Raw genomic sequence first — 103,724 nt, forward strand, 5'->3', positions numbered from 1 at the left:
TTTAAATGAATACAATTCTACAACACTTATTTTTACAATGTCTATAGAGATGTTAATCCATCAAACGCATTTTGTTCTATTGAGGTAATCTAATTATTTCCCGGATTTCTGGAAACAAACAAAAAACAACAAAAAAACAACAAAAAAACACCAAAAAATGTTGAAACTTACAACAGTCCAGACTAGTTTTTAATGTACTGAAAATATAGTTCAATATTTCACTAAAAGTCGCTAAATATAACTTAAATAGTCGGCACTGTTTCTCCATTAAACTAAAAGTCACATTTTAGGGTTCATCATTCTAATTAGTTTCACAAGGTTTTGTTACGGAATTCAACTGAAGTAAACAGTTATTAAAAATGTTCTAATTGTTCTATGTTGTCCAATAATTACAACTATCGTCTACTACTAGTGTATAAAACTGACTAGACACATAAAAGTCTTGTCCTTAAATCAATGTCACGAAGAGTTCATGGTTATTTCCTTGTACCATAAAATAGTGGTAATAAAAATTGTCCACATACGTCTGTAAATACACAGTTCATGATATAGTTGATTAAACGTTCAATATGAATATATGGATTATATATCAAGGTATCCTAAATCCCTTCCGGTCACTACAATTCTGTATTCTGCTTTCTTCCTTCAAAGACTAAATACATGTTATAGTTTATTTAAACAATTATTTACTATATTGTACTTCTCGGTGTCCACTTTGATTAATTATCATGTTGGATGTGATCGTATAGATTTATGTTAATTGTCAATAATCGGCAACTTCAGCACTGGATAAATATTATTTTGTGTATCATCCTTGTGGTTGACCAGCATTGGTGCAGAGGCTATATCTCTGTTGGTGGTAACTTCACCCTCGGTCTTTGCCGACACCAGATGCCCTACCTTATCATATTTGGCAGCGATATTCATCACCTTTTCGCCACCCCCTCTCCTGGCTGAACAAGATGAGCAGAACCTAACTTTGCGTCTATATTTACACATAATAAACATAGGTATTCCAACCAAAAGAGCCCCAAATAAATATATCAAAGTATATACCAAATTTGGTAATTCACTATCCTCAGTTATTTGACTCAAGCTTTTTAATTGGCTAATTAAATCATCCTTTGGTATCTCTTTAATTTGATCTAACTCTTTAGGTAACATTGTTAAGTTAAATTTCGGAAAAGACGGGTGAAAAGGTTCCCATAGCTTTTTGGATGTCAAATCATTATTTATTATCCTTGTAAAAAAATCGTCCGTTGAGGTAAATTTACTTTGTTGATTATAAAAAGGCAATAATGTCATAGAGTCATTCTTCGCTGTACATGTCTCATTAAGCGTCAGAATATTTATTGGAGGGAAAATCCTTTTTTGTCAAGGTCGTTTTATATTTAGAATTTTGACAAGCAATTGCAAAATCAAGTGGTCTATTTGTCGTCACTAACCATGATCCTGACGAAATATAGTTTGCCATGGGCAAGACTGAACTCGGTTCTACTAAAACCTTACAAAATTTATCAATGTCATTTTCTTTCTTCATAAATAGTGAAATCGCACAATTCTTACTTAGATTTATAGGGTAAACAGGACTTATTATTTAACAAAATTTTGTTAAACGATCTGTACATTTATTAATTTTATCATTATTTAATAATACGTATTTTGACCGCTCAGCATTTATTGCAAAACATTCATTTATATCAAATTTCGCTACCATTGTTAACAATTTTGTATCGTTGTTTTTCGTAGGCATAGGGATTAAATGCTTTACAAACCTCGAACCTATTGTTTGAATCGAGAAGCGGAAGTAAAATAATGGCTAATATTTTATCATCGTAAGGTACAGTGGTGCAAGTCAACAATCTATAAAAGAACCACAAATTTGAATTAGGATCCTCTGATATTAACTCTAAGTATCTAGGTAATTTGTTTTTAATTTCGTTTTAAAGTCGTTTTAAATTTGTTGGAGTAAAAGTACTAGGTGAAAGATGACCTAATGACAACATATTTAATTGCGAACCTAAATGTTCTGAATAAAACATTGCTTTCTGCATTAATAATTTTAATTCACCGGTTATTTAATCTAGTTGAACATACTTTTGTATATAATTTTCAAGATCGATTATTTGTTTTTCAAATTCTTCTGTTACATTTTCGAGTTTAGAATCTATTTCACGCAAGTTCCCTATCAATGAATTAATTGCATGCCTATTTTCGGAGACTGTTACATTTAAAATTGAAAGATTTTCTGATAAAACATGAGAAAGTTCATTTGATTATCTACAAGAACTCTTATGTTACCTTTTATTGCACTTATGTCTGAATCCGTTAAAGTTCCAAACAAAAAACACATGGCTTTACAGATAATTGGTAAAACACTACGTTTATTCCTATGTAAAGCCTAATAATCATTAAAAATTCTTAATATCGAAGTATGGGTATCTGTTAGTAATCGAAATTCATTCCTTAAATTAGATAAGGTATTTTAAATCCTTCCTTTTCCGGTTTATCATATCGTCTCGTTATCTCTTGAGCAAGCGCGGCTGTTTGAACAATGTCATTTGAAAGTTTCTTTATAAAATTATCAAAAGGTTTTAAGTTTGTGACAAATGTAACCAACCAATTCGATCTTATGGTCGTAATTGAATTTATTTTGTCGAAAACTACATTTTCTGAAATGAATGCTTGTTCACCCAAACAGGTTGGTGACGAGAAATAATGTCCTCATGTCTGTCCTGTAATTTAAAGAAATATTAATTAATAGTCGTTTAAAAATTAGTGCAAAAGTTTGGGAAATATGCTGCCATAAACTTTTCAAAGGTCGTATACACGGTAAAATCCCTTACAACACGGTTATATACCATTGACCAATTCGCAAATATAAGAGGGGGTCAAGTTGATATCAGGGTTTGTTTTTTTGGAAAGTTTCAAAAGAGTCCCTCATGGTTTCGCCTAACATATTCGACTCATGGAATACCCTTGCTTTAAAATTCCAAGTTTTGAAGATTCGTTTGATTATAGAAGGCTTCAATCCTTCTTCCAGTGTTTCTTTACATCCGGAATATGCTATGTGGGAAAATTCATGAATGATTAAATTGACTTTTCCTTTTATTATTTCGGCCTCTGCCAGTCTTTCTAAATCTTCTATTCCATAACATTAAGATCTAGTAAACTTTTGATTTTCGTTAACGATTTTCTTTACATGAAGAAACAAGTGACTTAATATTTTCTCATTGTTCGGAGGTAGTGGGTAATACCACATTGAATTCTTTCTTTGTAGATATTTTATAATGGCATTGAGCTAATACATTTTTTTTGTATTATGCAAGTTTTCGCGTTCATTCGCGCACTTGAACTTATGTAGGCGATTTAGGGATTAACAATCAATGGGGATTTTACTGAAATAGTTTAATCTTTTGTAATAATGATAAAGTAAACATGAATAAAGAATAAATGAAAGGTGTATAATATGATATTAGTAATGACAGATTTTTATAATTTAACGCAAGTTGTTATTTACTTGTCTAATATATGATTTATTTAATTGCTCGAAATAGTCTATGTGTAAAGACATAGAAGAGGGCAAACTATTATAAGGTATATCTACCTCATTTTCAATAATTGTTATAAAACATAAAGGGTATCATATATAAAAGGATCAAAATTATATGACAGAAGATAATTTATAGCATCGCAATAGTCCAAATCTTCGGAATAATTTGACAACATGGACCAGACTTGTGCCGGAGACAGACTGAACATGTCCATGTTTGGTAAGTCTAAGGAAAAGAAAAAAAATATTAATATAAGGTAGAATGTATACAGTATAACTCACAATAATAAACAAGATATATAATATTTTTTTTTTTTCATAATTTTTTTTTTCTCAAACATGATGCAATGAAAATTATTACACAAAAAAAAAAAACACATATACATGTTAAATATACAAAATAATTCAATAATAATAAAACATAAACTGAAGATTTAAAGGCCTTAAATATTTACAGATGTACATAATGATATTAATTAAATGACAAAATACAATAACTATTGTAATGTAAGTGTCATAAAATTAAGATCTAGTTAACTTTTGATTTTCGTTAACGATTTTTTTTTCATGAAGAAACAAGTGACTAAATATTTCCTCATTGTTCGGAGGTAGTGGGTAATACCACATTGAATTCTTTCTATAATATGTGGATATTTTATAATGGCATTGAGCTAATACATTTTTTTGTATTATGCAAGTTTTCGCGTTTATCCGCGCACTTGAACTTATGTAGGCGATTTAGGGATTAACAATCAATGGGGATTTTACTGAAATAGTTTAATCCTTTGTAATACTGATAGAATAAACATGAATAAAGAATAAATGAAAGGTGTATAATATGATATTAGTAATGACAGATTTTTATAATTTAACGCAAGTTGTTATTTACTTGTCTATATATATGATTTATTTAATTGCTCGAAATAGTCTTATGTGTAAAGACATAGAAGAGGGCAAACTATTATAAGGTATATCTACCTCATTTTCAATAATTGTTATAAAACATAAAGGGTATCATATATAAAAAGGATCAAAATTATATGACAGAAGATAATTTATAGCATCGCAATAGTCCAAATCTTCGGAATAATTTGACAACATGGACCAGACTTGTGCCGGAGACAGACTGAACATGTCCATGTTTGGTAAGTCTAAGGAAAAGAAAAAAAATATTAATATAAGGTAGAATGTATACAGTATAACTCACAATAATAAACAAGATATATAATATTTTTTTTTTTTTCATAATTTTTTTTTCTCAAACATGATGCAATGAAAATTATTACACAAAAAAAACAACACATATACATGTTAAATATACAAAATAATTCAATAATAATAAAACATAAACTGAAGATTTAAAGGCCTTAAATATTTACAGATGTACATAATGATATTAATTAAATGACAAAATACAATAACTATTGTAATGTAAGTGTCATAAAATTAAGATCTAGTTAACTTTTGATTTTCGTTAACGATTTTTTTTTCATGAAGAAACAAGTGACTGAATATTTTCTCATTGTTCGGAGGTAGTGGGTAATACCACATTGAATTCTTTCTATAATATGTGGATATTTTATAATGGCATTGAGCTAATACATTTTTCTTGTATTATGCAAGTTTTCGCGTTTATCCGCGCACTTGAACTTATGTAGGCGATTTAGGGATTAACAATCAATGGGGATTTTACTGAAATAGTTTAATCCTTTGTAATACTGATAGAATAAACATGAATAAAGAATAAATGAAAGGTGTATAATATGATATTAGTAATGACAGATTTTTTAATTTAACGCAAGTTGTTATTTACTTGTCTATATATATGATTTATTTAATTGGTCGAAATAGTCTATGTGTAAAGACATAGAAGAGGGCAAACTATTATAAAAGAGGGACGAAAGATACCAAAGGGACAGTCAAACTCCGATAAGGTATATCTACCTCATTTTCAATAATTGTTATAAAACATAAAGGGTATCATATATAAAAAGGATCAAAATTATATGACAGAAGATAATTTATAGCATCGCAATAGTCCAAATCTTCGGAATTATTTGACAACATGGACCAGACTTGTGCCGGATTCAGACTGAACATGTCCATGTTTGGTAAGTCTAAGGAAAAGAAAAAAAATATTAATATAAGGTAGAATGTATACAGTATAACTCACAATAATAAACAAGATATATATTATTTTTTTTCATAATATTTTTTTTTTCAATAATTGTTATAAAACATAAAGGGTATCATATATAAAAGGATCAAAATTATATCACAGAAGATAATTTATAGCATCGCAATAGTCCAAATCTTCAGAATTATTTGACAACATGGACCAGACTTGTGCTGGAGACAGACTGAACATGTCCATATTTGGTAAATCTAAGGAATAGATAAAAATATTAATATAAGGTAGAATGTATCCAGTATAACTCACAATAATAAACAAGATATATATTTTTTTTTGTTCATAATATTTTTTTCTCAAATATGATGCAATGAAAATGTTTACACAAAAAAAAAACACACATATACATGTTAAATATACAAAATAATTCAATAATGATAAAACATAAATTGAACATTTAAAGGCCTTTAATATTTACAGATGTACATAATGATATTAATAAAATGACAAAATACAATAACTATTGTAATGTAAGTGTCATAAAATTAAGATCTAGTTAACTTTTGATTTTCGTTAACGATTTTCTTTTCATGAAGAAACAAGTGACTTAATATTTTCTCGTTGTTCGGAGGTAGTGGGTAATACCACATTGAATTATTTCTATAATATGTAGATTTTTTATAATGGCATTGAGCTAATACATTTTTTTGTATTATGCAAGTTTTCACGTTTATCCGCGCACTTGAACTTATGTAGGCGATTTAGGGATTAACAATCAATGGGGATTTTACTGAAATAGTTTAATCCTTTGTAATAATGATAGAATAAACATGAATAAAGAATAAATGAAAGGTGTATAATATGATATTAGAATGACAGATTTTTATAATTTAACGCTAGTTGTTATTTACTTGTCTAATATATGATTTTTTTAATTGCTCGAAATAGTCTCTGTGTAAAGACATAGAAGAGGGCAAACTATTATAAGGTATATCTACCTCATTTTCAATAATTGTTATAAAACATAAAGGGTATCATATATAAAAGGATCAAAATTATATGACAGAAGATAATTTATAGCATCGCAATAGTCCAAATCTTCGGAATTATTTGACAACATGGACCAGACTTGTGCCGGAGACAGACTGAACATGTCCATGTTTGGTAAATCTAAGGAATAGAAAAAATATTAATATAAGGTAGAATGTATACAGTATAACTCACAATAATAAACAAGATATATATTTTTTTTTTCATATTTTTTTTCTTCAATAATTGTTATAAAACAAAGGGTATCATATATAAAAGGATCAAAATTATATGACAGAAGATAATTTATAGCATCGCAATAGTCCAAATCTTCGGAATTATTTGACAACATGGACCAGACTTGTGCCGGAGACAGACTGAATATGTGTCATTTGACTCATTTCTTCCTTGATGTGTTTGCAAAATTGTTATGTCCAAAAGATGTTGTTTATCTGGCCGCAATTAAAAAATCAAATGATGTTTCTTTGAATCTGAAACAGTGTCATACCAAATTTTGGCATGACCTTCTAGATGGAAAGTTAATGATTCTGCACTTTTTTCCTTTGATAAATCATTAAAAACTACAATATTGGTTAAAATTAGTTAACCAAGTCTCAGGATTTTGAGTATTATCACCTTTAAATTTCTCAATTTTCAAAATAGATGACATATTAAAAATGTTTGTAGGATGTTGTACTGTCCTACCTGATGAAATTGTGGAGGTTGATGATGTTGTTGTGGTTGTTATAGCTCCTGCTCCTGTTCCTATTGTTGGTCCTGCTCTAGTGTTTGTAGTTGTAGTAGTTGTTGGTAATGATGTTGAGATTGCCGTTGAAATGGTAGATGTGACAGTGTTTACAGTTGATATTGAAGTGGCACTGGAAACTGCAGATGGTGTCGATGTCTGCAAAGAAGAATATAATGAAGGAAAATGTTTAGGCGTTTGAAGTTGAGTTGTTGGCGGTGGTGGTCTTGTAATAAAAGAACATGGAATAGTTGGTCTGCGGATAATGGATGGTCTCAAAGGTGTGATGTGGTTTGGTGTTGTAGGATATCCCGTCCACGATGAAAGAAAATGGTTGCTGTTGCTTTGATGAATTGGTGATGACTGTAAAAAGTGTTGGTCGTCGTATGGAATGGTTGTATTGTTGTCAAAATCTTCAACAGGATACGATGGTGGATTGTCGGTTTTGAAATGTTGCAAAAATATATGAAGTATTAAAAACTTGAATAATCTTAAATATAATTTAATTTTGCTTATTTCAGTCTCTAAGTTACTGTTTTATCATTTTGGTGGCGTTCCTGCTCCCGAGGTAACCCATTTTTCAAATATTTGTGGCGTCCCTGCTCCTTAGGTGACCCATGCGTATATTTTTGTGGAGTTCCTGCTCCTGAGGTAACCCATTATGTCAATTATTTATGGCGTCCCTGCTATTCAGGTAGCCTGAACAATATACTTACCTATATATATATTAAATTATTATAACTTTGTACTGGTATAAGATTATCCAACAGTACACGGCAACAATAATTTGACTAACTTGTTCCTAATAGGTAACTTCCAAACAAGGATATTCATGTTGTGTAACCCTTAATGAAGTTGTTACTAATCTTAAAGACGACTGATTGCAAATATTAATATTGACATGCGTTTAAAATACATGTTTTAGTACAAACAAGGTTCTAATTAACATCATTCTGAAAAGTTATTCAATAGATGATTTAAATAACTACAATTATTGTGTTGATAAATTTGTGTGATTGTGTGATTAACATGTACAATCAACAATGATGTTAAGATAAATGTATTAAAAAAGCAGATATACAAAAAAGGTATGCAGTATCTTAATTTAAATGTATCGCAAATTTTTTGGTTCAATGAATTATATTACAGTTATATTTCTTCATGCGAAATAACTCGAGCTGTACTCGTTGTTTTAGTTTATACGAATCTTCCACTTTAAGAATTGTCCTTTCCGGTCCTGAAATATCTGCCACTGGACATAAAACAAACTTTGATAATGTGTAGGGGATCTTGCTTGTATTAATGATGTTTTCTGTCACATGGTTATTGTGATGTCAAATAGATTAAATTGTCTTTCTGGTCCTGAAATAGTTGCCACTGGACATTAAACAAACTTTCTGTTAATAATTTGTAAATAATTAGGTACTAGAAATTAGTAGTTTTGTTTGTTAATTTGTTGTGTACAATGTATTATATAATTAATTTAACATTTTGTAATATAAAATATATTTGTGTTATTTGAGGATGTACTTGGGTGAGGTTTTGGAATTTGTGTCAACTGTTGGGACTCCTTGGTGTTTTTCCATACAATACAATCAAGTTGATACAATGTAAAATATTATGTCCCATAACACTCATGTATTTTTTCATATCAGACTTAATAGCTCATGAAAGGTCATTTACCAAAATTTTAGAAGATTCTTGATTTTCTTTCTTATGTTTTGAGACCCAAATAATACCCATGCAAATTAGATATAAGGTAAAAGTATGCCATATTTTAAATCTCAATTATCTGGAAAGAGAGGTCCATGACCTATCAATATTTTAGCTAATCTTTACTCTGAATTATATATATTAATGCTCTATCAGCTTATAATATCAATTTTAATTTCTGAATTTTTACCTATCCTCACCAAAGTACATCCTTAACATAATCCGTTAAATGTCAGTTGTTGATGATTTTTTTTTTAACATTGTCTCACTTGTTTGAACATGTATATATATCTGACGCTAATTTATTTGTTAAATTAGATGTCTTTATGTTGATGTAAAAATAAATTATTGAACATCATCTATCAATTTCCTTTACATGCCAGATTTTTTATGTAAATATGTACGAGTAATGTCTTTGAGTAGTGAAATAAGGAGATGTGGTATAAGGTCGCCAAAGAGACAACTATCCACCCAATAACAAATGAACATCTTATTAGTAACTGTATGTAAGTTTCTTTACAGCCTTCATCAATGAGCAAACCTATCCGACATGTACAGAGATCAATTATAAAGACAAACTCAAAATAAAATATTTTTATTTCATACATTTTTTGCACATCACAAAAGTCATTATGCTTTACAAGTACATATCAAATGCTATAAAGTCAATACAAGCAAAGAATATTTAATGTGTACTATTTCTAGACTTTTCGACAGTAAACATACCGGTAATGGTTATTCTCACTCATTATTGTTCCTTACATCTACATTAAGCATTATGAAAGTTACAACACACAGAAAAGTCAGATTAATTAGAAACTATTTCCTTTAATGCGTTGCGTAAACCAGATGAAGCTTTGCTGCTGTTACTTATCTTATTTCTTTCAATACGGGTGAAAGCATACCCACGGACAGTCAGAAAGAGATGAATAATGTCTTCTGTCATGGATGACATGGTATCACAAGTCTCACCTTTGAACATAATGTCTGTATAGTACTTTACCATGAAGGATTCCATAAATGATTCTTTGAGGGGTTGTAATGACAGAGAGCTTGCACTATAAGGTGGACTTATAGATTTACGAACAATCGTTTCAAGTTCTCTTACTAGAAAGAAAAATGTATCACATGGTTTCTGAAGACCACCTCTGTCCTGTTTGGTAAACCACTTCCCATATGTAGTAACAAATGTAGTGTTATTAGTACTGTTCAACAATTTGCTTACTATGGACGATTTATTAGTGGAAACACAAGAGTAGCGTTTCTTCAATGCCTTTATGATGAAACCGGCTATATAATATAGGATAGACTGGTCATTTGTACTAAGATTGGACTGTTCTGTGTCGGATGCTTGCTTGACGACCTTAATTTTCTGCACAAAAAGCTCACCAATAATGTCCTCAATAAATAGTTGGATAAACAAATTAAGTCAAGTATAATTCAATATTCATTGTCACAGTGGTATAACAGTACAACATAAGAACGAACTATAAAAATCAGTTGAAAAAGGCGTAACTCATCGGATGGACAAAAATACAATTTGACGTGGCCAATTTAGTTCTTCTTTCTTCCGTGTTGGATTTCTGCATATAATATATCACATTTGGACTGTCAGGGAGAAGCGATACTGTGCATGTGTCATTTCGTATCATTTTGAGTTTCTTCATTAGTTCGGTTCTCATAGTTTGTGTTGCTGTTTCAGTTAGCGCTACAAAAGCTGTTTTTTTCTTGAAAAACTTATCTAAGTTCATTCAGTCTGTCATACTATTTTCTAAAAATACATATAAACTTAAAATATGTCAAGTTATAGTAAAACAAATTTTAAATATCTACATTAAAACAATCAATTCAACATAATTTAAAACTCAGGATATTGTTTTAAGCAAATGACATACATTTAAATTATGGCACATTCGTTTTACTTCATGCGTACATTTGCAATGAATTCATCGATGCATTTATTAAAAATAAAAAAAAAAACTGTTTACATTAACCCTTCGTGAGCAATATTTTTTGTACAGTATATGTACGTTTCTAACATGTTTACAAAAAGCCCCCAAGGGTGACTGGGGTATAGAAATATGGTCACTTGGTCTTCTCCCGACCGGCAGTAAAACGCTAGCCGAAGTGGGGCGTCCGTTTGGATGTGCGGGATGTATCAAGTTCGTAGTCACGTCCGGTCAGAAGGGGGATTTTAAATCCGATGCCTCGTTTAAAGAGAGTGCCACGCTCTTTGCACGTTAAGAACCCTTGTAACAACTCTTTTGAGGGGTCCGTAGATGGCCTGTTGCAAGGCAAAATTTCTGTCCTTATCCAAGATACCCTCATTTTCCAAAGGCAGTCTAAATTTCCCCGACCATCATCCCAGATGGCCTCTATCGTATCAACCTACCTATTGTATTTATTGTGAACTTGTTCTCGTCCTGAATATGCATGAAATATTTGCAACTGGACGTTAAGCATCCAACAACCAATCAATGTTTACAAAAATACAAGGTCGATATAATTTTGTTTCAGATGGATGTTGTTTCATTGGCAATCATACCACATCTTCTAACTGTTATTTTATTCTCCAGCCAACATCATATTGATTATACATGTTATGCTGGGAAGTTTCAATCTATTTGAATTAACTAAAATATCTATAAAAACATTTACCTGTAAATTCAGAAGTTCTTGCAAGGTTTTTATTATTAATTGGTGTAATTCGACTACATGTACAATGTACTTGACTGAAGACTGCAATATAAATAAGAACTTGCATTCTGATACCGAAAACATATATATATATAATGCAGCTGTCCCCCAAATCACATTAGTTAAACTCTTTAAATTTTATTACTTCTTCAAAAGTACAGAAATAAATACATGTAAAAACTAATTTACAGTATTTTATTATCATGTGCATATTATATATACATGAAATACAAATAAACTTGTCAATAATAAAGCTATGAAAAATCAAGAGAAAACATTTTCCCGCCAATTTTCAATGGCTACCATCTCGAAAACAAGCACATTTACCTTTTTCTTTTTGCTCTTTTGGTTTCTTTAATAATCCTCAATAATTATATACTAGACAATGTATATACATGACCAACAACAATTATATTTTCCTTAATACAGTAAATTATTTCAATTATTGTCAATATTTTGGACATGCTAGAAATCAATAATCAAATCAAATTTTACAATCTACAACCTCAAAATAAAGTTTATTAAATGAAGGATAACTTTTACTTAGACATTAACATCATCTAGAGTTATCCTGATTGGCATATTGTCTAGTTTATCCTTTTGTCTTTCAGCAAGGGTCTTGCCACTACCCCTACTGGAACTGAAAGGGTTTTCCCTGGTGTTAAAAACTACTTTAGTGTCTTTTTCCACCCCCGGCATGGATTGCTCCTTTGTATTTGCATTTGGGGAATAGTCTGTAAGAACTTCATCATCAATAAATCTCTCCCTGAGCTCCCCATAACCAAAACATCTGTATAGATGAGTTCCACGTTTCCTTATAATAAAAAGAGTGTCCACTGGTTCGTAAACATGCTCTTTTTCTAACTTCTTAGCGAATGTTTTTAATTTTAACATAATCCTAAATGTTGAAGCGTTTAACGCAGTAATCCTGCAATTGAATTTGTCTTTTTGTCTGAATAAGTTTTAAGAACCCCTGGGGTCTCTTCTGTGTCTTTTTTATAATTGGTAAAAGGAAAATTACAGAAGAATTTAAGCCTTCCCTCTCGTGTTAAAGTCTTCACAGTTTTCTTTTCGTTATATAGGTGATTTTATTTTAAGAATTTTGATTAAATATGTTACGGCGATTTCAAGGCGAACAAGATTTCATCAATTCAAGTAAATCCACTTTGAGGATAATTTGGATTGAATCATATGAACTTCATGCCTCGCAACCTATTAATAAAAAAACCGTTTCGCTTTTAAATTAACAGTAGCCGTGAAAAGGGGGACCGATATATCTAAAAATGGCAATATTTAACGGAAACTGTCAAAACATATTTTATAATGATAACATTTAGATCCAAAACAATATATTTGTATGAATTTTTATATTTTTTAACAGAAGATTTCTTAAATAATGATGTGCAGCAAATCCCTTTTATGAACATTTGGCTTAATTGTGTATTTAGGCCACATCAATTTGATTCCTTGTTCGACGGACCCGCCCGCACCTATTTTTTTCAAAACAGAATTTTTTATTTTTTTTATATTCCCGCTTCCCGCATCCGGAAATGTAATCATGTCTATTTCCCGCACCGTTTTTTTATAAATATTAAAAAAGATATCAACATTGGTTTCTTTCCCCCTTACCTATCAAAACATGTTCGTTGTTAGAATAAAGTACAAAGAACTTCTGAAGGATTTGCCTTCAACTGCAAATATATTGTATGCTGGCAAAACAAAACTATCTATAGCCGCTGCATGTTTATGCACCTGTCCTGATTGATTCAGGGGCCTGTCGTTCAGCAGTTATCGTTTGTTGATGTTGTTCATTGGTACTTTCCCGTTTGGATATATAAATTAGATCGTTGGTTTTCCTGTTCGAATTGTGTACGCTAATAATTTTGGGATCCTTTATAGCTTGCTGTTTGGTCTGTATCAAAGCCCTGTGTAAAAGGCGTACTTTGACCTGTGTTTGTTATTGTCAGGTTGAGAACAACCCTCCCTCAGACAAGGGGTCATTTTACTGATGTAGAAAAGAAAATAGAAATACCAAGGATTTGTATATTTCTTCTATACAAAGCTTTTGAAAAACTTAAAATTTGGTACTCAAAAAGAGGAGAGTTAGGCAGCAACCATTTGATTTTCGGGGGGGGGGGGGGGGGGGGCTATGGTTTTTTTTTGGAAAAAAAAGTTTGTTTCATACACAAGAATTGCGGACAGCTCAGCTGGATGGCCTTATCAACTATTCCACAGAGAGAATTTATCATTGAATTTTTTTTAACGTTATTGTCTACGGGGAATTATGACCACTAGTTAGATAAACGAATACTTTGCCTATACTATAGATATCATATAAAATTAACAAATTATAAAGATTGCACCATTTTTCTAGCTTTAAAATGGTGTAATAAAATTCACTTTATCTTGAAATTTACTGGTGTCCTCATCGTGTTGAACGTTGGGTCATCTTCTGGTTGAATATATAGCAAATACGAGGTATACATGTCTACTAAAAAAATCGTATTTAATTCATTTTTTATTGTAAATTAAATTAATACGTTATACAATATTGGCAAAAAGTTTTCCTATCAAATGGTATAAAAATCATCATTTTAAAATAATGTTTACTGGTGTCCCTACGCTTTTAAAAGTGAAACTTCATATTTTTTTGTTATACAACGTATATTCAGACAACTAGGATTGACCGTATTCAAAGACGAATTGTGGTTGGTGTTATAAGTTGAATTCTCCATTTTATGATGTGAATTTCCTTTTTTTTTTACATCCATTATTTAAATATCTAGTTCGTTTTTAAGCAATACATTAATTTCTGTTATACCAAAGATGTCTTTAAAGTAACATCAAAGTTAAGTAGTGTGGTTCTGTCGACATCTTTGAGAAAAGTACAGAAAAAGGTGGTTTTTTTCTAAAAAAGGCTTTGTCTAAATAAACTTATTTAGTTTCAAGTAACAATAGCATTAATTTGTTATCAATTAATTGAATACACAATTATTGTATTGTTGAAAAAAATGGTTAAATAATCTGAAAAATTAAATTGAAATAGAATATAGATGGCAACGTGAAATTTTAATGTTATTCAAAACATAAACAATGAATGAAAATGACAAAATACATCGAAAATCCTTTTTAAGAAAAGCTCCATAATAATCGATCTAAATATGGAAGTATTATATATACATTTTGTACTTCCATGATCTAAACTGTCATATAAACACAAATGTGTCAATATTTACTTAGTATATAAGCGTCCCATGGGGCCACGACAAATCCTTTCCAGTGCTGTATCCCAAATTAATACCATATGTTGCTATTTTATCTTATCATGGAAGTATTATATTGAAAATAAAGTATTTCACACACAGGCTCTTATTGAGTGCCCCCCCTTTTTTTCATTTTATTTTGGTTAAGTTTTATTTGAAAATATTCTTTTCATATTTCATTTTTTTTCCTTCTTGTATAACTCTTATTCTGGCGATATAACCATACTTATTTATATTTGTTGTTCTCTATTCTTTTGTATAAGGGCATTCATATTTCTACACATAAGAATATACAGAGGGTAATTCATAAAAAAAAAACGTATTTTATTAAGTGAAAATAAATTAAGAAACGTTGAAATATGAACGAATATTTTCAAAAATTGATTAAACAAACAATAAAAAAGGAGTGAACTAAACGAGCACCTGACTTTCGTGTGTCATGACATTCCTCATTGACAAATGTTTTGCGCTATTAGATATTTTGTTTCTGTTTTCAATTATTTCCGTGTATTTGCTTACTGACAACGGTTTTAAGAAAGACTTGACTAATAAACCCACAGGAGGGTTAAAATCTTTCCTAAATCACAACAATTTTGTGTAAGGATTTCTGTTTATTTGCGGTCATTACTGGTTCTCAGTTCATAAAATGTATTAAATTTCTGTTCCGTATATATTTTGTTATAATATGCCTATGGATTCTTCTATTAAATTTGCGAACAAAGAAAATTTCCTACTCTGTGTTTATCACTGTTGAATTAGTTAGGTCTAGTTTAACCCAAATAATCCGGTCGTTATATTACGATCACTTCGATCACACCCTCAAGAAAAGTAGATAGAGGGCACTGAATATTATTCGAGTTGGGTCTAGTTGAGTTTCGAATATTTGTGAATGAATTAATGAAAATCGACGTCATACTAAACTCCAAAAATAAAACACATAAATAAACTATACAAATCCTTGAATGAACTAAAATTAAAAACAACCAACAAGAATAACAAAGACAGGCAAGGAGCTCCCGATTGGGACAGGCGTAAAAATGCGGCAGGGTGAAACATGTTTTGTGAGAATTCAACCCTCTCGCTATACATTAATTGTACCTCTGGCAAATGTAGAATAAACGAATCAGTGGGGATCCCTTCTAAAATCTATTGCTTCTGGAATTATCGTATAATTGCTAATATCATTAATTACGCAATATGCCTAACGGCAAATCGACATCTATTGGTGGGGTGTTTGTTTAGGGGAGTTATCTTTTCTTATCTACTGGTCACCAGACGATGAGAACAAATTGGGAACCAGAATAGAAAATTAACACGAGTTATCTCGCCTTGAAATGTCCATAATTCTTGTACATGCCAGGTTTTGGTGAGAAAAAAAAATTTGTTTTGGACCCTGAGAAAAAAAATTTGTTTGTTCCACCCTCAGCTCCCACTATATGTAATGCTAAAATTGAAAGAAAAAAATTGTTTTCGGTTTGTCGCTAAAAAAAATAGATTGTTCTTCGCCGAAGGCGAAAAAAAAAGTTTGCACAGAAAAAAAAAACATAGCCCCCCCAGAAAATCAAGTGGTTGCTGCCTTACATCATATTTTAAACAACTAAAAGAGGGATCCACTTATTTTGAATAATATTAAACTGTTAAAGTAAATGTGTTAATTTAACATGGTTATAGTCCAGGAATATTACAAAATTCTTGGACATGTTTTGACCATTTAATACTAGATAAATATATAGATCTTTTAGAAAAAATGAGCCCTTTTGTACAAACAAATATATTATAACTTATATTGATCCCTCATAAAACATGTAAAAGGGATATTTATAACATTAAGGGGTTGCCCCCAAACTGATTATGACTTGGATTGAGAATTGTCTCATTGTCAGTCACACATACATAAACCAGATTAAATTATTTCTTGGTGAACAGGGAAAAAATACTTCAGAAATTAAAGAAATGTCAAAGTACAAGTTATAAATCAAGTTTTATTATTGTCAAAACCTACTATTTTATGTTTACAAAAAAAAAATATAATCGCTCGCCTTTACTTTTCAAGCTTCGCCTCAAAAATTTGCAAATTAAATATTTTTTTATTAAAATTTTCAAATCGCTCGCTCGACCCAAATTTTGGAGTCCAAAAATCCGTAGAACAAGAAATTAATTTGATGTGGCCTTAGCTATATTTATCAAACCATTCGCGTTCATAACTAAACGCATCGAAGCTTACCGTTTATACCGTATATCCCGCAATAATATTCATTGAATTTATGACTCTCAGTTCGGAAAATAGGTTGATGTTTCTAGTTTATACGACGACATTCGTTGAAAATTTGAACAAAAAGATAAATTAATATCAACAGGCCGTACGGTGACCTATAGTTGTTTTAATGTCTGTGTCATTTTGCTCTTGTGTGGATAGTTGTCTCATTGGCAATCATACCACATCTTCTTTTATATATATCAACAACTGTGGAATAATGTATTGATTTTAAATGTACTTTGTCGGCAAACGTGAAATTTATTTGTACGAGCTTTAGAAACAGGACGAAAAGCGAGGCTTACCGAATTTTCTCATGTTTCGCAGCGAGAACTAGTACATTTTATATTTCTGACAATGTACATATATTGTTTACAATTTACACCTGGTATTTGACCATAAGTTGTTTAAATCTTAATAATTGACTTTGATTTTTACAATTATTGAAACGCGGACTCGAAGAAAACCCTAAAATGAAGATTACCCAGAGAGAAATATATTACCGATTGATCAACATGGAAACGGGTAGTAGGAAAATTTATTTGTACATGTACAAACAAACAAAGCAAAATAAAATTTGTTTATCTGTATACAATAACTATCTAATTGCAGGATAAAAGCGAATTACTTAACTGTTACCATTTTTTTTCAACTGGTGAAAAATTAAATGGGGGAGAAAAATAAATAGAGTACATGACTATTCGGTATGGGTGTTTTGTTGAAGGCCATACGAAGATATATATATTGTTATTTATTTCTTTGTCATTTGGATCTCGTGGAGAATTGTCTCATTGGCATTCATACCACATCTTTTTTTATAGATAGTCAGGTTTTTTTTTGAAATTCAAAAGGACAATTATGTTAAGATGACCATTTTAGCAACGAAATTATTTATTTATTCTTATAGACAACAAAATAAAACGATATGCATATCACTTGTAAAAGAATAATAGAAGAAAACATTTCAATTTACTATAATATTTATTTTTTTGTATCGTTCTTGATGACACGGTTCGAAAAGTTACCGGACCAAATACGGATAAATGAAAGTCATTATCTGGAGTTTCAAGTTGCTGGATTTAATTTCGAGTATCGCCAGTGAAAGTGAAACAAGGCTGATAATTCAAAAAAAAATATGTGTATGCGTCATTTTTGTAGATTACAGGATAATGCAGTTTTTAATATGAAAAATAAATAAATCTTAAACATGTGTAGGAATCCTTAGCTGCTACATGAATCGTGGGAGACGTCATTACATTTGTAGCATAAATCTAGTACACGTTTCTCGCTAGATGAAAACCCTACTTGGAGGGTAATAACAAATCATCCTGGTCTTCTGTGAAGAGTGGTCACATTAGCATTCGTACCACATCTTCCTTTTTATATCGTATTGTTCCTTTCGGTTGCACCTCTGGAAAACTAAAGTCGTGTCTGTATATTTGTTATAATTTTCAACAAGTAAAGTAAACAAATTTTCAAAGCATGGATGCATAACACACACTCTTGCGTAGAGCAAAATAATTTCCTATAAAACTAGATACATTGTATGTATATAGCATTTTTACACCAATCAATATAATTAATATAAAAATCCACAATTTGTTAGAAAGGTCAAACTTTTAATTTTCTTCATTTTCAAAATGCATATCATTGATGCGTTTTGTTTTAATCTGTGTCAAAAAAGCGTTTACCAGAACGTAATAGGTGTTTGCACATAACGTAATAGGTGTTTGGACATAACGTAATACGTGTTTGCACATAACGTAATAGATGTTTGTACATAATGTAATAGGCATTTGCACATAGCTTACATGGTGTTTGCACATAATGTAAGCGGTATTTGCAAATAACGTAAAAGTGTTTGCACATAATGATGTAGTTTTTATACATAACTTAATAGGTATTGGCACATAACGTAATAGGTGTTTGCACATAAGGTAAACGATGTTTGCACACAGGGTAAACGATGTTTGCACACAGGGTGAACGATGTTTGCACAAAAGGTAAACGAGGTTTGCACAAAACGTATTAGTTGTTTGCACATAATGTAAATGGCATTTGCACATGACGTAATGAATGCTCACAGAGAGTATCAATTGTTCGGCAAAACGCATATGAATTATACCATGATGTATTGGGTTTTCACTGGAGATACATATGTATAAAAAAAACATAATGCCAAAATACTATAATATCATGAGATTTACATAGAACAAAGGTGTATCAAAACAAAAGATTTAGAACATTTGACATAACAATAACACTTGAGACAGGACGCAATTTTTAACTGACTTTACGTAAAAGAAGAATAGACACAGCATAGATAAAATATAAGTGAATGAAAAGGTGGTTGATCATAAAGTTTCGAACTATTCACAGAATATATAGTAATTACAGCATAATGTAATGCATATTTTACACAACAAAGTTTAGCAATGACATATCATACAATTGTTTGACCAAACAAATTACTAATTTTACATAACAAAGAGATGCCGTGTCAGGAAATAAAGGCATCTGCACATAACATAAAGAAGAAATGACAGGACGTAAAGGCAAATCGACAAAACACATTAAATATTTACACTATAAGACAGTTCCGGCGTTCCATACAAATTCATTGTTGAACTCATTTCTAAATAGGCAATTACAAGGTTTCGGCTTTATTTTGTTTAAAGAAAAAATGGTTAGTGTATCATTAATAAACTAACACGTGAATTTTGTTCGCCAATCAGACAGTAACACAGTGATAAATAAGACAACACATCATAAAGATGTCTCATATGTGTGCATATGTCCTTTCTATAAAACACAATGAGTAGATATAGGAAGATGTGGTGTGAGTGCCAATGAGACAACTCTCCGTTCAAATAACAATTTATAAAAGTAAACCATTATATGTCAATGTACGGCCTTCAACACGGAGCTTTGGCTCACACCGAACAAAAAGCTGAGCATGAAAATATATTAGTAAATTTTTAAAATACAACAAAAAATTAAAATCAATCGCAAAAGCTAGATAAATAATTTTAGCATTATCCATGCTAAGTTTTAAAACTTAACGATATTCTTTATTAAAATCGACAATTAATTTAGTACATAATGAATAAAAGAAATACTTTTTTTCCTAAAATGTATTTGTTTTCAACGACAAATAGTTGTGTCTTGTGTGGACGAGGCGCGTTTTTGGCGTATTAAATTTTAAACCTGATGCTTTTTGTTATTCATTAATCATGTGTTTATTTGTTTAATACGTTTTCCTATTTATTTGTATTGTAGTCCTGTAATATTATGTTGTCATTTCTATGTTTTATGTTATATTTAACATTGCCATTAAAGTGCGAGGTTTGGCATGCCACAAAACCAGGTTCAACCCACCATTTTTTCCTTTAAAAATGTCCTGTACCAAGTCAGGAATATGGCCATTGTTATATTATAGTTCGTTTCTGTGTGTGTTACAGTTTAACGTTGCGTCGTTTGTTTTCTCTTATTTTTGAGTGTAAATTGACATTGCGATAAGACGTGTCACGGTAATTGTCTATCCCAAATTCATGTATTTGGTTTTGATGTTATATTTGTTATTTTCGTGGGATTTTGTCTGATGCTTGGTCCGTTTCTGTATGTGTTAGTTACATTGTAGTGTTGTGTCGTTGTTCTCCTCTTATATTTATGCGTTTCCGTCAGTTTTAGTTTGTTACCCCGATTTTGTTTTTTGTCCATGGATTTATGAGTTTTAACAGCGGTATACTACTGTTGCCTTTATTTGCCATATGTTGAGAAAAATTAAAGAGTAGGGTGTTGACGCTACACGCATTGCAGTCTATGTATTCTGTTCCTTTGCAAGGTGAAAAAAGATAACGATGTGTGCTTTATGCATTCTTGTTGTAAGCTGTGTTGAAGCCTAAAGTTTAAATGAATGATATTATATATTTTTGTAAGAACTTTTGACAGTAAAACAATCATGTTTCTTACTTTTTTTAAACAAAAAATGTCTATTTTCCTTACTCTCTTTATCATTAAAAAAAAGAATTATACGAATGAATATGAGTAATATATTAAACATATTATTTAAAGTGGCATAAACTATTATCTGATTATACATGTTAAACACGTGCTCAATATTCATGCTGTTTTGTTGATTGTTGGCAAACGGTTGAAAATCGTTAAACTTGGGCTTCAAAACACGAACTTTAATTACCTGCCATATTTTTACAACAACACTGGCCGATTGAAAAAAAATTGACGATTATTCGAAATTTATGCGAACAAAATGATAAAATCGTTCACATAAGACTTAATTTATGATGTTTGTATGCATTGGTTCAAGAATTGGAATAACATTATTTTTCACCGGTCACTTGTTTCATATGATTTCAAGGTGTACATAACATAAAATAATACATTATACAAAATATTAATTACAAGCGGAGAATGATAACCAGAATAAACACAATAAGGGAGAACAAATAATTTATATGATGCAATTGTTATGGTATCCATTTTTGATAGAGCTTGTATAACAATTTGTACATAGTCTATTATTTTTATCATCAGTATACTATCTGCCTTGTTCTCTGCGTAAACTATGAGCCGGGAAACGATATTTACAAATGTATGGTTTGCATTTATAGTTTACAATTCTAAATAAAAAGTCTATCTAAATTAAATTGCAAACGATTTGTACTATAAATATCTCATTTGAAACCTCCAAAAATAAATGCACTTTCTTTAATAATGAATGTACCAGCATTCTTTCTTGCTAACGTGTTAGAAAAATATTTATACAATTACACTTTGGCTTATACAAACATAATTAAGTCCATATCTAAACTTATAATCTTCAATTTTACAAAACCAGTTTTTATTCTTTTTAATACAAATTCTTTTTTACAGCTCATTATAGAAATTTTTTAAGATAACATTCTATGTACTCATAATTTTTAACTAATATTATTCTATGTTGCCTTTTAATAGACATAGGCAATGTTCCTAATTCACAATAAATCCAATTAGTCACACAACTAATCCTGTCTTTAAGAATATGTTCACATTCCAAGTTGAATCTATAAGTTATGTTAATAAAGCTTTGAAGTTATTATTCATGTTATTCTAACATATAAACTGACTTAATAATTTATCATACACAAATAGATTACTTTCATTGGAATTCTAATTGACCGATTTAACGTGTGAATCAAATCAAATATTTTTCAAGACTTTTGTTTACACAGAAATACATTTCATGAATGACATTTTTCTTACGTCTCTTTTTTATGACTATTTCGTCCTTAAGCATGTTAAACTATGATGAAACAAAGCAATACTTTGGCTATTTCAGTAAGAAACGGGAATATGCATACTGAAATTTACGACAATAATATCATTTCAATTTTCTCTTGTCAATGTTCATCGTTTGCTGTTGCTGGAACTCTGTCTTCCTAAGGCATACATACTACAATTAGTTATCATAAAAAAAGCCTAACATTTTGAAGTAGTTTAAAGCGAATATCATCCTATGCTATATTGTGTTTTCGAAATTCCATACCTACATAATCAAACAGCCTTCACGGTTCCAGTGTTCGGTGGTTTTACTATAAAAAAAAGTATGATACATAATACATGCTTATTAATTGTAACAAATATTATTATTATACTTCAAAGCACATGTTTCGAAAATAATGTTTCCTCGCTTTGATCGTGATATCTGCTTGGTGGTAAAAACGGTCGATATTACAATGACACAAGACATGAACAAACATGTAAGAAAAATAAGAATTGACGCCCCTTTTTAGTTTTTAGTAGGACATCCGCTTTGGCTTTGCAGGATATATAATTACACAGACACGTCCGGTCAGATTTAATAATTAAATCCGATGCCTCATCTAGATAGAATATTACGCTCTCTGCACGTTATGAACCCTTACAACAACTCTTTGGGAGGTCTAAGTGTTATCTTTTGTAAGGAAACATATTCCCTTCCAAGCTTATCCTCCAAATTTACCGATCGAACAAACTACAAAGATAAAGAGATATTTCAAAACTTTGAATTTTTGAAAATTTAAGGCTTTTTTACCTCAGGAATAGATTATCTTATTACTGCATTTGGTAACACTTTTAGAAATTGCTAATCAGCAATGCTCTCCAACCATGTAAATTATTGGCCTTTTTATATAATAGCCAATTCATTACGGAAAATTTTAATATTTGATGTCAATAGCCAATGTATTAAGAAAATCTTACCTGCATGTTTGACAATACCTGAAAATAGTAGAAATTTACAATTATTCAATTCCTTTAGAATGTTATTGGATAGTGCCTTACAATATATCTGTTAAAATCCAAATTGTTTCAAGCTTCGTGAAATGCTCAAGATATTTATATCTTGTTCAACGTGTAACTGGGTAGGTTTAGATTATTTTGCAATGTTATAACTTAATTATCTTAAATGGATCAGTTTACTTGCAATACTTCTTCATTTGAAAAATAAACTAGCAAATGAAGAAATACTTATCATGTGATTAATTTACAAAACACATTACAATAAGGTTCAAATTGACGATTATAACAAACACATATTTTCATTACGAAAATGAACGATAGGCATATACGAATATTTTAATGAATATTAAACCATTTCGATTCTTCGTTTTTTTTAGTTAATTTATGTACCTAAAAGTACATACACAACTGTAACAGTTTGATGAAACAAGATTTTACTAAAATAGGCACTTTAATTCATGATTTAAATAAATATTGCACATATTCTACAGAACATGTATTTTTTATTGATAATTGACACGACATTTACAAATCGAGTCTACAAGAAGTAAGTTTCCTTTAAATACTAATTAATTACAGTAGTTAAGGTAAATAAACATGTACACACAGATTTATTATTATATAGAATATGTAAATCAAAAACCCCGCTGACAAGGAATACTTCGTTTGATCCTAAGAAATAATAGCTTATATTATTTGACATGTTCTTTCGTATACAGTATAAAAAATAACTTATTTTAAATAGTTCTGAACGTGTCAATATTTTGGTATTCAAATGATTGTCCTTAGTTTAACCGTGATTCAATATAAGTCGGGAGAATATTATACCTCAATACTTTTTCTTTATCATTCATATGCCGTTTCACTTCTGGAGGACTGTAAAGAAATAAATAATGCGTTTTATCAATTTAACTGTGACTGCAGACAGTTAGTTAAAAAAGAAGGATTTGAGAAAGATTGATTTAAAAATGAGTATATTTACTCGTTTCAATTGATACGAACAGTACAAACAAGGTTGTGGTTTACATTGCATTAAAACAAAATCTGTAACAGGCTTATGACGACATGCAGAAAAAACAACTACAATCGTTACTACGCGTTATGGTTATCCTAAAAGAAAATGGATAACCGATATGATATGTACACATGTAAATTCACCAGCCACATGTTTTTGCAGTCTAACATCTTTAAATACTACAACAGTTGTTTACTTTGTTAAATTTCCGATTTCATCTTATTTTATAGTGGGATATTTCAACTGAGTTTTGATTGAAATCGAGCGTGATAAACGCTTAGTTTTTTACGCACTATGAATTGGTAGTATTTTCTAACATCATATACTGTCTTAGAAGTTGTTGTTGTCATCACCTTGAAAACAAATTTACACTAATGAAACGCATGAACAAATACAGTGTGGCCATTCCCATCTTAAATGTTTTGTGTATGAAAAAAGTAGAATAACTTATTTACCTTCAATATAAAACCGGAAAAAGTCTTAACAAATGGCTAAATCCGAAACTCAAGTACATCTAACAAAGGGAGAACGATCGTCTTATTTATGACATGCAATTTTTCACATAAAAAATAATGGTCTAAACCTGGTTTTATAGCTAGCACAACTTATCAGTTAAAAATTGAGTAAAATTCCATTACATTGACAACAATATGTAGGCAAAACAGACAGACAAACCAGGAAAAAGTAAAAGTGTACAAAATTTGGGTACATCAGTCAACAATGTGGTAAAACATTAATCACTATAAAACAAACCACTACATGTATGTCACCAAAGAAAACCAAAAAACCAAAATACCTGTTTCTCATTTTTATGTAGATTAGGCCGTTGGTTTTCCCGTGTGAATGGTTTTACAATAGTTTTTTGGGGGCCTTTACATAGCTTGCTTTTCGGTGTGACCCAAGGCTCCGTGTTGAAGGCAGAACCTTGACCTATAATTGTTTACTTTTATAAATTCTTTCTTGAATGGAAAGTTGTCTCATTGGCACTCATACCCCATTTTCCCTTGTAAACACTTAATAGACAAAACACAAGCGCAAAACTGATAGACATGAGATTACCAGAAATTAACTAAACAATTCTTTTTAAAATATACAAAAAATAAAAAAGGGCACATTAACACGAGTTGAAGAAGGAGATCAACGTCAGTATCTATACGTTAAGACAATCTGAAATTGCAAAATAATTCTTCATTTCAAAATGAAATACATGTACAGTTCATTATAACCATAGCTTACATGATACATGTGATATGCGTGACTTTCCTGAAGTTGAACTTAATGTGAAAACTAAAAGGCTCCCCAGAGCCTATGCCATTTCAGCTTCTTATTTATAAACTTCCATTTCTATGTAGCAACATTCCAGCAGCGCCTGCATACGGAGTATATATCTCCCACTTGATACGATATTCCCCGACTTGTGTTTTCTATCATGATTTCATTGATAGAGGGTTGCTGCTCACAAGGAAGCTATTAAACCAAGAGTTCCAAATAGGGAAGTTCAAAGTATCCCTTTGTAAATTTTACGGACACATCACGAGTTGATAGACCGTTATGGAATAACCGTTTCGCAGATGATGTCGAATATGTCCCTTATGTCGTAAATACGTTCTCGAATATTTCCCTTATGTCGTAATTGCATTCCCGAATATGTCCCTTATTTCGTAAATACATTCCCGAATATGTCCCTTATTTCGTAAATACATTCCCGAATATGTCCCTTATGTCGTAAATACATCACCCATCTCTTTTCACGAATGTGACCTACCGAATTATACTATTTACCGGATTTGTAATAACAAATGAGCAACACGACGGTTGTCACATGTGAGGCAGGATCTGTTGACCCTTCCAGAGCACCTGAGATCACCCCAAGATTTTAGTGGGGTTCATGTTGCTTAGTCTTGAGTTTTCTTTGTTTTGTCTTGTTTACCATTATGTGTCTGTTTGTCTTGTTTCTATATAAGCCATGGCGTTGTTCATTTATTTCTGATCTATTAGTTTTACTGTCCCTCTGTTATCGTTCGCCTCTCTTTCATATCGCTTTCTTCTATTTTAGCTATGTTGACAATCTAGGTTGTTAGGAAGAGTCGTCTGAATAATTTTTTAAACGTTATAGCCAAAGAATATGTGTTGCCCCGTTTGGAAAATAATTGACCTAGTGAGAGTTTTGTAAGATGTTATATGTAGGCAAAAGTGCCAAAAAATATTACAAATCATAACTAAAATTTTCAATAAGATTTCTGTCATGTTGACTATATTTATTTTCCTGCAGATTTATTTTCCAAAACACAGTTTTTATCTATCTTTAATACTTTTCATAATTACAGGCAGAAATAAATAAGTGGTTAAATTAGCGTTTAAGGACAAGAACTGTATAAAAAGCCGAAAACGTAACGTAGGTTAAAATTGACATTCTGACCATTTGTTGTCCTTGTTAAATTTATGTATCCATAGCGGTTTTCTAGGTAACTCCGACTTTTTATTTTAGGCATTATTTCCAATGTTGTTTTGCAATCGTAATCATCGGACACATTTTTAAAACAAGATACCCAAATATGGAGTGTGGGCAAGTTATATTTATTATCTGTTCGAACACTGTTTTTCTTGTGTTCGCTACTCCTTCGTTACCGTAAAAGATAACGATAAATTTATTTATCCAGATTGTGAGTTATCTCTTCATGATTTGGGTGATCATTTGGACCGAAGCTATCCGGAACTCTATATAAGAGTTATTCCCCTTGATGCATTCCTAACTGGTAAACAATAAGTGCTAAAGACGTTATGTCTTTTGCTTTAAGGTCCTCGATCCAAAAAAAAAAAGAACAAAAATATGTCAAGGTCAAAGTTCACGGTCATTTTCTAAATTTTGATTTTGCCTTCTTTTCAAAAACCGTAAAAGATATCGACATCATATTTTTAGTTAATTAAATGCTAATGATGTTATACATACATGAAAATGTACGCTGGGAGTTGTTTTCTTCCTTACTATATTTAACATTACATGTGACATAACTCAGTTGCAATATATACCAAAGACCTAGGATCTTTGATAAAAGGTCCTTGGTTAATGACATTAAAATTGAGGTCAATGTCAAGGGTAAATTTAACATTCTAGCTTTTGACCTATGCTTTATATATCATATTTATATATCAAAAAACAATTAGATTTCGATTAACTGAACGGAAATGACATTTTGTAAACCGGAAGTAACGACTTACTAAATTAATATAAAAGTATATAGACCCATATATTTTTGAAATCAGTGTTAAGTTAACTATCAAATCAAATAATATCGAAAGTGACATTTTTGAACAGGAGGTAACAAAATATTTCCCAAATTTCAAACAAAAAGTTATAGAAACTATAAGATATCATTTGACACTGAGAATGTTTTTCTTAATATAATTTTTATATTGTCTAATCAAAAACATTCTTAGGGGTGGAACGACATTCATTTGTTCTCTATTTTGTATTATTCTAATGCCTTTCGTGTGCAGTGTTGTTGTTTCTTAAGTTGTCGCTTAGTCATTTGGTATACGATATCGAACAGTTTAAACTCATTTAAAAATAACAATGTTTAACCGAACACTATTTCATTCGGTTCTAATTTCTTATTGGTACACGATAAATGCATAGGGTCTTTAAATTGGTTACCAACGCTCTGTACAAGTTAACGGAATGGAAAACAATAAGCATATTGCTCTCAGGTAATGAGTCCAAGTTTTTTGACGAAAATCTTAGTGTGTTTATATATTTAAATTATAAAAAAGCACCGAGCGTGTTTCTCAACATTTACAACCTTATTTCTGTAAGAGATCTTACTTGAACATGGGCAACTTATGCTCTACGAGATACGATAGTCAAATGAACTTTAAAGGTGAAATGCAAAGGTAGAAATTTTTTTTTAGGAAAAGGAGTAAATCGCAAGAATTTATGTTTAAAATGTTGATATTTATATTTATACAATAATTCCAAACCTCGTTGGTACTAAAAATAACAGGTAAATATTGGTGTCGAAAAAATACAGGAAAACCCAACCTTTATTTCCTTCTCGCTGTGACGTCATATGAGTCCTTTGTTACATTGGTATCAAATACATGTGTTAGAACGTAACATTGTAAACAACGTTAACCGGCTATGGTGTTTTGTGTTGCATACAACTGTAAAACTGGATCAGGTCAGGGATTATGTTTGTTTACATTTCCGAAAGACCAACAAAGACGAAAGATTTGGACACGAAAGGTGAAGAAGCAAAATTAAATTTCGTTCAACGGAGCATTCCAGATTATGACCCCAAACACTTTGATTTTGATCAATTTGTTATTAATGCAAAGATTGCCTCGTTCATGACATTCACACCAAATCAGAATAAGACTGAAAGCAAATGTTATGACTTTATTTAATTATGACAAGACGGCATGAACAGACTTCTGCCCTTCCTTTAGGGAGCCAGCCCAAGTATGCATCTAGAACATAGCCATAGGAAAATAACGGATATTAGAGGTATCTACATTACAAAGTCATATATTTCATTATTCGTAAGGCATATTTGGTTCTTAAATTAAGGCAGGGTAGGCATCATTTGTGTTTATAATTTGGTTAGGATTATTTTTATTGAAGCTCGATCTAAATAGGTAGGTTTGAAAGTCAATCACTGATCTTTTCCTATAAAAGCACTGGTGGTAAGCGGATGGTCGTAACTTAAAGTTACGACCATCCGAAGATGGGAAACAACTCTAGTAATAATTTTTTTCTTTTCCGATTTTCGTGCAGTAAGAATTAAATTACAGAGGGGTGAGCAGGAGTCTTTGATAATTTTCCTTTTCCCCAACCCATCCAATCACATATCCGTACTCCCCCTCAATTTCGCATGTCCCCTGCCAATCCCTCCCTCAACATGTAAAGGTCGCAATGTACATTAGCTGTGTTTACCAACCTACTTATATCAATATATATGATTACAAAAATATTGTCTGAGGTGACTATGACGTCCAACGGCTGTTTTGCCAGACAAACTGGGGTCGTGCCGAGGGCCCAAGCTTCTCTAACAAAACAGTCGTTGGATGTCAAAGTAATCTCGGACTCACAAAAAGTATGCCTATTAAATACATTATTTTACTATTTGATTTACACACCATGAGAGATTTTGAAGCCGACAGGCTGTTAAAAATCTATTTCGTTTCCATCTTTACCATCGGATGTAGAAAATGTTGGCCTCTTTATCCAGTTACCGATTCGGCATCGGCAATCCTCTGGCTCTGACTTTTAGATTCATACATGTATGATTGTACTGACATAGTTAGTTTAACCTTGGGAATGTCTATTTGTTCACGTTCATCGTCTGTGGATCGATAGTCCATAGTTGCATCGTTGAATTGTCGTTCACATATTCACGGCCATGCTTGTTTGTTTACATAATGAGAGGACACATATGACGCCACCAGCATTCTGTAACAAAGGGAGATAATCATGTTGCACTTTCCCCGATGAACCATGAAGTTACCTGTTTTATAGCTATTACGAGGACACACATACGACTACCAATATTTTTTTAGTATATATTTTAACCAATTTATTACAATATGAAACAAAAAAAGTTTTTAAAAACCTTTGCATTTCACCTTTAAGACCTACTATTGTTATCTGAAACGTTTCATTTGATTTGATTAAAAAAACAAAATGAATGCTTACTATTACGTGTACATTTATTCCGTTTTACATATTTGTCCGTCACAAGAAAATCGACTTAAAATGGATCACATCATACGCTATTAGTGTGTTATTTACATTTAAATCAATTCACATATATGACTTGTCATGTTCACTAAAATATTTTATTTTTTACGACTTGTTGCCTTTGTATTTATTTATTCTGAAAAATAGACGCACTCGATTAGTTATAATCATTGGAAAATATACATTGATTCGATTCTTCAAATTTAAATGTAATTTATTTTTTATATCTGCATGCTTAAATAACAATTGGTTAAAGACAGATATGTGTAATGTTCAATCATGTATATGAATGTGTGTATATAAACTCATAATATATACAAGGATTTCATTTTGTATATTCGCCAGACGCGCGTTTCGTATACAAGACTCATGAGTGACGCTCGAATCTAAAAGAGTTAAAAAGGCAAATAAAGTTCGAATTTGAAGAGAATTGATGACCAAAATTTCTCAAAGTTTTGCCAAATACAGCTTAGGAAATCTAGAAGTATAAAATCCGAAGTATTTTTGAGTAAACAGTTAATTTAGAAATATTACCATATCAATGATTACTCATGTCAGCACAAAACATTTTGTATTTACGCCATACGCGCATTAAGTATGCATGTATTAGAGTAGAAGTTACTAAGCTGAAAACCTTGTGTCTAATCCATTGTCATTTTTTTAACAAGAAATTATGTTAAAACAGACTAATGACCACGCAAAAGCCTACCCGGAAGTACCCTTTTAAACCGTAGGCATATTGTTCTTTCATGTAAAAAGTACAAGATTTGTTTTTGAAATCAGTGTAGAAGGATTTAATTGACACTGGCAATTATATTTTGTGAACCTTAAGTATTCATCTTCTACAATTTGATAAAGGTTTATATAAGTATTGCTGTCATGTTTTAGGCTGTATTAAGTATTAAGTCCTTCCTGTGACTTATTTTCAGATTTGTTTTAAAACACTAGAGTGGGATTTCTTTCTTATGTTTTTATCGTCTCTCTGGCAGTCATAATTATCAACGGTTTTATTCGCCAATCAACATTTTTTTTTACTTAATAAACTCATCACAAATACCATGATTAAAACTTTAAATTAACGCCACACGCACGTTTCGTCTTCATACGACTCATCAGTGACGCTCGAATAACAAAATGTTAGATAGGCCAAATAAAGTACGAAGTTAAAGAGTACTGAGAACCGAAAATTCCTAACAGTTTTGCCAAATACAGCAAAGGTAATCTATCCCTCAGGTAGTAAAGCCTTAGTATTTCAAAAACTCAAAGTTTTGTTAACAGTTCAATGGAATCATTAATATTCAATCATCGACCGTAACTAAAATATTATTATGACATATTAATAAGTTAATCGTTTCATGTTCTTAAGGATGTACGTAGGTGAGGTTTTGGAATTTGTAGCAGATGTTTTGACTCCTTGGTTTTTTTCCATACAATAGAATGTAAATAAAGGCAACAGTAGTATACCGCTGTTCAAACTCATAAATCCATGGACAAAAAACAAAATCGGGGTAACAAACTAAAACTGAGGGAAACGCATAAATATAAGAGGAGAACACGACACAACACTACAATGTAAGACACACATAAACGGACCAAGCATCAGACAAAATCCCACGAGAATAACAAATATAACATCAAAACCAAATACATGAATTTGGGATAGACAAGTAAAATAGTTTGCCCTATAATACCCATTTATCTTTTCAAATAAGACTTAGTAGCTCAAAAAGGGTCATTTACCAAAATTTAGGCAGATTTTTGAATTTTTCTTTTGATTTGAGACTCTATTAATACAAATGCAAATATAAGGTTAAAGTCCGAGTATGCTTTTTCCACCCATATTTTAAAAATCATATATCTCAAAAAGGAGCTCCATGATCTATCAATATTTTTAGCTTATTTTGTTCCTAAACTAATACTCTTCTGACTTATAGTAGGACTTTAAACATCTTGATTTTTTTTAATTTACAAACCCTCACATAAGTACATCCTTAATATACCATATATTTATGGTCGATGCCTCTGCTGGTGGACTTTTAGTCCCCGAGGGTATCACCAGCCAAGTAGCCAATACTTCGGTACTGGCATGAAAATACGGATTTATTTGTGTTAATAAAATTTGCTGTTACAAAATATTAGAAATTATTAGAAATTAAGGAATGTATCTCCCTCATACAAAGGTCTGATTCCTTTCACGGATTTGGCTATACTTTTTTGATCTTTTGGATTATAGCTCTTCATCTTTTATATAAGCTATGGATTTTAAATATTTTGGCCACGAGCATCACTGAAGAGACATGTATTGTCGAAATGCGCATCTGTTGCAAGAAAATTGGTACCGTTAATTTTATTAATAATTGCGAGTATGGAATATCGATCATTAGTATACATTTTGTATTTTACTTTTGTTAACCATGACCTAGACCACTACTATCATACCTGGAGCAGGATATTACCGAAAATAACATATCTTATTTGGATTCTGTTACATATTTGTAAGTTTCTTAGATTCAGTATTTGCTATATTAAGATTTTTTCAGAGTATTGTAAAACTAAATATAGTAATAAAAAGAAGAAAATATGGTATGGTTGTCCATGAGACAACACTGCAAAATCAGCTTTGAAAACCCCGCAATGGTAATGTCAAACAATTCAAACCAGTAAACAAACGACTAAGCAAAGACTGTATTGTTCGTTAGGACTTAATAAAAGTTCAAAGCCTTCAAAAATAAAATGAAATTACGTAAACGACAGAGTAAACTCCAAACAACAAATCAGCAAACAAGTGTTATTGAATCATTCTTCTAAAATATGATCACAATCAGAAGCACTAGTTCTTGCTGGACATGCTTTGTTTCAACTTCAAAATTAAAAATGTAATAAAAAAACGAAAAAAAATTAATAGAACTGGAAGGAATTTGATACTCTCATTCTTTTTTCTTGAAAATCCAAATATACAGAATTAAACTTATTTCTTCCAAGACAAAATCTACCTTTTCGGTGTCGGCGTATTCCAATAACACTATTAAAACAATTCTATACAAAAACAAAAGTATCTAGATATAAATCGGAAATGGGTTTTAAACATTCAAAGAACAAAAGGAGGTACCCCAAGAATAGGAAAATGTTCAGATTAGTTTTACTTCCAAAGGTAAAACACACAAAGAGTACACTCATGACACAGATGACTAAAAAAGATATATTAGGAACTGTAAACTTGATTACAAGGTACCACTTGTTACATATGATAAAATATCACTATATATCCATCTCAAATTTAAGAAATCACAAATTTCACAAACAGCGCTGAAAAACATAAAAAATTGAAAAAAATTGAATATTCTATAACATCACCTTCAACACATTTAGGATTGAAACAACAATACTGTTCCAGTAATGATTTTAACTTTCACCATGTTCGCAAAGATTTATACCGACACGTTGCGCATAGAACACCAGATCAATGAAAGACCAGACATATGATATGCACCAAAATGGATTAATATTCGATCAGATTGTATGAAATAAATATTAGAGATATGATTTGCAAGAAAATGAGTGGATATTCGATATTAATTTATATATAAATAATATTATTTTATGAAATAAAGCACAGAACAAATGTAAGGCCTGGGATATGATTTGCACCTAGATAGTTGGATATTGGATAATTTCTTTATGAAGTTAAGGACTTAGTTATGATTCGCACCAAATCCTGTGGATCAATTTAAATCAAAGTATATCTAATAGGTACAACTGACCAGTCGGGGAAAAAATTATGCTATAATTGACATATGCAATACCAATCCCTGTTCAATGCTGCAAAGGTTCTAATAAGAAATAATGTTTTGGTTCTGATGAGAGGATGCAATAATTTTGTTTTGTTCAACATCAAAAGGTGACGCATAAGACATTTTTGAAAGGCGGCCATTCTAAAACTGAAAAAAAAAATATTTAAAATTAACATGAGTGTTACAATTTACTCGATATATTTATCTACTTTGTTTTAAAAGATTCTATTAAACTTTATAGTGAGCAAAATCCAATCGAAATATCTTCATTAATTGAAGTCCACCGTCGATAAACCGTGACGTTTAGTTGTAATTGATGGATGATGAAAAAGTACCCAGAGAAAACCACCGACATTTGACAAACTTAAACAGAGTTTATTTCAAGCATTGTCTTATGTCACAGCTGGTGATTTCACATGCAAAAAAACCTCATGATTCTCGCATGTAGGAATCATGCGTTTTTGATATGATCGAATATGAAGTGATCAATGCTACTTTCATTTTGATTTATAAGGAATATTCAACAAGGACTTTTCCGCTTTATAGAATAAACCATTAGTAGACAATTAAATTTTAGAAATATAATATTTGGCTTGATATTACATGCATAATTTGCTATATTTTATTAAAAGAAGAAACTATTATTATTTTTGTTCGTATCACGAAGAAAATATTTGCCCAAAAATTACTCTGAAATAACGCCAGTAAATAGTTACTATTTCGTGTGTCATATATTTGTAGACAATACTGCACAGTAACACGCGTTATGTATATACTTCATTTAAAACATTAAACAGCACATTTATATGAACATAACATTGTTATGAAATTGATCGGTCGAATAAAAAAATTATACACTGAAAATTTTGAGAAATACATAGATACATGACTAGTTTACATATGATGACATTTGCTTACCTGCATTCCGTGCATCTGTAAATAAAACAATATATATTTAAGTAATGCAAAATTGATTTCTATAAATTCTTAAAAAGTAATTTAGGTTACACTTCTGTTAATATTTTAATATTGAAAGAGGCAAAATTGTAAAACACATCACCATACAGGTCGGATATCACCTGTGGTAGTGTAAGTTGCCAACGTTACAATTATCTATATGTTAAAAGGTAGAACGATCTTAGTGTTATCTTAATACTTTGTAGATGCAGTGTATATTCATTTAAAGGGCACTACCATTTTTTTCGCACAGAACCAACTCTACATGTTTTAGTAGTATTACACTCAGAATGATTTATATACACCTTATCGCTATTCCCGGCTGACCCGTCCGCTTGAACTTTTGACGTCAACAACAATCACTTTTCCATTGTGGCGTCAGACATTTTGTTTTATGACGTCAAAATTTTACGGGAACCTGTGTGATTTCCAGCAATGGCGGACAAATAGCGATAAGGTGTATTCAATGTGTAGCGTATGCAATAATGTCCTATAACTATGCTGACTATTGTACTAAGTGAACTTTTTAATCAAATGTGAAATTTTTAATTCGATTTAACTTCAAAAAATGTGCTCAATACAGTAAAATCAGAGATTTTATTGGAGGATTTAATTTTATTAATTTCGTGGAAAGAATATATATTCATGAAAGTAAACCCCTACAATAATTTAACCTACATATAACATCACTTCCATTTAATGAAAACCACGAAATTCAAACCCCAAAAAATCAATACTTCTATATATTCTTATTTTATACCAAATGGAATGATTAATATGATAATAATTGTAATGACATTATATTAACGTGCATTATCTGTTCTACTATTAATATTATCATGATCGTTTGATATTCCAATCTTAAAAGGGGAGGAGCTTTTTATAGAAAAATAATCTATTTAAACAAAAGTCATACAAGTAATGATAAAAATTGAAGTAGTTTGCGTTTGATAAAATACGGTAGCAAATTCAGAGCGTTTGCAATGCAAATGAAATAATCAAATTGGACTTTTTCCGCTTTATAGAAGAAAACAATAGTAGACAATGAAATTTTAGTGATATATAATATTTGGCCACATATTACATGCAAAATTTGTAATATTTTATTTGGAGGAGAAATTATTATTATTTTTTGTTTGTCTCACGAAGAAAATATTTTCTAAAACTACTCTGATATAACGTCAGTAAATAGCAAATCCAGCAGAATTATTATGTCGTGTGTCATACATTTGTAAACAATATTGCATAGTATAAACAAGCGTTATGTATATACTTCATCTAAAAAATTAAACAGCACATTTATATGTACATAACATTGTTATGAAATTGATTGGTCGTATTGAAAAACTATACACTTAACATTTTGATAGATACATAAATACAAGACCAGTGTACCTTTAATTACATTTGCTTACCTGTATTCCATGGGTCTGAAAATTAAAAAAAATATATTTAGGTAATGCAAAATTGATTTCTATAAATTCTTAAAAAGTAATATAGGTTACACTTCTGTAAATATTTTAATATTGACAAAGGTAAAATTATAATACGTCTGTGGTAGATTAAGTTGCAAACGTTACAATTATCCATATGTTAAACAGGTCGAGAACTCTAGATTTTCTGACCTCAGAATATATTTGCATAGTAATTTCCAAAACACAAGGCCAATGTGACCTTGAAAAACGGACCAATCGAGTCAATGAACTACAATGCGTTGTGGGCTACTACGAGTAAACTACTACTTAAAACACGAGGAATTAGTGGGAAAACAGTCAACTAATATATTGTTAGGGACTCTCATTACCTGTGTTTTTATCTGCAAATATATTTAATGTAAAATATATAACGTAATCTTCAATTTGCATGCTCAGACTAAAAAAAATCGTTTACTAGCTTCACGATTTGACTTTTTTTTTCGCTTTGAAAAGTAGTTGAACCAGTTTTGTGCAATGTTATGAATTGAACCTGCATTAATTTTACATAAAACAGTGAAATAATCAATAAAGTGACCACTGTCCAGTAAGAAAATCATTTGAGCTCTTTTAAACCGGTATAATGTCATTCCAAAACATTGCTGCTTCGAAAATCACAATGAACTAGCAATGAAACACTGCTTAATTCCAAGAATATTGCCGTTGTGGCATTACAGCCTGTCGTAAAAATTAATATGAATGTGATAACGGACGCAAACTTATCTATGCTCGATATGTAAACTTTTATTCAGGACCTAGTCTGAAAGTGAGAACATCATAATATCCAGTATTAAAACAGGTCCAGAATTCTAGGTTTCTTTACATCAGAATATACTTGCATATCATTTTTCAAACATAAAGCCAATACGGCATTGACAAACCGACCAATCGACTCAATGAGCTTCAATGCATTGTGGGCTACTACGAGTTTACTACAAACTGAAAGCACGTGGAATTAGTGGAAGTACTGTCAACTAATAGTGTCTGGGATTCTCAAAAAATTAGGTTCTGTTCTGCGAATATGATATAACATTATCTTCAATTTTCTTCAAAAAGTATTGTTTACGGGCTTCCCTATTCGACTTTCTGTTTCGCCTTGTTAAAATTGTTGAACAGGCTTTTTTCCATTGTACCTGTGCAATATTTTTACGACCTGAAACAGTGAAATTTCAGATGAAATGACCACTGTCCACTATACAAAAAATTGAGCTCTTTTAAAACTGTATAATGTCATTTCAAAATCATGTCTGCCTAGAAAAACACGAAAACCTTCATTGAAACACTTCTTTCTGTACTGAATGTGTACATTTTTTTTATCAGGACCTGAACTAAAAGTAATAACATAATATTCAGTATATGCTAAAAGTAAGTGTTATGAAAGCAGCAGGGGCGGATCCAGCCATTTTTAAAAGGGGGATCCTAACCCTGGACAAAAGGGGAGGGGGTTCCAACTACATGTCCTCATCCAAATGCACTGACCGTCCAAAAAAGGGGGTCCATCCCCCGGAACCCCCACCCCTTGATCCGCCACTGAGTGGGTACGGTAAATAGCTCAATACATTTTTTATAGTTTCATCAATCGACAATATCCGTCTGTTGCTAATTTTATCACAAAATATTCCTTAGAGTTTTTTTATTGTTCGGCTGCTGTCCTGTTGACATATGTAAAATATCTCCAATGTTAAAAGTCTCTGGATCATATTAGGTGCCATATTACCTATTATTTTTTTTCTAAAATGTGCTTTGTGTATACAAATAAGAAGATGAGGTATAGTGCCAAATGAGACATCTTTCAAACAAAGGCATAATTTAGTAAAGTAAGCAGTCATAGGTTCAATGATGAAAAGTAAGCTATAAATGACCAAAAAATTACTTGTGTAAAACAATAAAAAAAAAAACCCGGCCCAATTAAATATATAAAAAGAGAAGAAATCTATCCCATCAAAAATATATATATTGTATAGGAGCCTGTATTTCAGTGGTTGTTTGTTTATGTGCTACATATTTGTTTAAATATAAGTATAATGTAATTAAGGCCGTTAATAAGTCGTTTGAATTGTTTTACATTGTCATATGAAGCATTTTATAGTTGACTTTGCGGTATGGGCTTTGCTCATTGTTGAGGTCGTATGGTGATCTATAAGTATTAATTTCTGTGTCATTTTGGTCTCTTGTGGACAGCTGTCTCATTGGTACAAATACCACATCTTCTTTTTTTTATTATAGATCCAACGCTGCAATTTTCACAAAACATATCAAATTTTCCACCTTGTCGCACATACACATGGATAAGATCATTACAGCTTTTTTCCTAATGCATGTTGAGCAAATACAAGTTAAACTATGCCTATATATATATATTGTTTAAAGATGTTAATCTTATCTTCAAAGCTTGTATAAACAACTATACCAACAAAGCAAGAAAGCCAACCAAAGTTTTACTTGCAGGTATAAGAAATCAGCTGTAGTGATTTTATTCAGTTTGGCAAATGTCCGAAAAACGAACAAATTGAAACAACAGTTGCTGACTTCACTACCTTCAAAACAAAGGGAACAGTTTGGAAGTCCCATATACTGAAATTTGACAAAAATAAATACTTATAAATTTTGTTAAAACTGCCATGTATGTAAATATTTCTTCGCCTTTTTTACAAACACAAAATTCAAGGATCACATATTTGCCTTTAATTATATATACGAAAATTGCTGTACTCGTGAATATCAGCACCGGCTGTTATCGACGGCATATTTTACACTAGTAAGTTTGTCTCATGGGTAATTGTGTGTTTTCGTTGTTGTTTCGTTGCTGCCTGGTGGACAAATACATGAAATCTCTGTTCCATCATCAAACATATTAATGGCTATATATCGGGTAATTCAAACCCTTTTTTCTTCGAAAAGAAACAATTCTTCGTTAATCCGAGCATGGAAGTAATATTTTATATCACGAACTATATATGAGGATACACAAAATGAAAAGCTAAGCGAAATTGTGAATCCCGCATTACACGAAAAAATGTGTTGTATTTTAGTAAATAACACGTGTTTTTGGTTGATCGGAAACACGTAGTAGTCCATCATGCATTGTGATTCATTTAGTGGATTGGTCAAAAACATAGGTAAAAATAAATTGCGTCACATGTAAATAAACAATTACATGTGCGAGAATATAAGTATGCTAATTTATGCATTTCCATATAAGGTAGTGGTCCCGACCTGTTAAAGGGTAGAAGGCCGTGTTCACATTGACCTAAATTCGGTGTTGTGTTAGTGTTACTCACACGTAAACTAAACACAATTACGTTCCCATTGATAAAACTCAATGTTTACATGTAGTTTGAATCATGTTTAATCTACACACAGTCGATAGTCAATGTAGGCCTTGTGTAGGTTAAGTGTACACAAAACTAGGCATTTAGGACATAAATTTTACCTTGTATATATTTAAGGAGGAAACTATTTTTGAGTAAAATTGATATTTTTGATAATTATTAGTATAGTTCTTTACAGAAATTGTTGTCTAAATTTTACAGTGTTTTTCTGTTAAAAAAAATTAACGTACTTAACCCCTGATCAAAACTGAAAGCAGCATCATTGCCGAACCCATAAGGCAGCAACCAATTGATTTTCGGGGGCCTATTATAGTTGGGTATGAAACATAAAGGCAGGGTTGGGGGTGGGCTATAGATTTTGTTTTGGAAAACAAAAAAATTCAAGTTTTTAGCCCTGAAAAAAAAATTGTTTGTTTCACCCTCAGCTGCCACTTTCCTTTATCAAATACTCCTTGGAGAAGAAATACCATTTGAAACAAACAGAAAAGATAAAAATGTAGTGATCCCTAATATCTCAATCCTTTTTTTTCGACTGTAAGCGCGCTGCAGCAGCTAACGTTTTCTAATGCGTAATTGAGACATCTCTGTTATATTCAAACTACTGCAAATTATAAAATTGGCTTTCATAAAGTAGCAACCACTTAACGTAAAAAAATGGGGGAGGGTTATTTCTTTATCTGAGTCAGATTTTTTTTCGCGCGTACGTTTTTATCCCGTTTTTTTTCTCGATGCTGGTGATCAAATACTTTTTTTTCAATATTTAACACTATAATGTATGGGGAAAACTCTTGATTGAAAATATTTTTTTTATCATCTGTATGACCAGATTTTTTTTTATCAAATTGGGGATCGGAATATTTCCATCCCCCCCCCCCCCTTTTGAAGTCAAATGGTCGTTCCCGTACTGCTAGAAAAATTGTCAGAAAACTTTGAATTCAGTTCTACGTAATGAACATTTAAATGACATATAGTTTACACGTGTGAACAAATCTTATGTACAGTTTATTAAACAAGGTGTATAGATGTGAACAAATTTAATGTGAAACCAGTGTTTATAACATTAAACTAATTGTAAACATGTTTACTGTACACGGCGTTTGGTGTTAACACGGCCTAAGTGTTATCTTAAAATATTTTGTAGATGGAATGTATATTCATTTAAAGGACACTTCCATTTTTTTCGCACAGAACCAACTCTACATGTTTTAGTAGTATTACACTCATAATTTATATTCTATGTGTAGCTTATGCAAGAATGTCCTATAACTATGCTGACTATTGTACTAGGTGAACTTTTAATCAAATGTGAATTTTTTTAATTCGATTTAACTCCAAAAAATGTGCTCAATACAGTAAAAGCAGAGATTTTCGTGGATAATTTAAATTTGTTAATTTCGTGGAAAGAATATATATTCATGAAAGTACACCCCCACGATAATTTAACCTACATATTACATTACTTCCATTTACTGGAAACCACGAAACTAAATCCCCATGAAATCTGATATAGACACAAAACCACGAAACTTAAACCCACGAAAAAAAGTACTTCTACATATTCTTATTTTATACCAAATGGAATGATAAATATGATAATAATGGCAATGACAATTATATTAAAGTGCATTATTGATTCTATTCTTAATATCATCATGATCTTTTCAACAAAATAAAAAAAAGCCATACTATTTTGAAACAAATTGTCTTGTACTTGACAGAAATCCAATTTTCCAATAAGAAGTGTTCCCATTTTGCAGCAAAACAGACCTCGTCCTTCATCATTTAGTGTTTATATATATCAAAGCATATGTTCCGCTCTGGCATATTTGTAATATACGGACTGCTTATTGTTATTTTTCATTGATCATCATTGACCTCTTCCGTTAGCCATTTGTACAAATTATATAGCATGCCAATCATAACATGTATATGACTGTTTTCCTCTGCTCACCATAGGGAGGTGTACGTTGGATCTGGAGCAGGACGAGTCAATTTAAAATCAAGAAGTAAAAACCTAAGATGCACTCTGTTTATACTCTGTTTATACTAAAATACTAAAAATAATTAACATCATTAAAATTCATAAAAACGGAAGACATTAAAATCCTAAATCTGTTCTTGACGAGTATTTATAGGAAGCACATCTATATCCTTTCTTGTGATTTCGTCTTTTATATAATTGTTGTTATTGTCAATAACGAGGTCCATCTTTTCTTTCAGAAATACATATTTTCTTCAATGTTTGGTGTTTATATATCTGAACTCATATGTTACTCTCCTACATATTTACACTATATAAACTTCGTGTATACGGTGTGATCTAACACAAAAGCTACTCCGATAGAGTTCTTTAAGCGAACGACATAAGTAAAAGGACACCATTGCAGATAGGTTGACCGGTGCAACAATATTAATTAAAAACAAATTAAGACATTTTTTAACAGTAACCATTAGACTTGACGGTTTCTGGATTCAACATTATTCGTTGAATACACATTTTCGTGGGTTTCGATGGAACAGGTGAAACACGAATTTTAATGTTCAACTGATTATAGATTTCATAAAAGCTTCGTATGCAGATATTGGCAAAACCAGAAAATAAAATATCCATGAAAGTGCAACTTTTCAACAGTCCATTGAAAACTGTTACCAATGAAAATTAAATAAATCCACAGTAAGCTACTTTGTACTTTGGAAATTCAATTTTAAATTTGAAGTTCAGATATCATGGATATTGATAATTTAGTTTCACAATTACGTCGGAAGATAATAGCTATCAGCACTCATGATAAATAAGCAAGGACACAGAAATTGTTGTTTAAACAATATACGATGGTCATCAATTGTCCTAGAATGATGTAAGGAAATTAAAAAAAAATGCTTTTGAATTCATGAAATAATGTTAAACATTTAAGTTGAATTGTGTTTGTTTTTGTTTATTATGACATGAAATTATTACATGCAATTGTAAACTACATATTGCCATATCTTGGTTTCAATGTAAATAAAACTGATAGAAAGATCCTTTGTTTTCAACAGATAGTTGAACTGAACACGCTACAGTTTTAAGTGTGAAACACCTGAAGTATTGATATCTAATCATGTATAATGAATGTTTTTTTTGTTTGACATCAACATTTGAAATGATTTTCACGTTTCAGAATGCAGGAATAACTCATCATAGTCATATGTAGTATTCTCGAAATAAAAGAAAAAAATTAAAGAAGACAAACAGACAAACAATAGAACACATGACAAAACAAGGACAACTGAAGAATAAACAACACGAACCCCACTAAACACAAGGGGTGATATCATGTGTTCCAGAAGGGTAAGCAGATCCTGCTCCACATGTGGCACCCGTCGTGTAGCTTATGATGTAAGAAATTTCACATTCGTGGAATGGAAGGGGTTGTAGTCACGACGTAAGGAACATATACGGTATCATTTGTGAAACGGTTATTCCATAACGGTCAACCAACTCGTGATGGCGGCCGTAACATTTACGAAGGGATGATTTCAACTTCACCATTTGGAATTCTTGGTTTAATAGCTTCATTGTGAGCAGCAGCCCTCTATCAAGAAAATCATGATAGGAAATGCAAGCACGGGAATATAGTATCAATTGGGAGATATATGCCTTGTATGCAGGTCCTGCTGGAATGTTGCTACTTAGAAATGGACAGTTCACAACCGGAAAGCTGAAATCATCCCTTTTGTCGTAAAATTTTGTTTTCAACCGATCCTCATAGCCATAGTTTAGATATAAGTTAAGATATGAGGCCGACTTAACTGTATCTGTTGTATCCTTTATCTCTTGTGAAATTGGATAGATGCGTATTTTAATTATTTAGTGAAAGAACGTCATTTATATAGCGGAAAGTAGTGTTTAAGGATATTGCTAACTTCTTATCTTTCTACCTAAAAAGTTCCTGTGTGAGGTCAGCCTAATAATAATTCAGAAACAAGTCGACAAGAAAAAAGGCGTAATTTAATCCCATTGGAATGCCGACAGTCTAATGAAAAACACGTCCTCCAAACGTAACAAATATGTTGTCAATGAAAAAAATCAAGCTTCTTGATAATATCAGTTTCAGAGAATTGTTTGTTTGATTCAGAGTGATCCTTTACAAAGTAGGAATCTATATGTAATTTATGGAAACATAAACGTACGGAAGTGGTTTAGCGGCACACATTTTTTTTTATTTTACTTCATATCTTTGCGTTATAACGCAAATATCTTGATTTCAATTATTCATTGAGTTTTGTATATATGTCCGTCTTTCATTAATTTCGGTTTTGATTTACTAGTAGATAAAAAAAAGAAACATACATACAAGGCCAAATAATTAGAATAAATACGCATAGGAATAATGGAATACTTGACGTGTAATTATACATAAATTAAGACTGATTTGTGCATCAGAAAAGTATATGATTTAAGAAGAAATCTTTCAATTTGAATATGCCTAAATACTATTATACTATATCTATTTAACAAGAAAATAGATATAGTATAGTATTTAGGCATATTTAAATTGAAAGATAAAAAGTAATGTCATACAATTGTGAAACTTTTGTCATATAGACAAAATGATTTTTCTGCATTGAAATGAATTATTAATAAGGAAACATTTTGTTTTTATATGTTGATGCACTTTGAATTTTATTAATAAAACATCTTCATTCTATACATTTGTTGCCAGAGGGTGGTTTGTTTGAATCTAACCAACTTTACACAGTTTTAAAACGAGAGTTTACTTCTGAAGTTTATTTATTTTCGGTTAAAGCTATATTACCAGAGTTGATTTTTTATCTTCGGTGTAACCTTCATTTACTCAAATCTCTTTGTAATATATATACTAGAAGTAACATAGACATCGTTTTTGAAGGCCTTTATAGTTTTCTGTTTGGTGAGAGACAATGTTCTGTGTTGACCTATGATGGTTTACTTTTACAAATAGTGACTAAGATGGATAGTTTTCTTATAAAGACTCATACCACATTTTCTTATATTATTCCGCTCTTATAAGTCAATGATATATTCTCATTATTCAAGCATTTTACTTTGCAATGACTACATAGGTGATAAATTTTAATATACATTAATATGTTGTCCATTATTGACTGCAAAAAATGTGTGGCGTTAATACGCTTCCGTATAAACGTGCATGTCCTATTATAAAAAATGAACAAACAGCAGTTATAGTCTTGGATCAAGGGTTTGATATTTGAACTGCCACTGGGAAAAAATGCATGTTGGATCAATGTAAATTTACGTATCAATAAACTATACATGAACCAAAAACAGGTTGCTCTAGATACGACCTTTTTTAGCATTTTGAATCATACCAACCGATTGATTTTGTGTATGCAAATTTTGTTGACCTTCGTCCGTAAAGCAATTCAATAGAGACTTTTAAACTGACAATTGAAAATTTTGTGAAATTTCTTTTGAAGAATGTATTTTGAATGTTTTGATTCTAATTATCAGGAATGAATAGATGGTTGGACATATACAGATATAATTATATACTCTTAGAATATTCTAAGAGATATATACACTTAATAAATCCTTGATTTGTGTTGGTTTATAATATATATTTTGCAGATTGAAAGTCACATCCTTCGGTATATTCGATACTAATAGACTTCAACAAGTAAAGACCTCCTGCGTAAATTATTTAATTGAAACTTCTTTATTTAAACGTGGAATTTTTCTCATTAATTGTGTTTTTGAGAAGCTAGCAATTTTATCCTGCAAATCATAACCAGTGTTTAGGATCGTGGTTTTATTTCTGTTGTTGCGTCGCAGAGATGGAGATCACTTCTCATTCGAAACATGACCCGTTGACGATATTAAATACAAATGAAATACACATGTACTCTCAAACATTGTACATGAAACAAGGTCCACTTTTCTGCTTTTGCCATGGGATGTAATTGGTAATTTTGCCAAACAATTTAAACTTTTCTTTTAATGTCAATAGTCAGAAGATACAAGTACATAACACATGTTTTCGGGAACGTATTATTCTTTTGTATTTATTAATACATCAGTCTGTTTCTGTAAACGCCCTGTATTGAAATTTGGTTTTCTTGTCATATTAATATTAGTATATACAGTACATTTGTTTTCATTTGCAGGTGAATATAATACAGGAAATTCAAGGAATCACATGGTCACTGTGTCTAAACCACACCGGCAAAATTTGCTCGGACTCGATGGTATCTAACATCAGGCACAATGACGGAACACCAATAGACAAAAGAAAGGTAGGTTTCTCCTTTATGTTTTTTTTTTTTGATATCGAAGAATATATATACATATACAACTATTTTCTATTGTGAGATACCATATTTTCTACAACCGTTCTATATTAACGGAGAAATAAGTCAAAATGCATGTCAAAATGACGAATTGAATCAATAAAAAGAACTTGATATTCGGCATTTATTATAATAAACATAATCCAACTCACATAATCCGATTTCCCGGGTGTCCCTGTTTTCTCATTTCTTACAATATTTTAATTCGGTATACACTTTATAAGATAAGTGGCGAATCTAGATGACGTATAGGTTGCACGCCCCGACCCCTCCTTTGGTTGCCAAAACTATATTGATTCCTGTATTTAACGATTTTGTAAAGCAAAAAATAATCAAATTATTGTTCGACTCGCTACGCTCGGCGGTATGTAAAAGTTGTTCGAATTACGTTCACTTTGAAATAAACTGAATCCGTCTGTCCGTATATATTGTCAAAATATATTTACCAACGTCAGTGTACGATCATCATAACACAACGGCGAGTAATTTTAACAAAATAATATTATTGAATTTTGTCGATGACCTGAGACTATTATACTAATTTGTATATAGCAGTATAGTTACAATAAGGGATAAAAAAAAATATTATTTTAATGCATGGTAGTTGAAATCCTACATTCATTTTCTATGTCGATTATGCATGCATATACAGTTGTCTTATTATCAACGTTTATCCTTAAGAAGATTTATTTTTAAAGATTGTAGAAAAGATAACATACATAGAATGATTAGATTACTTATAAAGGTGTCCAGCCTTTTGTGCGAGAAAATCACATATCAATTGTGTGTTTCGATTTTTAAGACCGTAAATTTTAATTTCAAGTTTAAACATGTTCAACATATTTTCCCATAACTCATATAGAAAACGCATATTTAGCGAGCTTTAATCTCAATATGCTGTTAAAAAATTACGAAATGCAAAGTAAATTAAAATATTTGTGTTCTATAAGAGTAGGAATTCAAATTTTTGCTTATTATTTATTTGAATCTGAGAGTCATATAAATAATAAACCGTTGTCCGGTGAACGAACTTGTTTTCCAACGACCCACAAAACTCCTTTTGAACGCTGAAGTTTAATAATCAATTATAATGTAATGCGATTATGATTTTTTTTATTTGACCAAACCGGGTTATGCATTTTGAAATCTATGACGAAACCGGGTTGTATACATTGACGAAACCGGTCAGTTCCATTTTGACATGACCCATTTCTTTCGTTCCATACACAGAGATAAAATTATTGAGATGCTCATAATAACTAAATTTGTAATCTCCGTGTCAATATCTATCTTCCTGTACCTTTCTTTCCGTACAATGTGAACAATTTAACGAGAAATTAAACAATTTCGAGGCAAGGTTCACTCAATTCGTCATTTTGACATGCATTTTGACTTATTTCTCCGTTAATATAGAACGGTTGTAGAAAATATTGCATCTCACAATAGAAAATAGTTGTATATGTATATATATTCTTCGATATCATAAAAAAAATAAAAAAAATAAGGAGAAACCTACCTTTCTTTTGTTTATTGGTGTTCCGTCATTGTGCCGGATGTTAGATACCATCGAGCCCGAGCAAATTTTGCCTGTGTGGTTTAGACACAGTGATGGTGTTTTAAATTACAAACATAAAGGAAAAGAAGAACATTACAAGTAATTAAAAAATAAAAACATACTTACTGTCTCAACTTTTCATTCATTTCAGACCTACAACATTCGTCACAATTGTATTAAATAGAAATTTCGTTTTTCAGGTATCTGCATTTAATTTGATGATTTTAGGTAAACATATAACATGTTAAAATCAATCGGGTCCAGGACCAATCCAGTATATCTTATCATAATCCTTCTTTTTTAAATCAATTTCCTATGTGCAAACATTTAGAGTAGTTAAGAGCTGGTAAACTCAGTGTATGATAAATATTTCCGCTTGTGGAATACATTCTTCTGCATTTATTTCCATATTTTTCTAGAAATTCACAATTGCATGATTGTAGTAGAATTTTTGTGTGTATACTAAAAAGGGTGTTTTGGTTATGGCCATGTAGACCTAGGCTTATCCTCATCAGGTATCCATAGCCTTTATGTTTCCTCCTTTGTAATATGTAGAATAGTTCAAACTTGATTTTTCTTATGGGGATACGACACCTATTTATCTTTTTTTCTTCTTTCTATTTTTTTGGTATTGTTTCCTCTTTTGATCAATAAGCTTTTCTTATAAGGATACGACACCTGTTTATACATTTGGTTTTTTTTTTCTTTTTTCTTCGATATGAGAACAATTTAGTTATTAAAGCAATCTCTATTTGAGAGATAACTTTGTATTTGCTATTCTATTAAAAGCAGTCTCTATTTGAGAGATTATTATATGTTCTTTTTGAGAATAACTTGTATTATCAATCCTCAGAGAACCAAACACAACCACTGAACTGTCATTGCCATGTTATGAAAATAACTTGGAGATATGAAGCTATTACTCGCATCGAAGAGGAAATGATTAATAGTTCATACACAATGGACGTGTTACACCTTTTAAATAAAATACACCTGGTCTCTCGACGGAGCAATATTGCTCTAAAGTATGAGTGTGCTATGTGAAGTATCAACATAGACCAGGACACACAACATTTATTTTCTTTACTATGGAAGATATTCTATTGTCAAAAGACATATGTACATATCATATGTTTTCGGTATTGTTTATGTAGTAATCCAACCAATGGTTTATTTTTGAAGACACCCAACATTAATATTATGTTAAATATAGTGTACTTACAGCTTTTACCATGGAATGTAATTGGTAATTTGGCCAAAAAATTTAAACTTTTGTCTTAATGTCAATAGTCAGAAGATACAAGTGCATAAATAAACGCAACAGTAGTATACGGCTGTTAAAACTCATAAATCCATGGACAAAAAAAATCGGGGTAACAAACTAAAACCGAGGGAAACGCATTAAATATAAGAGGAGAACAACGACACAACGCTAAAATGTAACACACACAGAAACGGACCAAGCATCATACAAAATCCCAGGAGAATAACAAATATAACATCAAAACCAAATACATGAATTTGGGATAGACAAGTACCGTGACACGTCTTATCGCAATGTGAATTTACATTCAAAAATAAAAGAAAACAAACGACGCAACGTTAAAATGTGACACACACAGAAACGAACAATAATATAGCAATGGCCATATTCCTGACTTGGTACAGGACATTTTTAAAGGAAAAAATGGTGGGCTGAACCTGGTTTTGTGGCATGTTAAACCTCGCACTTAAATGGCAATGTTAAATATAACATTGAAATGACATGACATATGTTTTCGGGAATGTGTTATTTTTATGTATTTATTAATACATCAGTCTGTTTCTGTAAACGCCCTGTATTAAATATTTTTTTGTCATATTAATACTATTATATACAGTACATTTGTTTTCATTTGCAGGTGAATACAATACAGAAAATTCAATGAATCACATGGTGTTTTAAATTACAAACACAAAGGAAAAGAAGAACATTACAAGTAATTACAAAATAAAAACATACTTACTGTTGTGTTATCTCTTTTTCATGCATTTCAAACCTACAACATTCGTCACAATTGTGTTAAACAGAAATATCGTTTTTCGGGTATCCGCATTTAATTTGATGATTTTAGGTAAATATATAACATGTTAAAATCAATCGGGTCCAGGACCAATCCAGTTTATCTTATCATAATCCTTCTTTTTTAAATCAATTTCCTATGTGCAAACATTTAGAGTAGTTAAGAGCTGGTAAACTCAGTGGGTGATGAATATTTCCGCTTGTGGAATACATTCTTCTGCATTTATTTCCATATTTTTCTAGAAATTCACAACTGCATGATTGTAGTAGAATTTTTGTGTGTATACTAAAAAGGGTGTTTTGGTTATGGCCATGTAGACCTAGGCTTATCCTCATCAGGTATCCATAGCCTTTATGTTTCCTCCTTTGTAATATGTAGAATAGTTCAAATTTGATTTTTCTTATAAGGATACGACACCTGTTTATACATTCGTTTTTTATCTTATTTCTTCTTAATTTTTTTTTGGTATTGTTTCCTCTTTTTATCAATAAGCTTTCCAGTTAGTTTATTGTTCTTTATAAATTTTTTTATTGATTTCGTGTTTATATATTTTTTCCTTCTTTGAATTAGTTAAATACTCTTTTGAATAATTATGTCTCTTTGTATGTAAAACGTTTTCTCATTGCTTTTAATACTATATTTGAGAGAATAAATTTTTTTTTTGTTATTCTATATGAGAACAATTTAGTTATTAAAGCAATCTCTATTTGAGAGATAACTTTGTATTTGCTATTCTATTAAAAGCAGTCTCTATTTGTGAGATTATTATATGTTCTTTTTGAGAATAACTTGTATTATCAATCCTCAGAGAACCAAACACAACCACTGAACTGTCATTGCCATGTTATGAAAATAACTTGGAGATATGAAGCTATTACTCGCATCGAAGAGGAAATGATTAATAGTTCATACACAATGGACGTGTTACACCTTTTAAATAAAATACACCTGGTCTCTCGACGGAGCAATATTGCTCTAAAGTATAAGTGTGCTATGTGAAGTATCAACATAGACCAGGACAGAACATTTATTTTCTTTACTATGGAAGATATTCTATTGTCAAAAGACATATGTACATATCATATGTTTTCGGTATTGTTTATGTAGTAATCCAACCAATGGTTTATTTTTGAAGACACCCAATATTAATATTATATTAAATATAGTGTACTTTCAGCTTTTACCATGGAATGTAATTGGTAATTTGGCCAAAAAATTTAAACTTTTGTCTTAATGTCAATAGTCAGAAGATACAAGTACATAAATAAACGCAACAGTAGTATACGGCTGTTCAAACTCATAAATCCATGGACAAAAAAAATCGGGGTAACAAACTGAAACCGAGGGAAATGCATTAAATATAAGAGGAGAACAACGACACAACGCTAAAATGTAACACACACAGAAACGGACCAAGCATCATACAAAATCCCACGAGAATAACAAATATAACATCAAAACTAAATACATGAATTTGGGATAGACAAGTACCGTGACACGTCTTATCGCAATGTGAATTTACATTCAAAAATAAAAGAAAACAAACGACGCAACGTTAAAATGTAACACACACAGAAACGAACAATAATATAACAATGGCCATATTCCTGACTTGGAACAGGACATTTTTAAAGGAAAAAATGGTGGGCTGAACCTGGTTGTGTGGCATGTTAAACCTCGCACTTAAATGGCAATGTTAAATATAACATTGAAATGACATAATATATGTTTTAGGGAATGTGTTATTTTTATGTATTTATTAATACATCAGTCTGTTTCTGTAAACGCCCTGTATTAAATTTTTTTGTCATATTATTACTATTATATACAGTACATTTGTTTTCATTTGCAGGTGAATACAATACAGAAAATTAAATGAATCACATGGTGTTTTAAATTACAAACACAAAGGAAAAGAAGAACATTACAAGTAATTACAAAATAAAAACATACTTACTGTTGTCTCATCATTTCATACTTTTTAGACCTACAACATTCGTCACAATGGTGTTAAAAAGAAATATCGTTTTTCGGGTATCCGCATTTAATTTGATGATTTTAGGTAAACATATAACATGTAAAAAAAGTGTTCCATGACTAAATTGACATTGCAAAACATATAGCTGTGTAACAATATTTAGGAAATAAACATAACTAGTTGCAGTATAAATGTATGTGGTATGATTGCCAAGTAAAATAAATATCCTACAACGTTCAAATGCAGTAGATGTAAGAAAACGTAATAAAAATGAGATGACCACTAACTGGTAGTTGGCTGTAAAATGTGAATTAAATCAATTGGAAAAACAAATAGCATAATTAATAACTGGGACTTTTAAAAAAAAAAAAAAAAAAAAAAAAATAGGACACACATGAACCAACACAACAACTGAACTTTCATTGCCATGTTATGAAAATAACTTGGAGATATGAAGCTATTACTCGCATCGAAGAGGAAATGATTAATAGTTCATACACAATGGATGTGTTACACCCTTTAAATAAAATACATCTGGTCTTTCGACGGAGCAATATTGCTCTAAAGTATAAGTGTGCTATGTGAAGTATCAACATAGACCAGGACAGAACATTTATTTTCTTTACTATGGAAGATATTATATTGTCAAAAGACATATGTACATATCATATGCTTTCGGTCCAATTTTCTGCTTTTACCATGGAATGTAATTGGTAATTTGGCCAAAAAAAATAAACTTTTGTCTTAATGTCAATAGTCAGAAGATACACTTACATAAATAAAGGCAACAGTAGTATACGGCTGTTCAATCTCATAAATACATGGAAAAAAATTCGGGGTAACAAACTTAAACCGAGGGAAACGCATTAAATATAAGAGGAGAACAACGTCACAACACTAAAATGTAACAGACACAGAAACGGACCAAGCATCATACAAAATCCCACAAGAATAACATCAAAACCAAATACATGAATTTGGGATAGACAAGTACCGTGACACGTCTTATCGCAATGTGAATTTACATTCAAAAATAAAAGAAAACAAACGACGCAACGTTAAAATGTAACACACACAGAAACGAACAATAATATAACAATGGCCATATTCCTGACTTGGAACAGGAAAAAATGGTGGGTTGAACCTGGTTTTGTGGCATGTGAAACCTCGCACTTTAATGGCAATGTTAAATATAACATTGAAATGACATGACATATGTTTTCGGGAATGTATTATTCTTTTGTATTTATTAATACATCAGTCTGTTTCTGTAAACGCCCTGTATTGAAATTTGGTTTTCTTGTCATATTAATACTATTATATACAGTACATTTGTTTCCATTTGCAGCTGAATACAAAACAGAAAATTCAAAGAATCACATGGTGTTTTAAATTACAAACACAAAGGAAAAGAAGAACATTACAAGTAATTACAAATTAAAATCATACTTACTTTTCTCTCATCATTTCATTCATTTCAGACCTACAACATTCGTCACAATTGTGTTTAATAGAAATTTCGTTTTTCAGGTATCTGCATTTAATTTGATGATTTTAGGTAAACATATAAAAACATTTAGAGTAATTACACCTGGTCTCTCGACGGAGCAATATTGCTCTAAAGTATAAGTGTGCTATGTGAAGTATCAACATAGACCAGGACATAACATTTATTTTCTTTACTATGGAAGATATTTTATTGTCAAAAGACATATGTTCATATCATATATTTTCGGTATTGTTTATGTAGTAATCCAACCAATGGTTTATTTTTGAAAACACCCAATATGGATATTATGTTAAATATAGTGTACTTTCAGATTTCTAGGTGAATACATATAGGGAAATACGGTATTTTGCATCATGTCAATTTACATAAACACTTAGAAAAAGAAGAATAAAAGAGCATAATTTGAAACGAACAAATACGTACAGTTCCTGTTCTTGCTTAGATAAATTGGTTTCTGCCTCCACTGTTTTGAATCTTTTTTCATTCTTACAATATTCATTAAAAGTGTTTTATACAGACATATATACCTTAACCTTCCTGTACGTTACAGTATGGATGAGGTATTGTCCACACGTGGTAAAAGTTTAAATGAGATGTCTATTCAATCTTGATTGAGAATATTAAATGATCGTACCCCTGTTGTTGACTATTTTATAGCCTCTTAGAACCTAATGGAAAATATCTTATTTTTTAAAGTGCACAAATGTTTTGGCGAGCTTTCAGACCACTGCCAAATTTTAGTAATGCTAAAAATAGATTGTAAAATTAAGAATAATGTTGATGATAGGAAACAAATCCCCCCCCCCCCCCCCCCCCCCCCAAATCAACTTATATATGGGATGATTCAAATAGAAGTTAATTACAATGTTTTTGATAATATTGATAATTTTTTTTCTGATTTAAATTCTATCATAGCAGAAGCAGATGACATCTCCCTTAAACACTAAAACTCCCAAAAAAGAAAAACCCAAAAAATTTAAATAATATTAGACAACATAAATGGTTTGATATTTCACATACAGGCTTAAGACGACAATTATATTGTAGGGAAAAACTCCTTAAAATATTTTTTGTTATCATCTCCAAAAGTTTTTCAATCCAGATTCTCAAAACCTTTCATAATGTTTGCAATATATATTGAAATGTTTCGATAAGACCCAATTGTTAGGACATCTTATTTTTCACTATTAAAATTGTACAGAAAAACAAGAAAACAGAAAATAAAGTAATTTAGACGAAGTGTAATGGATGAGCTTGACAACCTACATGAAATAACCCTAATAAATACTGGAATTTACTAAAGGATTTATCTAAAGATACAAACAAGTCTACATCTACAGACATTCCATGGTTTGATTACTTCGAAGAGCTAAATAAAAGTAAAATTAATACAACCCATAACAATTTTATTAATCAATTTAAGCAATTGGAAAAGAAAAAAATATTCCCAGAACTTGACTTTCAAATTAATGATAAAGAATTAATTACAGCTATATTAAAGACATGATCCTAAATGAAATGCTAAAATGTAGGCAGTCATTTCTATTAACAAGTTTTAAAAAGTATTTAATAATATTCTTCTAACTGGCTCCTTCCCTACTATGGGGGCAAAAGGATTTATAGTGCCAATATTCAAAAGTGGTTCTACTGATGACCCCTCAACTATTGGGAGTGCACTAGGAAAACTATTCGCAAAAATATTAAACATAAGGCTAGAGAATTCTTTATCAAAGAAATATATATATATGTAAAAAAACAGATAAGTTTTTGAAAGAAAAAAAGAACAATTGACCATATGTTTGTTCTCAAATCATTAATAGAAAAATATACTCAAATGGGTCCTAAACTTCTGTTTTTTTGTTTTGTCGATTTCAAAAAGGCATTTGATACCGTTTGGCATGTTGGTCTCTTGTATAAACTAAGACATTACGACATCAGTGATTAATATTATAATATAATTAAAAGCAGGTATAAAAAAACTAAGTTGAATGTGAGAATTAGCAAATCTCACACGACAGACTCCTCTTCATCTACTATAGGGGTTCGCCAAGGGGGTCATCTCAGCTCTAACCTTTATATTCATTAATGACCTACCTGAAATATTTGATACAACTTGTGACCCAGTTCAACTTGACTCATTTCAGTTGAACTGCTTATTATATGCTGATGATGTAGTTTTCCTGTCTGAAACTGCAGAAGGCTTACAAAAGAGTTTAGATAAGTTATGCCTGTACTGTAAAAAATTGTGATTTTACAAATTAACCTTAATAAAACAAAAGGTTTGGTTTTCAATTGGACAGGAAAAATAAATCACGCATCTTTTAAATTAAATAATTGTCCTATTGATAAAGCTAGACGGTATACATACTTAGGGATAAACTTCAGTACTTCTTGAAGCTTTATAGATGCTAAACATGATCTATATAAAAGGGCTAAAAGCTGTTTTAAAATTTCTAAAATAATTAAAGGTCATAAACCTAAAATTAAAACTACACTTCATATATTTGACCACACAGTACAACTAATTTTAACTTATGGAAGTGAAATTTGAGGTGCTTTAGATTTAAAAATGTTATAAACTGAAAAAGGAGATTGCTATTTTGAATAATTATGTAAAGAACTGCAAACTGAATCAGTTCATTCAAACATCTATAAATAATTTTCACTGGGAGTAGGAAAGAGAAGCACACATATGGCAGTGGTAGGTGAGCATGGGAGATTTTTTTATTTATTGAAGTTATAGTCAATATGCTTTCATACTTATCACGTTTAACAAGTACAGAGGACAAATAATTGTCTGAAGCTCTCCTTGTATCAAAATCCTTATTAAACCATAGTAAGAAAAGTTGGTTTAATTATATGAGTTCATTCGCAAAATACTTAGACATAGATTTATCGCAAGTTTTTAATATAAAATAAACTTGAAAAGATATATTTTCAACAAACTAAAATTAAAGTATGATAAGTTAACATATACCCTCACGACACTTACCAAAGAGGAAATCCTGGATAATCATAGGTATGTTCTTTGTTCCTTTGGAATTTCAACCAAAGATGAAGAACTGGATCTTCCATCACTGTATTGGATACCTAAACTAAACTACATAAGTGTCCTTACAAACAGCGGTATATTGCTGGGTCTTTCAAGTGCTCCACGAAACCTCTATCTAAATTATTGACATCTATTTTATCAGCAATCAACGTTATTGTGAAACTGCCTATTCTAAAGGTGGCGTGAATCAGATGTGGATACTTAAAAATTCCAAAGATCTTTTAGAGTACATACTATCTAACTCTCTTTTATCTTGTAACAGTATTAAAACATTTGACTTTTCTACGCTTTACACAAGTATTCCACATTCCAAACTAAAAGACAAATTGAAAGAGTTGGTATTGCTTTGCTTCATAAAAAATAATGTCAAACGTACAAAAAAGTATCTTGTTTTAAGGAGGAATAAATCCTACTTTGTAGAGGGTCACTCTGATTCAAACAAAAAATTCTCTGAAACTGATATTATCAAGATGCTTGATTTCTTGATTGACAACATATTTGTTACGTTCGGAGGACGAGTTTTTCAACAGACTGTCAGAATTTCAATGGGAACAAACTATGCCTCTCTTCTTGCCGACTTATTTCTTTATTATTATGAGGCTGACTTCATGCAGGAACTTCTTAGGAAAAAGATAAGAAGTAAGCAATATCCTTTAACACTTCTTTCCGCTTATATAGATGATGTTCTTTCACTAAATAATTCAAAATGTGGTGACTATGTGGAACGCCTCTATCCCATTGAACTAGAGATAAAGGATACTGCAGATACAGTTAAGTCGGCTTCATATCTTGACTTTGACAATGAGGCTCGATTGAAATCAAAACTTTACGACAAAAGAGATGATTTCAGCTTTCCAATTGTGAACTTTCTATTTCTAAGAAGCAACATTCCAGCAGCACCTGCATACGAGGTATATATCTCCCAATTAATACGATACTCCCGTGCTTGCATTTCCTATCATTATTTTCTTGATAGAGGGTTGCTGCTCATAAGGAAGCTATTAAACCACGAGTTCCAAATGGTGAAGTTGAAATCATCCCTTCGTAAATTTTACGGACTCCATCACGAGTTGGCTGACCTTTATGGAATAACCGTTTCACAAATGATATCGGATATGTTCCTTACGTCGTAACTTTAATCCCCTTCCCTTTCATGAATATGACCTACCGAATTAGACTTTTTAAGGATTTGATATCACATAAGCAACACGACGGGTGCCACATGTGGAGCAGGATCTGCTTACCCTTCCGGAGCACCTGAGATCACCCCTAGTTTTAGTTGGGTTCATGTTGTTTATTCTTTGGTTTTCTATGTTGTGTCGTGTGTACTATTGTTTGTCTGTTTGTCTTTTTCATTTTTAGCCATGGCGTTGTCAGTTTGTTTTAGATTTATGAGTTTGACTGTCCCTTTGGTATCTTTCGTCCCTCTTTACTACTTTCATATTAAAAAAACATGATTTATGGTGGAAAGACCTTAATTATTCTCTGAACAATTGGTTTTTAATTATTATTATTATTATTTTTACTGTTTTTTTCCGCCAAAATTTGTTCTTGCGATTAATGTTCGTTTCACAATATGTCGCTTTGATATTATTCATATTGTATCGTATAGTTTATGCGCTTTTAAATTTCACCCTGCTAAGCCGAATCATTATCTTTGTAAGAGTTATCTCCCTATTCACTGTTTATCATCTGTATGCATCTCCTTCGTAACCAAAAAAAAAGATAGCGACAAAAATTCTTTTTACAAATTGTTCGTCACATCCTCATGATTTTTTGGTTAATTTGGATCGAAGCGATCCGATGAAATTAGTTAGGAGTTATCTACCTTTACGAAATGAATTTGTCGGTATGTGTTATCAACTAATACTAGAACACACGCGAAATCGCGGGCATATATACAGCATATGAACTGTTATAGGAAGATTTTTTGTAAAATATATTATGTTTGGATAATTCATAAAAGGTATCAAAAGCCCTCCTCCCTTTTCCACAGTGCGATATTTGTTTCCTTTCTGTTATATTCAATTATTTTCGTGTTTCTGGCCTCAGACCACAATTATTCTTCTCCTCTGTTACTATGCATCTTTTGGTAAAAGTCAAATTAAATCAAAAAATTGCACAGCTTCAAACATGAAGTAAATGTAACCGCATATTTATAGACCATAATTAGTCAAATCAAATATACTTCAAGGACAATCCATCAGTGCTTTTTTTTGAAAGCCTTATTAACATGCCAATGGTAGTTATTGAATCTTTTATAAATGACAAAGATCGACTTATGCTTATTTGAAGGGTGGTCCATGATCCCGAAATCCCGAGTTTAACAACATGAAATCAAATTTAAAGAAATCCATATCCCGAAATCCCGAAATCGAAAAATGTATTCCCGGATCCGGGTAAGGATCAATTATCAGATCCCGAGCTTATAAACATCCATCCCGCCGTCCACAAAAAGGTCCTGCCTCCCTCTAATATTTACCCTACTTTCATTTTTGCCAAATCACTACTTTCTCTTTCAACAATAATTTTTTATGTCCAATTGATTGGCTGTATGTTTAATAGTCTGTGCATCCGTGCGTTCGTTCGTTCGTCCGTCAGTCTGTCCCGCTTCAGGTTAAAGCTTTTGGTCAAGGTAGTTTTTGAGAAAGTTGAAGTCCAATCAACTCGAAACTTAGTAAATAAAGTGCCGATGTGGCATCCGTGTATTATGGAAACATTCTTGTTTCCACATGTTTTACTTATTTTAATATATATGCAACAGGTATGACCCCTTAAATAGTAAACATTTTAATGCAAACAGTAGACAGAATACAGAGAGTTTTTATATCTTAAAGTACTATAATCGTAGTTTACAAGTAGATAAACGCGGAATTATAATTGTCCTCTCTAAGGAGTTATAATAGCAGTGGTTCTTGTGATCTAAACACCATGTCATAGCGAGAATGCTCTGATTGGCTTATTTAATTTTCATTTTTGCTATGTTTCATACGATTTTTTATACTTGTGCCTGTTTCAAACCGGAAGTCTTATGTCTGACTAAAAGTCAGTCTGATGACGGAATCAATATCCGGATTCCTTTTTTTGTCGTTTTCTCCAAAAATAACTCAATCTGAATAATCCGAAGAATGAATGACAAATGCGACTATGCATGTAACCTATAGAACTTAGTGGCATGATGATTAATTTATCGTGGAAGGAAGAGAAGCGACACACAAAATGAGGTCTTCTTATTTCATAGTATAGAAATCGTTAACCGTATAACCCTGGAATGTTTTTGTTTGAGATCAGTAAGTCAACTTAGAAAAATGAGGTCAAGGTCAAAGGTCAAGGTCAAGTTCTAAATTTTGACTATTCCATGTTTTTGCATTTTATCCAACACTTTTAAAGATATACATTAAAGAACAAGTGCAAAATGATTGCTTTATGGTAATGAAGATATGTTACATCTGGTCTGATACAATTTAATGGCATCTTATAGGAGTTAGTGCCCCTGAAAGGTCGAATTATAAGGTTAATTGATTATTACTTCAACTTGGGTCATTATAAAGCCATATGACCTCTCAACAAAAAGGTTAGGTGGCATATGACCTTGAAAAATTACAACCGCAAATGACCTTTAAGAAAACCGGAAGTACATATTTTTGCATTTTTTTCATGTAAAAGTACTCGGAATCAATATAGTTTATGATATAGATACATTAACTTATCAGATTAAAAATAACTTCCGATCAACTGGAAGTGGCCAATTATCTCCAGTTGTACACATAAAAGTATATAGAAACTATATATTTTTGGAATCAGAGTATAATAAGCTATCATTTGATACCAGAAGTAACATTTCCTTTACCGGAAGTAGCATATTATCTCCTTTAGTTCACTTTAAAGCATATCAAAACCTTTTATTTATAGCATCAGTTTGAGAAACTAGCTCCTTTTCACAATTTCTTAGATGTGTTAAGACCTTCAATTGTTCTCTGAACAATTAGTTTCTAATTTTAATTGTTAAGCATGTTTACATAATTATATTCAGATTAAGATTTTTATTATAGTCTCACCCCTTCTATAACATTATACATTTCAATATACATATAAAACATTATGTTTATTAACATTAAATATTGGAAAATATATAAAAAACATATTGTATATAAAACTAACCACCAGTTAAATATCGATAACGCTCGGAGTGGATTAATGATAGATACACGAGGATGCTGTTATGCTTGAGATTTACCTACATAAAGGCGGACACTTTAAAGTTTAAAAGGACTTAACATCAGTTTGATTCCGTTCAACGGGGGCGTGGCTAATTAATTTGACGCAGTTTAACCATGTCTCAAATTATCTTGAATTACCGCAAGGGAATTTACTTGGCTGTTATTAAAATGATTAGATATGGAGTGAAATGCATTAAAAATAATTTTACATTTTTGTCAATCTTTATTCACTTTTCATTAATCTTTTTCAAATGCCGGTAAGGCGTTTTTTTCCATTCTAATTTGAGTTACTAGTGGATTAAGTCATTGTATCTTAGAAAAGGAGGTAGTTTCTTATTGAATATAAGACGAATTGAAGCTTTGAAATACAAATTAAATACACAAGTACATAAGACGAGCTGGTGTGATCTACAGTACAATCGTTTATTTGGAGTGTCGATACGGAGACAAGGTAACACATTCATGTTTGTCACTATGTAAGATGATTGAAACCTTAGCAAAGATTTTATAAACCAAATCAACGGTCTGTTTGTGAGGACGTCTATTATGAATATTCGGCTTCTTGTCTTATCAATATTATGTTAAATCGAATGATTTTGTTTACATTTATAGGTGAAACATTTCGGAAAATAGGATGTTTTTCATCATGTCTGAATTAAAACATACGAAGAAAAAAATGAACCAAAAAATCAAAATAAAACAAACACCAACTTACAGTTCTTGTTGTCGCTTAAACTTTGAGTTTTCCTCTACTAATGTTTTGATCCTTCTTTCAGATCTACAACATACATGTACATAACAAATGTGTTAAAGAGTTATGCCTTTTCTCCGACATCCTCACTTAGTTTCATGTACCCAATGTACATGTAGTTGTATGAACAATCAGTATAGATAAAACATAAGAAAATGTGGCATGCTTGCCAAATGAGACGATATTCATGCAATGCTCAAATGAAGAAAAAAGCAATTGTGTGCAACCGTTACAACAATCAGAAAACCCGTACCGAATTATTGACTATAAAAGACCCCAACATTAAAATATGAAACAATTTTAATTAAGAAAACTAACGTGCTAATTTACAACAAATGTTTTACAAAGGAGCATAATCGATCTAAAGTATAATGGTGATATTTTAAGAGAATATAATGAATATACATACATGTAACATGTGTAACATGAAACCAAAATATTTTTTTCAAAAATGGTAGGTCAGTGAAAATGTCGTACACGTTCACAAAAGTTTAGGAGTTTGATTGTAAAACGAAACAAAAATGGTCATTCATGTTGTGTAAACCAATAAATCGGTTGGTATATTGAAGACGAATATTTCTCATGTGTAAGATAGTTATTTTAATAATCTGTATTGACATGTCATTATATATATTTTGGAACATTTGTAAAACGTCTCAATAAATAAAATAAAACCTCGAAAGAAAGAAAGAACAAAAAAGAAACAAACCAAAACTTACTGTTCTAGCTTTTGCTTTATAGTTGTGTTTTCTTCTGTCACAGCCTTGATTCTTTTTTCTGAACTAAAACATTCATTGCAAATATGTAAAACAAAAGTATGTATTCATTGACACAAATGTTCAACCCACACATTTAATTTATTCAAAAATGTATACAAGGAATATATATATATGTTATGCCAACGGAAGGAAATCATATCTTTGGATTAAATGCTGTTTTTATATATTTTTTTGTAAAATGGCATTTACATGAACTATTGTTAACAAATAATGAATGTATAAATATCGGGACACTTCGTTTAGCAATTTCACACTCGGCAAAACAGTCATTTTAGGTAATATGTCACATTCGGTTCTTTGCTGACAGACGACGTAGATGCTTTTAGTTTGTTTAAACACAGACAAATCGTAGATAGGTGTTTATCAAATGTACGGAGTGTCATGTTTCATCATTCCTCGGTATATTCCTGTTGGAGCAAGCTCTGCATAAAGAGAACACTCTTGTTTGTGATATCTGTATTGTGTAAAATTTAACAATTACTAATTAACGGTAATGTGTTGGTTCAGGTTGGAGTGTGAATATATGCTTACTGTTCACCTAATGGTTAACATGTTACTTAACGTGTACACATATGCTACAAAGAACTAGATCACCATGTCAATAACAATTATATGATGCATGTAGATACTTAATATAAATATCAGATATATATATAAACAAAAATATGACATTAGTAATTTTAAAATTGAGAATGATTGATTGATTGATTGTTGGTTGCTTAACGTCCAGTGGCAAAAATTTCATGCATATTCAGGACGAGAACAATAAATACAATAGGTAGGTTGATACGATAGAGGCCATCTGGGATGATGGTCGGGAAAATTTGTACTGCCACTGGAAAATGAGGGTATTTTGGATAGGGACAGAAATTTTGCCTTGCAACATGCCACCTACGGACCCCCCAAAAGAGTTGTTGCAAGGGTTCTTAACGTGCAAAGAGCGTGGCACTCTCTTTACACGAGGCATCGGATTTAACGCCCCCCTTCTGACCGGACGTGACTGCGAACTTGATACATCCCGCACAGCCAAACGGACGCCCCACTTCGACAAGCGTTTTACTGCCGGTCGGGAGAAGATCAAGTGACCATATTTCTATACCCCAGTCACCCTTGGGGTAAAATTGAGAATGGAAATGGGGAATGTGTCAAAGAGACAACAACCCGACCATAGAAAAAAAAACAACAGCTGAAGGTCACCAACAGGTCTTCAATGTAGACAAATTGTACACAAGAAACTAAAATTAAAATAATACAAGACTACAAAGGCCAGAGGCTCCTGACTTGGGACAGGCGCAAAAATGCGGCGGGGTTAAACATGTTTGTGAGATCTCAACATTCCCCTATACCTCTATCCAATGTAGAAAAGTAAACGCATAACAATACGCACATTTAAAATTCATTTCAAGAGAAGTCTGAGTCTGATGTCAGAAGAAGTAACCAAAGAAAATAAACAAAATGAAAATAATACATAAATAACAACAGACTACTAACAGTTAACTGACATGTCAGCTCCAGACTTCAATTAAACTGATTGAAAGATTATGACTTCATCATATGAATATCAGGCACAATCCTTAACGTTAGGTGTTTAGTATCATACCATCATAACATATATGAGAAGAACATAACTTGTGTCATGCCAACAACTGGTGTTTGCATAAATGTGTTTAGTTCCGATGCAAAGACCCTATAAGTGAATCAATATTTACGCCAAAATATGCAATCTTTTATGACCTGACAACAGTATCGTAACTTTATCTCTTCTTTATAGGTCTATTTAAAGGTTTTGTTATTTTCTGAGGTGAATTCTGACATTTTTGTGCTTTACAAAGAATATTTCAAAAAAAAATTAGATGTGAAATACCTGAACGTATAGGAAGTCTGCATGTTGAGCTATATTTACGAATGATGTCCTTATACCGATGGTAAAATTTAGTAAATGTTTTGACTAGTTTCTGATATCGAAAACCCTAGTGTAGTAATTTTTCAGTAATACATAAATTTCTCTCGTTAAAATATAAAACATTGTTACATTCACGAGCGAATCGTACAAGTTGATATATATAAACACCGTAAGATGGTGACAAGGGAACGTCACCATCTAAAAATGGATAATTAACGATAGGATATGAAAAAACATCTCTTTTATCATAAATTTTAGTATTAATCTTTCTGTTAGTTATATAGATATCAAGTTCGAGAAAAGGGCAGTGGTCATTGTTAGTATTAGCTTTATGTAAAGTAAGTTCAAAAGAATAAATTTCTTTAGTATACATACTGAAGTCGTCATAATCGAGAGCAAAAATATCAGCCAAATATCTAAAAGTATTATTAAATCTGTTTATCAGATGTTGTATCGATGGGTCTTTGCTGATTTTTGTCATAAATTGTAACTCATAGCAATAGAAAAACAGGTCCGCAATAAGTGGTGCACAGTTAGTCCCCATTGGAATTCCGATTACCTGACGATATACGGAATCTCCAAAGCGAACAAGAATGTTATCTAGTAAAAATTCAAGGGCATATATAGTGTCAAAGCATGTCCAATTGACATAGTTTTTTTTTGTTTATTGTTACTGAAAAATTACCTAAAAGAGTTTGAACATATATTTTCACATTCTGACTTTTTAAATGCCCATATAATTAGGTGTGTGATTTTTTTTCTTAATGAGAATGTGAGGCAATGTGGGATACAGGGTAGAAAAATCAAAACTTTGAACAGATTCAAAATCACCAATATAAGCATGCAATTTATCAAGTACTTCCAACGAGTTCTTGACACTCCAAAAGTAATTAATTCCACTATTTTCGAAGGCCTTAATTGAACAATTTATTATCAGGTTTTTGATTGTACCAAGTGTTCTGGTAAGAAGAATAGACACTTTATTAGTGGAACAATGGCTTGAAGACTAAATAAATCTATATTTGTAAGGTGTTTTGTGTAGCTACGGAAGCCAATACATAGTTGGGACTTTCATTGTATTTAATTCTGCTTGTACAGCGGTAGCTAAAAGTTTATGTTTGTTACAGATGTCGTTTTCTGAAAATGGAGTCAGTTGGAATGTTAGTGAATTGGTAATTTCTTTTTCATAACCTCAATGTAAAATTTACGTCAAACAATAATAAAATTATTAGCAGCTTTATCGGCCTGGACAAAGACAACTTAATGGCTAGTTCTTTTAGTTTATGTTTGATACGAGAAATAGGTTTATTGTGGTTAATGTTGATAGTAAAATGTTCTTCAAAATGTTGAATACGTATATCAACTAGGTTCATTACTGAATTAAAAAAAGAGTCCAAAGATTTTTTGTCAACTTTTCCCCGTTTAAACCATTTCAAACAGTAAGTACGGAGTGAGTCGTGGATAATATTACGACACTCATTCCAATTAATAATTGACGGTGAGACGATATTTAGGTGGTTTACTGAGGAATGATTTTAACTCTCGGTCTTGAACGACGTTAAGATCTCCTGTTATAACATGGGAAATGGGTCCATACATGTATTCGAAATACTACAATTACATGAAGTAGGTGTATTTTCACTGATATTAACATCTTTACACAATTGGTTATAATTAAACACAAATTTCCGGGTAGATTTCTTGTAAGTATAACAAATAAAAGGGAGCTCAGTATTGTCAAAATATCAAGGAATTTGTTCTTTAACAGAATGGTTGTTAAATATACCGTCAATATTTACAAAATCAAAACCTTTATTGACATAATTTGTTTTAATAAAATGTTTTTTATGATTTTCATTTGACATAGATATCCTGAATATTTCTGTGTTATTGAGTAATGTGTTGATCGTATGTTCAGACGAAACATATGTAATTCATACCTTTCATGCAGAGCAACAAGCTGAAGTTTATTATCTGTAATTTGTTCTTTTAGTTCAGTAGTTCTTCCGTAGTCACTGAATAACAAAAGGAATCAATTATGTATCAAATAATACAAAGACGCAGACGTTCTGCTTAAATTTGTGTTAATCATTTGTTGTGGCTGCATTGGTTTCTTAATGTCTTTGTTCATTTTAATAAAACATTTTTAAATATGTTTTACAGGTTTATTTCATAGATAATAAGCCTCGTTTTTTTTATTATTTAGCATCTAAAACTTACACGGTTATTGAAATATTCACTGATTTTGATTTTACTAGATGATGTAGATAGTCAAAAAACCAAGTATCAGTTGATAAAAATAAAAAAAAACTATTTGTTGATTACTTCTTTCAAACCCATTTTTCTAACGTCAGTCTATTCTTACAGTAGATTTTATTTCGAGAAACCACTGTAGACTGTATTATCTAACGAGAATTAACTTATTATATAATAAGTTTACACTTTAAGCTGTGATCTCTTATCTTCTCAAGACCGAGCTGACTAAGAAGGGTTCGAACTCGCGCGTGTTCAATCGTGAATTAAGAGTCTTCAGTCTATACATGATACACAACCCTACAAAGAGTGCTGATATAAATAATTATTTTATTTATAACCTACAAGCGCTCGATTTTAATTTTTCGATTTTCAGTACATTTTAATAAGTTGTCAGTAAAACTTTCATAGTAAAAAACCAGGCAGAAACAAAATCATTGCCATTTTATAAAAATCAAATATATAATACCTCTAAGATTAAAACAATATTTTGGTCTAAAAATAATTCGGGTACAATGTTTTGAACTTCATACTGTAAATATTAACGTTACGACTTTCTTTACCAAGGACTAGTTTATCACGGCTTTAAACAGCTTGATTATAAATTGATAAATCAACATTATTATACATCAGTAGCAAAATCAATTCTGCTTGGGATTCGGATATGAGTAAAACAGATAAAACTAGTTATTAACTGGTGGACAATGGAGGCAAAATGTCATAACGCTTAGATAACTTAATCTGATATCACCCCCAGTTAATAGTGGGATTTTTGTTGCCCTGTCTTTAGTTTTCTTTGTTGTGACATGTATACTATTGGTTGTCTGTTTGTCTTTTTTTACATTCAACCATGGCGTTGTCTGTTAATTTTCGATCTATGAGTTTTACTGTCCTTCTGTTGTATCTCGCCCCTCTTTTAAGCAAACTTGACAGAAGCTTTTTTAAACGGTAGGTATTTAGCAAAGATGCTCATCTTTCATATTTTGTATACTACAACTTTAAAATAGTGGCAAGCGCGTAAACAATTGCATACAATGACAAGTGCTTAATACTTTAACTATATAAATTCTATATGTTCTAAATTTCGGTATTTAAAATTGTTAAACTGATCAAACTAAGATGGATAAATTATGTATATTAATATGACTGTTCAAACAAATCTAAAAATACAAACATCAATACAACTTCAATAATTTGTAATGATTTAACATTAAAAGAAATATGCGTTTTGCCTGTTCCGACTCAGGAGCCTCTAGTCTTTGTTAGTTCAGTATGATTTTAATTTTAGTTTCTTTTATATAATTTGGAGTTAAGTATGACGACCGTTATCACTGAACTAGTGAATATTTTTTTTCATGTCCAGCTGAAGCACGCTTCCAGCTGCGTAAATGTTTCGCTGCATTGAAGACCCATTGGTAGCCTCCGACTGTAATCTGCTCCTTGGTTGGGGTTTTGGCTCTTTCACACATTCCCAATTTCCATTATCATGTTTATTTATCAAATGATATTTGGAGTTAAAAAGGGAAGCTACACTCAATCAAACTGATGTATGAAACATTGTCAAATATCTCAATAGAGATGTGAGCCGTATGGAAATAATATTTCCAACTATTAAAGAATAAAAACAAAATACGTAATTATATTTGAGAAATAACGTTAATTTTAATGTGAAAACAGACAGTCGTTGTACTAGAAATGAGTAAAGTTAGAGAATCGATAAGAAGTACTGGATTCGGAAATCTCTTTGATTATCGTTTACAACTTCTTATCAATTCTCTGACACTTTTAACAACCATAGATTAAGAACGCATTTCTTTTTTCCCCTGACATAACAAGAACAAAATAAACCTAGCCATTAACGGTAAATATTATAAATCTTTAAATGTTTTCAAACATTCAAACATAGTTCAAGATCACAAGCGATACACAAAAGCTAAAATTGTGCTTTGTAAAATTCAGACTTTTACATAACTATCATGTATTGGTAAACGACAACATATTGTGTGGACTACACTGTTTCAACCCTTTCATAATGTCGGTGTTGCTTAAAACATCATCAGATGTGAAGACTTACCCCGATTTAACCCCGCCACATTATTTATGTATGTGGCTGTCCCAAGTCAGGAGCCTGTAATTCAGTGGTGTGGTTTGTTTGTGTGTTATATATTTGTTTTGCGTTATTTTTTTTATAATTAAGGCCGTTAGTTTTCTCGTTTGAATTGTTTTAAATTGTCATATCGGAGCCTTTTATAGCTGACTACGCTGTAGGGGCTTTGCTCATTGTTGAAGGCCGTACGGTGATCTTTAGTTGTTAATATCTGTGTCATTTTGGTCTTTTTTTGGAACAGTTGTCTCATTGGCAATCATACCACATCTTACTTTATAAAAGCAACACTAGGAAAGAAGAAAATAATGTTTGTACCGCCAACAGAGAACAACAAAGCAACAGTAGTTTATTGATGTTCAAGTATCAAAAAATTACAAGCAAGGGTATACTTTGACTGACTAAATTATATGAATCAATTATGTGTCAAACAGTTTTAACAAATTAACGGTACCAATTTTCTTGCACCATGTGCGCATTTCGACAATACATGTCTCTTCAGTGATGCTCGTGGCCAAAATATTTGAAATCCAAAGCTTATATAAAAGATGAAGAGCTATAATTTAAAAGGTCCAAAAGGTATAGCCAAATCCGTGAAAGGAATCAGAGCTTTGCATAAGGGAGATATATTCCTAAATTTATAATAATTTCTAATATTTTGTTACAGCAAATTTTAATAACACAAAAAATCCGTATTTTCATGCCAGTACCGAAGTACTGGCTACTGGGCTGGTGATACCCTCGGAGTAAAAGGCATTTCCCTTCCAAAACATTTATTGATTAATTCATTGTTTGATTGGCTGGATGCTTTTGTGATGGGCTGTTTCTGTGTTTGGTTGATTAAATGATTTAAAAAAGAGACTGCATGACATTCCCTTTATACAAAGCAGTTGACTAAACGTCCATATTATGCTCGAATGTGACTGCGTATTCATACATTCCGCACAGCAAAACATCAGGTTTCCTATCAAACATTAATCCTAGCATCTTTTATTTTTTAAATTTCCTTATTTTTTATGCAACCTCTGACGTCATGTTTTATTTTTGTGTTGTCTTTGGATTTTTCATTATGTACATTTCTCTTCCTATTCGAGCTCCGGTTTTACTTTTCAAGCACTTTCAAATCACCCATAAAGTTGAAAATGGTAATGGGTTATGTATCCAATAAAAGGAAACGAAAGATACAAGAGGGACAGTCTAACTCATCAATCGAACAATAAACTGACAACGCCATGGCTAAAAATGAAAAGAACAAACAGACAAACAATAGTACACGTGACACAATATAGAAAACTGAAGATTAAACCACACGAATCCCACCAAAAACTTGGGGTGATCTCAGGTGCTCCGCAAGAGAAGCAGATCCTGCTACACATGTGGCACCCGTCATGTTGCCAATGCGATAACAAATCCGGTAAATAGTCTAATTCGGTAGGTCAAATTTATGAAAAGGAAGTGGATTGTAGTTACGACGTAAGGAACATATCCAATATCATTTGTGAAACGGTTATTCCATAACGGACAACCAACTCGTGATGGCGTCCGTAAAAGTTACGAAGAGATGATTTCAACTTCACCATTTGGAATTCTTGATTTAATAGCTTCCCTATGAGCAACAACCCTCTATCAAGAAAATCATGATAAGAAATGCAAGCAAAACAAGTACAATATTGAAGAGCATTGAGGATCCAAAATTTCAAAAAGTTGTGCCAAATACGGCTATGGAAATCTATGCCTGGAATAAGAAAATTCTTAGTTTTTCGAAAAATTTAAACTTTTGTTAACAGGAAATTTATAAAAAAAAAATGACCACATTATTGATATTCATGTCAACACCGAAGTGTTGACTACTGGACTGGTGATACCCTCGGGGACGAAACGTCCACCAGCAGTGGCATCGACCCAGTGGTGTAAATATTTATCAAAGGTACCAGGATTATAATATAGTACGCCAGACGCGCGTTTCGTCCACATAACACTCTAAAATCGGAAATATATTTATTTAATGTATATCAGATTTTTGAAAGACTGATTCTCTTTCAGAAGTTTATTCGTTTTAAATAAGATTGAATTTATATGTTGTTTGGAGTAAAATAAACGGGACAGAATCCAAAATTCAGTTCAATATATTTGTGATCCCTCAAGTACAAACAAAATTAGGGGAACCTTGTTTGAATTCTTGTTTGATGTATTGAATGATTGATTAATAAATGTAGAAAAAGAAGATGTGGTATGATTACCAATGAGAAAACACTCCACAAGAGACCAAAATGACACAGAAATTAACAGCTATAGGTCACCATACGGCCTCTCATTACTTCAACTAAGAGCAAAGCCCATACTGCACAGTCAGTTTTAGAAGACCCCGAAATTACAAAATCAAAACAATCCAAACGACTAAAAAACCAAGAGCTCAATAAATGTACAAAAAATTAACAAATATCAAATAGGTATTACATAAACAAACGACAACCACATCTTTGTGGTTCCTGGCTTAGGCAAGACACATACATACAGAATGTGGCAGGATTAAACCTGTCAGCTTGTTCATTTGTATACTTTAGGAATATCGACTCATTTATGAAATGATTCAAACCATTTTTACAAAACAAATTAAAAGAAATCAAACATTTGAGACCTGTTGTGTTGTCCAAAGAACATAAACAAACTTGAACACAGTTCGTAAAACACAAGGAAAGAGGCAAAACGATGTTTCCTGTCAACTGCAATGAATACTAAGGCGAAAGTAGTTTTTCAATGTTTAAATATCATAAATCAAATAAGAAGACAATACAAAATTACAAGAAAAAAGTGGATTCACATTAACCACAAATTAAACAAATATTCTTAACATTTTATAACTAACAATCCTTGATTTTTGGCAACGTAATAGATTCAAACGATTTAGGGCATCGTCTATCTTTTTTTATTATTGAAACTCTTATATTTGAATGCGAGGTGTTTCTCACTTTGTGTTTTTTTGAAAAGCTACATTTTTTGTCTGCAAACAAACATAATCAGTATCTAGAAACTACGTCATACAATAACGTAATAATGATTCAGTCAGTGCATTTTAGAAAAGGAGGTCGTTCCTTGTTGGAAATAAGAACATTTGATGCTTTGGAATACAAATGAAATACACGAGTTCATGAGACGATCTACAGTATAATGGTTATATGTGAAGTGTCGGCACGGAGACAAGGTCAAACATTCCTGTTTGTCACTATGTTAGATCATTGAACACTAAGCACAGATTTTATAAATCAAAATCAACGGTCTGTTTGTGAGGACGTCTATTGTTAATATTCGGTTTCTTGTCTTAATAATATCATGTTGAATTGAATGATTTTGTTTACATTTATAAGTGAAACATTTTGGAAAATAGAATGTTTTTCATTATGTCTCAATTCAAACATACGAAAAAAAGGATGAACAAAGAACCCAAAATAAAACAAACACCAACTTACAGTTCTTGTTGTCGCTTAAACTTTGAGTTTTCCTCTACTAATGTTCTGATCCTTCTTTCAGATCTACAAAATACATAACAAATATTTATAGAGTTATATCATTTCTCCGACATCCTCACTTAGGTTCATGTGCCCAATGTACATGTAGTTGTATGAACAATCAGTTGAGATGTAATACAAATTGAAGTCTTGTTCTAATTGAAGTTGGAATTTTGGATCCTCAATGCTCTTCAACTTTGTAATTGTTTGGCTTTATAAATATTTTGATGTGAGCGTCACTGATGAGTCTTATGTAGACGAAACGCGCGTCTGGCATACTAAATTATAATCCTAGTACCTTTGATAACTAACCAATTAAAACATAAGAAAATGTGGCATGCTAGCCAAATAAGACGATATTCCTGCAATGCTTAAACGAGGAATAAGTTAGCAATTGTGTGCAACCGTAACAACAATCAGAAAACCCGTACCGAATTACTGACTATAAAAAAAATGACATTTAAATATTAAACAATTTTAATAAAGAAAACTAACGTGCTTATTTGCAACAAATGATTTACAAAAAAGCATAATTGATATTAAGTATAATGGTGCTATTTAAAGGGAATACTAGTATAATGAATATACATGTAACATGAAACCAAAATATGTGTTTCCTAAAATGGAAGGTCAGTGAAAATGTCGCACACGTTCACATTGTTGAGAAGTTTGATTGTAAAACGAAACAAAAAATGGTCATACATGTTGTATAAACCATTAAATTGGTTGGTATTTGAAGACGAATATTTATCAAGTGCAAGATAGTTATTTTCATAATCTATATTGACTTGTCATTATATATTTTTGAACATTTGTATAACGTATCAATAAATTAAATAAAACCTAAAAAGAAAGGAAGAACAAAAAAGAACCATAGCAAAACTTACTGTTCTAGCTTTTGCTTTACAGTTGTGTTTTCTTCTGTCACAGCCTTGATTCTTTTTTCTGAACTAAAACATCCATTGCAAATGTGTAAAACAAAAGTATGTATTCATTGACACAAATGTACAACCGACACATTTAATTTACCCAAAAAGGTTATATATATATATGTTATGCCAACGGATGGAAATCATAGCTATGGAGTTAATGCTGTTTACATATATTTTTTTTTTGGAAAAAGCATTTGCATGAACTGTTGTTATTAACAAATTATGGATATATAGATATCGGGACACTTCGTTTTGCAATGCAATTTCACACTCGGCGAAACAGTCATATTAGGTAGATGGGTGTTCATCAAATGTATGGAGTGTCATTTTTCATCTTTCATAGTAATATTCCTGTTGGAACAGTTTTTTGCTTGAAGATAACACTCTTGTTTGTGATATCTGTATTGTGAAAAATTTAACAATCACTCATTTATGATAATGTGTTGGTCCAGGTACGAATGGGAATATATGTCTACTGTTCACTTAATGATTAACATGTTACTTAAAGTGTGCAAATATGCTTCGAAGAACTAGACCATCATATCAATGACAATTATATGATGCATGTAGACACTTATAACATAAATGTCAGATATATATAAAAAAAAATATGACATCAATTATTTTACATAGTTATCCTGAATATTTTGTTTTTATTGAATAATGTGTTGATCGTATGTGCAGACGAAACATGTGTAATTCATACCTTTCTTGCAGAGCAACAAGCTCAAGTTTATTATCTGTAATTTGTTGTTTTAGTTCAGTAGTTCTTCCGTAGTCACTGCATAAGAAAGGGAATCAATTATGTATCAAATAATACAACGACACAGGCGTTCTGCTTAGTGTTTTGTAAATTATTTATTGTCTCTGCATTGTTTTTTTGCTGTCATTTTTCATCTTAATCATTGTTAATAGAACATTTGTATATCTGTTTTACAGGTTAAATTCCTTAATAATAAGCTTCGTATTCTTATTATTTAGCATCTAAAACGTACACGGTTATTGAAATATTCACTGATTTTGAGTTTAACTGGATGATGTAGATAGTGAGAAAAACAAGTATCAGCTGGTAAAAATACCAAAAAAACTATTTGTTGATTACTTCTTTCAAACCAATTTTTCTAATGTCAGTCTATTCTTACAGAAGATTTTATTTCGAGAAACCGCTGACGACTGTATTATCTTAAGATAATTAACTTATTTTTTAAGTTTAAACTTTTAGCTGTGATCTCTTATCCCCTGAAGAAAGAGCTGAATAAGACAGGTTCGAAATCTTTAGTTTTTTATATGTTGTGTCATGTATTGTTTTTCTGTTTGTCTTTTTCATTTTTAGCCATGGCGTTGTCAGTTTATTTTCGATTTACGAGTCTTCAGTCTATACATGGTACACAACCTCACCAAGAGTACTGATATGAATCATTATCATATACTTAGACTAAATAACATATGATTTTTACTGTATGATAATAGCATTAAATTAACGTGAATTCCATATTTTTGGAATTGGTGCTTAGCGGGCTGATATGAAAAGTTTATCACATGCTTCATTTGTTATCACAATCCTTTCCGTAACGTTATCACATGGAATTCCGGTGATACTCGGCAAATTCCGGAAAATACACCTCAATGCTACGTTTTCAGTGAAAAACATTTCGAAATAGTGTACAAAACAATTATTTAGATACTGAAAAGTATATTGTGTAAAATAATAACAAGTAAAATTAAAAAAACAAACAAACAAATTATTAAATAAATGCATTCTTTATAAGTTTCAAACATAATTTAGAAAGTTACTTTGAAAAGGTTGACTTTTCCAAACAGTGTTCATTATGTATATTGTTGTTTGTTTGGTTTTTTTTTTGGTTTGTCGAGTCGTCCATATTAAAAATGTGTTTTCCTCTGTTGAGGCATATGGTATAGAAAGATTTGATATCGAATGTACTAAATTTCGGTCCGACGTCCGTGAACTTTTCAATCTTTGAACTTCTATTTGGGAACCACGTCAAAGGATCAATATATGAATCTGTTATTTTACTCCATTGTTGAAGCATATAATCAAAAGATTATAACATGTCATTTTTCATATCGCATGTACTATCAGCCCTCGGTCAATATCAGCCCTCGAGCCATGCGGCTCTTGGGCTGATAATACATGCGATATGAGAAATGCCATGTAATAATCTGATATTATTTTAATGATAACCTAAAAGCGCCCGATTGTCAGTACATGTCAATAAATTGACAGTAAATAAAGGCAACAGTAGTATACCGCTGTTCAAAACTCATAAAATCCATGGACAAAAAACTTAATCGTGGTAACAAACTAAAACCGAGGGAAACGCATTAAATATAAGAGAAGTTTAAATCTTTGATAATAAAAACCAGCAGATCAAAATCATTGCCATTATATCAAAATCGAGTATATAATACCTCAAAGATTAAAACAATATTTTGGTCGAAAAAACAATTCGGAGTACAAGGTTTTCAACTTCGTATTGTTAATATTAACGTTACGACTTTCGTTACCAAGGACTAGTTGATCACGGCTTTAAACAGCTTGATTATAAATTGACAAATCAACATTAGTATACATCTGTAGCAAGAGCAATTCTGCTTGGGATTCGGATATGAGTAAAACAGATAAAACTAGTTATTGACTGGTGGACAATGGAGGCAAAATGTAATACCGCTTAAATAACTTAATATGATATCATCCCCTGTTATTGGTGGAGTTCGTGTTGACCTGTCTCCAGGTTTCTTTGTAGTGACATGTATACTATTGGGTGTCTATCTTTTTTTATATTTAAGCATGACGTTGTCTGTTAATTTTCGATCTATGAGTTTGACTGTCCTTCTGTTATATCTCGCCCCTCTTTTAAACAAACTTGACAGAATCTTTATTAAACGGTAGGTATTTAGCAATGATGCTCATCTTTCATATTTTGTATACAACAACTTTAACACAGTGACAATCGCGCAAACAATTGCATACAATGACAAGTGCTTAATACTATAAATATATAAATTCTATATGTTCTAAATTTCGGTATTTAAAATTGTTAAACTGATCAAACTAAGATGGATAAATTATGTATATTAATATGACTGTTCAAACAAATCTAAAAATACAAACATCAATACAACTTCAATAATTTGTAATGATTTAACATTAAAAGAAATATGCGTTTTGCCTGTCCCGACTCAGGAGCCTCTAGTCTTTGTTAGTTCAGTATGATTTTTAATTTTAGTTTCTTTTATATAATTCGGAGTTTAGTATGACGTCCGTTATCACTGATATAGTGAACATTTTTGTTTCGTGTTCAGCTGAAGCACGCTTCAGCTGCGTAAATTTCTCGCTGCATTTAAGACCAATTGGTGGCCTTCGACTGTAACCTGCACTTTGGTTGGCTTTTTGGCTCTTTCACACATTCCCAATTTTCACTATCAATTTTATCATGTTTATTTATCAAATGATATTTGGAGTTAAAAAGGGAAGCGATACCTAATTAAACTGATGTTTGAAACATTGTCAAATATCTGAATAGAGATGTGAGTCGTATGGAAATAATATTTCCAGCTATTAAAGAATAAAAACAAAATACGTAATTATATTGGAGACATCACGTTAATTTTAATGTGGAAACAGACAGTCGTTGCACTAGAAATGAGTAAAGTTAAAGAATTGGTAAGAAGTACTGGATTCGGAAATCTCTTTGATTATCGTTTACTACTTCTTATCAATTCTCTAACACTTTTATCAACCATAGATTTAGAACGCATCTCTTTTCCCCCTGACATTACAAAAACAAAATAAACCTAGCCATTACCGGTAAATATTATCAATCTTTAAATGATTGATAAAAATTTAAACATAATTCAAGATCACAAGGGATAGAAAAAAGCTAAAATTGTGCTTTGTAAAATTCAAACTTTTACAGAACTATCATGTATTTGTAAACGACAACATCTTTTGTGGACGACACTGTGTCAACCCTTTCATAATGCCTGTGTTGCCTAAAACAGCATCGAATATTAAGACGAATAACCCCAATTTAACCCCGCCACATTATTTATGCATGTGCCTGTCCCAAGTCAGGAGCCTGTAATTCAGAGGTGAAGTTCTATCATGTGTTTCATATTTGTTTTTCGTTAATTTGTTTTTATGAATAAGGCCGTTATTTTCTCGTTTGCATTGTTTTACATTGTCATATCGGGGCCTTTTATAGCTGACCGGGGCGGAATAGGCTTTGCTCATTGTTGAAGGCCGTACGGTGACATACAGTTGTTAATGTCTGTGTCATTTTGGTCTTTTGGAAGCATTGAAGTTAACGTCCATAGTATACCAGAATGTGACTGCGTATTTATACATTCCGCACAGCCCAACATCAGGTGTCCTATCAAATATTAATCCTAGCATCCATTTTTTTTTAAATTTCCGTATTTTATGCAACCTCTGGATTTTTCATTATACACATTTCTCATCTTATTCGAGCTCCGGTTTTACTTTTCAAGCACTTTCAAATTACCCATAAAGTTGAAAATGGTAATTGGGGTATGTATAAAAAAAGGGGGGACGAAAGATACAAGAGGGACAGTCAAACTCATCAATCGAAAAATAAACTGACAACGCCATGGCTAAAAATGAAAAGGACAAACATACAAACAATAGTACACATGACACAATATAGAAAACTAAAGATTAAACAACACGAACCCCACCAAAAACTAGGGGTGATCTCAGGTGCTCCGGAAGAGAAGCAGATCCTGCTCCACATGTGGCACCCGTCGTGTTGCTTATGAGATAACAAATTCGGTAAATAGTCTAATTCAGTAGGTCACATTTAAGAAATGGAAGGGGATTGTAGTTACCACGTAAGGAACATATCCGATATCATTTGTGAAACGTTTTTTTCATGACGGTCAACCAACTCGTGATGGTGTCCGTAAAATTTACGAAGAAATGATTTCAACTTCACCATTAGGAATTCTTGATTTGATAGCTTCCATGTGATCAACAACCCTTTATCAAGAAAATCATGATAGGAAATGCAAGCACGGGAATATCGTATCAATTGGGAGATATATACACCGTATGCAGGTGCTGCTGGAATGTTGCTACTTAGAAATGGAAAGTTCGACTTACCTGTATCTGTTATGTTTCAAATAGTTGTTAAAGGCATATCCTGTCCGAAACATTTATTGATTGATTCATTGTTTGATTGGTTGGTTGCTTTTGTGATGAGTTGTTTCTTTGTTTGGTTGATTGGATGCTAATGTCAGTTTCAGAGAATATGTTGTTAGAATCAGATTGATCCTTTACAAAGTAGGATATATCCCTTCCTAAGACAAGATACTTTATCTTCGTCGGCTATTTTTTTTATGTAACAAAGCAATACCAACTCTCCCAATGTGTCTTTTAGTTTGGAATGTGGAATATTTGTATAAAGTGTAGAAAAGTCAAATGTTTTAATACCTTTTTTAGATGAAAGAGAGTTAGATTGTAATATGTACTCTAAAAAATCTTTCGGAATTTTTAAGTATCCACATCTGATTCACGCCACCTCTAGAATACGCAGTTTAACAATTACTTTGAAGCCCATCTTTGATAGCTGATAAAATCGATGTTACTAATTTAGAAAGAGGTTTGGTGGAGCACTTTGAAGACCTAGCACTATACCGTTGTTTGTAAGAACACTTATGCAGTTTATGTATCCAATACAGTGATGGAAGATCCAGTTCACCATCTTTGGTTGAAATTTCAAAGGAACATACGACAGACCTATGATTATGCAGGATTTCCTCTTTGGTAAGTGTCGTGAGGGTATATGTTGGGTTACCAAGTGAATTGTCAATACCTAATTCGTTTATCAAGCAGTTAACGTAATGAGTTTTACACATGTTTGGGGCTTTATCTGCGGGGACAAAGTGACAACCCGATCATAGACAGAGAGAGAGAGAGAACAGCCGAAGGCCACCAATAAGTATGTTATACCGTGAGAAAATCCGGAGTTCTAGTTCAGAGATAGTTACCGTCATCTTAAAATCGGAAATATATTTATATAATTTTTAGCAGATTTTTGAAAGACTGATTCTCTTTCAGAAGTTTATTCGTTTTGAATAAGATTGAATTTATATGTTGTTTGGAGTAAAACAAACGGGACAGAATCCAAAATTCAGTTCAATATATTTGTGATCCCTCAAGTACAAACAAAATTAGGGGAACCTTGTTTGAACTGTTGTTTGATGTATTGAATGATTGATTAATAAATATAGAAAAAGAAGATGTGGTATGATTACCAATGAGACAACACTCCACAAGATACCAAAATGACACAGAAATTAACAGCTATAGGTCACCATACGGCCTCCCATTACTTCAACTAAGAGCAAAGCCCATACTGCACAGTCAGTTTTACAAGACCCCGAAATTACAAAGGTACAACAATCCAAACGATCAAAAACTCAATTAATGTACAAAAAATTAACAGATATCAAATAAGTAATACATAAACAAACGACAACCCCTGCATTACAGGTTTCTGGCTAATGCCATACACATTCATACAGAATGTTGCAGGATTAAACCTGTCAGCTTGTTTATTTGTATACTTAAGGAATATCGACTCATTTATTAAATGATGAAAACCATTTTTACAAAACAAATTGTAAGCGGCAACATGTCGAAACTAACACATTTTTTAAAATTTTGTTGTCGATATCGTTATATATCTATATGGAGTTATTTTCTTTTAGAACCATAGGTCATTCTGTTTCAGAATCAACCGGATGATACCATGTTTCAATGAAATATGCTCCAAGGCATAAAATAATAACCTGTGTGAGGTCATTATTTTCCTTGATAAAAATGCAATCTATAATTCACTTCAAAATTATATTCGTCTGATAGTTTTTTTGGTGTCTATTTGGGAATTTATTTTTTTAAGTTTAACAATGATAGGTGTAAAAAAAAATCGTCATTGCCAACATTTTAATTTTAGAAACAATAACGTGAAGTTTTGTTAGTTTATCGCTACAATACAGAAACATGATCATATATTATGTGAGAGGAATTTTGGGGTAGACCTTCATGAAATAAAGCCAGATTTACGTCTTCGTGTGTAAGATTTTGAAAAGGTTATTGAGTCACACTGAATAGGTTGATTAATTGTTGGTTGATAAACGTCCATGCATGTTCAGGACGATACATACTGAATAGGAAATCATAATGTGACCTGTATGTATTTTTATTTGTCTTTATGCCACTTTTTTTTATTTATGTATACATTTTCTCTATCATGATCAACTAATAAACGAATAACATTTAAGAAACCCACAAAAGGGGCGGATGGGGAGGGTATATAATTATATACTGATCATCTGTTAAAAAAGTACTGCTATTCAAAAGACAATATTTCAGAATATTTATTGGATTCAATTAAAATAGTTGAAAAAATAACAACTCTTCTGCGGTAGAAATATCATAACAAATGGGAAAAAACATAGCCCCCCCTTTCATAAACTAAGTTGGTACAATAAATTACTTACAATGTGTCTTGTATTTGTCATACACCGTTTTCGAATTGCAACAATTCATTTGTGTCTTCCTTTATGCAGTTACAGTAATATTGTTATTATGTATGGATACTTATTTCAAAGATTTATATCTAGATTAATTAGTGAGTTTTATTTCACATTCTAAATGAGCCGTAAGCCGTTTTTAAACCTAAACGCATTAGAAAGAAATATCCCACTAGTGAGGTCGGTAAAATAGGATGCTAAAGTTTGCATATCTTTCTAAATTATTTTTTTTATGGTATTTAAGTCAAATAATGCATATTTAATGGTTTTTCCTGTCGTAGTACACACCGAGGATCGTTCTACGACAAGAAAAACCTTAAAATATGCATTATCTATAATATAACTCACTTTGAAGAGAGGTCAAATGTAGTAACTGTCAAAAATAGAACATAACGGAGACTTTAGACTTTGACCTTTTTTTCTTTCTGATGGACGCAGGACAATTAAGATTCACCAGTTACAACAATTTAAAATCGTAAATACTTATATTTACTACATGTTATTTCACAAAGACACGGACTTTGTATGTTTTTTGTTAGTTCCGTTATCAAATGCGTTCATTCGATACATTTAAAAGCGTTCGGAAATCTACATTGTCTGTAAAAATTCATTTGACATTGTTTTTTACTTTCATTCAAAGTATCTGTGTCAATCAAGAAAATTATGTGTCAAATTATGTTCAACATGGGAAAGTATCATAAGTCATCAAGTCTTTTATTTGTACAGCTTAAATGTTTGACGACGTTACACAATGAAATAAAATTTAGTTAATCAACAAGGTATGACATTTTTAAAATGTTACCAAATATAATCTTAGGCATTCCAGCTGACGTTCTGACCGGTGCTTATATGTTCATATTGCAAGACACATTTCTTCATTCCAACGTTGTTATTTCGCACAGCCTCATGGCATAATCGATGATTTGGAAATAAATTTGCACCCGTTGTCATATCAAAACGATCTTCAACATGAAAAGACTTTACCCGGTGAATTATTTTAGACTCGCTCATGTAATAAACATGGCAAAACATAAGTCAAGTCAGTCAAGTTATCATCAAAAGAATACAATAACATTTCTCAAACAAAGACGTAATTGATAAAATGGATCTATTAAAACATATCATGAATAATAATTGCTGTGTGTAATTGTTCTCTCTATATAATTCATGTTGAAAGAGATTTAAATTATACCCTAGCCAGTTTTGAACGAAACGGATATATTTTAAACCATTTAAATATACCGTGTAGCTGGCCATTTATCAAATATATATACCAGTTCAGTGATAATGAACGCCATACTAAACTCTAAATTATACACAATAAACTAAAATTAAAAATAATACAAGACTAACAAAGGCATGAGGCTCCTGGCTTGGGACAGGCGCAAAAATGCGGTTGGGTTTAACATGTTTATGAGATCTCAACCCTCCCCCTTTACTAATAGCCAATGTAGAGAAGAAAACGCATAACAATACGTACATCATAATTTAGTTCAGGAGAAGTCCGAGTCTGATGTCAGAGAATGTGACAAAAGAAAATAAACAAAATGACAATAATACACGAACAACAACAGCTACTACATATGTACTACTAGCAGTTAACTGACATGCCAGCTCAAGACCTCAATTAAACTGATTGAAAGATTATGTCTTCATCGTATGAATATCAGGCACAATCCCTCTCGTTAGAGGTTTAGTAGCATACCATCATAACATATATGAGACAAACGTAACCCGTGTCATGCCAACAGCTGGTTTTTGAATAAATGTGTTTAGTTCCAATGCAAAGACCTTATAAGTAAATCATTATTAAAGCCAAATTATGCAATCTGTAATGACCTGACAACAGTATCGTAACTATATCCCTTCTAAACTAGTCTATTTAAAGGTTTTGTTAGCTTCTGAGGTGAATACTGACATTATTGTGCTTTATAAAGAATATTACCAGATTAGATGTGAAATACCTGAACGTATAAGAAGTCTGCATGTTGAGCTTTATTACGAATGATGCCTTTGTACCGATGATGAAATTTAGTAAATGTTTTGACTAGTTTGTGATTTCGAAAACCCTGGTGTACTAATTTTTCAGTAATACGTAACTTCTCTCGTTCAAATCTAAAACGTTGTTACATACACGATTTAATCGTACAAGTTGAGATATATAAACACCATAAGATGGTGACAATGAAACGTCATCACCTAAAAGTGGATAATTAGGATAGGAAATGAAAAATCATCTCTTTCATCATAAAATTTAGTTTTAAGCTTTCCGTTAATGTTATTTATATCAAGATCGAGGAAAGGGCAGTGGTCATTGTTAGTATTAGCTTTATTTAATGTCAGTTCAACAGGATAAATTTCTGTAGTATACATATTGAAGTCGTCATTATTAAGAGTCAATATATCACCAAAATATCTAAAAGTATTATCAATTTTTTGGGAATACCTCTACTTTAGAGGACCCCATAAAAAGTACGGGAAACTATAGTAAATACTAGTATATAGGAATTGGTCCCGCCAAAAATTTTAAACCGAAAATAGGCCAAAAATAAAAAAAAGGAGGTAAATATCGAAGGTGAATTTTTGTTTAAAAAACTGTTGTTTTAAACAGTTTTTTTTAAATGAGAATTACAAAATCTAGCAAAATACGTATTGGTAAGTATACAAAATGTCTACGCTGCCGTTACAGAGGTAGGTATATCACGTGATAAAAATTCCATTATCTGTGACCTATACGTCATAAAAAATTATGAAATAAGTGACGTCATAGTCAACCTAACGTAAAATCAGCTGTGTTTACAAACACTGTTATAATGCAAATACGGATAACGCCGATCAAGTTAAAAGATTTGTGAAAGTGTTGAGAAAATTATTCAGTGGTGTTTTTCTCTAGGATTAATTCTAGATTTATCTTGAGAGGTGTGTAAAAAGTGTAGCCATGGACATTTCGGTTAAGAAAAGACAGGTCTTTTTCAAACGACATTTTTTATTGCAAGTGTAGCAACAAAAATGCAATAAAAAGGTTTCCATCAGAAACTTATCCTGATTTCAAGGACATAATTTAAGTTTGGAAAACATATTATTTATCACTGATTCTGGATGTACAAAATAAACCAAGAATTTGCTAAACATTACCTTCTATTTGTAATCAAACAATCGTAGGTTGGTACAAATATTACTGTGAAGTTTGCATAGAAATTTGGAAATAGACAGTAAAAAAATAGAAGGAGATAACGTTATTGTAGAAATTGCCAAAAGTAAATTTGGCAAAAGAAAAAACCATAGAGGGCGTCGAGTAGAAGGACAGTGGGTCTTTGGAGGTATAGAAAGAGACAGCCAAAAAAGTTTTTTGCATCAGTAGAAAATCAGACAAAAGAAACATTGTTGAAATTAATAAAAGACATTATAAAACCAGGAACGACAATCATCACCGGATGTTGGAAGGCCTATGATTGTCTAGGATCTGAGAGATTTGAACACTTAAAAGTCAATCATTCTGTAAATTTTGTAGACCCGGAAACAGGAGCGCATACACAAACGATTGAAAGTACGTGACGAACACTTAAAAAATCACTTTCAAAATACGGCACAGTAAAATCCCTTTATGACACTCATTTCAGTCAATATTGTGTACGAAAAAGATATATTATTGTCTCTGACGACCCTTTCATAGCATTTATTAGCCTTATTAAAAAAAGTGTATAATCCGGAAAAACAAAAACAAGCCTTGATTACGACAGAAACTTTCACCGTCAGTGAATCACAACCTGCAACTTAAAAAACCAAGAGAACTACACGAAATAACAAACACACTAAATTCTGGTCTGGATAATTGTCAAGCTTAAGGCGAAGTGTACGTAATTGCACGCCTCTAGCGGAATACGGGATTAAAAACGTTCGTCGTTAGTTACGCAAGTTATCTCCCTTTCTCCAAGAAAGGACACACGAAAGAGAAACTACTTTGCACTGCGGTCTATAATGAATCCAACAAGCACGCCTGTGCTGTCTTAAACCTCATAGAAATTATGTAAATAATTCCAATTAGAAATCACAGCATTCTGTACGTTGTTCTGTGTGCAGCCTGACTTAAATACACTGTTTTTTTTTGTTTTGTTTTAGACGCGTAGGAGAAGACATTTCGTGTTTATGATATCAACAGAAAGAAAAAACGCCTCACAACAAAATTATAAACAAATAAACAAATAAACATGTAGAGTGGGGTGCTCATTTTCGCCATATCTTTCCATGTTTTCTGCAGTTTATGTTCAGGTCATTATGTTTATGCAGTATACTGATATTTCTATAAGAAGATGACTTCAAAGGCAGTGTTCAAAGGCAACAATATCGTTTTAAAAAGCCGTAGTCTTAGACTGGTTCCCGATCGCAATATTCAGTATGTTACACATATACCAAAAATCGGGACCTCGTGAGAGAGTATGCTAAAAGCTAATACCTGGAACGTAGTACCGGGAACCAGGATACCGTAGTCTTGAACGAAAAACACAGTACTCAACGTAAAGTTTTATAATAGGTAACAAATAATTAATGAAAGACGTGTGAATTTAATTGTTTAATTAAAAAGACGTTGAAATGTTCGTATTTTGTGCAATTGAAAATTTAAGGACATGATTTATATTCATATAAGAAATCAGACGATACCAAGAGAATAATTTGACCACTAGTGCAAAACTTACCAGTCGAAAGAACAAAGACGGAAAACAAACAAAAAATAAACAAAATATGGCCCAAAAATTACTCAGTAACTTAAAAATTGTCTCACTCTAACATTTATCTTAAAATAAGTAAAAATTATGTCATTCAACTCCCAGTTTTCAACTTTTTCTACATGTGCAGAAAATAAACAGGTGTCTTCTATTCCGTCCGCAATTTATGGGAACACTAAATCTAAATTTAGAACCATATTGAAATTGAAAGTACACATGTAAGATAAAATATAACATGTCATTTCTTCTTTCACAAATTCCAATTTCAAAGAGATATATAGCGAAATCTGTTTTCTTTTATTGTGCCTGTGTGCATCATTCAAAATTAGAGAATGTTATTTTGAAGTATCAAGTCTCAATTCAATATTATGAATGAATAGAATATAGAATTACGGGGGGGGGGGAGGGGAGGCCCTTTATCGGAACTCCGTGATCGGGTGTTTTTAAGCTCGGGATTTCGGGATTGCCCGTTTTGGGATCCGGGATATCTATTTCCGAATTTCGGGTAGTCGGGATTTAAATTTTTTTTTAATTCGGGACCTCGCCGGATTTCGTGTTTTTAAGCCCGGGATTTTGGGATTTGGATCTCTCCTTCCCTCCTCCCTCTATTATGGTTACAGAAAAGAGGTCAGGGAAGTTTTGTGATACTGCAATTTAATATGTAGTGGAATGAGAGAGAAGTGAAATGTGTTCAGACTAATACATTTCGATTTTTTTTTAATTTAACCAAAGTTTACTGCAAGGGGTGTTTCACGACCTCGATGATTATCCATGAGGATCTCGCACTCGGTCAGCTCTAGGTTTTCACCTAGTTCCTGATCATACAAGAATTGAGAAGCCTGTGGTTTACTTGTCTTACAATATGAGACTTTGGAGTTCATATAATTTACATTCAACGTTTTTTATCGAATATTTCAAGGCTTTTTGACTATCAATGTTGACCCCCCCTTCCAATTGATTGGATAAAATGAATAGATTGCCGCCCCTATTTCAAACTGAAGTCCTATAAACTGACTGGTATTCGAATTTGCTAAAAGAAATAATTGGTATCTCTATTGAGGCTCCCACAGGGTCAAAAACGACTTCCGACCTGAGGGCCTTCTAAAAAACGACCTGCAACCTGTACATTTCCCTTAAAAACGACCTCTCGACGAATTTAAAAGCGACCTTGCGACCTGAGGGGGTACCCTGTGGGAGCCTCGCTATTGATTCAATACCGTAATATCGAAAAACAATCATTTGTTCCAGCGAATTCCGAACAGCTAGAAATATATTCCCGAGTTTCAATTTGAGTAACTCGAATAATTCAAGCCCTTTCCATGTCCGATTTTCTCCCACACGATAAATGTAGCATTCGTACATCAGCTGAATAATACGACTGAACTATTCGGGTTACAATTTGTGTAAATCCCGAATGCACATAAAAGTGAAGGTCCAGCCCGACTTTCGGAAATGCACTGTTGTAGATTTCAGATTGATTTCCAGAAATAAAAATCATACAAAAATGTTTCACGCAAATATTCGTCTTCAGACGTGTAAAGTTATACAACGGTAACTAGCCGGTCTGGATTGTGATAAAAAGAAGCACATGTAATGCATAAAATATATAATGTCGTGGCTCAGGGATGTGTTGAATTATAGAGATGCTTATGCGGCACAAAGATAAGATTAATTTACCCAAATGTACTAAGAATTACCACACAACTTAAATTTACTTAAATATTGATTTGTTATCCCGTGCCAGACAGATGGCTGACATTCTGAGAAGAGACCTTGATGAAAGGAAGTTTTATGGGAACAAAGATTTTGAAAACACGTCGCAGTGTTTAGATTTTAACAAAAAAATAAGGCAGCAAGGTCGAAAATAGTTGTAATTCATAATGAAGAAAATGTCAACTGTTTTCTAGCTTGGCGATCTCCGCACGCACCCGAATATAAAAGACAAATACAATACAATAGTACACAAAACGTAACATAAAGAACTAAAGACCGAGCAACACGAACTCCAGCAAAACGGTATATATTTCATACAAGTATAGGACTATATGAAGCGTCGTAACTGTTGCAACGACGTCAATAACGTTGTCGTTGTTTTTTGTTTTTTTACACTCAAGATTCAACTTTAACAGGGTATAGCTTGAAAAGTAGCACGGTTGCTAAGGACTTTCTTTGCACCAATCGATTCCTCAGACATTTTAGAATCGTCTCATATATTTAAAAAAAAATCGATTGTCTAATATAATAGAAAATCTTAAAAATGTAACAATTCCTGCCGAATTTCACTATTTTCCCTATATATCATTTGTAATTTTGGTGTATGATGCTGTTAACTTCAACAGCTCGTATCTCAAAAACGAAAACGGTTACCCCCTTTTTTTATTTTATTTTCCGATTTATTTTTACAAGCAGAGTCTACATGTAAAATAAAAAAAAAATCCATTGTGTAGTTTAATTGCGTACACTTCGCCTTAAATGGGTAAGTGCATTAGATTTATTTTTATTTGTTCAGTTTCACTAGTTTAAATCAATTTTTAAAAATCATTTACATCGTCGTCTTTCGAAGCGGTAAACAAAAATGGCCGCTGTTTATATTTCAGCATAGCAACGTCACTTGGGGTTATCGGTCATGCGCATAAATTGTGCATCTTCCAACTTTTTTTTTAAGCGAAATGCATAAATGTGATGCATGTGGTGGAAAGGAACACTTAATGCAAATTAAACATTAAAACTTACCTTATCGAAAATGTCTCGACAATCATTGCTGTTACATGATGTACAAATGTATTTGTATCAAATTCTTTAATATCATTAAAATCAATATCTTCCGGAATTTCCTCAAGATTTTCACAATCTGTTTTCAATTTTTGAAAGTACAGAAAAAATGATTTGTCATGCTTTTCACGGAGCATATTTTCCAATTCGTCACACAACTTGGTATGCACCTTATACATTTGCTCTAAACTTTTTAAATGAACCTCAACATCTGCTTTTTCCAAATTCCTCCAATCTTCTACGTTTGTTTTTGAAATATCTGTCTGAGAATCTATAACTCTCGTAAGATTTTTCGAAGTACAATTGATTTTGCATAAGACTTTTTCAGCCTCCTCTTCAAGTTTCTTGATATGGACAGATTTTACTTTAGTTATATTTTCAGATAAATTTGATATTTTCTCTTTTATTTTTGAGATGTAATCCTCTGTACTTTTTCTTGCCTCAGATGTCACAGCAGATATATCCACAAATACATGAGTTTTATGGTTATCCGTTACACATTGGGTACACGTTAATATTTTACAATTCGAACAGTAAAGACAGCATTCCTGGTTATGTGAAGTACATTCTGATCTTAACGTATAAGCCGATCGATCTATCACGTCTAAAGCTGTAATAGTATGGGTTTTGAGAGCTGGGATCCTATTATGCTTGGGTCGACATTCTTGGCATAAAACATGCTTACAGTCATAACAGAAAAAGAATCCTTTTTCCTTTTCACAATCATTACATTTTTGTGACGATACCAGCGCCATTACGGATATAGCCTGCATGTATATACGCAATGCCTTTAAATATATTGCAGGTAGAAAATCAAGTAGGTGTGACGATCAAATAATAACTTTAAATAAGAGGTATTTAAAATATTTGTTTGATGTTATCTTTTTAATTTGATAATTGAGGTCCGTGGAGGAGTATTTATTTATTTTCATAGTTCTTATACTTTTCTGCATTTTAACATTTCATCGTTCATCTATAAATAGAACTCTAAGTTTTATTTTGATACAGTGTTTAATTAAAATATCTTTTAATAAGGAACTTATGAATGATATCCCACGTTTTGTGTCTAGTTTTATATAATTATAAGTGAAAGATATTACTATTATATTCCTAATGAATAAGAGGTGAACTGGTGAGTCCATCCGTTACTATTTATTCACCAAATATCAAATTTAAAACCATCTAATGAAATAAATTCCAAATTCAGCGGGTAAACAAAACATATATGATTTCAACAACTGCACACTGTTTTATTCATGGTATGTTGTAAAGGTTATGTTGTTTCCGCTTGATAAAGAAAGAACCGCTTAAGGGCATACGATATAGTTACAGGATAGGCAATGACGTTGCTAACGTAAATTGTCAAACTATGACGGGAAAAGATTCAGTTTTCGACTGATTTTAATCATTCAAACTTATTGAACTTGAAAACAAATTCATGAACCCCTCTTTTTGAAAGTGCCATTTGGTTTGATCACGTAAGAATTTTATTATGTGTGTTAATTTTCATGAAACCGTCAATTTTTTTTTTAATTTGAAAAATATTCAGCAAAAAAATATGTTTTTTTCTACATTTGTGAACATTTGATAAAAATGACTTATTTGATAAAACAAATTGCACAAATCTAAAGGACCATATTTGCTCTTTATTAAGTAAATCTATATATCCGCATAGTAAATCAGCCATATTTGTTTTATGTCAGGATTCAATGTATAATACAAACGATAGCAATATTGGATTACAATAACTAAAATTTAATCCGCATACATTTTTAGTGCCAGCATGTCCTCCTCTTATTCAATATATTGTTTATTTAACGCATCAATGTAAATATAACGGAATTTGATGAGACTGTCATTAAAGTGAGAGGGTTAGCGCTATAGAACCAGGTTTAATCCACCATTTTCTACATTTGAAAATGCCTGTACCAAGTCCGGAATATGACAGTTCTTGTCCATTCGTTTTTGATGCGTTTTGTTATTTGATTTTGCCATGTGATTCTGGACTTTCCGAATTGATTTTCCTCCTAGTTCAGTATTTTTGTGATTTTACTTTTTATTTTTAAACAAAACAAAGTTTCAGTAGTTTTGATACCTCAGGCTGACCTGTACAACACAATTATTTGATCGCATTAACCAAAACTGACCATATTTGCACTTTATTTTGTAAATCTATATAGCCGCATATAATAGTAATTCGGCCATATTTTTTATGTCAGGATTCAATATAATATACGTTTCTGTCTTACAAAGCAGGTTTCATCTAAAAAAATAAAAATAAACTATAGCTACTTGACATCATGAAATCATTGCTTATAATTTATTTTAGTTTGTTATTAAGTTGTTCACATAAAATTATGTGATGTATACTTATAGAAAAGCGTAAATTAATATTAAGATCAATACATTTTATTTGTCTTACAAAACGTTTTCGGCATGCATTATACCTGCTTCCGCAAACACTGTTTAGCACTTCTGCAGACCAAGTTCATCTTTAAGTCGCCTTTCCCCTATGGTTTGTTTTCCGACTTAGTTTGACATATTTTTGTAACCCCCACCTAATGCTGAAAACTGTTCGGTATTTGAATCGGTCGTTTCATTCTGTTTCCTTTCCTTTGTACGTATGAAACCTTTATCTACAAATCTAATTCTCCTGCCTATGTCAGTATACGATGTGGTATGAGTGATATGAGACAATTCTCCATCCAAGTCATAATTTGTAAAAGTAAACAATTATAGGTCAAAATCAGGTCTTCAACACGGAGTAATTTAATTCAATAACGTTGTATTTGAAAACGTCACATTATCCAAACGTAATGCAAAACCATCGCACGTCAGCGAAAGGACCATCGCACTTCGGCTTAGACCATTGCACTTCAGCGTGACGACCATCGCACTTCAGCGTCCCCATCGCATCTCCAAGGCTTACATCTTTATTTGTAAAATATAGTGTTTTGAAAGAAAATTTAAAAACCGTGATGCTAATTTCAGTCGATCATTTAATTGTCTATTCAGTGTTGTAAATTGAAAAAAAAAATGTGTATGCACACCATTTGCAATTTTATGAACTAGCTCTATGTATATCTGTTTAAATCGATAATTAAACTTTCATCTGTTACCATTTAACTAAATATAAAAGTATTCTATGCGGTTAAGGGCACACGTCATATGTTTTTCAAATTAAATCTATTCATTGCAATAATATCGTTTCCCCTGTAATAATATTATTCTATTGTGCTATTTAGATGGCAGGAAACATAAAAAAAGATGATTGTTCTTCGTGAGGGCAAAAGAAACGTTTAAAAAGTAACCAGTTTAAAAAAGAGAATACGAGAGAGATGATGAAAGGGATATCGTTATCGTTAATTTGTAAGTTATTCGAGAAGACGTTACTAAGTTGAAAAACTAGTGTCAAAACTAAGTTATTAACACTGTTCTAATGTCTAAATAAATTTGTATTTGTATCACAAATATTTTGTCCGGATATAGTAGTGAAAATTTGTTATTTAGAACTGATTATTAAATATAGGAAGATATGGTATGGGTGTCAATGAGACAAGTAACAAGTTATAAAAGTAAACCATTATAGTTCTCAAGATACGGTCTTCAACACAGAGCCTAGGCTCACACCGAACAGCAAGCTATAAAGGGCCCCAAAAATTATTATTGTAAAACCATTCAGACGGGAAAACTAACGGTCTAATCTATATTAAAAAACTAAAAACGAGAAACATTTATGAACCACATAAACAGACGATAACCACGGAACATCAGGTTCCTTACTTAGGACAGGTGCAAAGAAAAATTTCAAAAAAAAATTTGCAGCAAAGACTAGAAAAACTCATTAAAGAATGATGGAGTGTTTTAAAAAAAATTGTGTTTGAATCCTGATTAATTAAATAATATTTCTTAAAACACTTTTACAATCATTATTGCTGGAACACCTCCACATTAAGATAAATCTGACAGCTTGATCGATTTTTTATTAAAAAACAGTTGTGACTCTTTCATTTAAGGATAATCAAGACCACAGTATTTGTTTGTAGCTCTGCTTACATATTTATGTATTCCAAACTTATAAAAAAGATGTGGTATGATTGAAATGATACAACTGTCCACAAGAGACCAAAATGACACAGATATTAAAACTATAGGTCACCGTACGACCTTCAATTGTTCTTGCATTTGTGTGTACCTTAGTCCTGTCATGTAATGTTGTCATTGGAGTGTTATATTTAACATTGTCATAAAAGCGTAATGTTTGGTTAGCAACACATTCAGGTTCAATCCACCATTTTGTCTTAAAGTGTCCTTTACCAAGTCAGGAAAATGGCAGTTGTGATCTTATAGTTCATTTCTATGTGTGTTGCATTGTCGTTTTTTTTGTTGCACTTCAATGTTTCTCTTGTTTCATTTTTTCCTCTTATAGTTGACGTATTTCCTTCAGTTGTAGTTTGTAACCCGGATTTTTTTTATCATCACTGACTCTAATGTTGATCAAAATGTCATTATGTGTATCAATACCAGTCCTTCTGCGTATGAACTTATGTTGGCTAGTTAATCCTGTGTTGACTTTATACCTATTCTGTTTTGAGTGTCACTGATAGGTTTTATGTAGACGAAACTCGCGTTTGGCGTATTAAGTTAAAATCCTGATACCTTTGATAACTATTGATACTTTTATAAGGAACATTTCATTTATATAAATGCTTTCGCTTGAGTCATCAAAAAATTAAAATATTCGTCACAGGGAAAAATGAGTTTCTGATCGTGAACACATTTTTGTATCACCCACAACCAATGTTTTAATTCAAGGACCTACTCCTGTTTATTTTCTTTACAAAAGATGTTCATTTGCATGCATAATTTAAATTCCCGCTTGCTCTTATAACTATGAATGACGTAAAATGTGCATCAAACAGATGTTCTAGATAATGAGCAAATTGAATTCGGCTCTTTGTAGACTCATCAGTGATGCTCGAATAAAAAAGAGTTAAAGGTCCAAATAAAGTAGGAAGTTGAAGAGCATTGACCGCAAAATTTCCGAAATGTTTTGCCAAATACAGCTAAGGTAACCTACTTCTAGATAAAGCATTAGTTTTGACTCCTAATTGACACTCTTACAACAATCTTATTTTTCTCGGAAGCTGGAGTGTATGCAGGATCATGCTACTTTGAACATTTGAACGTGTTTACTCCGAAGCCGTTTGAATTCTATACAAATTCAACGACGCATTATGAGTACTGTCTTGCTGGCTGTTGTGGCGCCTATAAACGCGGTGGTATTAATCAGTGCTGTGACTCTACTGGAGCTACAATTGGAATCCGTTCGCAGTCACGTCCGGTCAGAAGGGGGACGTTAAATCCGATGCCTCGTGTAAAGAGAGTACCACGCCCTTTGCACGTTAAAAACCCTTGCAACAACTGTTTGCGGGGTCTGTAGGTGGCCTGTTGCAAGGCAAAATTTCTGTCCCTATCCAATATACCCTCATTTTCCAGTGGCAGTCCAAATTCCCCCGACCATCATCCGAGATGGCATCTATTGTATCAACCTACCTATTGTTTTTATTGTGAACTTGTTTTCGTCCTGAATATGCATGAAATATTTGCCTCTTGATGTTAAGCAACCAACAATCAATCAATCATAGTTCATGAACATATTTTGAGATGCTATTTTGATTGTCTGGGTGTAATTTTGTCTAATTAGTCTACGTTAAGTGATCACTAGACTGTGAGTTCAAAAACCCTCACTAGCGGACAAGTTTGTTTGACGCCGACCTCATCTGATACATTATTGCCAGTTTTCCCGCCTAAGCATATGTTTGCTACACGTATAAGGCCTGTTATAAAATTCAAATTCACCTTTACGAACAAAATCCTTGTATTTGTGAGTACAACGTAGTTAAATAAATAGAATAATAAAAAAATGTTTTGAACTAGTTGTGGTTGATTTCACGACCGTCATATCACGGAAGTTATAATCAATAACAATACAACATGTATCAATAATTTTCCATTTCATCATTATCAATAGAACACATTATTAGTCATATAAGGAGGTGAAATCTTTCACTTTCCCGTGTAACCAGGAACTAATCTAAAAAACGAAAATAAACCTAAATGAGACGTACCCGTTGATACATATAGAAATATGATGTTACTTGTAGCGCTATGGTCAATCTTCGGTAAGTTTATTATACGTATTGTGTACTGATCTTAATGCATTAATTTCAAATGGGTTGTTTTAAAACATATTAAACAGAATAAGTTAGTACAGTAATATACAGACAAATGAGACACCTTGCCTTATATCTAACATTTTTGTGTATGAATTTAACTCCAATAAATGTCACTGTTTTCAAAAACTTGTAAAAACAAAACTAGAAATATGATACATTTGTGTTGATTTCTTTCTCAATTGTCCTAGATATTAACCTGTCATTTACTTCATTTTTTTTATTTTGCGTTAAAGGGGCACTAGCTACGATATATATATAAAATCTAATATATTATTTGCTTTTGCTAAATCATTAATTAAATGCAAATAGTGAAATAATAATTCGCTTTTAGCAGCCAAAATGGTTCAATTTTGTCAAAATAAGCTAAACAAAACATTGATTATGAATTATTCACTTGCAAGTGAATAATTCTACCTTATTGAATCCGTATTCATGTCAACTTCAATATAACCCCTTAGCCTGAGATGGATAACACGTAAATTGTATGTGTACAGTTATTTTAAGGAAAGAATGTCAACATTGAATGTGAAACAAAAGTTAATAATTTGATTGACCGATTCGATCCACAAAAATCATTCTTATACAGGTACAAACGATAATAAACATTTATTTTTTTATCTTTAATATGAAATGAAATAGACCTAGAATAATATAATAGCACAAGTTTGCTTACTCTATTTATATCTATATTTATGTTTGCGTCGCCTATATGGTCAACTCGATAATTAATAAGATGGCGTCTAAACTAAAATACACACGAGACAAAGCTACGTATTTCCATTCCCGTGCCCTGTGAATTGCTTATTTTAGACATTTTTAAAATAGTTTGGATAACGTTTTTCATTGTTATAAATCAAATATGAGAATTTGATTAAAATCGGTGAACATGGATTTGACAGCTAGTGCCCCTTTAATGTCATCGTTTAACTAAACAATTTCGTTTTTAAACACAAAATACCATTGAAATGCTGGAAGACACATTTATCATTTTTCAGTTACTATTATCCAATTAAGAAATTAAGATTATCAAACAAGCAAAATGCCAAAGAGTTACAATTATCATCCACAATTTTTCAACGGCAATTTTCTAAGCACATAGACAATAACAGTACTACGTTACAATTCAAATATGATGTCTAAGAAAAACCTTGCAGCTGAGTAATTATTGACAAAACATGCTGCATTTGAGAAAAAAGATTGTAAAGATTTTACCTATTTCTGCCGTCGCCATAATGGGATCGTCGTAATTCCAGTTACGGTTATCAGTTTGACACCAGTGATAAATACTTTAACGATGTTATCATTTAAAATTGAGAATGGAAATGGGGAATGTGTCAAAGAGACAACAAACCGACCATAGAAAAAACAACAGCAGAAGGTCACTAACAGGTCTTCAATGTAGCGAGACATTCCCGCACCCGGAGGCGTCCTTCAGCTTGCCCCTAAACAAATACATACTAGTTCAGTGATAATGAACGCCATACTATTTTCCGAATTGTACACAAGAAACTAAAATTAAAAAAATACAAGACTAACAAAGGCCAGGGGCTCCTGACTTGGAACAGGCTCAAAAATGCGGCGGGATTAAACATGTTTATTTACCTATTTTATGCAGTAGACGGTCAATTATTCCTTTTTTTCACAAAGTTCCAGTCTAAACGTCGTCACTTATAACCATTTCTTACAATCAACCATAGCATAAAAGCTATAATTCCAGGTTTAATCGAACATTTACAACATAAGCAAGTGATTGTACCTAGTCAGGAATATGACAGTCGTTTGATGTGTTTGAGTTTTGATTTTGCCATTTGATTATGAATATTCCTCGGAGTTTGATAGTTTTGTTATTTTATTTTTACAATACGTTTATCCTAGAACAGTTATGAACAGCTCATAACTAAACTGAATCTGTTTAATTGTGTGTTAATATTTTATCGTTGAACATTAAAGAACAGTTTTATTTCATATTATTCCGAGAGTATAGAAATTATCCCTAAAGAAGGCAATGTATATGTCTTTTATGAATATTAATTATAGATTTTTAAATGATTTTTTCTCTCCTTATTTACTGTACAATGCATTTTTTGGCCCTCTGTTTATTGGTGTTTGTCTATAATTGTATGTTGTGTAAACCCTACTCAAATCCTTATTCATGTTTCTTTTTTTCCAGGAATAGATAAACTTATTACGTATTAATCACAACGTTTTTTTTTAATTTATTTTAATACAGCAACACATAACATGTAAAGTATGGAAATATAATGCGATGCCAAATATTTTTTTAGAAAACAAAATAAAAAAATGCTTACAAAACTTAGTACTAGATTTTCACAACTTAATACTTGATTTCACAATTTGATACTGTACATGCTGTACAGTGACCTATAATTGTTAATTTCTGTGTCAGTTGGCCTCTTGTGGAGGGTTGTCACATTGGCAATCATACCACATCTTCTGTTTAGGTCACCTAGCCCACAGGTCCAAGTGAGCTTTTCTCATTACTTGGCGTCCGTCGCCGTTTACAAATTTTTTTCCCGAAACTACTGGGCCAAATTTAATTTAACTAAACTTGGCCACAATCATCATTGGGGTATCTAGTTTAAAAATGTGTCCAGTGACCGAGCCAATCAACCAAGATGACCGCCATGGCTAAAAATAAAACATATGGGTAAAATGTAGATTTTGGCTTATAACTTTGCAACCAAACATTTAGAGCAAATCTGACATGGGGGTAAAATTGTTTATCAGGTCAGGATCTATCTGCCAAGGAATTTTCTGCAGAATTGGACAAGCAGTGGTTAGATTGCTGCCCCTGAATTTGTAATTTTACGGAAATTTTGCCGTTTTTGGTTATTACCTTGAACATTATTACAGATAGAGATAAACTGTAAACAGCTATAATATTCAGCAAAGATTTTATTCCAACTAATGTTTTCATATTTATCTCTAAAATGTTTTAATTTAACTAGCCATATTCCTTCAGTTTTTGACTTATTAAGTTTTAGACCAGAAAGAGTTCCTAATTCTTCAATTAAATTTAATGCCAGGCTTATTTCTTGTTTTGATTTAAGAAAGAGAGTAGTATCATCTGCAAGTTGTGAAATTTTAAGACTATGTGTTTTAGAATCAAGTTTAATTTGAAATCCTTTAATACCTGTATCTTGTCTTATTCTACATGCCAGAATCTCTACAGCTATAACAAAAATTATCGAACTCTAATACCACGAAAAATGCTATAGGTTTCAGAAATCCACCCATTATTGAGCATACAACATTTGACACTATTAAATAAAGTTTTAACCCATTTAATAAATGACTGCGGCAGACCAAATTTTAAAAGAGCTTCATACATAAATGACCATTCTAACAAGTTAAAAGCTTTTGAAAAATCTATGAATAACAAAGCACCATCTATATTAAAAGTTTCAGATTAGTCTATGATTTCTTTTATATGTCGGATATTAAAACCAATATACCTATTTTGACATTTCCATTCTGATCACTATTTATTATTTTTGATAAAACAGGTTTTAACCGTTGGGCTAAAGTATAGGCTATTAATTTGGTGTCTACATTTAGTAAAGTTATAGGTCTATAATTGTCTAGGGATAGTGGGTCATTCTTTTTGTACAATAAAGATACTATTCCTATTTTTTGTAATGTTGTTAATTCTTCTTTCTCGTAACACCTATTGAAAACTTCTACAGCTAGTTCTTTTATATTATCCCAGAATGTGCGATAGAAGTCAATACTTACACCATCTATACCTGGTGATTTGTTTAGCTTCATATTAAAAATGGCTTTTGTGCATTCTTCTATTGAGATGCTGCCGCCTAGAGAGCTTTTCTCGTCATCACTTAATTTATGATCTATTTTCGTTTCTTCAACCTATTGCTTAATATTATTACCATCTGGATTTGTACTTTTATGTACATTTTCATAGTAACATTTTTCTAAATTTAAAAATTCTGATGGCTCTGTTATAATTTTGTCTTGCTTATCTTTCAATGCCGAAATATTTTTTTTTTGTTTGTCTTGATTTTTCTAAACCTAAAAAGAATTTTGTGTTTTTTCCCCTTCTTCTAACCATTTGACCCGAGATCTTACTTGTGCACCTTTAATTTCATCTTTATAAAGATTTTCTAGATTTTTTTCAATATTTTCTATTTCATCTTTAGTTTCTTTTGAAGGATTAATTTTATTATTCAATCTTTGTAAGTTCATTTCTAAATCTTTTATTTTATTTTTATTTTCAGATGAGTTATATTTACAATACATTACAGTTATGTCCCTTACTTCAGATTTGAAGATATCCCAAATATCTCTTGAATCTCTGGTAAGTGCCTTTTCTTTATATTTTTGAATAAGATTGTTTATATGGTTTTTATAATTATCATCTATTAAAATACTAATATTTATTTTAAAGAAACCTCTTCCTCTGCCATGGGGATTCTGTCTTATTTTTAACAAAATGGCTTGGTGATCAGTGTGTGATATCATAGCAGGTCTTATATCAGAATTGATTACATGTGGTCTTATATCTGGACTGATCAAAAAGAAGTATATTCTGCTTGTTATATTCGTATTGTTTTTCCTTCTCCATGTAAATTGAATTTTGTTTGGATTTATTTCCCTCCATATATCTATTAATTTGGTTTTTTTATGAGCTGTTTAAGACTATTTACTGGTTTATAGTATTTATGAGAGCTTATTTGATTTTCTCTCTATTTTTAATAGGGTTTCATTCATGTCCCCTCCTAAAATTAAAATACTTAAGTGGTTATTTTCTATGATGTTATTTACCTTTTTAAAAAATTTCTTTCTGTTATAGTGAGAGATATTAGATAGCAAAATCGAGGGAATTGTGCAAATGATGATACAAGCATGAAAATTACCACAAAGCATCATTATTATATACTTTTTAAAAATTAACTGCTGGCCATTAAAAAAAAATGATTTTTTCAAGATGGCCACGGCCATTTTCTAAAATGGCTGTTTGTTTTAGTTTGAAAATACTGATTTTTCTGGAAAAATTTTCTTTGAACTTCTTTTTAGTAAAAAACAATTACCAGGTTTGATGGATACATTCCTTACTTCACATATTTATTAAAAATATTTGACATATCCAGTAATTGCGCATGCGCTAAAATGTAACAACATTCTTTCAAAAACATTTGAACTATTTACCATATATTTAGTGTTTTTGGATTTCTAATAATATTATGAATTGGTTTAATAACATTTTTCAAGGTTATCATGGTTATGATACACATGCGTATAACACATTCGCTATTTATAAACATCAAGAGCAATTTGTATGCACTACCAGGCATTCTCAGGAATTCGATGGTTAAGGCGAATATGTGGTTAATCCCGGAAAAACATCAATTGTAACTGCAGATCAGCCACTTTTTGAAATTCAGTGGGAATGGCCTGATTTGTACGGAAAAGATAAGTGTATCGTCATGTTTGGTGAATTGCACATTGAAATGACTTGTTATAAAACTCTGGGTGATATATTTCGTGATAGGGGATGGACATGTTGTCTTACTGAAGCCAATATTGCAACACCAAAAACGGCAGATTCTTTTTATGTATGTTCAAATGTATCTAAAACTAGACAGGCCCATCAGACAACCGCATGTAGTTTGCTTAAATTGTTAATTTCAGATTATGAAAGCTAAACTCATAATATATAATTATGTCATGACTCTGTGGCGTTCAGTGATTTAAAGACTGGTGTAAGGAAAGAGTCATTTCGACCACAGTTTAATTCCTGGCGTTCAATTATAAATTAAGAACTTCTTTTGATTTTGGTATTATGCTCATTACATGAGTGAGACTTTGTACTTTTCAAACAGTCCATATAAAGCATGATAGTATATTGTTTTAGGTCTTGATCGTGTGAATTATGCTCGATCGTTACCGACCCGTCTTCGAGATATGACTTCCCTTCACGAACATCACCCATAGGTGGCGATGGAATTTGAAAATGATAATTTCACTGTACGTAAGACCAGCAAATTTCTTTCTTATTACACAATTGATCAGGCACAAAAATAGGAAGGTCGATGTTGGTGCCATATGATTAACCAAAGATCACTTTTAGACAAATGGATGGTAGCTGGACCAGGAGTCAGTATACTAGAATATGAGTTTGAAAGATTTAGTGGTTTGGATCATCTACAACAGACAAACGACATAATGAAGACTCTACGAAAACACAAAAAGATTTCTTTAAACAGCTTTCAAGGCTTTGCAAAGTGATGAACAAGTCTGGAAATTCATTTCTAGAAGAGTTATCAGATTTGTAAAAAAAAAAATACCCCATTTAGGAAATTGTTGATTCGGAAACAGGTAAGATATGTAAATAAACTCCAAGATATTGGTTCAAACAATACGAAGATATTTTGAAGTAAATGCAAAACGTCTTTGTCAAAAACAAAGCTAGAGAACCTTTAAAGTGATTGCCATATCTTTTCTAGACGTTTCATTTCTTGTCACAGTAGACAGTTTTACTTGGAATATTTCTTTATCCATAAAAACTAAACTGCTCCTCCGTCTTTATCTCAGGATGTCACTTGAAATAGTGATATTAAATCGCTGCAAATGGGTTTACTTGAAACATTCTGCAATTTGCTGATCCAAATACGGATTCATTTATCGTTGGTGGGGTAACAATGGTTAATTCCAGGTCACATAGTTGGGCAAAAATATTTGATGATTATACTAATGATGTCATACTGCCTTATATAAAATCTTGCATCGACGAATGATCAAAAGTAGACATTGTATTTGATGTTTACTAAAGGTTCCTGTGGCAGATGGAAAGGTGTTGGTTCTGGTAGAACACCAAGAGTTTGTAGTAGTTTTCTCTGTGACGATGACAACGAAACGAATTTTTTCAAGTTTCTTGATGACAAAATTGCTTCTTGAGAGCCTAATACACATATGTATGTTACTCATGGTGAATATATTCTTTGCAATTTCAATAAAGATATTTCCTATCTATCCCCTTGTAATCATGAAGAAGCAGATACACGAATGTTTGTCCATGTTCGGCATGTTTATAAAAAGTGTTGTAAAATGTAATTTTAGGTAGTTCTGACACAGATGTAATAGTATCAATAATTGCAACAATTGGAAAATTAGGTAGAACAAATTGTGGATAGGTTATGGAAGTAATAACGACTTTTAATGGCTTTCTGTACGTGACATATTAAATGCGTTTGGTCCTTGTGTAGCTGCTCTACTTTCGTCCATGCATTTAGTGGATATGGCACTTTGTGAAATTGTCGTGAGAAAGGGAAGAGGTCAGCTTGGCTAACAATGGAAGTTTTTCAGATGTAAAGGACGTTTTTGTTGGCTTAAGTATGAAGCGAGGCACGATGTGAATTGTTTGCCAGGAGGCAGCTGCATTGTAATAGAATTCCGCCTACAAGAGTTTCTTTTCCAGAGCACATCAAAAGAGAAGTATGTCAAGGAGGAATTGTTTGGGTTCAGCCTGATTCATTTGGTTTTGATGTTATATTTGTTATTCTCGTGGGATTTTGTCTGATGCTTGGTCCATTTTTGTGTGTGTTAGTTACATTGTAGTGTTGTGTCGTTGTTCTCTTATATTTATGCGTTTCCGTCAGTTTTAGTTTGTTACCCCGATTTTGTTTTTTGTCCATGGATTTATGAGTTTGAACAGCGGTATACTACTGTTGCCTTTATTCATGTATTCGACAGGTACATGTACTAAGTCATAAACATTGGGATTGGATGAAAGAAAGAACCAATGACATTTGGAAACCAAAATGGACTTCTTTGACTGCCGTTGCATCCTCGTCTCAGGAAATTTTGAAATGCGGAGGCGAAAATCCATCTGTGTCGGTAACTGTAGATGCTACCGTTCTGGCCTTCCTTGTACGGGTTGCTGTATAGGCAACTATCACATGTATCAGATAAATATAAGATAAGCAGCCTGTCTTTCTAACCAAACTAGGCATTTAACAATAAACTTAACAAAGAGTGTTATCACTTGTTAAGTTGATGGACATTATAAAAATATTTTCTACGTATTTGTCGCCATTTTTTAATCGGAAGTCACTATTTTTTTCATTTGTGTGTTGTTTTGTCGTACTTAGGAACTGCTTTTAACGTTTTATCATAACTTACATTGGATTGTACCTATAACACATCTTTCAAGGATTTACATCCCTTTTGAAGCTGCTTGAAAGTATAAAAATTGAAATTTTTGACTTTTTTGCCGGCATTTTGAAACTGGAAGTCACTTTGAGTTTCATTAATGTGTTGTCTAGTCGTAATTTAGGAACTGTCATTTACTTTTTATCAAATCTAACATTGGATTTTACATATAACACACCTTTCAAAGGATTATTATTAGTTATTAAGGTAAAATTGTTATCGTTAATTTCAATGTTGAGCAAAATAATTCTGCCATCATTATCTTTACCTTCATTTATTAGTTTATAATTTAAACTGTCTTTAATCATTATTGAAACGCCTCTTGATTGGGAACTTCCATAGCTATGAAAATATTTACCTTTTACTTCTGAATCACTATTAATAATATGTTCATTTGTCTCTATTAGATGGGATTCTTGTATTAATATTATATTACATTTTTGATTTTTATTCCACAAATATAATCTCTCTCTTTTCTCATTATGTCCTAAACCTTGACAGTTTAACATGTTTAACCCCGCCACACTATTTATGTGTGTGCCTGTCCCAAGTCAGGAGCCTGTAATTCAGTGGTTGTCGTTTGTTTATATGTTACATATTTGTTTTTCGTTCATTTTGTTAAATAAATAAGGCCGTTAGTTTTCTCGTTTGAATTGTTTTACATTGTCTTATCGGGGCCTGTTATAGCTGACTATGCGGTATGGGCTTTGCTCATTGTTGACGGCCGTACGGTGACCTATAGTTGTTAATGTCTGTGTCATTTTGGTCTTTTGTGGATGGCTGTTTCATTGGCAATCATACCACATCTTCTTTTTTATAAGAATATAAGATGTATATTGTCACTCATTGTTTTTACCTAGGGCATATTCAATTTTATACATTAAATGTAGCTGTACAATTATGGTTCTCATAATTAGTGTAATAAACCACTAAATAGTACATGTTAATGAGACTATTATCAGAACAACATGTCTTATTACATTCTTTACATGTTTGTATATCATGTATATACACAAGGTTAAATGCACTGTTAACTTCTTTTTTTCAGAGACACAATACAGTAATATAAATATCATTTTAAAGAAGTATAGTTGCAAGAAATGACTATTTTAACAGTATAACATAACACAAATAACAGATTTGATTATGCTAACCATTTTCGAGCTATATTGTGTTTGTTTACATATCAATACTATGTATCTCATACACGAATAACAAAGCTTAAGTGTATTTAAATATACAAATATATCATTCAAATCACTGTACACTTTTCCAATAATCAGGAAAGATGCTATCATGATTCCCATTGATCTCTGA

General features: G+C 31.7%; 1 protein-coding gene and 1 pseudogene across 1 annotated transcript; one reads left to right on the plus strand and one right to left on the minus strand.

Annotated features, from left to right (window-relative positions):
- Positions 1 to 9,979: 9,979 nt before the first annotated feature.
- Positions 9,980 to 88,750, minus strand: LOC139494414 (uncharacterized protein PF3D7_1120000-like). Its single transcript, XM_071282578.1, has 12 exons — positions 87,940 to 88,750; positions 73,611 to 73,685; positions 72,860 to 72,922; positions 71,934 to 71,996; positions 66,050 to 66,124; positions 62,147 to 62,209; positions 61,392 to 61,454; positions 24,501 to 24,540; positions 23,626 to 23,643; positions 23,310 to 23,398; positions 12,424 to 12,796; positions 9,980 to 10,543 (listed from the first exon to the last, which is right to left on the minus strand). Exons 1-12 carry the CDS (start codon positions 88,731 to 88,733, stop codon positions 9,980 to 9,982), a joined length of 2,280 nt encoding a protein of 759 aa, XP_071138679.1. The 5' UTR covers positions 88,734 to 88,750.
- LOC139495331 (uncharacterized) lies at positions 76,569 to 84,260 on the plus strand (annotated as a pseudogene).
- Positions 88,751 to 103,724: the final 14,974 nt, after the last annotated feature.

The sequence above is a fragment of the Mytilus edulis genome, chromosome 11 (assembly GCF_963676685.1).
Source record: "Mytilus edulis chromosome 11, xbMytEdul2.2, whole genome shotgun sequence".
NCBI classification, from domain to species: domain Eukaryota; kingdom Metazoa; phylum Mollusca; class Bivalvia; order Mytilida; family Mytilidae; genus Mytilus; species Mytilus edulis.

Excerpts from the sequence above, each read along its gene's own strand:
- LOC139494414 (XM_071282578.1), bottom strand. The coding sequence starts at position 88,733 with ATGGCGCTGGTATCGTCACAAAAATGTAATGATTGTGAAAAGGAAAAA. Across the intron at positions 72,923-73,610 it reads CTTGTTGCTCTGCAAGAAAG|TTCAGAAAAAAGAATCAAGG; the intron begins GTATGAATTACA and ends TGGATGTTTTAG. Across the intron at positions 24,541-61,391 it reads TTTAAGCGACAACAAGAACT|TCCTCCAGAAGTGAAACGGC; the intron begins GTAAGTTGGTGT and ends ATTTCTTTACAG.